Source organism: Phalacrocorax carbo, chromosome Z (genome assembly GCF_963921805.1).
Source record: "Phalacrocorax carbo chromosome Z, bPhaCar2.1, whole genome shotgun sequence".
Taxonomy (NCBI): Eukaryota; Metazoa; Chordata; class Aves; order Suliformes; family Phalacrocoracidae; genus Phalacrocorax; species Phalacrocorax carbo.
In genome coordinates, this window is record NC_087548.1 from 75,437,149 (window position 1) to 75,579,871 (window position 142,723).

At 42.6% G+C, this 142,723-nt stretch overlaps 4 protein-coding genes and 1 long non-coding RNA gene across 14 annotated transcripts in view; 1 reads left to right on the forward strand and 4 right to left on the reverse strand.

Annotated features, from left to right (window-relative positions):
• The first annotated feature begins 24,515 nt into the window (after positions 1-24,515).
• PLPPR1 (phospholipid phosphatase related 1) lies at positions 24,516-94,700 on the forward strand. Of its 3 annotated transcripts, XM_064438082.1 has the most exons (9): positions 24,545-24,649; positions 37,977-38,190; positions 44,196-44,287; positions 60,310-60,498; positions 73,184-73,316; positions 82,875-83,125; positions 88,960-89,136; positions 91,107-91,238; positions 93,204-94,700. In XM_064438082.1, the coding sequence occupies exons 3-9, from the start codon at positions 44,204-44,206 to the stop codon at positions 93,234-93,236; spliced, it is 999 nt and encodes a 332-aa protein (XP_064294152.1). In that variant the 5' UTR covers positions 24,545-24,649; positions 37,977-38,190; positions 44,196-44,203; the 3' UTR covers positions 93,237-94,700. The 3 variants fall into 3 exon arrangements, with proteins under 3 accessions (XP_009502613.1, XP_064294152.1, XP_064294153.1); XM_064438083.1 differs by lacking the exon at positions 44,196-44,287 and having other exon boundaries at positions 24,546-24,649; XM_009504318.2 differs by lacking the exons at positions 37,977-38,190; positions 44,196-44,287 and having other exon boundaries at positions 24,516-24,649.
• A 3,721-nt stretch (positions 94,701-98,421) lies between these two features.
• MRPL50 (mitochondrial ribosomal protein L50) lies at positions 98,422-101,061 on the reverse strand. Of its 3 annotated transcripts, none has more exons than XM_064438938.1 (2): positions 100,919-101,061; positions 98,422-98,942 (listed from the first exon to the last, which is right to left on the reverse strand). In XM_064438938.1, exons 1-2 carry the CDS (start codon positions 101,044-101,046, stop codon positions 98,552-98,554), a joined length of 519 nt encoding a protein of 172 aa, XP_064295008.1. In that variant the 5' UTR covers positions 101,047-101,061; the 3' UTR covers positions 98,422-98,551. The 3 variants fall into 3 exon arrangements, with proteins under 3 accessions (XP_064295008.1, XP_064295007.1, XP_064295009.1); XM_064438937.1 differs by lacking the exon at positions 100,919-101,061 and adding an exon at positions 99,437-99,684; XM_064438939.1 differs by lacking the exon at positions 100,919-101,061 and adding an exon at positions 99,540-99,656.
• A 624-nt stretch (positions 101,062-101,685) lies between these two features.
• ALDOB (aldolase, fructose-bisphosphate B) lies at positions 101,686-111,697 on the reverse strand. Of its 2 annotated transcripts, XM_064438936.1 has the most exons (10): positions 111,588-111,680; positions 108,400-108,470; positions 105,089-105,210; positions 104,607-104,818; positions 104,033-104,087; positions 103,718-103,878; positions 103,411-103,494; positions 102,749-102,923; positions 102,402-102,601; positions 101,686-102,176 (listed from the first exon to the last, which is right to left on the reverse strand). In XM_064438936.1, the coding sequence occupies exons 3-10, from the start codon at positions 105,198-105,200 to the stop codon at positions 102,081-102,083; spliced, it is 1,095 nt and encodes a 364-aa protein (XP_064295006.1). In that variant the 5' UTR covers positions 105,201-105,210; positions 108,400-108,470; positions 111,588-111,680; the 3' UTR covers positions 101,686-102,080. The 2 variants fall into 2 exon arrangements, with proteins under 2 accessions (XP_064295006.1, XP_009509358.1); XM_009511063.2 differs by lacking the exon at positions 108,400-108,470 and having other exon boundaries at positions 111,588-111,697.
• Positions 111,698-121,079: 9,382 nt separating this feature from the next.
• PGAP4 (post-GPI attachment to proteins GalNAc transferase 4) lies at positions 121,080-131,084 on the reverse strand. 5 transcript variants are annotated; one of them, XM_064438037.1, is made up of 3 exons: positions 130,858-131,084; positions 124,692-124,752; positions 121,080-122,575 (listed from the first exon to the last, which is right to left on the reverse strand). In XM_064438037.1, the coding sequence occupies exon 3, from the start codon at positions 122,446-122,448 to the stop codon at positions 121,261-121,263; it is 1,188 nt and encodes a 395-aa protein (XP_064294107.1). In that variant the 5' UTR covers positions 122,449-122,575; positions 124,692-124,752; positions 130,858-131,084; the 3' UTR covers positions 121,080-121,260. The 5 variants fall into 5 exon arrangements, with proteins under 5 accessions (XP_064294107.1, XP_064294104.1, XP_064294103.1 ...); XM_064438034.1 differs by having other exon boundaries at positions 124,682-124,752; XM_064438033.1 differs by lacking the exon at positions 124,692-124,752.
• Positions 131,085-134,370: 3,286 nt separating this feature from the next.
• Positions 134,371-142,723, reverse strand: part of LOC135310627 (uncharacterized) — a 13,456-nt gene continuing 5,103 nt past the window's right edge. The window contains exons 2-3 of the long non-coding RNA XR_010370699.1: positions 135,863-135,924; positions 134,371-134,618 (exon numbers count right to left, since the gene is read on the reverse strand). This is a non-coding gene — a long non-coding RNA (uncharacterized LOC135310627). The remainder of the gene's footprint in view (positions 134,619-135,862; positions 135,925-142,723) is intronic.

The window sequence follows — 142,723 nt, forward strand, 5'->3', positions numbered from 1 at the left end:
TGTTTCCTGACAGTTTACTGTCAGAAATGGACAGCAACTGATTTTAAATGGTTTCTGTTTTCCAGTGTTGGAGAGCATTTTCTAAAACATGAGTGTAACAGATGTATCAGTCTCCTTGATTCAGAGATCTGAAATCAGGATGCTGCTAGCTGCAGGACTGAAAAATGAGGGAAACAACTTTTTCCCCCAGCTCTTGGGGACTGATTTGGGTTTTGGCTCAACAATAACCATTTCTGCAAGGCTGCGATGGCAGAGGTCATGCCTTTGTCAAAGAGGGTGGGTGGGCAAAGGAGGTTGGGCTTTTATTGTTTCTCTCTATACATGCAAAATCTAGGCACTACCTTGATGTGGGGCAGGCTGGTGCCTTGCTTATTCAGTCTGAAGAAAAGAAGGAAAGATGAAGGGATGGAGAGACAGGAGGAAGGGAGACAGGGAGGGAAGAGAAGCCAGAAGAGAGGGAGGAAGTGTGTTTTCGAGTGAGGTAGGGATAATGTTAATAGGAATAAAAATAAGAGCTTTATATCAATGCAAAGAGTATTTAGAAAGACCAGGATGTATGGCATATGTGGAGTTCTTTTCTTTGTTTTGTCTGTGTTTGTTTTTGTTAAAGCATTTCACTTGCTGGCAGTTACCAATCAAATTCTCCAAGGAGAACAGTAACAGGAGTAGAAGAAGCAGAGAATTAAGACCTGGTCCCAGAGGTATAATGCCTCAATTTCACTTGTCAGGGAATAGCAAGGGAGACTATACTATGCGTGGGGAAGGGTGAGTGGTTCTCTGTGTTTGCCATGATGCACAACAGCTGAAAGAAGTAGCCTTTTTCACTGACTTCGGAGGCAAGGAAATAGGTTTACAAATACCAGACAGAAGAACCTCTCCATTAGTCAAAATTACCTTTGCAGAACAACTTACCCTTTTAGAAAGTGATCCTGGGGTTTATTTGTTTTTGTTTTAACAGCCCTCCCTCTGTTTCCTAGAACCGAAGTGAATAGGCATCATAAAATATTTGTGCTAAATATCGACAGAAGGCACATTCACCAACCCAACTAAAGGTTTACTGAGTTTGGGCTTATTATTGAGAACCTGTGAGGTCCTAAATATTTAAAGCAAAAGAGATTAAGGAAAATGTGAAAAAATTGCTCTTTGACATACTCAAAAAACTCAAATATCTGTTGATCCACAGATAACGTGCTTAAACTCTCAAGAGGAAAGTGGGGGAAATGGAGGAGAGGAAAACTTTGCTTATATGTTTAATCTCATATTTTGAAGGTTAGAGCATAGTCATTCAGGGGTTTTTGTTGGGGTGGTGTTTTGGTTTTGGGGTTTGGGGGGTTTTTTTGGCTAATTAGAAAGTTGTTTACACATAGTAAACTTACAAAATGTGCAAGCTGAAAATGAAAATTACTGTTTTGAAAACAAATATTTCCAGGGGTTTGAGTTTCTTGTGCCTCTGGCATCTTTCCTCTCTGCTTTTCTCTGACAAGCACACACAAAGCACACTCTCTGTCAGCTCAGGGTAGTAAAAAGGGTTTTGAAAGTCCCAAGAGCTTTCTCTTGAAAAGTTCTGTTTTTGAGAAGGATGCTTTTGCAGAGTTAAATTCTTCCTGACTTTAATGGCACTTTGTAATTGCAGTATGTTGTCTACTATTTTACGTGATCTAATTTAGGCGAGGTTTCCTCATGGCCCTTGGGAGGACATTTTGCAGCCTACAGTGTGCAAGCCTACACTTACACACAGTCTGTGCTTGCACGTGAAAAGAAAGCAAGCATTCAAAGAAAACGTAGCTGCTGCAAACTTGAGATTGGGAACCTCTTGGTTTGTGTCACCTTTTCTTTTCCACCACCAGTGGAGGAGGTGACTAACTATTTGAACATCACCATTCATTTCATCAGAGATCAGTGTCTCTGACTGAGAAGTCTCTTTGGTATCGGCCAGCAAAGGCTATGATAGTCACACGCTCATTTCTCTGTGCCTTTTGTTTCTTTTGTCCTAGAAAATAACACTTTTTAAACCATATTAAGCTTATCCAAACTGAAGGTAAAACAAAAGAATCTGTTCCCTAAAACTTGTACTGATTTTAACTGAATCATTTTCCCTTCACACCATAGGTTTGGTAGTCTGTGTGTAAACAAAAGATAATTTTATAAGGTTGTCTGATAAGGGGACTTATTTTCCATCTTTTTTTCTACTGCAGTATCGTATATCAAGTTGGACTGACATTCCCCCCACCTTTCCTACCAGTTAGGCCCTGTGATTATCATCATAACTGGAAGACAGCAGGTTTTCTTAGTCAGATGCTGTTTTGGTAAATGTGGATGAGGGGATGAAGGCATTTGATTTGTATGGAGATAAACAGCATAATAATCATGTTTCACTCCAGCAGTTTTAAATCAGCTAGGCAGCCTGTTCTTGGCAGCTCATACCCTGAGCTGTCTTCTGCAGTATCTCAAAACAAAATGTCATTTGTGAAAGTGGTGTTAAACAGCCATTCTTCTATGCATGCACCAGCACTGAACTTGTATGTAGGGCTGGTCAAATCAGCTGAGCTCCAACAAAAACATTTCTGATTGCACTACTATGCCTAAAAATCAAAAAAGCCTTCCTGTGTTGCATACACTGAAAGACAGGCAGAGATCTATTACCATCCAGAAGAAAATGCCAGCATTTCCATTCTTCTTCTAGCCTTCAAGAGCCATGAGTGTAACACCTTCTGTTGATGATAAGGTTATACAAAATAGGTTTGCAGAATTATACTTCATGCTTGTCTCAAAGCCTTTGCTCCCAGCATCCGGTGGTTACATAATGCCTGTCTCTCTTTCTGTTTTTATTTCAGGCCTATGCACATTGCTTTCCACAAAAAGCTTTATGGTAGGGAGATGTCCATTCCAAAAGGTCAAAAAACACGAAAAAATGCATCGAAGAGCATCATATTAAAAATAATAATTCTCAAGTAAACACTGTAAATTATGAGCATCTTTCTAATTATTTTAGAATGCCTATATATAGTTTGTAGTGTCTTACCTAAGGGTCCTTGAAAGTCCATCCAGCTTGCTTTGTCCCATTTCAAGTATTTTGATATATGGTTAATCATCAGATTTCATGACTTAGGAACAAAATCAATTACTACAGCAACTAAAGCAAAAATTGGTGTGGAAAATGCATCGGAGAAGAGGAGACATTTAAATCAAAGACAAAAATTACTGAGGTGAGGACAAGTTAAAATATCATGGGAAATGGTATAAGGTCCTGGGTACTACTAAACCGTATCACACCACTTAGTGAAATATTCTGTTAAAAGACGTTAAAAAGGAATAATCATTTCAGACTGATGGTTTTTTTTTTAATTCATTAGACAATAGGTTGTTTCCTATTGTTCCTCTGCAGCTCACATAGGGTACAGGAATATACCTTTTACGCAGAGCCAAGAGTCTGTTTTCTAATCTGTATCTTGACAGTTTAGTCAACATGCACCCATTGTTATTACCCTGGTTGGAATGATACTAGCAGTCCAAATCACTTGTTTTTTTAAGTAATTCCCATTCATAACTCAAGTAAAACTGTTAGGTATGCTCTTGCCAGTACCTGTCCCTTCCCCTGTATTACACTGGCCCTTCCAATGCCCCTCTGGGTCCTTTGGTCAGTGGCTTCAGTCTTTATCAAGAAGAGGAAACAACGGTAAGCCATCAGCATCTCAGGTCTTGGCTGAAAGGAGGACACAGATGTTGATGGTTTTGTCTTGGGCTTGCTTGGGGTTATTTTCGTACCTCTCCAAACACAGACAAATCCTTGCCCTTTCTTCATTGGTCCACAATTTCACATTACATCTGAATTTATTCTATTTGTCATGTTTCTCCCCTGTTCATTTGTAATGCTGATAAACTGGGCTGCATTGCTTTAATAGCCCAGGACTGTTGCTGGATTGTTTATCACCCTGTGCCTGTGATCTTGAAATCGCTGCTATCATTCTGCAACTGTAATCCTCTGTGCTGTGATTTTATTCTAGGTTCACAGATAGTTTGCTTTACACAAAACAGTTTCATGTTAAGACTCTTAGCTGCAGAAATTTACCAAAATTATTGTAGGAATAGGCCTGGCACCACGAAACTGTGCAAAGCTGAGCTGAAGTTGATCAGGGGAACGGTTTCCTGGTTGTCACCTGCTGGGTTAGCTAGGCAAGGTAAATCAAAGCTCCAGGCTGGCCAAGATAAAGCTGCACAAGACTGGAGGCCTTGCAGAGTTCATACAAATCCTGTGGCGTGTCACTATGGCAATATAATATTTATTAAGCTACACTTCTCCCTTTGGTTCTGTAATTCTACATCTGAATTTATTCTTCAAGCTGCCTGTTTTCTTTATAGTTCTGCATTCACTGAATTTCTCCTAAGCTTGTGGATTTATTGAAAAATTGTGTATTTGAATTACAGGCACGTTAGGACTTCATGAGTACTCTGTATGTTTCCACCCAATTTAATGGGAGACCCCTTTCTCTCTAGCGGAGCATTGACTAAGGCAAGTTTGTGTCATGGTTATATTAAACAGTATGGGTTCAGTGTGAATGCGACAGGGCACCCAATTGTCATGGTGGCTGCAGAGTCCTGTTGTGTCTCTGGGGCTCTGTTTGACTGGCAATGGTGAATGGGGTTTAGACCTACTTTTCTAATCTTTAGGAGTGGGTGCCAGTTTGGATCTTTCACCTGATGGTTTGTTTTGGTTGTTTGTTTATTTCTATATCCATTGAGAGTTGAAGAGATGTCATGTGATGTCCCTGATAACTCAAGTTAAAGGATTGGAAAAGGCTATTAGCTCGTGCATATTAGCAGCCATTGCTCTGGTGCTGAATGTTCAGTATGACTGGCTAAATGTAGCAGCTGCAAGTGTGCTGAAATCTTCCCAAAGTTTTCCATGCCAGAAATGTGATGTATTAAATCTGATACTTCACATGACTTCTCTGTCTTAGATTCCATCCTGCTACTTGTCATTATCACCAGCACACTAAATATTTCCATTCCTTTGTTTACAAGAGACATATTGTTGTTTTGCATCTTGTGGGTCAAATACCTCTTTGCAAACAGGTCCTGAAATGAAAAGACCCTTTTGCGAGTAACTCACAAGAGAACAAAGCTGTAAAGTAATATATACTTCAAAAATACTTGAAAAGCACTATCATATGTTCCTTATTGTTTGGGGAAGCTGGCTATGTTTGGCTGTCACAGTCATTCTCTCATGAGCAAATACCTCCTGTTGTGATAATTGTTGTATTGCTTATCTTTGGACTCTTTTATGCCAATCATTATTATTGTGAGCTTAGCTCCATGGGACCAAACTCATTACAGTGGATCTCCTCCTCCCCACTGTCATCCATCTCTCTGTCAATTTCCTGCTGATTTTTTTCCTTTGTGCCAGGATGTGCAGGGAGGTGGGGTTTGGAGACATTCCAGTTTTGTCAGTAGGGGCAGGTAAAAACATTCAGCTACTGCATACAAGCAGAGTTCCTCTGGGTCCAATTCATATTAGCCAGAACTGAGAGAGTGGTCGCATGCTCATTATACACCAGATCAGTGCACTGTGGATTGCTAAGCACTGTTAAATTCGTCTGGGTAAGGTGGTGGGCCTGTGACTGTGATTCTGCTGAATTTGTTCAGTGCAAACTCTTGCTTTCCTATGGGTTTTGGCTGCTAGAAGAGGACAGGCACACCTGATTCAGAACACAGCCTGCGAGTGTAGTTAACCAGTGATCTTCCTTTTACTAATTCTCAATTACAGCTATGCTTCATACCTGAACAATGCATTGAGACACACAGCTCTGGTACCCTTGATCCAAGTATTGGGAGACTGAAAGCTGAATTTCAGTGACACTGAGACACAGTCTTAGTTGTTGCTGAACTCTGTTATTTTTGGAAGTTTTATCCCTGCTTTCAGTAACCGTACATTTAGCTCAGCAATGCTTTGAAGAATTCAGCCCTCCCCATCTTCATGGCAGCTATGCTCTCTGCAGAAATTGTTAATGCATCTGACTGCAAAAGGAGCAGAAGCTTCTCCCTGTGGATGTACCTGTCACTGGCAGTGGAGGGCAATGATTTGGTCTGTGTTTGGCCACTTTCAAATGGTGAGCTGCTGAGACCACCTGGGTAAAAAATGTCTTACCAGCCCGTTTTGTGCCTGGTCTACAGAGCTTGGATGTCTTTTGCAACAATTCCTGTGAAGAAGTGGATGCAGGCTAAAGCAGCTTTTTGTTTTGGAGGAATCAGGGTCTGTCCCTGGTCTGTTGGCCAAGATGCCAGCCATCACATGTGTGTTGGTTGTTTCTTTCTCCATGTACAAGGGTAAGTAGATGCATAATGGTGGCTTTTAAGCTAAGCTGTGGTCATGTTGTATGATTGATGCTTAGCATTATAGATGGGATGCTACAACATCACATGGCTCCACTGGAAGCTCCAGGAAGAAACTTGCAGCTCTTATGATCCCATCATCTATTGAATAACCATAATCACGATGGAGTTATGAATGGATAATTGACACGTCTTTAACAGCTAAAGGAGTGAGCCTACATTTATGAAATAGTGGCTTAAACTTGTTAAGAAATAGAAAAGGAGACCTACTATAGCTCCTAATGTGCCCCGTTGTATCTACTGCTAGTGACAAGCCACAGACTGAAGTAATTACGTTAGCTTTAAGATTTCAGTTAGGCCAACATTAAATTCCTAATTCTTCATGTGAGGTGTGTTTCTTTGGCTCACATAGATGGCATGAATACTTACAAGTTGGTGAAGAAAGCAGGCAAGCCATGCTGCGGCCTTCATGGCAACCCGACCAATACAAATTTAGGGTCAGTTAGGTGTCAGCCAATGCAGCGTGAGCTGATAGAGTTTGACAAAAATAGTTAAGAGCGTGAGGAAGGTGGAGCCACATGGAAGCCCAGCCTTAGCTGAAACTGGTTAAATAATGGTGTAGGAGATGCAAATCCTGAAAGAGAAGGGTGCAGACTTCTGAGACTCTGAAGCTGAGGTGAAAAAGTTAAGTGCAGCACTGGGGCAGTGTAATGCCTAATCACAGCTGTTGCTAAAGCACCTTCCAAAAGGGGTGATGGGGTGGACAGAGACCTATGGTTTGACGTAGTTCAACCCCATCTTTCACTCAGAGGAGAAAAGAGTCGTAAGTCCCAGTCTGCTGTTAATGTGATACTGGGAATCTTCAAAGTGAATTTTGGAGCACTGTTTACTGCTGTAAAATGAGAAGCTTGAGAAAGAAGGGAAGAAAGGGAAGTGTGCAATCAGAGACGTGCCAAGTTGTTACAAAACTACTGAGCTGACCCCAGAACTTTAAACAGGCTTGGTGGCAGAATTAGGCCCCATAAATAAAAATATGTGTACTGAATGGCTTCTTAAACAAGAAGGAAATACTTGCCTTACCGTGGCTGAATGAAAAAATGCTGTGCAAGCTGCCCCTAGAGTTTCTCAATGGGCAGCTGTAAAAGCTGGGTTAGAGGTATCCCCTGCAGCCACAAATCATCGTTCTGAGGAGGTGCATTGACTTCTGCAAGATTTAAAAGGAATTGGAGAAAAGTGTGTTAAATAAAAGCATATTTGGGTCAGAAGAGATTGTCGGGCTCTTTCTTTGGTTTCTAAACCAGTAGTCTCCAAAGCAGGGTGCATGCACCACAAGAGGTGCATGAGACATTCCATTGGGGTGTAGAAGAAAATATTTTTGTATCACTAATAAATTTTTAGATCAGTGTTTATTTCTTCTTTAGCTCATTCTTTTAAATTTCTGTTTTTCTGTATTTTTTATAATTTGCATAATATGTTAGTACAGTAGTATGTGTATATGATTTATAAATTACATACATTGTGTGGGTGTGCTCAGAATTTTTTTACTGATATGGGTTTGCCATCACAGAAGTTTGGAGGGTGTCGTTCTAAATAGCTGCGGACAAGATCTGCCTATCGACCAGGCTGCAGAGCTGTGGTGAATGGTCTTGCCCAGGAGGGCATCTAATTTTAGGGCCTATAAATATGTGAACTACATGTCCTGTGGCAGAACCCTGGTAAGAGAAATAGGAGTGTTTGGGAGGAAAATAGATGATTGTGAGCTGAAGAAAAATCCTAGGGCTAGGAAAGACAAAGAGGCAGTACAAGCTGCCACCTTTGCAAACCGTGGCTTCCCACTACTCTTGGGAAAAGTGGTGTCAAAAGCATGTGAGTGGGAGTAAGGTTGCGGCAGGTACCTTTGCCTAGCATGAAGGTCATAGGGGGAATTGAAGCTGTGGGGCAGTGCTTCAGTAAGCGTCATACTGGGCCTTTTGGTGGGGAAATAAAGCCAGGTGTCCCCAACCTCTCAGTCTCAGCCTACAGTCATCTCTTGTCTTCATGGGGCTCATGCAAAGTTAAAAGGTGGAGGCTGGGGAAAGGCTATGGTTCCAGTAGAATTAAGAGTTGATTAGGAATTAAAGTGCCTAGGAGCTGCTGCGTACTGTTACGTCTATTGGTACAACAGGAAATACTGGATATCAGTTGTAGACTGTGGTATCTGCAGTTAGGACAGCTATTCTAAGGAAGAAAATAGTGAAAGAGAATGAGGGGCTAAAGACTTGGTTATAGCAGAAGCAAAGAAACAAAGCAGAGATGCACATCCAAGTAAAAGAAGCCAGGGTGCTGTGATTGCTGAGGTTCAGCTGCAAGATCACACTGACTGAGAAGCAGCCTGGAAGCACAGTTACAAAGCAGGTGGTGGCAATACACTGAAACCAGTTTAGTCTGAAACAAGCACTAACCAAGGGCTTGCGGCAGTGTGGGCTGCTGCAGAGAGAGCAGCGTCAAGCACGACGGAAGCGGGGACTCCATTGTGGTGTGAGCCTCACATGTTGATAAGCAAGAAGGGTAGCATCTGTGGCTGTATAGCTCCTCTAGCATGCCTTCCATAATGTTTTGGAAGAAAAGGCAGAAACATTTACAAAGAATATCTGAGTGTTTTCAGAGGTAAAGCAACTAGACTAAAACAAGGGAATCAAGAAGAGTAAATGCTAGTTGTATCAATATGAACTGCGATCTTTGCTATTTTTGTCTTCTATAGTACGGAAGAATATGTAATCCATTCCAACACTATAGATATTGTTAACTTGGCATTTCTTAGCTTTGCCTTCGCTGGTTTTGTTTTGTTTGTATTGTCATATATACGTATATGTGAACAGAATGATGCAATACTTTTCTTATAGTTGTCATGGCTGAGGTTACAAGATATGAACAAACTAAGGAAAGCAGGAAAATGGATCAAATTCAAAAGTGTGTTATTCTCCAAAACAGAAAAAAGACTACTTTGTGAGAACAGATATACTTCCTACTATAATAGTGACCATGCTTAATAGATTACTAAGATATGAATGCCATGTTTCAGTATGTAATCAAAAAAACTGTGAATGGGTGTGTGTATACGTATTCAGAGAAATGCAGTTTCGTGCATTTATAAAATGTGATGTTTTGAGCGCTACCAGCAGCAACTGTAGACCAGTTAAGTCTAGAACTGTTTCCCGTGATAAACGGAGATTTAACAGATTGCGTAAGTATAGCTTTACAATATTGTGGTGGGGTGACTGCACCTTTGTATAATATTTTATTTGGTATATTTTTAAAAAGTGTGTAGATCAGTGACCCTCAGACGAGCAGAAAATAACAGATGGTGAAAACAGTTTTCTGCTGTTACGCAAAACACTATGTGTATGATATGCAGTCCTACACCCATTTGCTGTAAAGGATTTTTTCATTTTAAAGAGATGATCAGACAATTTTTGAAAACGAGAATAATAGTATTTTAGAGGTGAGAGCTCTGCAATGAAGGGCTATTAAACAAGACATGATGTTCCGATGGTCTCCTTAGAAGGTTGGCAGGAAACAGCACAGGGCAAATGGGCATGTTAATATGCCTGTGTCAGCTTTTAGTGTTTAAATGACTGTTTAATCATATTTTGACCAAGTCCAATTATGAAATTGTTCTGTTTATTTCCAGTCATCGTCTGTCATACAGTTTGTAGGCTCCAGTTGTATCTGAGTGTATATGAATTCGTATGCACATGTAAGCGTCCACAAAATATTATAAGCTACCTTTCTGTGTACAGTTTACCTGATAATAGGTGTATATCTAATGCAAACTCTGTTAAAAAATGTGATTTTAATCACATCACCTCATCATCAAAGGTTACAATATGGTGAGGCAGTTGCTTGTTTACTTTCAGAATATTAGAGCTTGCAATCAGTACTCACATAGTTTTGCTTGCCTGGCCCTGAGGGGACAAAATGAATGCATGTATTCTGCATAGAGTACGCTAGCTTGTGTCTATTACATGCCTAGTGTTTACTGTTAGTTCATCATGATTTTGAGCTGAAATTTTAAATGCAGCATTCATCCCCTGAAAAAAAATCTGAACTAAATAGAAACATTTTACCTGATTTTCTTCCCCTCGCCCTATCTAACATAGCTGTACTCTATTCATTCCTGTGCTCATCTCAGTATACCCACTGTTTTATCTTTACGCTATGACATGTATGAACACTCTCCAAAAATGTTGGCGTCCTAAGTTGTTGTAGCAGGAAAGTGGGATGTGAAAGGTCTGGAAATTTCCTTGGAGATCTCCATAGTAGCTGGCACTTTGCACAAGCCTCTTCGTTCAAATAAAGGAGAAGGATATGCCATTGCTGGCTCAGCAGGGAGAGGTGTGAAAGGCACAGTCATTTTTTCTCAGTTCAGTTACCAATTAGAGTATCCCATAGATTCCTCTTTCATCTCTGTCAGCTGGATTGGTTGTACCCCCTTGGGAACTGGCAGGGAGCAGATGCGTGGCAGTGCCAGGTAGCAGGGAGAGGGGCATATCAGTGCTGGGACTGGCTGCGCTAGATCTGTTCCAGTGCAAGCCACTCATGGCATCAAGGAAATCCCTGCTGGCCAGTTAAGGTGAGATTGTAACTGCTCAGTTCCTTGTGCAAGTAAAATGGGCGTAACTCAATGATTGCACTAAAACGCATGAATCAGCAGCTTGGATGGACTTAGGCTCAGCAGGGATGGCATACAAAGAGACCATGCAGCATATATTTTTGAAATATGTTTTTAATATTGGGATTCCCAAAATTCTTTCTGTGCATAGCTGTGAAACTCTGTTACAAATAAAGAACCATTACTTTTTTTTCTTGCTGACACATAAGCAACCAACTGTCTTTTTAGTAGTTTAATAGACTTCAGTGAGACCGTTGACTAAGGATGTTCTGAAAGGAAAAAAATTAACAACACTAGCACTTTTCTGGAGTAAAATACAAGTTTTTATCTGAATGAGGGAAATTTCTGTGGACATTTTTTCTTATATTAAAATTAATAATTTTAAAATAAATTTGTTTTAATTAATATTAACATATCTTCTGTAAAACCGTGAGAAATTTGGGAGGGGAAAGGAGAATTGTTTTCTAGAACCTACTCTATTGGTGTTCCTTTATTACAGTAGACAAAATTTTCAGTCTTGCGGTTTTCCATCACAGGCAAAACTTGTGGTCTGTTTTCCTTGTCTGCCCTCCATCCTGTACCAGTTTTTCCATAGCTCATCCAGTTTTCCTCTCCTCTGCACTGTTGCATTGTTACCCTCTGTATTCCACAACCTCATGTTACAAAACTTGAGATTTTCTTTTGGTTTCTTCTTTCTCTTCATTGTCTTTCTCCTTTTCCACTAGTTGACTGTGATAAGAGCCTGAGGAGAAGGCTGCTCTGTTTTTATCTTGTTTAAACTGTCCAGTTTCCTCAGTGCCTGTCAGCGCAGTGCATGGAGAGGCACCAAATGTAATGGAATTGGTTTCAAATTCAGTCACAAGCCCTTCATGGTAGTATTCCAGCTATCAGCAAGATCATAGTTTACTATCTGGTTTCCAGCCTGAGCCTTGCAAGACTGTCAGCTGTAAATAAAAAGGGGTCTTGACTATTTTCTTTGGAGGGTGTGCAAATGAAATAGTGAAATTAGAACTCTATACAATATTTTAAGACCTGTATCTCAAGCCATGATTAATTAATTGAATTAGTTGCCGTTCTAGATCTTGAGTATGTTACTTCTGGAATTACAGACTGCTATATTTTCATTAAGTTAATCATATTACTAATCTCTGGAATTCAGAGTCCCTTATGTCTGCTTATGTCCCTTATGTCTACTGTTACTTTATTGCTGACCACACCTGCCAGTTTATTGCTATAAAGGTCCTTAAAAATACATGGAGTTTTAACCAGTTAGAAGAAATGCCCAATTGCCTTTTGCATTTGTTCAGAGAAGCTTACAAAGCAAATTAATTAGTCTAAATCAAGATGATGTGTCTTCAGGTGGATGGGTAAATGCCAGAAGTGGTGTTTTTTCTTTTGCCCAAGATAATGGACAACTATTTCATTTAGATTCATTTTAAAGTTTGAAGGGATGAAATGAGATCTAGGACAATGAGCTTTTTTGAGTTAAATGAAAGGTAGGAGCAGGACTAGCCTTGACATTTGTATAGATAAATTCAGTGGTTTGTTTGGGTTTTTTCCCCAAGACTGCGTGTTACATTTTTTAAGAATTTCCTAATGAATCTCATAGTCAGATTCCTTCTCCATTTATGATGCAGTGCTAATCCTTTTGCAAGAAAGAGAGAGCCGTTATCAACTATAGCAGGTTAAACTTTTTATTCACATGGTTTTGCTGATGTGACACCACATTTTAGTGGGTACCATTCAAAGCAACACTGAATGAGTGATATACTGATAATTTTCACAAGGAATTCAATGCCTCACCAAATGAAACAGATCAGCCACTTTCAGATCTGCAGGACAAAGAAAGGTTTGCGGATGTGAGATAGTCCAAAATAAGGCTTGTGACCATTTTGTTTGGCGTCCTGAATGTTAGCATGCATATACCTGCTATTTACACAGTTATGTTTTGGGTTTTACTTAGACAATATTCATGAAATTCTGGCCAGGTGGCATCAGTGTAAATTTTGTCTCTAGCAGCTGTGGCACTGGGATTGCACTTGCCTCCCCGCAGTGAGAGGTTGTCATGAGGCTTCTGCTGTGCTGACATAACACTTGAACTCTCTTGAAGATATAAGTGGTGCAGATCCCTTATCAGTCTGCCTGTCAATAGGTTTTATACTGCTGCTTATTACTCTGACACATGATAATTTTCCTCATGAAGCTAGTAGCAAGGGAAAACATCCCTAACAGAATTCTTAAAATCTCTGGCATTATGCTCTTCTGTGGATCAAATCCTGCTTTGCCACCAGGGATTCAGCAACACATTTTTAAGAGAGTGGTAGTTTAGGAATCCAGATAGCTATTCATGCAGCTTTCTTCATAACAAGGTGGGTTTATAGCAATGATTATCATTTCAGATGTGCTGTGAACTATATGACTTAGGTATCATTGCCATGAAATGGTTTGCTAGTATGAGTGCAGAAATGTTAAAATTAGACCTCTGCTAGCAGAAAAAGGTCAGAACTCTTTCAGAGATGGTGTTTTTCTGGCTTAATTATCAAATGCTGCAAAATTGTCTATTGTGGTGGTGAACATGTGTGGGTTTCATTTTGTATATTGGTGGCAGATTTTTTGTTCTTTTACTTGCTGTCATTAGTGATATGTAATTAGTTTCTTGTCATTGGGTCTGTGGAGGTGCACGCGAGAAGCCCTTTCACTGGCAGATCCATTTCTTTAATGGCCGTAGCTTAAATAGAAACCAGGCATTTATGCTGTTAGGGAAGTTTATAATACATTTTATTCTGTGGTGAGATCTAGATCCAGTAAACTGAGCCCCTACTTCATCTGTTCAGCTCCTCTTTTCAGTGTTCATGCAAAGTAGGAAGTCATGTTGCTGCTTTGGGAGACAGACACCAGTCAAGTCTTGAAACTTAGAATACATATTTGTTTATGATCAGCTACTAGGCAATTTGTCAGTTAACAACTAAAAATCAAGTGTGGTTCAGACATGTTGTTCAGAGTTTGGCATACACTGTCATCAGTCTGACACCATGTTGTTGGTCTGATGGCCATGGTGTTGGTGACTCTTCTCAGTTCTTGGTGGATGGGCTAAAGAGTTCTTTGATGATGGGAAGCTGGAGCTAGGTGAGTGTCTTCCCTCTTGCCCAAGCTTTGTTGTGTATATGCACTTTTCCATAGATCAAGGGTACCCTGATCCAAAGGATAACTATCATTTGTAGGTCAAAACCATTGTGTTCTGGCTCACTGAGAGAGCGAAGTGAGACCCAGTTGTCTGTTACCTTCTAATTGTTGCAGACATGGTGCTATTTTCTTAAATTTACTATTTTTATGCAATAACTCCAAGCAAACAGTCTGTGTTATGTTTGGATGCAAGACAGATGAACCAAATCACAAACAGGCCTTTATGCTATAACGTCATTTGCATTTTTCCTCGCACAGTTTGGATTTTGGAGTGATTCATGCTACTGCTCAGTGTTTCTGATTACTCTGAAAACACTAAAAATGTCTGGACTTTAGCCAGGAAGACTTTAAATAGCCATAAGTGCCTTTTGCAGGAAAATCTTACCTTTGATTCCTTAGGCCCTTTTGTATGCATTAGTTAGATTGGCTAGGTGGAAAAAAGCTTTGGGAAAGACATTTTAACCCTCTATTATCCTGTTGCAACTTGTTCAAGGTTACATGCATGTTCATGCCAGGGTTGCATAGGGATAATTGGGTGCCTTTGGACATGCCAGGGATGAAGTTGCATGGAGAGGGTGCGAGGCTGTCATGTCTTTGTGTATTTTAATTAGTGCTTGTGCAAAATTGTGGTGTGCATTCTGTCATGGTTTCAGCAGCAAGTTAAGGGAAACCTCTGTTACTTAAATTCACAATGAGAACTTCATAGTTCTTGTGCAGGAACTAACGAGTACATTTCAAGTGTAGAGATTGTATAGTCCAGTGGATAGAGCACTTGACAGGAGTCTGAGAATCATGTGGTTTTCTCCAGCTTTAGACATTCAGTCATTGTGTGATGTCTGGCAAATTGCTTCAACTCTTTCTGGCTCTGTTTCCCCCACAGGAAATAGAGGACTCTGCTTTAGAATGAGATCTGTAAGAACTAGGGTAATAAATAATGGGTATAATGATACAGTTTTCTGCAGAAGCTTGGATAGTAATCTTCATCGGTGGCATTAGTTTGAATTTGTTTTCTTAGCTGGACGGACGTTTGGCATATGCAGTTTTCTTGTTTCAGTTGGGCAAATTGGTCCTTGATGGACTGGTGCAGAAGTTTGAGTGATTTTTTTTTTTTAAATTAGTAAACAGAATTCTTGTTTTAATGAGAAGGAAGATTTGTATAATTGAAGCTGATTTCCAATAGAGGGTTGCAAATTGTTAATGCAAGGTTAAACTAATTCACAAATGGGGGAATGCTTGCATTTCAAGTGTCTTTAACATTGTTACAGAAACACCACCATTGTGTTCCTCCTGATATAACATTTACATTTTATTTTGAAACAGAATGTTAGCTGCTGCTGAAAAGATCATGAAACTGTCTAGATGAAGAGGGGCAGGAAACACAATCCTTTTTTTTTTTGTGTGCTTGCATCACATCTTGGTACCAAATGATCAGTGGTTGCCCTCCTCACCTCTGTTCTGAGCAGATTTGGGATTCTGCAGTAAAGTGATGTCCCATGTGGGCCAGCGGATCTGCTGCTGTCTTCATCTGCACAGCAGTTACTGCATTTTAGGCTGGCAATGAAACATAGGTTAAACACTACGATAAATGGTGCCTGTTAGCTTTTGTGGATTGTTGATTTTAGTATTTTCCACAGGTGTCCAGATATCCACTGTAGCAGTATGTAAAGCCATAATGCTCATCTTCTCACCTATGCAGGACATAGTTTAAAAAACATAAGGGTGACCACTGTCTCCAGGGGAATGGACAAACAATTAATTTGTTTGAGGACTGATAGCATGGAACAATGATCATCTGTACTGTGTCTGCTGCAGGAGCTGTACTGTAAAGGTTCATCAAATGCTAGTTTGTCCCAGGTATGCCCTTTTTGCTGTCTGCCATGTGCTCACATAAAAACATTTCAAACATACCTGAATGGGGCTTTTAGAAATTCTCCTGCTGGTCAGTAACCTGTAAGAAAATACCCTTTTTAAGAACATTCTTCTTTCCTCCACTCTTTGAATCTTATTCTTCTTTTTTCCCATGGATGGATCCCTGTGGCAAGAAAATACCTTCCACTTGAATTCTTTTTTTCTTTGCTGTCCTTTTCAGTTAATCTTCAATTCACTTATCTATATTCTGTGTCTTTGCTTGTTCTCCCAGGAGATGTCAGACAGTAATCTCCTATGCTGTAGTTGAGGGGCTTTCTGAAAATGCATGTGGGGTAAATTGAGCAAGTTGAGAACTAACTAACTAATGCTAATTAAATTCACAAAAGTGTATTATACAATTATATAAATTGTTTAAAGACTAGCAGCACCTCATAATACCAGAGTTCCAGACTAATAATACTCCTTCTACAGCGGTCCCTAATTAGAATAAGTTTAACCAATTCTACTCTCATGCAATGCTTACATACCAGGCCTTAAAAGGTCACAGCTAGCGGGGTCTAAAACACCTATTTTATTTTTGCTGTCATGAGCTCCTTTGCAATTGAGTCAAACTGATTAAAAAAAAAACAAACAGAGAAGGCAATATCAGATGCTGATATGTAGCTGGTATTTCCCATTGCTTTGGTCAGAGGTTTTGCACTATGCAAATTTGTTCAATGCAAAGAGGTCTTCACGGATTGTAAAACAAGACTGTCACTAAACACTTGTTTTACATCTTACTATGATGCCCTGATTCTTTGGGCAAAAGTGGGTTATCTCTGACTGCTCTGCAGACTAAAGCATCTAGGGATTGCTGTAATCTGTGTTTTGCTGTCTGTGTCCCTAGAGGACTCATTGCCAGCTGGAGAGAGACAAAAGATGGTGCTCCCACCAAGATCACACTGTTCCTCCCCTTCCCTGTTCTGTCAAGTGAGATGATGAAAAGACCTCCTATGACAAGCACAGGCTAGCTGAGAGTTTTCCTGCAGTCTGGGAATTAGCTGGCCTAATCAGGCAACTATTTGGTCTCTTACTACTTCAGTCTGACACAAATGTGTCATTACATAGGAGACAAGCTGACATGTAAAATTCTTTCCCATAAGGAATGCAGTTTTTTAAAGCATTTTAAAGTTTTTTAAAGCACAGTAAGCTTAAAAGAACAGACATAGTGATGCATATTTATGACATCAGGAGTCCCCTAGCATTAAATTAGGCAATTTTATATGACTACGAAGAGCCCTGAGCTTCTTTGCTAGTGTGTGCCGTTGCTTTCAGTCATCTGTTGAGAATGTTTCTTAAATTCTTGGATTGCCTTGCAGCCCTCTGCTTTGGTTAGGAACACACAGCAGTTGGAACTGAGGGCACAGCTAGAGGCTGAAGGACAGTGTTACGGAAAATCTTGGTTATTTCTAAGCTTATTCTGGGAAAGAATTCATGAAGGTGCTGAGATATTGACATCTTTACAGTAAACCATTTGAAAAACAGGATTTGCAAAAAAAGGTGCTGACAATATATCTCCAGGATACCATACAGTTGAGTGGAATAATGCTCTGTAAGCTGCTCAATCTCTTTAACCTACTGTTCTATGAGGCACCATGTGTTTGCCAGATTAAAGGAAGAGCCACATGGCACAAGAGCTGGCAGTATGAAGAGCTGTTAAAAAATGAATGATTGGAAATTTTTTCCACAGCCTAAATGGGCTTGGATTAGCTTGTCTTTTTTAAAAAAAACGATGACACTAACCTCTAAGGTAAAACCCATTTTATCTCCTAAGTAAAGTTGAAGTATGTTTGGAAAAAGACATTTTGAAAATCCAGAATATCTGTATTTCAGAACTGGGATACGGTGTAGGATGGGAGTGTCTGAAGCGTGTGTCATGGTTTTATCTGGGATAGAGTTAATTTTCTTCACTGCAGCTGGCACAGTGCTGTGCTTTGGACTTAGTATGAAAACAATGTTGATAACACACCCATGTTTTAGTTGTTGCTGGGTAGTGCTTCTACTAGAGTCAAGGACTTTTCTAGCTTCCACGCTCTGCCAGGTGCACAAGAAGCTGGGAGGGGAGGGGGCACAGCTGAGAGAGCTGATCCAAACTGGCCAAAGGGATATTCCATATCATGTAATGTCATGCCCAGGGGGTTAACTGGGAGGGGCTGGCTGGGGGAGGGGGGAAGCAACAGCGGCTGGGGACCGACAGCGTCAGTCAGTGCGTGGTGAGTGGTTTTATTGTTTCTGTTTCTGGTTTTTTCCCTTTTTTCTCTTTTGCTTTTTATTATATTGTTATTATTATCATTATCATCACTATCCTATTTTAATTATTAAACTGTTCTTATCTCAACCCACAAGGGGTTTTTTTTTGTGCTTTTGCTCTTCTGATTCTCTCCGCATCCCACAGGGGTGGGGGAGTGAGCGAGCGGCTGCGTGGTGTTAGTTGCCCACTGAGGCTGAACCACAACAGTCCTTTTTGGTGCCCAACGTGGGGCAGGAAGGGTTTGAGATAATAAGAGTTGCTGGTCACAGCATTGATTCATCTGTTCTCAGTATTAGCTTGTCCAGTCTAGACCATGCTGATTGTAAAGTACACGTTAAAAATTGCTATTGGTCTTTGTAGTTTGCTGTGCTCTGCAGTGATGAGAGGTGTTTTGCCTGGGAGACTTGTTACTAAAACACTGGCCTTGAGTGTTATCGGTTATTTGGGTCTTGCATGGAAGCTGTTGCTGTACTTCAGGCACCACCTCATGGAGACAGTTAGCAATTATAGCTCCTCCTCTGAGTGCTTTTTGATGGAGGAAACACAGAATGGCACCTTAGCTACCATCTTATATGATGCCTCCTCCTTCATTACAACAACTTTTCAGTATCTTGAACACCCTTGGGTAGTTCAGATACACCTGCTGGTATTGCTTTGGCAGACGGTTTCAGTTCTGTCTAAGGTTAATAAGCAATTTAAGAATACCATCCAGAGATCTGCCCCAAGGCTGGATAGCTATGGGTGGCAGGGTATGTGGGATAGCATGGGCAAATGCCTAAGAGAGTGGGCACCCCAGTGTTGTGGGACTTCACCCCTGAACAGATGCAGAATCCTGAAAAATTGGTAGAATATTTGGAGGAAGTGTGTTGTCACCCTGACAATTCCAGAGAGATACAAATCACTGCAATGTGCTGGGGCCTGGCCCATGCCTACCAAGCCCTGTTTAACACAAGGGGAAGAGAAGGCCTCTGGATCTAAAAAGAAAAGGACAAGGGAAGCGACAAGCACTGTGGACACTCAAACCCCCACGACAGACACTGCGGCTACTCCAACCCCAGTGACAAGCGCTGCAGCTGAATGAGAGGACCAACCTGTGTCAGTATCAGTTGCCCCTATACACAAGAAGAAATCTTGGAAGAGAAAGTCAACTCGTTTAGAAACAGATGATGGAAAAGCAGGGGCATCATGAGGAGAGGAGGAGGAAGAGGAAGAACTTGTACAAGAAACAGAAACTACCCGATCCCTATCCTTGAGTGAGCTGCGAGATATGCGAAAAGATTTCGGCCGTCGTTCGGGTGAGCACATTGTCACCTGGCTGCTCCAGTGCTGGGATAACGGGGTTGTAGCCTGGAATTAGAGGGGAAGGAAGCCAAACCACTGGGATTCCGGTTCTAGGGAAGGGGACGTTGACAAAGCAACTGGAAAAGGAACACAAGCCCTCAGCCTCTGGAGGTGACTGCTGTCCGGTGTGAGAGAAAGGAACCCCTTCAAAGAAGGTATTGTATTTCGCCTAGGAAAATGGATGACCATGGAGAAGGTTATCCAGTACCTGAGAGAACTAGCCATGCTTGAGGTGATTTATAGTGAACTAGACAACCAACAGTCATCCAAAGATCCAGCTGAAGCCCAGCGCACACGACCCATATGGCAGAAGTTTCTACGGAGCACACCATCCTCGGTATGCAACCTCATGGGCAGTGATGTCCTGGAAAGATGACGAGGCACCAACAGTGGCGAAGTTGACTGATAAACTCTGGGAGTAAGAAGCAAATCTCTCTTTCCCGCTCGTCTCTGCTGTGGAGAAACTATCCCGAGAGGTCCAGCAACTCAAAGAAGATATGTCCTACTCCCCACCAGCATGGACCGGTATCTCAGCCATTAGGAGTAAGTGTCCCTTTGCTCAAGAGAAAGGATACACATGATGGGGCACCCTGTGGTTTTACCTGCATGATCACAGAGAGGACATGAGGAAGTGGGATGGAAAACCTACCTTGGCCCTAGAGGCACGGGTATGTGAGCTGCAAAGAAAAACAGTCGCTCAGGGGGTTTCCAGTAAGCAATTCCCCAGACTGAGGAGCAGAAGCCCTAATTTTCTTTCTGATCTTAACAGAGACACTTGTGATTCGTATTTACAGGAAGTGAGGATGAATCCTATGGTCAGGACTAGAGGGGCCCTGCCTCCAGCCAGGTGGAGGAAAGGGATAACCGGGCTTACTGGACTGTGTGGATCCGATGGCCTGGCATGTCTGACCCACAGGAATATAAAGCTTTAGTGGACACCGGCGCACAGTGTACCTTAATGCCATCAAACTATACAGGAGCAGAACCCATCAGCATTGCTGGAGTGACGGGGATCCCAAGAGCGAACTGTATTGGAGGCTGAAGTGAGCCTCACTGGGAATCAGTGGCAAAAGCACCCCATTGTGACTGGCCCCGAGGCTCCGTGCATCCTTGTCACAGACTGCCTCAGGAGAGGGTATTTTAAGGACCCAAAAGGGTACAGGTGGGCTTTTGGTGTAGCTGCCTTGGAGACGGAGGAAACTAAACAGTTGAGTGCCTGGCCTCTCGAGGGACCCTTCTGTTGTTGAGTTGCTGAAGGTCAAAGAACAGCAGGTGCCAATCACCACCACAACAGTGCACTGGCGGCAATATCACACCAACAGAGACTCTCTGATCCCCATCCATGAGCTCATTCGTCAACTGGAGAGCCAAGGAGTCATCAGCAAGACCCACTCACCCTTTAAGAGTCCCATATGGCCAGTGTGGAACTCTAATGGAGAGTGGAGGCTTACAGTAGACTGTCGTGGCCTGAATGAAGTCAGTCCACTGTTGAGTGCTGCTGTGCCAGGCATGCTAGAACTTCAATACGAACTGGAGTTCAAGGCAGCCAAGTGGTATGCCACAACTGATATCGCTCATGCATTCTTCTCAATCCCTCTGGCAGCAGAGCACAGGCCACAGTTTGCTTTCACATGGAGGGGCGTCCAGTACACCTGGAATCGACTGGCCCAGGGGTGGAAACACAGTCCTACCATTTGCCATGGACTGATCCATAATGCTTTGGAACAAGGTGGAGCTCCCGAACACATACAATACATTGATGACATCATCATGTGGGGCAACACAGCAGAAGTGGGCCAGTCTGGGCAGGACAAGATATAAAAAATGTGCTCTACACCACAGCCAGGGAGAACAGCTCTACCTGGAGCAGAAAGCGCTTGGGGAGACCTGAGGTCAACCCCTACGGTTTTGGAGTCATGGATACAGAGGGTCCAAAGCCCGCTATACTCCAACTGAAAAAGAGATATTGGCAGCATATGAAGGGGTTTGAGCTGCTTCAGCAGTGGTTGGTACTGAGGCACAGCTGCTCCTGGCACCCCGACTGCCAGTGCTGGGCTGGATGTTCAAAGGGAACGTCCCCTCCACACACCATGCAACTGGTGCTACGTGGAGTAAATGGGTTGCACTGATCACCCAGCGGGCTCGAGTAGGAAACCCCAGTCGCCCAGGAATCTTGGAAGTGATCATGGACTGGCCAGAAGGCAAAGGTTTTGGATTATCACCAGAGGAGGAGGTGACACGTGCTGAAGAAGCCCCACTTTATAACAAACTGCCAGAAGATGAAAAGCAGTATGGCCTGTGCACTGATGGGTCCTGTCGCCTTGTGGGAAAGCACCGGAGATGGAAGGCTGCTGTATGGAGTCCTACACGACAAGTAGCAGAAACTGCTGAAGGAGAAGGTGAATCAAGCCAGTTTGCAGAGGTAAAGGCCATCCAGCTGGCCTTAGACATTGCAGAACGGGAGAAGTGGCCAGTGCTCGATCTCTGTACTGACTCCTGGGTGGTGGCAAATGCCCTGTGGGGCTGGTTACAGCAGTGGAAGCAAAGCAACTGGCAGCGCTGAGGCAAACCCATCTGGGCCATCAGATTGTGGCAAGATATTGCTGCCCGGGTAGAAAAACTGGTTGTAAAGGTACGTCATGTGGATGCTCACGTCACCAAGAGTCGGGCCACTGAAGAACATCGGAACAACCAGCGGGTAGATCAGGCTGCCAAGACTGAAGTGGCTGAGGTGGATCTGGACTGGCAACATAAGGGTGAACTATTTCTAGCTTGGTGGGCCCATGACACCTCAGGCCATCAAGGGAGAGATGCAACATACAGGTGGGCTCATGATCAAGGGGTGGACTTGACCATGGACGCTATTGCACAGGCTATCCACAAATGTGAAACGTGCACCGCAGTCAAGCAAGCGAAGTGGGTAAAGCCTCTGTGGTATGGGGGACGGTGGCTGAAATATAAATATGGGCAGGCCTGGCAAATTGACTATATCACGCTCCCACAAATCCGCCAAGGCAAGCGCCGCGTGCTTACAATGGTAGAAGCAACCACGGGCTGGCTGGAAACATATCCCGTCCCCCACGCCACTGCCCGAGACACTATCCTGGGTCTCAAAAAACAAGTCCTGTGGCGACATGGCACCCCAGAGAGAACTGAGTCAGACAGTGGGGCTCATTTCCGAAATAGCCTCATAGAGACCTGGGCCAAAGAGCACGGCATTGAGTGGGTGTATCACATCCCCTGTCACGCACCAGCCTCTGGGAAAATCAACCGATACAGTGGACTGTTAAAAACTACACTGGGAGCAATGGGGGGTGGGACATTTAAGCACTGACAGCATGTCACAGGTAACATTTCCTGAGTATTTTGTTTGACCTGGAACTGCATTTTTCAGTGGTTAATAGTTTGGAAGAGGTTCTGACGCAGGATGTGGCTCCACTGAAGTAACTATAGCTGTGCTATGGCTAGAACTGTATTTACCAAAAACGTCATATATATTGTGTATTTTACAGCTCTGTGTCAAATTGTGAAGAGCTGAGGTAAGATATAAATTAACTAGTTTGTAGGTTGCAAGTGAGGAGCCTGCATCATGGTGCAGGTAGCAAGTACTGGCAACTGATCCAGCTCCTCAGGCTTCATAACCTCTCCTGAACTCAGTGCTCTGATAATAGTATTTCTTTCAGTACACCTGCTGAGAGCTGGTGAGAAAGCGCTGACCGACCCCTTCATGAACCTCACAGGCTCCATATGCCAAGGCCTGAATTGCCGCCCAGATGCCAGTGAGGTCAAAGAGTTGGGAGATGTTGTGCAAAGCATATTCTGGAAAATATACCAACTTTCACCTCCTTCCTCCCCCCTGGCCCTGGCCTGTGGAGATGCTTATGATCAGGGCAGGCTTTCTGTGTAAGTGTTGAAAGTGAGGTCAGGCCCACCTAAATCTGTGCTCTTCCTTGATGTGCTCATGTTAAAATTGCCAGGAAAGGATTTGATTCTTTTTTGCGTCTCATGCTCTGTGCAAGCATGCACCAGGCAGCTCTGAGTTACATGCTGCTTCTCCAGCCCTTTCTTCCCTGCTAGCCTATTCCTCACTTTAAAATAATTTAGGCCAGACGTAGCTTCTTCATGTGTTACCTCATGTGTGCAGAAAGGCACACACACTCTCAGTAAAAATTCTCTGTGTTAGTCTTTGGTTCTTTCCTTTCCTACTTTTTATGCTGTAAAGAGATTAAGTTGTCTTAGCACAGAGTGTTATAAGGTTATGTTAATTAGAATAACCAGTGGCCTGAAGAAATGCTAAGTAGTTAGGGTTTTGTGGGTTAATGCACAAATTTATAGCAGGCTAGAAAGGCTGTGGAACAAGGGCCCAGTCCTTCATTGCATTTTTGGTGCATTTGCTTGGTAGTTTTTCTCTGCATAAGACATGCTGTCATCTTGACCAGGTCACACTTCACACAGATAAACATTTGGATCACGTGTACAATTAATGTACTATAATTGTGTTTTTTAAAGTACAAGTTCACAAGTCAATTCCCAAGTCAATTCCCAAAACCAGGACAGTGGGCTGAAAATGTGATTTTACAATCCTGGGGAAGAAGCCTTTGCTTGGGAGTGGATTGTAATTAAGGAAAACAGTTGTATTCCGTATCACTCTGTAAGTGACGTGTCTTGTAACCTGTGTCTGTCTTTTGCTTTTGTGCTGCAAAGGGAGTGCCTTCTTAGGTTATTTGGTACAACCACAAGTTAGACCTTGATGTTCTTGACTCTGTGTCCCTGATTCAGTATGTCAGTGCTCCATGTTATGAACCTCATTGTGTTAAATACAGAGTTTGCGAAAAAGGGAAACATACTGAAATACCTTTGTCTTTTCTTTTTCAGGATAATAAAAGTTTTGAACAGTGCCTCCCCAAGAAGTGTGATGAGAAATGGCTTTAGGAAACAATACCCAGAGAAGTTATTCCATCATTCCCTGCTTCATCTTTGTTGAGGTGAGTGCAGCATTCAGTAGCCAAGCCTATATGGAAGGCAGCTCTGCTCTGCAGGAATTAAGTCATCTGCGGGCCATTTTGTTTGTAAGGAAGAATGCTTCCTTACTTGATAACATGAATATCTGTCTTGATGTCCTGCATGAGTTAGCCAGACCTTAGGTACAAGCACACAAGAACAAGTAGGTGCTATGTTTCCAAGACTTGCCTCTACCCAATTTGACAGCTAGTCCTGTGGTATTTGGTAGAGAACAGGCAGTAGCTGCAGGTGAAGATCAGCAGCAGGTGATTGCTCACCTTCCCATTTTTCTCAGACCTGTATCCATCTTGCTGCTGTACAAGGGCTAGATCTTGTTTAAGGAAATGTCTTATCTCACAGTCTAATAGTTTATAGGCTTAGGAAGCAACACTCAGCTCTCATTTCAGTTCTGGTGGAACGTAAAATTTGGATGAGGCATGGCTATCCTTTAAGTATGATGAAGGAGAATGGCTAGGACAAGGACTGTGAATTAACAGTGAAGTTACAGGAGTGGTTGTTCCTACAGTGGAGGAGTATGGCTCTATATCTTTGTTAAGAGTAGTTTATTTGTTTTTTAAATTGGCTTATTATTTTACTCTGTGCAAATTGGGATGGGTTTTTGTGGTGCTTCTTTTATTTACCCTAACACTGCCAGACTGATCAAAATCGTTATTCAAATCAATGAGCATTCAACTGGTGCTTATAAGGCTGGGATGGTTTTCTTGGCAAGGGGGGCAACCCTGGTTTTCCAAGGAGGATGGAAGCATCCATCTAATTTAGATGGTGAAAAGGAGATAGCTGCCTGTGACTGACTGTCTTCAGAGCCACCTGTCTGGTGTAGCTTGGATGCAATACTCACCCTTTGGCCCAAATTATGAGGTGACTTGTGCTGTTCCACAAGAGAAGCACTAAGAACAGTCGAAACACTAATTGTAATGCTGGGTATTGTATAAGACTTATCCCATTTCCACTGAAATCTTGGAAATGTTTGAGTATGCTGCGGCAGCGGGTATAATGGGCACTGTGACTGATTGCTTTCCAGAGCTCCTGAGCACTCACCTTTCCCCAGGGACGTGGGAAAAGCATGCAGTGGAATTCAGGACCTCTCTAACCTATGCTCACCTGGAGTCCCCTCCTCATAGCATCTTCTCTGGCCAGGAGATACAGTTCGCTTTTATGCACTCCCTACTTTCTGTACTACCAGCTTAGCCCCCACAACAGGGTTGGATGATCCTTGATTGCTTAATCTATGTAAGTAGTTTTCTTTTTGAATTGAATGGGCCTTCCTTGCAGGAGGAATCTGACTGGTTGGAAGATGGGGACAGAGGCAAAGCATCATAAAACCACTAGTAAAGCCTGGCACAGGGCCTTCCCAGCTGCAGCAGTGTGGGAAGGTGGCAGAGCCTTGCAGTGCTTCATAGGGGTTTGGCACTGACATAACATCCAGCTTCCTGGGGAATCTCTGTCTCTGCTGCCTGGGGAAGCTGAGGGGCTGTTCTGGCTGAGAAAGTGGGTCACTACTTTATCCCATCAGCTAGACAGAGAAAGGTTAAAAATGAGGAAAAAACAGCAATAAGCTCAGAAGAAACCAAATAAACACAATCAGGAATGAGATTTCTCAAATCTATTGCTTGAAACAAGCAGCTCTGAAGATTTTTAGTCCTCTAATGTATGAATGATGAGCCTGATTCGCAGCCTGTGACAAAGATATAAATTGTCCTTCCTGTAGACAAGACTGACATGAATATAAGATTAAATCTTTTTACAGGAGGAAAAGATTTTTTTGTCCTGTAAGTGTACTTTTCTTTTTCTTTCATATACTTGCCTTGCTGATTAAAACACAATTTTAAATTAAAAATCAGTCAAAAGCGAAGAGGTAGTGTCTGAAAAGATGTTCTCGCTACTACGTTTGATGAAAACATGTATTTCTTCCCTTCTTTGTCCACAATATAGATTTTTAATGTAGCACTACTGGAACTACAAATTCAGAGTTATGTCAAGCATTGTACCATTAAACAACAGGAAATCTAATTTCCTGCTGGGAGTGCAGAGATGATTGATAGTAGCCATTTGGTCTGAAAAGTCCCTGTAAATCATAAGGCACACTGAGGGTGTTTTCCTCCTACCACAATTCTGAGACTAAAGGAAGTGCTTTTTAGATATGCTCCCCCAGACACCAAGCCCTGCGCTGGATTTCCTGAGTTAGGATGGGCCCTATTTTTGTAGATTTGAAGCAACCATGAAAATTGATTAGCTGTGGGACACCTGGCTGCAGTTGTTAAAGGTGCTTGCAGGACAGCTAAAAATATATTTCCTGCTTTCCTGGTAACATTTTTCCATGTGAAAACCATCTGGCAGAAGACATGTTAGGTGATCATGAGTAGGAAAAGAAATGGTCAGTAAATATTCAGCCTGTTACCCAGAACGTGCTGCCTCCCACACTGTCTTCCACGGAATGTGATCCTGTGATTAAAAGTTTTGAGATATATGCTTTTAAGAAAAAAATGCTGAGCCTTGATTGTCACGTCAGATGCCCTGCCAGTAGATACTTGCTAACTGCCCTGTATGCAGTCTGCGTTCAAAGGAATTGTGATGGCAGTGGTGGAAATGAGGTGTCAAACAGTTTGGACATTTGAAATACCATTATGCTTCAGTCTGTACAAATGTGACACTTATAATTTCAGCCGTTACCGCATTTCCATTTTTTCCATTTCGTTTTCCTCACACTCAACTAACTTGTAGCAGTTAGTTACTATGAAACCTGACCTGAAGATGAATGGCTTATTATAAAAACTTAAACCCTGTGCCTGACTCTACAAACTCCTTTTTATGGTCAAAATATGAACTTTTTAATAATATAAATATAGCATGTGATATCTGATGTGTAATGACAGAAATGTTAAATCAACATTTTCAGTCCCTAATTAGAGACACGATGTCACATTATGAATAGATTTAAAGGCTAAATAGGGAATCATTAAACTAATTTTTAGCCACTTATCAAATCTAAGTCCTATCCCAAATAATGCAAGCAGCTTTCTATATGGTTCATTATTGTATTATAAGAGGTAGTGTTACAGTCTGGCATTTGTCACCAAATATCTATGGAGGTTTGGTATATTACATGTTGTTAAATGCATAGGCAATTAATTAGGAAATACAGGAGACTAATATTCCCCTTTTCCCTGTCCCCCTTTGCAGAATTGTTTGCAGCCAGCGTCAGTGAAAGGAGCCTTCAGGAGGCTCTTGCCCAGCCTTGGTTTACATGTAAGAGGTTGCAACAAGATGAGACCAATTTTGTTCCTCATTCAGCTGACATGTGGCACTGCTTGGAGCAGTGTACAGACTGCTGAGTTCCTGGGCCGTGAGGACTGATGCTGCTAGCTGCTGATAGTTGTTAAATAGAAGTGAAAGAGCAGGATGCCCTACTCCAGTAGCTTCCAGAGCCCACAAGAGTCAATGATGGACCCAGAACATGTAGTAAAGGCTACAGAGCCACTAGCTCTTAGTAGGCCCTGGATCTATCCCAGCAAGCGCCAACAGTGCACAGCAGCCTGTTTGAGGATTTGTTGATGGCCAGGACTGATCACTAAAGGGATCTTCTGGATTCTAGGTAAGGATGAGAAAAAGTAGGAGAAGCAGCGTCTGGGATGACAGGAAAAAATTTTCTCCATGTTCTCCCTTCTTCACATAGTTTTGACTTATGGTGGCATTTGTTGCCAAAACTCTTTGTAGAACATCTCTCTCCTTCACCTCCTGGGACATATGTGACAGAGTGCTGTCAGAAACATCTTTAGCACAGCTCTCTCATTATTTTGCAACGCTGCTTTGCAAGGTTTGGTCCAAGGAGTGCTATGTTACATCCTTCTATATAACATCTATATGTGTACTGGTTGAAGGCGGTGAAAGGTAAATCACCACTGGCAGAGGTGTGTTTTGTACACAGTGGCCCAATTTCCTGCAGGCAGGGAAAGAATTGTCTCAACATCTAGGCTCCCTCAGATCTAGGCAACATCAGGTGTAGAAGTGGGAGAAGTGCAATGGTGGATCCTATTTCTCTTCCTAGAGGACTGGTGAGCTACTCTGAGGTTTTGATCTAGCAGTGCTTTCCATGCACTGTGGTCTTTCTCTGTCTGTCTTCATCCCATTTTGGGTGTTACCTTTCTGGGACAAAACTCATGGTAGAGGAGTGTAGGGGAGCTGCATACAGTCTGGCTTTGAATTTAGTGGGTCAAAGTGTTTTTACTTGCTTTTGCAGCATATTTGATGCTTATCATTAGTGACAGGAAGTGTAATGCAGTGCAGTAATTGCATTTTCTAATAGATGTTGGAAGGATAGTTACATACTATGAGAGAATGGTATTCCCACAGCTATATGTGACTTCAGGGGGAAAGCATGCGAACGACTTTTGAGCCATTGTGTCTGTTTGAATGGTATTTTTAAAAGAAGCAATAAGCAAGCAACACTACTTCTTTTTCCACCAGAGAAAACCCCCTCATCTCCTCTGAGTCAACAACAGCTATGACTGCAATTGATCTCTAGATAATAAAATGAGAAATTTATTCTGGAATTTCTGCTGATGTGGCACTTTCTACGTCCTTCTTCCTCCTCCTCCTTCTTACACTGCAAGTCCTGGTTTGAGGGCTTGAGTTGTTTCAGGGTGTGAGTTATCTGAGGATTGATTTTCAAGTGCAGTTACTTCTAAAGGAGTGAGGCGCACCTGAGGAGTGTGTTTACACACGGAAACAGTGGCACCAATTTTAATTTAATTGTCTTAGACTGATCAAGAGTTACTGAATACCAAGTGACTTTAATATGACTGATGTATGTGCCACATTGTGCTTTGTTGTAGTTTATTGTAATCCTGACATTGATGAGGTAGTAGAGGAAGACTCAAATAAACAGCACCGTTAAAACGTAAAACATTGGACATCTTTCAGATTCTGTAATCTGAAGATCCTACTTTTTCATGCTAAATCCAGTATTCTGCCCTCAGAAGAGCTTTTGCAGGCAGAGTGGAAACTGTTTCTTCTTGACAGTGGAACATATAGAGCATCGCAAAGAACTGAAGATTTTGTAAGAAAAATCTCTTCTCCCGTTCCCCCCATGAATAAAATGAAAAGTGCTGCAAAATACAAAGCTCTCGTCTTACATCTATTCTGATGCAAACTTTAATTTGAAGGGTAGGTATATTACAGCCTTATAGGATCTCTGTTTCTACAATCAGCGGGGTAAATTTTCCTTTACTTTTTGCTATTTTAGTTTTGGACAGATTGAATCATCTTCAAATATCAGATTGAACATAATTGAAAAAAAAAAGTTTCAATTTACAGAAGCACAGAAGGAAAGCATTCTTCTTCCTCTGCCTGCCTACATTTTCCTGCCAGTATTTTATGTAGTCAAGCCAACAGCTGAACTACTCTTTAGCAGGAGAATTTCTTCAATACTGAAATCATTTGTGTAAGGGAGACAAGTGCCTCTTGAACTCGTGTTTGTCATCAGCATCACAGCAGGGTTCAGGGAGTTATGAAAAATGAGTGAATTTAGAACAGTCTTGACATATGTGGCAATTTTTTATTCAAATTTTTTGTTTAAGTGTTCTGAAAACTCAAAAGATTTTGCACATTTGGGTGTACTGCCTGGTGCTTTCTATTTTTGAGCAGTGTTTGGGGAGTATGAAGTCTCTTTCTCTGCATGCCGTGGTCCTCAAAGCAACATTTCTAAGAGGCATTGATTGTATTGAGAGTGACTTTCTACTTGTGTTTCTATAAAAAAGTCACTTCTCCTGTAAGAAAATCTTGCTGATTGCATTAGAGCTTTAATGGTATGATTAAAATTGCATAAGGGACATACGATCACTGTTTTGGATATTCAAAGTAGAAGTTTTAATTTTGGCAGGGTAATGTCCAGTTGTCCTAGAAAATAAAAAAAAAAAATAAAATCCAGGCAGATTTTACTATAAACATTAACTGAAAAGGCATCCCAGGTCAAACTAACTTCCAAACAGTTGCAGTGACCGGTGACATTGTTCTGTAGCAGTATCCAGCATTCACCATGCGTGGCTTTTTGATTTTGTTTCCTGCTGAGGCAGGAAAAAAGGTTTTTCCAGTGGTTTGTGTTGGCTCAATCCTTTCCCTTGCTGTAGGTGTCTTCCACATAGCTATTTAAAGCCCTGTGTCTTCTTTCTCCATCTGTTCCATGCAAGCAGTAGTGCTGTGCTGCTCCACCGGGATGCTATGAGGACAGAATGCCCTGAGGGACATGTCATGTGCTGGTGTTGTATAAACTGCCTGTCATTAGATCCTCTAGTTAGACCGACTGTATGAATTGATGGTGACAGATGCTGAGCAAATTCAGAGGAGCTCCTCTTGTAGCAGGGTGATGTTTCTGCATAATCCCCTTGCCTCAGTCACTTCTGTTTCTTGGGATTCATTGTTTCTTATTTTATTCACTTAGCATATGTATCTGTTTCTCTTTGTTGCTCTTTCTAAATGCCTCGTTATGTTCCCCATTTGCCAGTCATTCCTTACGGTTTGCTTTCTTTGTCTCTCCGCCACGTACCTCCTTTGTTCCAGATGACTGGATAACTCCATATTGTACAACAGCTTAATCTCAGTGAATAGGTGTCGCCTGAATGTTGAATTAGTTCTGTTGAATTGCTAGGCAGCTTTCATTTTACCTGACTATAAACTAAAATTCATGTTTTTGAAACAATAATCATTCTAGGTGCTTCACAATTAGGCAAAAAGCACAGAAAACTCATGGCCAAAATGGGCACTCTGGAAAAAAGCAGATTACTATTTGATTCTCCTTAGCTTCTTGAGGACATTTTAAAATTAACATTAAGGGACTGCCCAAGAGAGATTAGCTGCTTTACTGCATAATTTTTCTTAAACATGAGTGAAAGAAGGATTGTATGGTTGCTTGCAGACATATGAAGCCTACTTTATACCCCCCTTCTTTATTGTAAACATTTCCAATCACAAGTAATCCCTCTGACAGCCTGAATAACATGTTAGGGTTTGCACCAATGAATTTGGTGCAGTCTTCAAGGAAAAGATTAAAGGTACCAAAAATTCTTTGTCTTTATGAGTAATATATGCATTTGGTAGCAGAGAAAAATGTTCTGAACACGCTGCTTTATCTGTTTCACTGTGCCATGAAACTAGCCAGCACTTTTGAGAACTACTTCAATTTGTAATATGTTGGCCTATATAACCAGGTTTGCAAGAGAAGGAATTGTGTTTTTTTAATTACGCAGCAGTTAGGGACTTTGAACTTGCTTTGCTTTTTAAGTAGACATGAGCAGCTATCTCCTTATGGCAACAGAGTGATATTATCAATGAAAACTACTGCTGATTTTTTCCCTCCTTTCTTTTCAGATTTTTATGTTTCTTGAAGGTAATGGTAGAGCAGTTGATGTGTTACTATTGTTTGTTTGCATGCTTCAAAGACCTGAGTGTTTTTCATATTTTTTCTCCTAGGCACATAATGTTGAGCTATTTATTTCACAGATATTAAAATTTGGAGATCAGTGCAGGTGCAGTGCATTATCATATTATTGACTCCTGTGACACAGCTGCACCATTTCCTCTGGTCTGCATCTGTGAACATACATTTTTTTTTCTATGGTCTGTAAGAATATCCTTGCATAAGTTACACGAAGTTTTAAAAAGGGTGGAAAGGAATGAATATGGACTCAAATCCATAATAACTAACCCTAAATACAACAATCAAACCATCCCAGAACTGGATCAGTAGGAAAAAATCTGAGAAATGTCAGGGCAAAACAAGATGCTGAAAGCATATTCTGCAGTATCAAAGCCATGCAAACTTTTTGACAATGGTTTTGACATCAGGGGAATTTTCAAAAGTAAAATAGGTCTCTTTAAGCATCATGTCCAATTTCATCAGGCTTGCAAAGGACATGATTTCTAGCTCCTGACCAGCCACTCCAGACATTGAAAAGGAGGGTTTTCTTTTAGCAGTGTTACAAGGGTGAAGTCATCAGGATCAGTCTTACAGCAAACAGATGCGTACAAGCAATTTAGCTTTTAAAGAATGTTGGCATTTTCTGTTCTCTAGAAATTCCAACAGGGTTTAAAGACCAGCTTTAGGAATCAGTCTGCCAAGTTTTGTGCTTTCTTTACAAACGTGAGGTATTGCACCAACCTGGAACTTCCCCAAGCTGCTGACAGAACATTTTGGTGCCTTTGTGTGAGAAGCAAATAACTTCTAAATTGTGCTATCTTCTCCCTCCAAAGCACAACAGATAATCCAGTTACCAGGACATGAGTAACACAAAATAAATAAAGCTATTATGAATGCAGCAGAACCTGGTAACAAATGAAATATAATACAGCTTCCTGGCAAAATGATACTGTATGTTTCCATATTTGTAACTTACTTGGCTAGTGCACTTCAGGTTTCATGATTATTTCATAGCTTGTGGGGCTGTCTGAAGGGAGGCCTGCTACTTCCCCTCAGTCCATCCCTACATGTCAGCATTTTAGCAGTAAACATTTCTCCCGCTGATATATTTCTTATAGTCATACTGCACTTCAGTGGTGTATTTCACCAGGAATTTCTGTGAGGTGTTGGATATAGTACAAGTAGTTCATAGATCACATTCTTAAAGGCTGATCATATACTCTCTCACACAAGTAATTTAGCCTGTGTCATATATTTGTTCACGGCTGTGAACTCAGTGGGCAGTTTAAGAGACTGTACGAAAACTGATCATATGCAGATGTATTTGCAGGAAATATATGATAGAGTGGTATTGCTGGGGATCGACGTTTTGAAAGTTATGTCTTGTGCATGTGATGCTAAATGGGCACTCAAGTCTCAACACACTTGAAATTGTTACCCATGATGATGATTGCTTACAACAACGGTTAAATATTGACCCTCATTTTTAGAGTTCATGAGTCTTCACAGATTATCTTTTGGCTTGGTGCCATGCCTAAAACAATAAAGATCAGGCTTCGTAAATTTAGGGTATCTGTGAGTTTGGTATAAAAATACGATGATAAATTGTATTAGCTCTTCCTGGAATACTCCAGCTTTAAGTTAGAGTTTAAATTAGAGAAACAGGAATAAAGATGCAACTTCGTCTTGAAACAGAGTGATTTAATGGTCAAGATTTCTGTTGCAGATAGATTTTTAGAAATGGTTGTTAGATGAATGATTAATCAATATTTTACTAAGCACATAGTCGATTTTTAAAGAGTTGTTACACTGTTCAAGAAACCAAATGGTTGTTCATAATGGTCTGTAACTCTTACTTTCGGGTGATGTTTTTATAGTGCTCGCTGGGATTAAGATCTGTGTCAGACTATACATACCTAGAGCCCCATGGCTGGCTGTGGTCTCTAGCAGCCTTGCAGCAAAAACTCTGCATGTTTGCAGAGGATCAGTGCAAAGAGCCAGGATGTTTGATCCAAAGGTTTTAAACATAGGCCATGCCTGCTGTGCACTTCTTTCTCATATAATTTCCTTTACGACCTGATCACGTGATCAGATGAATGGAAAAACCCATGTAACAGGACACATGGGGATAGGCTATTACTAGTTTAAAATAAGTTTGAATCATTTACTAACTTTTCATAATTCTACAGCATTTTTAACTTCTTATGATTCTACAGTAATTATTGATGGGGTCTACAAAAATATGCTGCAATAAGATTAAAGTAGCTTGCAAATAATGATACAACTATTACTGGAGTTACTGTTAGTTTTGTCATGACTTCAGTAGGGTGAATTCTGTGATTTAAAGGATAGCTGCATTTGGTCACGCAATGGCTGAATTACCCCTGTATTACCTTCTCCCAGCTGTTAAATGCTGCATGTCTATCCTAAAAATCAATAAGCTGTTGTTGATCATGACTTAATGGCATATATCTCGTGTGTAGACTTTGCATGCCTGGAAGAAGTTCTAGTAATAATAATGTATCAATACTTTTTATATGTTTTATTAAAACACAGAAATTTAGTCTGTGGTTATTTTATGCTGATGTACAACCATATTGAATTAATACCGCTTTTCTTTAGGTTAAACCATGTATAACAGTCTACTTGATTTTTCAAGACTCATTGTGAGTTTTGCATGCTTCATGGAGAGGATAGTTTGTTATGCTTAGTTTTTCATAGTAGAACTATTGATTAAATTTCCATTTGATTTATTGTAGCCTCTAATCGATACTGCATTTTTTATAAAATTACAGCAAAAAATGTGTAAATGTACCTCATGAATGTAATCTAGTTTCTTATTAGTGCCTGACTTAAGATTCCAGTTATAACGGAATGAATTAACCTTTCAAATAGATTGGATAGCAGATTATACTTTTACTAGTTTTATAGTTGTGCTACTCTTTGACTTGGAGCCAGATAAACCAGTAGTCATCAGGGATCTCTATGATCTTATTTAAACCAGCCAAAGCAAAAATCAGAGCAGTTCTGTTATAATGGTAGGAAACATACTGAAAGTCTCAAACTGACGAAACTATGGAAGCAGTGTGCTTTATACAGCATTGGTTTCATATGAATACATACCACCATAGGTTTATGATTATGAGTTTCAGGTTTTTCATTCTTATTGCAAGAGTCTTTCTGTAGAGAGAAAGGAGAAAAAGAGTTTGGGTCTAGGAAAAAACTCAAGAGTAGATATGATTTTAATAAGAAAGGCAGCCAGGGTCAGCCAAGTCAGTAAGAAACCTACATCTGTACTTCCTTGAGTTAAAAGAAAGGTCATAGACTCATAGAATAATTTAGGTGGGAAAGGATCTCTGGAGGTCTCCAGGCGCAGTACAGCTCAAAACAGTGGCAGCTGCATTAAGTTCCTCTGGGCCTTCTCCAGCTGAGTTTTCCTATTACCTTACCAGGGAACCTGCTTAGTCTTTTAGTATCCTCATAGCAAAAACACTTGTCCTAATATTCTTTCTAGTGAAGTGATGTAACCTGATGTGAAGGAGAAAGAATCTAGGCCCAATGGCAGTGAAAAGAGAAGACAGGATGCACAAAAAAGAGAATGGGTGAAGGAAAGCCATAAAGGAATTAATCATGTAAAAAATGCTCATGAATTTTAGAGCAATATGCAGTGGACCCTTAAGACCAGTTTTGCCTGCCCAGCCCCTTTTGTTGCAATAATTTTGCCTAGGTATTTGCATGCCCGGTATGAAAACGCATGTTGATTACCAGTAGTCATTGTGCTGATTTCCTTGTCCGCATTCCTGCTGTAGAACCCAAGGTGTTAGATGAAGCTTCCTATTCCAAGCCTTGCCACCTCAGCCTGTTTTGTAAATCAATGAGTTTTATCACTGTGCTGCTTTTTCCTAAGATCTGCATCCTGAAGTAATTTCCATTGGATTCTTATCCATACTATCCACTCTTTAGCTTATTTTAAAAAGCACTGCTGCATCTTGGTTTAATAAGACTCTGGAGGAGATAAAACTGTCCTTTGTTTATAGGGAGACTTGTTAAAAGAGAGTCTAGAAGGAATGTCAGTAATATCAAATCCAGGTTCAGACAGACTGTTCTTGAATTAAAACCAAACCTCTTCATGACAAATAGCCATAGCAAATAGCAGTGAGTATTTCTACTTGTTTTGACAGGGCCAATGTTGAAATCAGAAAGGTAACACTAACTGAGAGAGACAAAAGTGAGCACCAGAACCTAGGGATTTTATGAAAGTTTTCAAAACCCAAGTTTTCCCCTCTTCCCTACCCTGCATTCACAATTACGTAGCAAGACGATTACAGATTCTGAAGAATGAAGTGGTCATCATTAATTTTTTAATATGAATGCCTACCAGTGATAGAGGTGTACAAAAGGATTGGCTCAGACACAACATGACTTGCAAGCAGCAAATGAGATTCAAAGTGATAAGGTAATTGGTTTTTTTTAAAAGCTTCCTGTTCAGTTGGAAAGATGTTGGACGCAAATAAAATGGATTTTATAATGCATTATACATATTAATAAGACTGTGTCCATTGAAGTGAAATAAAATGTCTTTGATAGTTTCCAATTTAATTTAAAACATTGTCTCTATTTGATTCTTATGGTTGGTCTGAGAGTCCTACAATCCTGATATCAGGAGATGGTTTTCTTTTGGCAGTAACTGCTGCATTCATCAATGTCTAACCACTGTGTAAACCCGCACGCTCTATTAAGTAACATCGGTCTGGAAGTGCAGGCAAGTTACATGAATTTTAATGAATGCTGTTCTATTAATGACAAAGCTTCAGAGCTCTAACCACCTCCAAGGTTGTCATCTTAGGGGGAAAACCCTTATACCTGAAAGAAATCAGTAGCAGAACAAGCATCTAATACGATGATAAAGTCAGGACCTAAATCATCACCTAAACACAGAACATGTCAGGAAATTTCCATCAGAAAACATTGATTGGAACTGAGTTTTTAATACAATTTCTAATTTGGTGTATTCACTGAAACTCTGGTAGTAGATACCATGTTGTCCCACTAACTCACCTAGGAGGCAACTAGAGATCCTGGATTTTTAAGACACTCTGTTGTGGCACAGCTTGATACAAAATCCATAAATTTATCCAAGTCTGTGCCTGCCAAGGCATTGTCTCCTTTAAGACTAACAGGAAGGTTAGGGAGCTGTAGTTTGGGTTGTATGGCAGGACTCCTGCTTCTAGAAGAGGGCATCTCTGCAATTCTGGAGGCTTGGTTTCTTGACGTTTACAGGGAAAGCAAACTGGGCAGGTAGGCTCACGAAGTTTGTAGCTTTGCGAGATTTTATGGTCTGAGGCAGATCAACTACTTGGAGATACTAGCAAAGAGTCTTGTAGATTCTTGTGTCAGAGAAAGATCTTGAAGACAGAACATTTCAGAAGAAGCAGGTAGCCTGGAAACTTTGAAGTTGAGAGATTTTTTGTTTGTTTGTTTGAAATTAAATTTGCCAATTCTGCTTTTCAGCATGCTCTTCTCCTATAGGATCTAGGTAAGGATGTAGCATAGCATCAGCAAGCAGATCTGTCTGAAGCTGTGAGACACCAGCAGTGCAAAATCATGTGTTGCATTTCTGCCTCAGGTGCTGTAGAGCAAAGGCAGGATAACAAGGAGACACTGTGCCTCTGAATGTGTGCTGAGGGGACGGGGTACCTGCAAGACCTGCAACACAGGGGTCCTGCACTGTTTACCCTGGGCTATTTCACATGTGTGCTGTTCTTATATGAAAACCAAATGGGCAACTAGGCTGATCACAAGCCTATGCTGCCCATTGTCTTACAACATTCTCTGCACTGCTCTGTTAATGCTAATTACACTGTGATTTGTTTGTGTAGTGCCACTGGAGATCTTTCTGTCTAAAGACATCAAAGTGCGTCACAGCTATTAAGAGGATACTGAGCTGATTTAGAAGAGAGGAAAAGAGCTGCATTGTCCCCAACCCAAGAAACCCTTGGACCCAGGAGGATGACATCTCTCACCAGTAGAATACAAGGCAGTTGTGAGCCAGACCAAAAGCCTGTCTTGGCAGCAGGGCTCTGAACATCTGTGGTAAGCAGGAAATAGCTAGGAAGGATTATAAATATGACTGTTGTATGGTGGCTATCTACAACATGGCATTGGTACTTCCCTAGTCAGGGGGAGTGTCACCTATTTAATAGCTTTTAAGTCTCCTAATTCTAATGCTTGAAAACACTGCAGTCTTTCCCTGTTTACCTGTGCCTCTTTGGCGGATACAGCCATTTGCATAGCGGTTTCTAAGCTCTGCTTTGAAACTTTCTTGGTATTCTGGGAGCTGCTTCTGGGATGGTCAGGTGAGTCTGGGATCTCTTGGAAGAATAATAGGGTGCAGTGAAGACAGCTAGATGAGGCAGTGGCTGCTAGCAAGCTCTAGCAGCTTCTAGCAAGCTCTGCCAGCTGCTCCTGATCGAAGGATGCTCTGAGCTTGCAGGTCTTCAGTCCTGATCAGAGATGGTCAAGCACTCTTCCAGCAGGTACTAGGCAGGGGCTTCTATAAGTCCTGGCCCAGAGCACCGCTGTCAGAGGCAGCTGTTTGTACAGCAGTTTGCATAAAGGGAACCGGTAACTCCGCTCAGAGCAGCACCCATGCCCTCAGCTATGACAGTGGTGTGTCACAGGATCTGGTCACCATCAGCCACAGGAGCAATTTTTCCCTGTATCAACAGAGGCCCGACCAGCACATATTGCTGCAGAAGGATGCAGCTTTGCAGGTCTCAGGCTGCCTCTTGCTGTGGCTGTGGCCATGGGAGATGGCCTTTTGGCCACCAGGAGGGTTTTCCTTTTTGAAGATCTGTCATTAAATACATGAGCCATGGGAACAGGTGAGCAGGCTGCACAGCACCAGAGGTGAAAAGAAAGAGATCAGTCAGGTCCTCTCTGAGACCCTGCAGCTTTGAAAGTCTGAACCCTCAAGTGCAGCAGGGGGACAGGCAGAGTCTCTGTGTATTAGGCTGGAAAGTGTAAGCTCCCATGATGGTGAAGGCTTGAAGCTGGTGACTTCTTGCCCTGAGGGGGAAGGCTCCTGCTCCACATGCAGATCTGAAACTATGAAATAGATTCAGTGCCGTGGCAGCTCCCAGGCTGAGAGCTCACTTCAGTGAAGCACTTGAGCCAGCTGAACTTGAACCATATGGCAAGAGGAAATGGTGAGTAATAGCGGTGGGAGACTCCCCTAGTTGTGGGGAATGAAGGCCACCATCTGCCGACCTAACCTGCTGTCTGGAGAAGTGTTGCTACTGGGGGCTCAAGAGTGGGATGTTGTGGAAAGACTGTTTCAATCCTCAGACTATTACTCCCTGCTGCTTTTCCACCTGCTCACCAATGATACTGTTGGGAGTCACCTGGAGAATACCAAGTGTGACTACGTGGCTCTGGGTGCAATGGTCAAGGGCATGGGAGGCCAGTCAGTGGTTTCCTTGGTACGGCCAGTGAGGAGGAGAAGGGTCTCAAGAGGACTGGATAGATCCTGTGGGTCAACAGCTGGTTGCACAGCTGATGTCAGCAGTGGCGTTCGGCTTCTGTGACCATGGGACACTCTTTGGTGATCAAGACTGCTTGGAAGGGGATGAACCTGACCAAATGGAGCAAAAATATCTTCACCAACAGGCTGGCCAACCTGGAGAGGAGGGCTCAAACTATTAATGATAGGGGAGAGAGAAGATAGCTAACAATCATGTGAGGAAGTGAAGGAGCAAGTTGGAAGGACCAGTGAAGGGCCAGGACTGAGCAAAGGGCGCAACATGATGTGAGCAAGAGGGATGCTAATCAACAAAAGAGCAGTGAAGTGGGATCCCACCAAGCATAAGCACACAAGTAAGGAAGTGACAGGGAAAGCTCTCAAGCCATTTTTGGGAAATGAGTACAGCTGGAAGCTTCTCTCTCATGACACATTTAATAGCTCATGACTTGGATTCATGGATTCCCCTGTGAGAGAACCAGATCAGACACACACTCTCACTTAAGATTAATTATGAGCTTTAGTCAGCAAGTAGGAACTGTTACATACCAAGTACTAACTGATTCCTGAACCTCTGATCCCAATCACCATCCTCTCAGTTCTGCAGGACGAAGTAGGTTTTTCAAGAAACAGGAGGCGTCCCTTCCTGTAGGTGGTAAAGGGTCCACCCATCAGCAGCCTATTCCCAGCACAAAGGGTTAACAAAGCAAGCTCTTATTTGTAGCTGGTTTCTTGGCAGGCCATGCAGGTCATACCATTAACAGGTTTTCTTTGTCTAGCTTATTGGCAGCTGTTCTTTGTCCAGCAAGTGGCAGTTTATTAGTGGATTCAATGCTTCATCTTGAGACCAGCTTTTGTGGTTGCTGAGTTTGGAAAACATTCAAGACCAGGGCTGCACATGCTAGCTTTCGCAGTATTAAAGGCCAGGGACAAATGCATGGTTACACTCTCTGAAGTGCCTGTATGCAAATGCACACACTATGGGAAGGAAATGAGAGGAATTAGAGGTCTGTCAGCATTTGCAGGACTATGATTTCCTTGGTGTCACTGTGATGTGGCAGGATAGCTCACAGGACTGGAGTGCTGCCACGGATAGACAGGCTTTTTCAGGAAGGACAGGTTGGGGCAGCAAAAAGGGAGAGTTGCGCTTTATAGAAGGGAGCAGCTGGGACACGTTACACATCTGCCTTGTGATGGGTGATGAGCCAGCAGAGATCTTGTGAGTCAGAATTAGCTGATAGACCAAAATAGGTGATATTTTTGTAGGTGTCTGCTGACCATCAAAATCAGGAACCAGATGCTCCTGACCATCTGATCAGGAAGCGGTAGTTGAGGTGTTCAGACAACTGGAAGAAGCCTCACTTTCACAGACCTGGTCCTCCTACAGGAATTGAGCCATCCTAATATTTGCTAGAGGGACAACACAGCAGAGCTCAAGCAATCCAGGAGGTTTCTGGAATGCATCCATGACAACTTCCTAACACAGGTCTTCAAGTTTCTGATGTAGGGTGCTCTACTAGGCTTCATACTTACAAACAAGGTAGAATTTGTCTAGGATGTGAAGGCCAGGGATGCAAAGGTTAGGGACATCTTTGGCAGCAGTGCCCATGAGATGGTGGAGTTTAGGATTGTGTCAAGAGGGAGCAAGCCAAAAATCACAGTCACAGACCTAGATTTCAGGAGAGCAGACTGGTGTGTTCAAGGAACTGCTGGAAGAATCCAATGGGATGCAGCCCTGCAGAGAAGAGGCAGCCTGTTGATTTTCAGAGATCACTGCCTCTAAGCTCAAGATTAGTCCATTCTGATGAGCAGGAAATCAAGCAAAGACAGCAGGATGTCTGCAAGGATGAACAAGATGCTCAGACACAAAAAGGGAGTACAGAAGAGACAGTAGCAGGGACAGATGATCCAGGAGGAACACAGAGGCACTGTCTGAGCATGCAGGAGTGGGGTGAGGAAAGCCAAAGCCCACATGGAGTTAAATCAGATGAGGAACATGAAGGGCAACAAGAAGGCTTTTACAGGTGTATCAGCAGCAGAAGGAAGATTAGGGAAAATTTGGAGCCATTCCTAAATGGGTAGGGGAACCTGGTGACAAAGGACACAGAAAAGCTTGAGAGGTACTCAGTGCCTTCCGTGCCTCAGTAAGACTGGCCTGCAGGAATCCCAGGTCCTTTAGACTGATGGGAAAATCTGGGTCAGGGAAGCCACCCTCAGTGGAGGAGGATCAGGATAAGGAACATTTAAACAAACTGGGCAGACACCAGTCCATGGACCCCAACAGGATGCACACATGGGAGTTGTCTGGTGTCTCTGCAAACCACTTCTGAGTATCTTTGAAAGGTCACGGTTACAGGGAGACGTTCTTGAGGACTGTAAGAAAAAAAAATGTCACTCCTATCTTCAAGAAAGGAAAGAAGGATGATCCCGGTAACTACAGGCTGGTCAGCCTCTCCTCACTCCTTGGCAAGGCAATGGAACAACTAGTCCTGGAAGCCATTTCTGAACCTATGAAGGACAAGAAAGTGATTGGGAGTATTCAGCATGACTACTGATCTCCACATTGTGAAGGGGAAAGAACCTGGGGATGCTAGAGGACAAGCTGAACATGATACAGCAGTGTGCCTTTGTGGCAAAGGAAGCCAACAACCTCCTGGGTTGCATGAGAAGAAGCACTGCTAGCAGGTCAGCATCCTTCCACTCTGCTCAGTACCAGTGAGATACACTGGGAGAGCTGTGCTGGGTTCGCCAGTACGAGAGAGACTCTTCTCTGTGGTACCCAGTGAAAGGATGAGAGGCAGTGGGCACAAACTGGAACAGGAAATTGCATTTGACAGAACAAAAAGCTTGCTTTCTTTAAGAGTGATTGAGTGCCAGAACAGGTGGTGAAGAGAGGTTGTGGAGTCTCTGTCCTTGAAGATATTTAAAACCCCACTGGACATGAACTTGGGCAACCTGCTCTAGCTGACCCTGATTTGAGCCAGGGGTTTGGACTAGGCAGGCTCGAGAGGTGAATGCCAACCCCAGCAATTCTGTCAACTGTAGATGACAGCCTGGCACCTTGTTGAGACATGTTTGAAGCTGGTGGCTCCAGATAAATTTTCTCTCGTTTGCCAGGTCTCCTTGATGCTGAGATAACTACTGTAACACATGGATTGTAAGGGAAGCTGTATTTCAGGTTTACAGATCGGGAAACTGAGGCACAGAGTGACTTGTCTACGGTGATTCCTTTGGCTAGGGTCAGGATCTCAGCTTCTGCATATGAAGTCTTTTATCTTGACTTTTGCTTCGGTCTAAGGCATGACTGTCTCAGATGTGTCTGAGAAAACTAGTAGCTGCTAGCTGAATACTCACCTCTTCTGTTGTAAACCTTTTCTTTTTTTAATGGCCTTGAACTATCAACAGAATATTTCATAGCTAAAGAAAGTAGTTTTGTCTTAGCACTAAACATTTATCAAGTTACAGTTCCACTGCACTGCCACAACATTTGAAAATATATTTTAGTAATAAATAAACACAGTCATCTGTAAAGCTGCTGTCTCTGAAACACAATTAGTCAGCCTTTTCCTTTCTTCTTTTCCTCAGCAGGTAGCAGAATAGGAATATTGAAGCATTAGTCATTTGAAAATGTGATAAAGTGTTTTCATGCATATGGGAAAAGGAGGGGGATTAAAAAAAACACTTAAAATGTGTCAGAGTGCTATGCCACTATAGGAAAGAGAGGAAGAACATTAGAGAGGCTGCTGCAAGAAGTAGTTAATAATAATAAATTAAGAACTTGGCAGCAGGGCAAAGAATTTTAAATTGCCATTTGTTGTAATTGATAAAACTATCAGAGCATCATATATGAAGGAAAGGAACAGTCCAAGCAAACATGAGTAAGCACTCCCTCCTGCAAGGAGAGTGCAGATCTGAATGCCTATCAAAATATTGCTAACAGACCAGTAGTTTGAGCACAACAAAAGAGCAATAAAATGTGCTTCTTTTTCGTAGGTGCCTAGGTGGCTGGTGGAGTTACCACCGGTCTCATGGAGGGAGAGCCCCTGCTGCGGAAAGACAGCTGTGGCAAAGGGTCTGACTGCAGCCTCTTGTCTCTGCATACACATTAACTGCTGGGTAATTATTTGCCCATTTCTAACCCCAAACACCTATTCAGAGCACCTCTGTTATTAGTGAAGCTGTCAGAGAAAGGCCCAGTTGTTAACACCTTTCAAAATCAATGGCAATATGACCATTTGTTTCAAAGGCAGCAGAAAGGGGCCCAGGAATGTACAGTGTCTAGGTGTTTGGCTTCTCTGAGGCTTTACATTCACCACCAAATTTTCTGGGTTGAAAAATATTGTAGAACAATAATTTTTTTCTGTCTAAGAACAAAATAGAAGTTATTGGTGCTCTTTAAAACCTCACAGGTCTCCAACTTGCCAGTCTACCTGCAATGTTCACTAAAATATAAATGTGGGTATATGTATTGATTTGCTTTGGACTTACATTTCCTTTCTACTCACAGTTCCATTGCCCAAAGCAACATCTTTTAAAAACCTAACAGGATTGGTTTCTGACCAAGATTCTCTCCTAACAGACAGATTGATGACCAGAACAAAAGAGATGAAAGTATGGGCAAAAATGACTGAGAAGAGGGCAGATTTGGAAAGCATTCTCAGTGTGAGGAAGGTGAGAGAAAGGCTCTCTGAAAAGCTGTTCTTCCTAACCATGCACAGTTATTCTATAACTGTATTGTAAGGTTTCCCTCCCTGAAGAGGTGCTTCCCTGACCCTGCAAGGCAGCGATGCTGGGGAGTAGAAAACAGCTTCCCCTTCCTTTGGCCAGATATGATCCCAGCAGCTTTTAGACCTGTTATCCTGATGGGGAGCTTGTTTATAGCTTCTTTGGTTTTCCTGGAAGAGCAATGCATGGATGAGCCAATGACCTGTGGACCCCAAGGCAGCTGTCTGCAAGAAGGTAGCTCCTTTCTTCCAAGTAACAGGCTGGGAATGACTGTCAGGAAAAGAAAGATCCATGGGATACAAGAATAAACAACAATTTATTGGGAGGAGAGTATATACTACTATGTAGAAGGCTGTTCTGCTGTAGCACACCTTGGCATTTGTCTGGAAGTCGGTGTGGGCAAAAGTCCCCTCGTGACCATGTTTTCCTTTGAACTTTCCTCAAATACGTTGCTAGAAATGTCACCTAATCCATCATTAAGTTTACAGTCTGAAAAAAAGCCCAGGGAAAGTAAGGATTGTGTTTTAGTGTGGTTTGGTTTTCGCCTTCTTCAGATCTTTGTTCCTTTTGTATTTTGCTTTATCCTAGTTTTCCTTTTCATCTGGTTCTCCCACTGTCAGTCCCTTCAATCTTCAGAAAGATGTTTGCTTTTCTATCTGCAAGGACCCATCAGAAATCAAAATACACCTCTGCATCTGTGAACAGCTTTGCTTAAAGATAATACCTGAAGATACCACAAAGCAATTGTGAAAAGCATACTGAAAAGATCTGTTAGTCTGTTGTGCCAGAATCCTGCGTCTTGTCAGGATCTGTTGCTTCTTGTCATATGAGGAATAGATTTCTCTGAAAGCTTCTATGTAAGTGAAAATAGTTGTTAGATTAAAATGCCTTTAGAGTGCGTGACAGATTTAACAGCTTTTATGAGCCATTTGTACAGTGAAATACCATCAGTCTGTGAACCATTCTCAGGGTTGTATGGCAACTTGGAAGTTGCTTTAGCCAAGGACAGTTTTTCAGCCTTCCAGAGCAGTCCTTGTATTGGACACTTTTTGAGCACACAGCCTTATGCAAATAAAATGTGTGTGTGCCAGTCAAATACATATTCTGTGTGGAATGACTGTGGTACTTCGAAACTAAATAAGCTGCAATTTTGTGTTTTGGTTACTGCAATCGGGCATATAATGAATTATGACAAGATTTTGCAGTATTTGTAGTGCACTGGATGATTCATGTCAGTATAGTCCAGGTTATGAACTGCTGTCAGAAGGAATCAAACTCAAAACAGCCCTTTCACAGAAAAATTTGTTTCAAGTTAGAGGGACAAATTCAACATCAAATTCTCACTGAACTTTTTGGAGTTGCTCTGAGTTTTACAAGACATTCATTATTTTGCTATATTGCAATATTTAAGTATTCCAACAAGTTCCATGAATTCAAATATTTCTGAGGCTGGAACAGACAATTAGGTAGATCCAGAGTGATTTCCAATGAAAAGGAAGCTGCAGAAGTTTATCCAGACAACCTTTTCCTGAATACAATGTCTTGTTCGTGACTGAAGCACTTCTTTCATAAAAACATCTCACATGGTATGAAGATGTCATGAGAGGACAACTGTATGTCCTGTCCACCACCCAGAGCATACCTCATTTGGGTGCTTCGTGCATTACCTGAGTCCCTGTGCTGCTGCACCTGTGCCCTGTCGTCATAGGAGCATTGTTAGGCTTTATTGCACTGGAGAATGTTCTTTGCATTACAGTCACTGTCAAATCTGCCCTAAGCTCAGGGGAGACAGACTGAAATCCAATATGAAGCAGATAACTGGGGAAAATCTGCTCTCCAGACATGTGTCCAGTGCCTAGATTCACTCCCCAGGGAGCAGTTCAGTGTAGTGAGTGCTGAGGTACTGGACCTACTGAAGTCTTGTGAAACATGCCTCCCATTGGGATGCTGGGATAGGTAATAGATTGGGAGGGAAAAGCCTTGGTTGGCTCAGTGCTAGAGGCTCATCTATTGTATTTTAGAACAGAATATCATTTTTTAGAGGACCAAATCCTAAATCCTCTGAACCACAATTTGGAGAACAGTTCTTTCAGGACATTGTGGCAGACTGTTTTCTATTTTCTAACCCTCCTGTGGGCAGTTTGTCATTTCTTTGTATCTTTGCAGTTTGTCAGATGCAAAGAATTCAGCCTGCACTTAGAAGAGTCAGCGGCAAACATTCCAAGTCTTCCAACCAAACAAGCTCTTCCAAAGTGCCTGTTTCTAGCAGTGGCTGGTTGTATGATGCTTGAAACATAGTTTTACTAATGCATTAGATACTGGATTTCATGGGGTTGGTAAGTGCTCCCTTAGCAAGTCCTGAAGATGATCCCCGGATTCTGTTGTTTTGGGCAAGCCCTAGATATGCAGGATAACCAGTCCTGGAGCAAAACTCATTTTCACTCAGCCCACAGTGGTCATATATAGCCACCTCAGTATGTCTCCCTTTCCTCCCTCTCTCTCTCTTTTAGTTGCAATAGCAAGTCTTTAAACTTGGGGAAACCCATATAGGGGCTGCTTTGGAAAAAAGTGCTTGTTTTTGTTGTTGGAGGTGCTGTATAGCTATTTTTGGTGGTAGTACACACACACCTAGACACTAAAAATTCAGTGATGTTCTCTTCCTTAGAAAATGCTGATTCTGCAGATGTGTTGATGGGGGAAGGGAAGGGAAGGGAAAGGGGAAAGAAGCACTTGGTTTCTTCTAAGGTAATATGAGTAGTTAAAATATATCTATGTTCTGCTCCTGTTGCTAAACAAAATCACTCAGAACAGATGCCATTTTAATGCAGCCTTTTTCTCCTAAGCAAATTACTTACTCTCTGCCATAGTTTGTTGTTCATTTTAAGGTGTTACATGCTGGAAGCAGCAGTTTCCTGGCTGTGTGCCATTTGGAACTGGATGGAGCATTAATGACACCTTCTGAAAGCTTCATGGGACCTGCTAAAGGGAAGATATGTACTATATTTGGGGCTTGGAGGTTTTAATAACACTTGGTAATAGTGATAGCATCTTCACGTACAAATTAAAAATAAAAATTAAAAAATCTGATACATTCTATCTCTTGACAGATGGAAGTTTAATTCTCTTCTCCCCTTGCTTGTATAAATCTCCTCCTGACATTTATCAGGAAGGCTATCAGACCCAACATTACTCCATGTTTCTGGGGTCTTAAACAAAAATTATAATACAAGCATCAGGTTTTGCTAAGAGAGGAGTCTTGATTTCCACACACGGAAGATAGCTGCCAATTTCACAGGAAGTTCAGGAGGCCTTTATTTCTATAGCTGTTTGAAGAACACATTTTGTTTTGCTGTTGCATAAGTGTTTGTTGCCATAACAAAGGCAGCAGGCTGCATGTACCTGAGGAAAGTAAGTTAAGTTAATTACAGGGTGTGTACATGAGAGACAGAAAAAGTCTGGGACATACCATGATGTCCCAGATAGTGGAGCCAAGCTAGAGGGTCTGGACCTGAAAGCAAGACCTAAGTCATTTTAGAGAATAGTTTGCCACTGTTGCAGACAAGGAGCTTAATGATCCACATTCTTAATGTGAGGTCATCTGAATGTTGCTTCAAGTACCAATGTTAATGTGTATCTAAAACTATTCTTCATTTTTCTTAAAAGTTCCGACTCCTGGAGTCAGGTGATGATGTGCCCATCTCGTGTTTAAAAACAGTAGCTAAATTTCCAGCTTTTTGTTGTGGAGAAAAAAATTTACAGTACTAGCCCAAGGAATGTAATTCCTGTCAAAATTTTAAATTAATGACTCTTTGTGCTACATATACAGACATACTATGGATTATTGTAAGTGACACATAGATTTTAATACAGGGAAATCAGACCATATTCAGTAACATTTATGCTAATAGTGAACAAAGTAAGAATGAGATCACGGTGCGCCAGGAGTAAGGTTCAACCCTGAGTAAAAGACCAAGGAGCAGACCCAATGCACTTGTTGTATCTTCCTCTTTAGGTTGGATCCATCCCTTCAGTCACCAGTTCATTGCTAGGCTGACTTTCTGACAGAGAAGCTTTGTGAGTTGCCTTCAGTAAGTTTTAGGAGAAAAAGTGTATTCTTTCTGTTGTTTCTTAGTCTAGAAAAACTAACACAAGATAAAATCCTACTGGTTCATAACTGGTAATTTAAATTGTCAGCATGGCTACTTTTCCCTCAGAGTCAGTGGAGAGTGAAATAGGCACTCTGAGGGGGAAATGGTGCTATTTAAAGATTGCTTCCTGGAAGTACCTCTCTTCTCCAGGTCAGTAGCTACTGTCAGAGTGCAAGTGTGGGAAAGTGGGGTGTTGTCAGTCATTTCCTCAAACATGCACAATCTGATGGCGGGAGCAACTGATGCTCGTGACCGAATATCCTCCATGAGTCTTGAACCCACATATTCTTCCTGCTGGAGGTAATCCGCTTTGAAATTGCTAGCTGCACATTTACTGGTCATAAAATCATCCTCTTCTCTTTTAAACTACATAAAACAGGGACAAAGACTTCTTTTAAAATCAGGATGAGGCCCACAATAGGTTATTAAACAAATTGCTACTATCAGCAAATGGCCTGGAATTCCAGCTCTGCTTTAAAAAACATGAGATGATCTTGTGAAAAATACGGGGGAGAAACCAAACTTATTAAAAACATAAAACACTACAGGCTCTGCTTGGTTGTTTGGTAGTTTGGCATTTGGAATTTAATGTCACATTAATGCCCCCTGCTGATAAGTCTTCAAAGATCTTCTTTGGATCCAGCTCAGTACTGTGCATCAACACGTTCCTTAAATTAAAAAGAAAAAAAATCCAGCATATATCTCATAATAACTGGATTAATCTTAAATAGATACATTTCTTTTAAGTCTGCTCCATAACAAGGCCTGTGCTGTAACAAAAGCAGTAACAAAAAAAGTCCTTATAATTGTCATATATTAACTCTTTCTATTGTTTGTTTAGAAAAAGGACAAAGTGATGTAGCATGACTGTGTAGGAACGAAATCTTAAAGGAAAAAATGAATCTTCAAACTTTTGTAAAGAAAGCAGATTATTAGAATTAAATATAGCTTGCCAAAACAGAGAAATTGCAAGAGGTTGAACAGATGTATTACTATTCAGGGTTATTCTAGGGGGAGCTAAATGATAGGCCTTTTCACAGCATTATCTATTTTCTAGCAAAGGAAAAGGGTTCATTAGTGTTGATTTTTATAGAGACTCTTTTGCATATGGCAACACAGGTATTCCCTGATTCAATAAGAGAACTGGGGATTCATTTCCTCCCTCTTCAAGCCACAGGGGAAATGCTTTTCCTTTGCTGTTAGTGAGTAAAAAGACACTACTGTGTTTTTTTCCATTTTCCAGCACCTGTGCTGCTGAATCTTTCCTCTTTGTCCATTCATCTCCCTGCCTCTCTGAGGTACATAAAATCTTGTGCAATTGTCTGTAGCATTGGCTGACCACCTAAAGCTTGTAGGGTCATCCATCCCTGTGTGTCAATCCCGCTGAAGAGAGTGAGGAGGCCTGTGTTGTCCCTTTCAAGCATTGAGTGAGTTTACCCTTTCACAGGCAGAGCTCATGTTAAGAGGCTGTCCTAAGGCAGCTGAGCTCATCAGGAGTGTGATGAACACAGTACAAGATGGAGTACTGGCCCACAAAACCTGGGCTGAAATTCAATGTGTTGTAGTATTGGAATGTTAATAGAGAAGAGTGTGTGAGAAAGGCCAGCAAATTTTGTAGCATTAAAGCACTGATTTTTATCAGTGAGAGGACTGCAGAACATTGCTCAGTGGTGTTGCAGCCTTACCATGAAAACAGAACTAGGAATGCTATCTGACCCCTAACTTCTGTGCATCTGGTACAGGATCCGATGCATACCCTGCTTTCCTTTGGTGGCTCTTAAACAGTCAAGTTAGCATTGCAATTACCAGCATCTTTAGGAAACAGCATGGTGGATCAATAAATAATTTTTCTTTTCTGCCTGTAAAAGCATTTTTAATAGTCTTTGAATTATGGAGCTCTTTCCTTACAAAGGCAGTGGTTACAGATTAAAAGTGAGAAAAGGAAAAAACCAATAGAACAGAATCATTCGTCCACTCTTTGGTCAGAAGCAGGTATGTGAGTCTTGGACAACCACAGCATGGGACGGCAAAATCTTGCACACCCATTTCTGCTGTAGTACACAGACAATAGCCCAGGATCTGAAACAAGTTATGTCCATCTCTTGAATTTTTTCCGCCACAGAGAAGTGTGCTGAGCAAGTAGGGTATGCAGGATAGAGAAAGGAGGGCAAACTGCTATTGATGCCAGTTATCTCTCTTAGTTGATGAAGTCAGATTTCAGTAGACCTAGGAAAATCTGTTGACTCTCTGAGGTTTTCTTGACAGGGCAGTATCATGTGATGCACTAATCTGATATGGGCTCTCAAGCTTACATAACTCTCAGTTATGCCAGACGAATCACCCCAAAGGTTAGAACATGCTGTAGCATCCTTGTCAGCAGTCTGAGAGGGAAGGTAGCCAGAGTTACCGAGTTCATTCATGGCATGTCATTATTGCTCCCTCAGAAGAGTAGGGGATGTTTTCTGAGATATTCTCACTCCTCCTGGAACAGCTCATCTTTCCATCTCCTGTTGCACCTGTAGGAGGTGCCCTTGCCAGGCACCTGCCCAGGAGTACCATGGATATGAGGGTGGTCTTCCTCCATCTTCTTACCAGTTCCAAAAGAATCAATGGAGAAGGCAGAAAACAAAAGCCATTACAAGCAAATCTATCCCTAGGGGAAACCCAAAATAATAGTGGAGGTCATATGCAGCTTAGATTTTTGTGTCATTATGGAGAATTATTGACTTTGAAAAGACACATGCCAAGAGAAAAATATCTTTTTAATTAATAGGAGTACCAGAGCTTGTAACAGACCCCTGCAAGTGGAGTTCAGAAATCTGCCAGCTCTGCATCAGTCTCCTAACACTGCTTCCAGCAAGCTGCATGCAGTATCTCTGATTATTCCTATCCTGCCTGGGTACCTGAGCAAACGCAAACATATTTGTCTCTGGTGCTTGGTGCTAGGTTCATTTTTATACTCAGACCGTAGCCACATAAAAACTGTTAAACTGTTATAATATACAGCACAGCATTGTCGTGGTTTAGCCCCAGTCAGCAACCAAGCACCACGCAGCCGCTCGCTCACTCCCCCAATGGGATGGGGGAGAGAATTGGAAGAGTAAAAGTGAGGCAACTCATGGGTTGAGATAAAGGCAGTTTAATAGGTAAAGCAAAAGCTGCGTGTGGAGGCAAAGGAAAACAAGGAATTCATTCACTCCTTCCCATGGGCAGGCAGGTGCTCAGCCGTCTCCAGGAGAGCAGGGCTCCATCACGCGTAACGGTTACTTGGGAAGACAAACGCCATAACTCCAGATGTCCCCCCTTCCTTCTTCTTCCCCCAGCTTTATATACTGAGCATGACGTCATACGGTATGGAATATCCCTTGGGTCAGTTGGGGTCAGCTGTCCCAGCTGTGTCCCCTCCCAGCTTCTTGTGCACCCGGCAGAGCACGGGGAGCTGAAAAAGTCCTTGACCAGTGTAAGCGCTACTTAGCAACAACTAAAACATCTCCACGTTATCACCGCTGTTTCCAGCAAAAATCCAAAACACAGCCCCATACTAGCTCCTATGAAGAAATTTAACTCTATCACAGGTGAAACCAGGACAAGCATGTAGGGAGGCATCCCTCCTCCCTTCAAGCTGGCAGTTTCAGCCTGTGATCGATCCATGGGTCACAGGTACCTGTCAAAGAAAGTAGGCTTAAATGTATCACATAATAATCACTGGTAAAATGTAAGGGTCTACATAATAAAAGGTTGAAAACCGTTGCTTTAAACTGAGAGAATTGGAGCAGTGTGTAGAACGGATTGAGTTACACGTGATAATCAAGGTGCCTCATACTGTTATTTGATTTCCTACATATGAAAAAGTTGTACAGGTTTAGCATTTTTACACCTTTATGTCTGTGTTGCCATTAGAACTGTACAGCTAGAGATGGAGAAATTTGGCTCCTTTATATGGATGAGCTCTTGGGTAACGTTAAGTTTCTGTAGTGCAGCACATAGAAATTCTTCAAGGATGATTACATAAAAGAGAAGCTTAAACAGTTTTTACCCAGGTGTTAGTCTTTTTAGACACCATGCTACTCACAAAACTTCTTTCCATGAAACAAGTGCCTTAGGATGGTGTGAAGGCCTCTTTTGTGTGAAAGAGTCTTATTCAGCCATATAAACTATACCTGGTCCCAACTTAAGTACTAAAATGGTAAAATAACACAATTAGTTCTTGAAATTGACTTGTAAGAAGCTCTGCAGAGACCACGCTGATTTCTGCACAGCCCCAGCTTCAAAAGCCTGTGTGTGCTGATAACCCTTCTCTCCCTCCAGGCTGCTTTCCAGCTTGTGCCACCATGCGGACTGGACTTAAAAACTCCTGTAACAAAGCCATGTCCTGTAATTGGCTGCTCTCAGAACAGACCATGACTTGTGTGCTGCAGTTGCTTAGGAAAACTGATTTCAGAATCAGATTGCAAAGTCCGTTATATCAGGCAAGGGAGAGAAAACATTTATGAAGAGGTGCAGCTTAGAAGGATCACTGGCTTTCATATTTATTCTGACAGTGGAGAATATGTGGTTGGTTGACATAACAAAACCATTCACTTGGAATTATTTTACCATTAAGTGGAAGTCCAATACAGGTGGTTTTTCTCACTGGCTCTAAGTGAGGTATTCATTCATGGCACATTCCTCCAGCTGCTTTGACTTTTTTTTTTGTAATATTTTAATAAAAAGTAGATTATTTGCTGCATCCAATCCCTTGGCAACCTAAAAGATTATGCAGTCGGTCAGATCCTTACCATCCATAAAAATATTAATTCACTGCAGTCAGAGACTCTAAGAGCCTTTACTGTCTGATATGCTCTTCCTCCTTCTACAGACCTGGATATGCTACAGAAGTGTGAAGGTTAAACCTTTTAAGGCATGTCATTTATGATAAAATGGTACAGAACAGATGTTTAACAAACTGCTGTAGAGACCAAGTCTTTTGTTGATCCTGGAAGAATTCATACTGCTAATTCCATTAATGCTAATGGGAGATATGTACCTACTACCCTCACACCTCAGTGCAAAAATAGTCCTTTTAGCTGCTAGCACATCTGGATCAGATGAACTCCTCATTAACTGTTGTCTCCATCTTCTTTGTTGTTTGTAAGGACAGGCTTGTCTGAGGGTGTGTTTAACATTTTCCTTACCACTGGACCACTCTACAATATGAAAATGAGGACCCTTCTTAAGAAGTTATAGTTGGGGTTTCAGTATTCAGGAGTCCTGGAAAAATTCCCAGAAACATACTGTGAAAAAGCTTGTCAAAGTAATTGTTTTAAGTAAAATTATCATGTAATAATACAAATCCAGTATTTTCCAGGAGTCTGTAATTCTTCTGCCAATATTTGAAGGAAATTTGATTATTTAAGAAAACAAAATATAACCTGGACCCATCCCTGGGCAAGGCAGTCTGAAATGCAGAGTTAAATGTTTCTGATATTGTCCTGTAGAGAGAAAAGACACAGTCTTAACAATTTCTTCCAGCAGTAACTTAGAAGTCTGTTTTCACGACACATGCATGCTGTGACTGTTGGATGCTCCAGTACATCTATTCTAAGAGTCATGCTTTCGTCACCTATCTCAAAAAAGCACACCAAAATTATTCTGGCTTTGTGTAACGATTGGTCACTAGAGTTTTTTCAGAATGGGAGATGGAAATCTGATTTAAAAGAGTGGGACTGTGAGCCACAGCGTGTGTGTCAGGAGTTGAAAACACTTGTGCAGGTTTGTGGTGCTCTGCTTATGCAGTTGTGACAGCTTCAGTTCATGAACTGAAACCCCTCAGTGAAGCTTGCTGGAAACAAACTGAGCAAGGATGTCAAAGGTATTTCACTGACTACCCGCTAAGGAATATCTCATGCAATACACTGTTTTGGTTTCTTTCAGAAGGAACAAAAATGTAGTCTTTTATGTTGTCATTTGTGTGCAAGAACAATTTTCCAATTATCAGTCATGCATATTAAAAGCATTGTAAGATATATTATCAGTAGCATGTGGGTAGGCTGATAAGCCAGAAGAATTTACCTATTTAAGTATGAATACCAGCAGTACTTCGGGGTTTTCAAATTTATTCATATGGATTTGCATGGTGATTTATATGAGTGACAAAACGCAGAGCAAAAGGAGATTTTTGCAGTGGCCGTATGCCTGTCTTACAGGACATAGAGATTGTATGGCTGGAGAGTACCTGAGAACTTTTTACAGCCTCTTCCTTTTCTCCCACAATTTCTTGCTCCTCAGTTAAGAACTCTGGGGAGTCTTCAGTATAGGCTGATCAAAAAGCTCTGCTTCCCACTGTGTCTGTTGTCTTTTTACATTAATCTCTGTCTTCTACAGCTTTATGTCTCTTTCGGGAATGGAGCTGGCCTCTTGTTTTTTGTTTGCGAACCAGGGGCCTCTTCTCTGTGGGTAACAGTGGAAAATAAAAAAGCTTCAGATTGTTGTTAAGGGAACTGGAAAGCGCTTTGAAGAGAGTGGAGAGGGCATATACAGTCGGGGACTTCAGTCCCACTATCTGGTATTGTAATAATTTGGGTTTGGATGTGCAGTAGTCTCTGAGTTACACTGTCAGAGTATTAAGGTAAAGGGGACGATTTCTGGATGTATCTCAGGAGCTGTGGGATTAGTGTGACTGAATTGTACTGCTTACTTTGAAGATTCTCCTTATACTGAGGACTCAGTCTTACACCAATACCTGCTTAGCCCCTGCACTAAATAATTACCAATTGCCCAAAGAAGATTGCAACAATTGCTTCATATTTTTTGGACATTTAAGAAAGTGATTTTTTGATTGCAGAGAATTCCAGCAACCTGAAGAGGAGCAAGGTTGTGCAGTGATAGGAAGATCTTCAAGGACAGAGTCCGCGTGGGCTTGTAGAGCAGTGCAGAGTTTAATGGTGTGGCAAGGGACAGGTGTTACATGCTAGAGAATCCATTTAAATAGCTGGCTTTGAGGAAAAAAATACCAATTGTTTGAGTCCAGCTTGTCAAGCTTGATCTAAAATCAAGCAGGAGTTTTTAAATGGTGCTGAATCAGACACATGATGTATTTCCTTATTGCTGTCATGAATGAGCTTCTGCCGAATCAGGACATAAACATATATCATTGAGCTTTTTCATGTGCAGATTATTGACTCATCCAGACAAATATGGTCCAGAAGAAGGGTAAATCTTGGCTGTGCCACAGTCTCTACTGTGACCTAAGGGCAATCATTTTATCTCCTGTGCTTTTGTCCACTCTCTGTAAAATGGTGATAAGAGCATTTTCTTATCTTACAATGGAATAGTGATGATAAATATAAAGGTTTATGACATGGTTAAATACTGTGGTAATGGAGGCCATTAAGCACCTTAGACACTTCTATTCATCGGCTGCTTTTCTAAACTGAATTACTGAGCATTTTTAATTTTCCCAAGTAGTCTCAAGGAAATGAGTTGATAAGGATTAATAAATAAACCTTCAAAATGTCAGTGTTAAACTGCACTGTGTTTTCTGACTTATGTAACTGGATGTTTTGTATCTTAAGTCAGCTTACGTGCTTTTCTTCATTGCTTCCTTCAGTGACTGTAAACCTGAAAATAGGAGAAAAGGTGAAGTTGTTATCTCTTACAAACTGACTATGGCTACAAAAATCAGGGATTTGTGCATTAGTCATTGTAGGTCCTAGCTCTACAAATCAAAAAAGTTTAGGGGTCTGAAGTTGGTTAAGGCATCTGTGACCAGTAAATCAAAACAAATGTTGGGGAATTTTTATGGTACCCTTCAAGGCTAATTAAATTCACATTTGTGCTTAAATATAAAGAAAAAGTTAATGAACAATGCACTGGGCAAAGTCCTACTGCCATCAGCGGTTTCACCAGGACACTACAAAGAAGCATCAGGAGCCGAATCCTTATATAGACTTGCAACAGCACCCATCCTGAGAGTGGTGGTATGGGGCACCTCAGCCCAGCCATGGGTCCATCCCCTGGCCCAGCTCTGTGGCGCAGAGGTGGCCCCTGAGTGCTCCCGTTCCAGGATGACCACAAGACAACGTTGTGGATGTTTTTTAGCTCATCACCATGGGAAACTTCACTCCCTTGCAGGCAGTCCTTCTGTCTGGCATCCCTGCTTCCAGCCGGTTTGACCCCTTCCTGCAGCTGGGCCTTCTTGCCCTCTGTGCCAGATCATTCCTCAGTCTCAAATTACCACTGCTAGGCACTTAGTGTTTGAATTTCCTCACCACAAACAAACAAATGCCACAATAAATATATATGAAATAGTCATCAAGTAGAAGGGAGAGAAGAAATGAAAAAGAGAGGGGAAGGGAAAATTGAAATAAGTTCTCCATGTTTCTGTTTGCCTTTTGCTGAGAAGCTGCTTAGAGCAGCTCAACATGAGGCACAGGAACATGCCACACAGATGTAGTCAGGCCTTCACTGACTGTAGGAGCAGCAAAACTTTTGCTCACATTCATGGCGATAGCTGACCGCTCTTTCTGTACCCCACATCATCCTTTGTCATCATGGGCTGTGGTGGGGTCTGTTGAGCTGGAGGTCTAATTTCTGATGTGTGCTGTTGCTGTTTCCCTGAGATGGTGGACATCACCTTCTCTTTTTACAGATAATTTTTTTTTCTCAAAAGAACAAAACACAAAAACTGAGTGTAACCAGATTGGGTTTATTATTGAGATATCTGTGTTGTTGTAGGTCAATATTGACATAGGTCAGACTAGAACTGTATTTTATATGCAGGAGGGGTTTTAATGCAGCACTGAGGCAGCATTTGGCACTGGGAAGGTCAAACTTAGTTGTGCAACAACTGGCTGGAGAGCATATTTGGGATAAGTGACATTTTCCTCCCGTATCAGAAAAACACATCTTTTTGAAAGCAGTTTTCCATATGACACCTAAAGAAGGATATAAGTCCAATACCTGCTTTCTTCCTTTCCCAGTAACGGGGTAAAAACCAGCTGTCTATATTGTACCATCTCCTGTTCTCATCCCTGTTTATGCTGACTTGGGCTGGCAACCTGAAGCATGGCTGGGGGTGCGTTTGGCATATGAAGGGTGGGCCAGATTGCTTCTGACAACCCTGGGCATATGAGGTGATGGAACTGAGCTTGAATACCTCTATATCCAGGTATCATGTAATCTCTAATATCTGGCATGTCAGGTAGATTAGCGGTAATGTCATTGCCTTGCTCTGATGTTAATTTATGAAACTGAGTTGCCAAGGTTGATCATGAAATCTATAGCTACTCAAGGAGTAAATTCAGGTCTTTTAAGTCCTTACTAATAGGACTGTGTTTGTTTATAGGGAATACCACTGGCTCACCCAGCATGATGTAAAGGTCTCTGTGGAATTACAAATAACAGCATATTGCTTTACACTTGTTAAAAATAAATCATTTTGCACAGATATACGGTCTTGAAAATGTCAGGATAAACAATTAAAGTTGAAAAAAGTAATTTTATCAGCTACACATTTAAGAAATTGAATACTCTAGCAGTTCCATCTAAGGCTATTATTATACAATCCAGATAAAATTACATGAGAGAATACATTTGTTCACACACCTTTAGAGGTATATATTGCATAGGAAAAAATACACAGACTAAACCTTTTGAGTTTCCAGACAGTTCCAGCTGTCTCCAAGGGACACTGCAGGACACAGGAAAAGTGTGAGCGGGAAGGAGCAGCAGAAAGCAACTGCTTAGTACTGACCATACCTGATTAGGTTATCTGCAATTCATTGTGTGGCAGTAGTGTTCAAGCTTCAGGAACTTAAAGTTACTGAATCATCAGAAATCTTCAGAAAACAAATGCTTGATTAACATTTTATGTTGATGTATTACATTCATGCTGTAAATCAGGGTGGGAGAAAGAGATTATGCATCTTTTGGGGAAATAATTATGTAGATTTCTACTTGCTTGAGCTTCTAAAACGGGCTATGTGCTTAGTCTATATAAATTTCACTTGGTACCATAATTCTGTAATCAGCGTAAGTTGATGTTTGAATCCACAGAGCTAATTGCTTGAGCTAAAAACATTAAACAATCCAGGCTGTATTTTCCAGGACTGGAATTAATCTGGCTACAAAATGATATTGCTAATTTTGAAGGTAAAAAATAGGGGAGGGTGCAAAATCTCTCAACTTTGGCTTCAGTTTGCTCTGCCTAAGTCTATCTTACAGGTTGCTCATGGAGTCTGTGGAGTCTCCATCCAGCCAGGTATCTAAAATCCGCCTGGACATGGTTTGGGCAGTGGTCTCAAGGTGTCCCTGCTTGAGCAGGTGTGGTGGGCCAGGTGACATCCAGAGGTCCCTTGCAGGCTCAACCACTCTGTGATTCTATGATCTTATACTTCCATCAGTATTTTCTCCGATTTCATGTTTTTTTCTGATTTTAGTCCAACACCAACTCAAATACACGATGATTTTAATGGCTGTCGTGTGTGTCAGAGAATGTGTGCAAAGTTAGGCCAGAGGAATGCATGGATAGCTTACAAGTGTATCTTTGAGCTGGAGTTGCCAAAATTATTTTTTAAAGGTCTATTCTTAAAATAATCTCACAGCAACAGAGTTTTGATGCAAAAATCTTGTAGGCAAAATACTGAAAACAAGCCACTTTGCGGTTTGTTATTTCACTTACTTTATTATTATTATTTTCTATGGTGCGGCAAGATAACTTGTATATGTGACAACTCTTGTAATAGTGGCAGGAGGCACTAGTCTCTATAAAGAGGTTTCTGAATCAGATCCTGGAATTGCTGTAATTTCCAAATCAGTATTGCTATATTTGTAAATGATGAGGATTGTGACATGAGATTTCCTTTGTGGTCTGGCAGAGAGGGAACAAAAGTGATGAAGTAGTATATCCTCTTAATTTCATGAGGAGAGATTAATGACAACCTCTGTGAGATGGCTTTGCGATGTGTTGTTGAAGCAGTGTAGGAAGCTGACACAGACACTGAAAATAGCTCATGCGCAGTAGCACTGGATATATAAAAAAAAAAAAAGTTGATAGCTGAGGTTTTCCAACCAGTCCATTTAGCCAGCAATAAACTACCAAAAAAAAATACAAGAAAATCTCCTTGCAGTCTATACGTGTAAAGATGAAGATCCAGACTCAAGCCAGAGTCCTTTTCAAAAGCAATTGTGATGGAGTGGGGAAGCCAGGCAGTGCAACCAGTTCTTTGGAGAGTCAGGATTTCTGAGTAGATGTCTAAAGCTTTACTGTAAGCAGCAGCTCCAAGGAAAGGTGAGTGGCAGGAGGCAGATTTCCCTCTGGATGAGTCTTCATCTGGGACACAGAGGGATCTTCTGGATTAGCACAGGGTGCACATTCCCCAGCATGGGCTTGCAGCTGCAGCAGGGAAGCATTTTGGCTTTAGCTTCCTTTATCCTTTGTAACAGTGCTTTCCAGCTCCCTACCGCTGTGCACAGGTTTTAGCTTGTCACAGTTGGCTCCTGCAGCACTGCCCCTCGTCCTGCTAGCTTTCATTGATTGTTGCTGACGTTGACACTCACATGCCCTTTGATAAAGTAGCTGTCAAAGCTCCGGTCCCTCTACCATGTTAGGGACCCACTCCTATCATCCGAGATGTTCATTAGTGTCGTTTGCCAAAAGGTTTATGTAACAGATGTTGCAAAGCGGACACACAGAAACACACACTCACAAACCACTATTGCAAGGGCTGTCGGGGTGATGATGAAAGGAGGATGGTCTACAGGACTACCGTAGCTTGAAGGCATAGCTGCGTCTGTTGAAAAAGCAACTAATGTCTCTGTGTGACCATGCTGTATTTTCAGCTTGTCATCATGGCTGGGACTGTTCTGCTCGCCTACTACTTCGAGTGCACCGATACTTTTCAGGTGCATATCCAAGGTTTCTTCTGTCAGGATGGCAATTTGATGAAACCATACCCTGGAACAGAGGATGAGAGCTTCATTTCACCTCTTGTGCTCTACTGTGTGCTGGCTTCAACTCCGACAGCTATTGTAAGTATAATAAACTATTTTAATTCTCCACAACTGCTCCATAAATAATGGCAACAGTCTTGTAATATCTTTGTCCCCTCTCCTCTCTTTTCAGCTATATTAATTTACACTTAGCCCAGTCTCTGTTTTGCCTTAGCCTAATATGATCTTCATCAGCTATCTCCAGAAGTAATTATTTGGAGGTAATCACAATGCAAGACTATGGGGTAGAGCTTGTTAAGCCTTTTACAACAGCTTGCTCACTCCAGTGATTAGTTGTGAATTGCCTGGGCTCCAGAGAGGCTCTAATGCAAAGGTGATATATTACTGGAAATAAGAAAACAGGATAAATCTGAAGTAAAACCTGGGTCAGACACACAGTATATCCAGGATTATTTGCTACTATATTAAAAGGACTGTTGAAGGGCTTTAAAAGACTTGATGAGCAGAAAGATGCTGAGTACAAAGAAAAGTATGAATGCTATTTCATTTTGATTTATAATCTCTCTATTTTTGGCAGTCACATCCACTTAACTTCTTTTTACCTGCTTTTCTTTACTATCCAACCAATAAACTGCAAGGTAGCTGTTCTGAGCAGATGAAAATAATCAATGAGCTAAGTACGTAAAATCCCAGACAGATTATTGCAGTCACTGATTAGCAAAACTTTGGTCTTTTTCCATCTTCTGTGCAGAAAGTTGCAAATTTCCCAAATAGCCAGATTTGTAATTTGTAATTACGTTGATATTACATTGATAAATTCCTATCAAACTATGTCTTTATGTACTTTGTTGTTTTATCTCTTTGTCTTTATTTCTTTATCATTAGTATTTTTCTTATATTAGCTTTGCTTTGTATCCCTTTTCAAAGTTGATTAAAGCTGTGCATGATGTATTTACTTGTGAAAGGTGAATGCTGCACCAGAGTCCATTTTAAGTTCTGGACTGCAGTAATTTTAATGCATGAAACAGAGTAACACAGAACGTGATAAAAAATGTGAGAGAGATCTGCAGAAGAGGCTGTAGTTTTTGGTACAGGAGACTTTCTGAAAATGAGTAGGGGTTTTGAATTGGATTACATCACAAGTTTATGAAAGTCCTCCACAGCAACAGTATTATTTCTGTATTGAAACTCAGTTGAATGTTAAGACTTTCATTTTACTTTGTGATGCAGTGATAGATGATTTGCAAATGAAAGAACAAACACATTTCTCCAGCTTTCCCCACATAAATGTAGTGCTATTGTTTAGGGAAGTAACTTTCACAGGCAGTGTTTGTAAGAGGAGATTGGGTGTCCCTGCCATGCTTTGGTGCCATAACAATGAAGTTAGTGGGAGGTTTGTCCCTTGATTCTGCCATATGGCATTGGGTGGGCAAGTGGTAGTAAGAATGTTGCTTTTTATTTGGATCTTCTTTTTTAATCCTTGCTCTTGCAAAGTTTGCTGCAAACCTTTCAGGTTTTGCTCCACTGGATCAGCATTTTCTTTCTTCTCAGTGGCCCAAGAAGTCTTTCCTAGTTACTCTTTATTTATGAAAAGCTCAACTGGAGTCTTCTTCAGGAGATGAACAATGCTGGTTGTGTAGTTTCCATAGCCCATGTTAAACGCAAGGAATGAAAGACTTCAAATAAATTTTTTGTGTGCAGACACCTTCAGCTTAGTGCTCTGTGGAGCTGGTGTGACTATCTCATAAAATGCAAGCTGTGCAGAGACGCTAGCGGGGGTCCAGAAGTATAGTAATCACCCTAGATGATTAGATCCAGTGCTGGATATAAGCTAGTAAGCTCCGCTTCTTGGCTTATACCATGCTGTTACACTGGCTATTCTGCTCCACCTAGAGAAGATGTGGTCAGGGACAACACAGGGCTCTTTGCATCATGCTTCACATACAACCTTAAGGAGACAATAGAGCTTTTCTGGAAAAAAAATTTTCTTTCAATTTATAATGTAGTATGTAGTAATACCTTATTTAATGCATTATTTGCATTATTATATTGTATTAGTAATACATTATTTAATTATTTAATGTATTAGTATCGTGCTAATCTTCAACTAGGGCATGTCAGAGGGATCTTTTTCTGTCTTCCTGACTGGTGCTCAGCACAATGAGCAATATGAGTGATTTCACTTTATTTCTCATTCCCATCTTTTTCTGAGAGACTTTCCTCTCCTTGCAGGCTAATTTCAGACTTCTGCTTCAGCTAGTGGCTGATTCTGCAAACTGAGTTTTGGCAACAATCGTTAGTGGAAAGCTAGTAAATGAGACAGAAAGTGAGCTCAGTCTCCCTAAACTCTGTCCTTGCATTGCACTGATGGTGAGACCATTCAGACCATGAGTATCCTCAGCTGTCATCTGGTACCCAAACGGGTGCTGTCTGTCATTCAGACTGTCACAGTCTGGGAAGAGATATTTGATCCAGTTGAATCTCCCAGGGATTTCACTGAGAGGAGCAAGTGCAGCCATTTCCATTTATACTGCGATGATTGTACTCTCTCTCTTAAAAAAAACCAAAAAACAAACAACTGCCCCTACCCGCGCCAAATAAAAGAGCTCACACAGCCATGCTTTGTGGTAGGGAGTTTTGTGTGTATTTACTGTGGGTTAAGTTGTAGCTTCACCCTCTACACTTTGCTCTCAGAAATAATCACTGACATCCTGCAGCCCCAGTCTGAAGAAATTGCTTAAGTCAAAGGTAATGCCAGTCCCTCCCTACAATTACTTGTTTCTCCTCTGCAAGGCACTTGCTTAACTTTCTGACAGCAAATTAGTTTATTTGGCTAAGGTGATTTACAGTAGCAAACCTAATTTCTCTGTGTTGCCTGTGTTTTGCCACTGTCCTGGCAGCGTATGGCAGGAGAGGAGTGATTATTGTTAGAAGGGGTGGAACCCAGCAGCAATGAGGGAGCACTCGTGCAGTTTAACTGTTTCTGGAGCTATGGAAAATAGCCTAGGAGTCAGTAAAAGCTCCCTCATCTGACACATGAGCAGTGTTTAAGTGCAGTCTGTGTGCAGAGGTCTGGAGAGGACTCAAAGCCCTAATTCCAGCATAACTGTGAGGTGTGTTATAATGCTCGCAAGCCAAAAGGGAGCATCTTTGTAAACTTAATGGAATATATTTGTGTCTCAGACATTTGACTGTGACAGTGGCTATGGGGAAAACAAATGCATGTATTTTATTTCTTTCTCGACAACACTTCTCAGAGTGCTGTTGTGGGTTGGTACCACTGTATGTGCATTTCTCTGCACTTTTAGTGGCAAAATGAATGAGACCAGCCTGTTTTTCTGTGGTTTATTTGTTGTTCTTGAAACATGTGATGCTGCTGACTCCTGCTGACTCGGTTTAACCATTTTTTTTCTTCTACACTGGGTAGTTAATCATCATAAATCAGAATTACAAAAGTCTTTTAATGCTCCTAGTCATAACCTTAGTTATCACTAGGATATCACTGGATAATGAGAGTTTCTTGTAAGGGGAGATGCCTGATCTCATGCTGTTAAATAAATTAAATCACGAATGCCTGACTCTGATCTTGAAATGCATTTTGCTCCCAAATGTTCCACTGAGGATAGGTCAAAGGCTTTCATCTGCCTTATTCACTTTTAATTTTCTGAGTGTGGTGGTGTTAGTGTCTTTGCAGCAAAGTAGGAGGATATGGTGGATTTAGTAATAAGTTGCACCTACATACGGAAAAATTTGGTTTTTATTTGTAAAGAAACAACTGGCCACTTTATTTCAGATTTAGTGATTTATCCCCTGAAACATACATCTTCAGACTCAAGTAGTAAATTTTGCTGTTGGCACTGGTAGGAAGGGGGGATTCTTGGAAACCTGTCTGTTTTGTATTGAACTTGTAGTTATCTGTAGGTTCTGGTGCTGCAAAGAGCTTCATAAGATATGTATGGTTTCATTTTCATCTCATGCCAGTTGTTTCTAATGCCTTTTGTTTTTTTTTCTCAGAGACTTTGCCCTTGCAGGCTGATTTCAGTTATACTGACATTGTTGGTGGTTGGTTACTGAACAACTGCTAAATTTGCAGCATTCCTGTTGTCATGCTGAGAAAGGTATAGGAGTGCTTTCAGCCTGTCTCATGGTAAAGTGAAAGCTATGGTTAAATCATCTTAGTTTTTCCACACAGGAAGGTACCCTCCTCGACAGTCATGGCAAGCACTTGGGTACTTTAACTACCAGCCAGTCTCCTGGGGGCCAGGGAAGGGAAGTGAGAAGGAGGGTATTTGTCTCTGTGGCCTCCACCGCATTTCAAAGGATCAAAAGTTTCCAACTTTCCAAAAACTGCTTTTGTCTTGGGCTTCAGGTAGCCTACAGCAATATGTCTGCACGTTTAGATAGCTGACATCTGCATTACAGAGCTTTAGACAGACAGCCCATCATTTTGGTGGCTATAGGTACTTCAGGAAGGGTGAAATTAGCCAGAGAATAACTGGAGGTCTTAGAATGCAAACGTCTTTCCGGAGATAAATATAGCATAGGTATTTTACTCAGCTGGTTTTCCAGTGATAGGGAATGTAAAAATTAAGAGCAGCTTGAAAATTTAAGCACCTGAGCTTGAGTTCCATGAGCACAGGTCTGGTGAATTTAAAAGTGACCTGTCCCACAGGAGTATGTTATGCAGAGCCTGGGAGAAAGCATAACATTTCAGTGCACTGTCAGTTCCAAAATATTGGGGCAGGGGAGGTAAGAAATAATAATTATTTTAATTTTGTCAATATGACAACTTTATGAAAACAGTTTTTAAAGTGGAACAAGTTGCTTTGCACAAACATCAAATTTTCAAGGTGTTTTCGTAAAAATATTCTGGGATGACTCTGCCGCATTCATTACTGTCCCTCAAAACTAGCTTTCCCCATTACGAGGTTACTGCAAATCAGAAAATTCTCCAGCTGGTACTAAACAGTCCTTCTAGAGTTCAGAGCTGCTGCCTGCACTGCTCCATCCAATGTGATTTGTCTGCCTGCCTGAGAGAAGCAGAGAGGCATAGGAACAGAGCCAGCACACTGAAATGAATACTGAGCAGCAGCAGAAAGCTTCAAGGGCACTGTTCTTTGTTTCCTTAAAGTAGAATAGAAAGTCATGCAATCTTCAGTTTCTTTCTGTCCATTTCCAGAGGAAGGGGCAGCCTACATGTAATTGTCAACTGGCCAGTGCTATTAATTTGTGCAAAGGAGTATTTGTTTTCAGATAATGTTGGAATCAGTCGAACCGAACTGGTCTGATTATTAATTAGAGGATGAATTACAGCATTGGCCAAATTTATGTGAAGCATGAGGAAACTTCAAGCTTCTCTCTACAATTTACACTCACCTCCCAAGTTTCAGAAACATCATTCTTTTAGGTGGTTTTCCTGTTCTCCCTGCCACCTTGCTTCCTTGGCTTTGGCTTAGTACAGCCATGTTACTACAGTGATTTATTTCTAGAAGGGAAGCCAGGGAATTTCTGCCTGCATTGGCTGATTCCCCTGTGGCTGTTCAGCAGCAGCTGCCGGGAGAACCAGGAGCAGCTAATGCAGCTCAGAGCTCTGTTACAGTAGCTTCTTCCCAGCTTTTTCAGGCAGAAATCCCTAGGCTGTGCTGGTGATGGTGCTGCCGGAAAGCACAGGCTCCTGTGCTACAGTCTCCTACCCTTCATACCGCATGGCAAGCTGTGTGGCAGTGGGGTGGAGAGCTCAGTGTCAATGCCTGGAGTGTCCCCTACCCCTTGTTAAGAAAACGTATGTCCCTTTTCCAAGAAGATGTACCACACCTGGCGCTTGTGTGGTCCTGGCTTTCAGGGCTGGCTCCGTTTCAGCTTGGTCCCAGAGAGTGGGATGTCCGTGCAAGGGCATTTGCTACACCTTCCTTTTATTGTCAGGAAACAGAGCTGGGATGATCACAGGGCGAGGCTGGAGGAAGATACCCGCTGCTTGTCAAGGTGTCCTCTGCAAGTGGTGGCTTGTCTTCTGCTTTTTGACGAGGCTTGCCAAGGACCCAGCTCATGAAGTGGTAAATGATAAGCTGGGATACATAGGAGTGAGGCAAAGCTGTGCCTGTGACTCTGTGTAAATGTTTATATTCTGGTATTTACACACCATTCTGGAAAATAAATGCACCTTGTTTGTTTCGTGTAACACTTTCAGGTGCTCCTACTGCCAGTGTCTCTAGGACTTGGTAATGGTCCTGGTCATATGCCAGTTTCTGAGGAACAATGGAGAGCTGTGGAAAATTTCTTCTCTTGATTAGAATGTCAGTATAATTATTTTAGGCAGTTTTACTGCAGTAAATTGTTTTTTTGAGCACAATGATAAGGCAGTTGTGGTTTCTGGGCAGACTAGAATCCAAATTGTGGATTTTGGCCCTTTTGACTTGCAATAAAAGAAACTAATTTTCTTTTTCTGGAAAAGGACTTTTAACTGTTCTTTGCTGTTGTTTTCAATGAACAACAATAACAAAAAAAGAAAACTGAATGAGGTAATAAGTAATTGAATGCAGATGAAAGTTTTGTCCTCAGAAGATTATGGGTGATAAGGGCTCTGCAATGTTCAGCTGATGTCATTGCTTCATTTCGTCTTACAGTTATGCAAAACACAGCATTGATTCCAGTGGCTAAAGAAGATCTGTCTAGATGGTGATGGCAAAGATGAGAGGGTGTCTGATAAAACTCTCAGCTGATCCCTAGTCCTCATGACCAGTGATGGTACTGATGTTATCAAAGAAAACCTCTGCCCTCCCAGGCAGGCTTCAGTCAGGATCCTGGCTTCAGATCACAGCAGATATGCTGTGTCCTGGAGGGGGTGCCAAGGCAGACCTCAGTGACCGCTTGCCTCCAAAGGTGTCTTTTCTCAGTATGAATGTTGCTTAGTGTTTGCTGCCTGGGTTTGACTATGGAGTCTCAGCTCTGCAGTGTCAATATTTGGCACCCTAGGTAGCAGGTAGGATGGCAGATCAATAACCTTCAGGCCTAAGGCTAACTGCGAGGGAGATCTAAGGAATTAAGGACTTAGCAACACTAAGTGAAAGTCAATATGAGCCATGTTCTTAGTGAGGACTGTAGAGAAGTTGAAGACGCTGTTCAAAGCACAAGATGCAACCCTGCAATGAACACAATCAGCAAGAAAAGAAACCAATTACACGTTAGGAAAAATCTCTTTACAATAACAGTAGTCAAACACTGAAACAGTGCCCCCCTTGAGACCGTGGGATCTCTGTTCTTGAAAACTTTTGTAACATGACTGCTCAAGGCTGCAGTCTGTGCTGGCCCTACTTTGAGTATGGGTTGGACTGAAAGCCTCTGGGGCCCCTTCCCAGCTAAATCACTGTGCCTCTGCATTCTGTAGTGCTAGTGAAAAGTTTCTGCTCTTTAACTAATGACAGATGAATGGAGCCATGATCTCCTGTGTAGAGCTTGAAGAGGCAGCTGTGCTAATGCAGTCCTCAGATACACTGATACAGAAGGGCAGAACTGGTTTTGGCCCAGTGCAAGCCAGTGCTGATGAAACACCCGCTGGAGCACTTTGCAAAGGTCACCTTTTGGTAGACAGGCCTGGTTTTCCCAGGAAGAGTTGCATGGAATCATTTTTGAAACTGGCTGATTGGGGTTGAGCCCCATAACCCTCATCTGCTTATATTCTTTGTTTTTGAGTGCTCTGCACATAGCTTGTCTCACAGGCAGTGCCTTCCTTGTATCTGTTCCTCCCCTTGACTGCTGTTTGCATGCTGCAGTATTAATTTAGTTCTTTCTATCTGTGACATTAAAAATGCAGCCACACACATGCTTTTAGAGGATTCAGGAAATGTAATGCAGCTTGGTGAAACCTGCCCAGAACAGAGAGTGATGATGGCCTGAGAGCCAGGTGCAGTTTTGTTTCCTGCCAGGGGCTTTTGTGTGTAATAGAATGTCTCTGAATGTGGTTTCTATGTATAAAGTGTTGTTACAAGGATTGACTGTGTTACAAGGGGGCTGTTAGAGTAAACAAGTTGAAAGATTTAAAAACTTCCAGAAATCAGAATGATGTAAACTTTATGCATAGAAAAGACAGAAGGCTGTACTTCACAAAATTCTTTCTAATATGGGATCTCCCTCTTCTTGCTATGATCAGAAATGCCATCAGTTGCTCTTTTTCATGGGAAGCAGCAGAAGGGTATTGTTTCACAGGGAGACTTCAGGCAGTCCCAGGCTCTGGGCACAGCTGTGCTTCCTGCATCTCTTCTGAGCACCCTGGCTGACGATCCTCCTTCTTTATCTGTGGGAATTGCAGCTGAAATGAAAACTGTCTCTGGCAACTTTCACACAACCCCAGTGTACGCTGAAAGTGTGAAAAAAAAAAAACAGAAAAATAGTGTTTTTCCGTTTGTTGCCCCTGAGTGAGTGAGACTCAGAGGCAGGAGAGCTGCTGAGATGCAGTTTCTGCCAGCAGCAACGTGGGACTGCACAGAGGCAGTCAGGCCAGACCCCATCAGAGAAGAGGGGTGAGCAGTTTGACTAAGTTGCAGTGAATCTGTAGTGAGTTTTCAAAGGGGGGTGGCGAAAATGGGTGGCTGGGCCCAAAGGGTTGTAGTGAATGCAGTTAAATCCAGTCGGTGGGCAGTCACAAGTGCTGGTCCCCAGGGCTCAGTATTGGGGCCGCTTCTGTTTAGTATCTTTATCAGTGATCTGGATGAGGGGATTGAGTGCACCCTAACTAAGTTTGCAGATGACACCAAGTTGGGCAGGAGTGTCGATCTGCTGGAGGGTAGGAAGGCTCTGCAGAGGGATCTGGACATGCTGGGTCGCTGGGCTGAGGACAATTGTATGAGGTTTACCAAGGCTAAGTGCTGGGTCCTGCCCTTAGGTTACACCAACCCCATGCAACGCTACAGGCTTGGCAAAGGGTGGCCGGAGAGCTGCTAGGCAGAGAGTGACCTGGGGGTGCTGGCTGACAGCCGGCTGAACATGAGCCAGCAGTGTGCCCAGGTGGCCAAGAAGGCCAACAGCATCCTGGCTTGGATCAGGTATAGTGTGGCCAGCAGGAGTAAGGTAGTGATGGTGCCCCTGTGCTTGGCACTGGTGAGGCTGCACCTCAAATCCTGGGTTCAGTTGTGGGCCCCTCACTACAAGGACACTGAGGTGCTGGAGCGTGTCCAGAGAAGGGCAACGAAGTTGGTGAAGGGTCTGGAGAACAAGTCTTATGAGGAGCAGCTGAGGGAGCTGGGGGTGTTTAGTCTGGAGAAAAGGAGGCTGAGGGGAGACCTCATTGTGCTGAGAACTTGAAGGGGGAAGATGTGATATTTCACTGCCTGAAAATGATGGTTCACAAGTTACAGGACTGTCATTTCCAAATCTATCGTGGACAAAAGGCTGTTGAAGATGAAAATGGGACAGATCACTTTATCCATCTCTTTGCTCAGGAGGAGCCGGAAAATAAGTAAAGCATGTGCAGCAGAGGTTTTTGAGAGATGAATGTTAAGGAGCCAGTATTTGGTGACACTGCCAATAATGGGAAGGCAGGACAAATTGAAGAAGTTTTCTCAATGGACAGCTTGAAATCAGTAGAGGAAAAATGACTGTGGACTACATATTTCTAATTCATACTGGGGCTTTGGGGAGTCATTGTAGTATTTTTACCTAATAGTAATATGAAAAGGAATGTAAGCAAGAGTGTCCAAGCAGCATAACTTCAGTGTAGATGAGCTGCTATTGCATTCTAGCAAATCAAGAACAAAATCATATCCTATGGCACTACCTTTGCTTCCCTATTGCCTACATCACCTCAGACTGCAGATTACCTGTGCATTCAGTTGTCAACCTCCAGTGTAATTTTCTTGCCATTTCTACTAACTAATTAAGCCAGTATGATACAACAGTTCATTAACCTTGCATTGTTTCCCAAACAGAAATAAGTAGTTTGCTTGCTGATTTCTTTTTCCACCCATATCTGTGTATCTATATTTAGATTTCAGATTTAGAAATGAATTGTAACGATTCCTGGGGTGCTGATTCTGTTCTGGCAGAAGCTAAGGTGCTTAACAGTGTCAGTGATTGATTTTGGGAGGCCAGCTGGACAACTTGGCTGCATGCGGACCCTGCTCATGCAGAGTCATCAGGTTTTACATCATGAGAATCAGCAGAGTCACTTGACTTCAGAAGGGCCTAGATTAAAAAAAAAAAATCAGTTCTCTGAGGAGCTGTTCAGACCACATTCAATTCTGCATAGCTAGATTAGCTACCAGAAATAGGTGCCCAAGCCCCCATTGAATTTTTAGAGAACAGCAAGGCTCACTTTCTAGAGCCCACATTAAACATACAAGGAAACAAAATCCTCAGATTCAGGCTACCAAATTCAGTGACAGAGATGGCACCACAAGAATAGTCCAGTTATGTTGAATCATCTTATATCACCTCACAACTACAACATTATTACTATTCATCTAAACTCTGTATTAAACCAAGGGCACCGTTCACTTAAAAAATCACATTTTGATCTGTTACACTGTAGGAAATCTGGGACAACTGTGCTATGAACAGATTCATAGCCTGGCAAAATTTACTCCTAAATCTAAGTGGAACTAATCTATCCACATGGGAGTTGCTAGGAGTATTGCAGACAGCTAAATTTCTATAAATAAAGATGGGAATTGAAGTAGGAAAACATTCAGTTAATTTCTGATGCTAAGGAACTTTAAAACTTGATGTATTGTTAAAGCAGGACTATTAATATGCTTTATCTCTATTATTTGAAAAGTTCGGGGGTTTTAAAGTCTGCTAACCCATGTCTTCACAGAGTAGAATTTCCTCGGGATGTGAATCCTCTCAATGTGTGTGTACAGACTCAGGCAGGCAGAGAGCCAAAGCATTAATTCAAACATCTGAACATTATCATAATTCAAATAATAAACGGTTTGAAACAGAGTGTCACTTTTAAACTGCTTTAGTGCAGATGGTCGTCATCTTAATTCCCAGCCCCATAGTTAGTGAGCTGAGCTTATTGAACTGCTTGCCAATTCTGTTAAGAGCAGATGGAGTGAAATGGGATAAAGGCAATATTTCAGTGCAGCTCCCATGCATTGGCTCCCACCACCACATACCATTATCGACATGCATTTTACAACTCCACATCTTTTGCCATCAGCGGTTAGAATTATAAAGAGGATGAGCATACTTGGCTTGAATGTCAATAATCAATAAGGATGCTCATCTGGATTAATAAGGATAGATTGTTGCCCTTGAAACAACATACCATTCCAGCACTCAAAGTGAATTAAGACCAATTCCTTGACATTTATACTAACTCTGGGTGTCTGCGTGCATGTGTGTGTGCACACACACTTTTGTTATGCATTTCTTTGACCGTTCCCTAGCACTATGGATTCCTCTTGTGTGTCTTATAACAATGTATCAAATTAATTCTTTTGAGTGCTCCCCTTTTAAAAGCTCATTTCTTCCACTTCAGACTGGCTTGTTTTTTCTAAAGACTTTCATTGCAAACTCTGTCTTTCTGAAAAGCTCCCCATTTCCCCTTCTGAATCCTGACAAAACATGTTAGGTGGGATTTTCAGAAGTGCTTGCTGTGAATGGACCATTGCTGCCTCTAAAGCCTGCGATCAAGTTCTGTCCAGCTTTAGCTAGGGCAGATAGACTTCTGCACAACAGACTTAATTCTAAGTGGTTAGGAAATACCGGTCCTACTCCTATGGGAAGCAGTTATCATTTTTATAGGAAGCATGAATGTTCTGATCACAAAAAAATACATAAGCACAGCTAACATCAAGTTCAATGGATCCCTGGAGACTTCGTTTTTGATGTTTTAATAAATAAAATGGGTCATTTAGTAAATAAAACAGGACAGAAATCATCCTCTGGCCTCAGACTAGCTGGCTTGTGCAGTCAGTGGCCAAATGGCTAAACTACTTCTGCATGATTAGCAGTGGCTCCATGCAGCTTTCCTTGTGGGACTTGTCCCAGGCATTTTCTGAGAGACTGTTGTCACCAGGCCAGGCTACGGCAGGGACCATGCTAGCAGTGTAACAGTGTGGGCGATTGGCTGTGCTGCACCCATACCCTGGGCTTTTTACTTAACATAAGTCAAGTAAATGATGTGTTTGTCCAGAATTTTCACTGACATCCCCAAAAGTTTTGTGTCTTCAGATCAATTTCTATTGCAGGGATGTCCTTCATCTAAATTTCTTTTCAAAGTTGGAAGGAGCTCTTTAATCTATCTGTTAGATGAATTGAAGTTTGATAAGGTGTGGAGGCTGCAGGAAGCATCCAATATTGCTGAGGCTTGCAGGTAAAATGTTGGGGTGGAAGTCTGCAGCATTACTTTCCACTTCCCTGGATGTCTAGAAGTCTTCCATCCATGAAGTCTATACTGTCAGTAAATTCTAAATGCTAGTAGCAGGACGTGACAAATTCCATGCCAATCTCAGTAAAAATGGGAGCTTCTGTGGTCCACAGTATTCATTAAAGCTCTGTTTACCCTGTGTATACCAGGAGTTAGTATAAGAAGGCCTAATATTGGCTGTATCTTTCCACTGAGTACAAGAATTACAGATCCTTTTCTTGGCTGGGAGCTGGATCTATGTCAGTTGATCTCAAGTGAATAAGCATCGCCATGCTGTGGAAATGCAGTGTTCCAAAGACACACTGCTGTGTAGTAGATTCTGTGGAACCAGACACCCGTGTTTTAATGTTTGCTCATGTCATTTTTAACCTTCTGTTTTTCTCCGTTTCCTGACAGATCTTTATTGGTGAGGTATCCATGTATTTCATAAAATCAACCCGAGAAACCCTAATTATTCAAGAGAAAACTATTTTGACTGGAGAGTGCTGTTACCTGAACCCACTGCTTCGAAGAATAATACGTTTTATAGGTAAGCATCCTGAGCACTGCAAGCTTAGTCCCTGTTTGCACCAAACCAGAATGAACCATCCTAATAATCTACACCACAAAATTAATTTAGCTGTGAAATCTTTGCAGGCGTCTTCCACTTTAGAGGGATAGTCCTTCCTGGGATTTGCAAGGTAATGTTCAAAATGTGCCATATCATGCTATTTGGAGCTGGTTTATATCCTATTCTACTGAGCTCAATGCTGCTTCTGGACCCTTGAAGAAAGGTTATGCCAATCAAATCCTTTTATGAATAATTCCATCATTGCTATTCTGTTTAAGCTACTCATTTTACTTACAAATTGGTCCTCACTAGCCCATCTCTGGCATTTTTCTTTTCAGTTCTGATTTTAACATCCATAGCTCTGCCACATAATGTTCAGCTGAGCACAGTGTAAACAAGCCCAGAGCCCACTTCAAAATAACGTTCTAATTTTTATTATATTTGGTTTTGGTAGAACTTTCATTGAATTAATCGCTGAGAAATTAACAAAGAAGTTCTGTCACTAACCTATTTGGAGGTTTCTTTACATGGTGCTTGCAAACCGCTATGCCTTTTTCACGCTGCTGGTTAGTGAAAAAATGCCTACAAGACCTTACTGAGGGGACGATCCCCTGGTTCTTTTAGAGCAGGAAGAGGAACAGCATTGCAGCCTATGTTTCCGCTGTGGCAGTGACAGAGAATCTGGTTGTCGTCTAAAAGCTTCCCAATCCACAGCCATTTAAGGCTGCCCAAACTGCACCCTTGGTGTATAGAGAGAAAGGAGGGCTGGTAGCTCACTTACTACTTCCTTGTAGCAGCAGAGTAAGAAGAGAGCAGCTCTGAACTGCACGTGCAAGGGGCCCTGGCTTCCCTCCTCCTGACTCGTTCATGAGAAGTCCCAGGTTCATGCATGTGATGGGATGGCTTGTCTTGCTGCTGGCATGGGCCAGTGGTAAATATGGCTCCCCCTCGACCAAGAGGGGCTTTGCCCACAGAGCATCACACACAGCACCTCCCTCCCTTTATACTCTTAGAGGTAAAGCATCTTTATGCACTGCATCTTACAGAGAGCTGAGTCTGAATTCACAGTCTAAGTTAGAAGAAGCAATGGGGAAAAAAGCTGAAAATATCTGGATCGCTTCTTCCCTGCCACTGCTGAATTTTTGAGTTTTATCTGGAAGAAAAATGTCTGCTTCGACTGTGGCAAGGGTTGTATTGCTTCCATGGAGCACAACCCTGGCTTCAAGCAGGGATACTTGCTCAGAGTATGGAGTTGAAAGTCTTATGCTGTGTTAAGGTTTTCATCACCAGCAAATATATGCTACAAAAGAGGAATAGCTATGGTTTTCTTTGTCCCTCTCTTCTCTCTGTGCCTCCTGCTTTATGCATGGAAGTTAGGAAGTTAAATGTTTTTCTTACCTTCTGCCACTCTGGGGGTGGAGACAAACCACCTGTGGTTCGTTACTCAGGCTTGGCCTGTGTACTGCTGATGAAAACAAAAGACATGGGAATGCAGCTAGAAGTAAAATACGCTTGAACTTCACATAACCTCTAGCATATATTGATGAGTAGTAAACTGCCATTAAAGAGGAGCAGGGTACTGGAGTCCACTGGGCCACTCAAGGCTGTTTGACTGTTCCAGCACATTCGGCTTGTTGCAAAGTCCTAATCAAATACTCTTGCCTGCGGGGTCAGCACTAAAAGTGTGTAGACCATGGAGGCTAAGCCCTTGCTCGATATATTTTCTTATAGCTAGTTTTATCCTTAAACATTCAAGCTATTGTTTCTCTTCTAGTGGAAGAGAAGGGGGTAGCAGTGATACAGTGGACTCTCAGAAAGTAGTAGGACATGAACCCTGCTAGAGAAAACAGTCTTGTCTTTGCAGCTATATTTGTTTTCCTGAGAAAAAGGAAGTTAATATTATTAGAAATTAATTCAAGTGTTCATCTCATCTTAAACTACACTGATTGTTTGCTTGTTTTCTTCTGAAACCTTCTCCCTGCCTCTGCAGTAAAATGAGAGCAGAGTTTGTTGAAAAGTGGCTGAAATATTTTATGAAAGGAACTAAAAATAACTGCAAGATTGTTATTGACATTCCACCTGCATTTTGAAAACATGACATGGACTGAACAGCTGCAGCCTATGCTGGATGAAGTTAGCTCCGTACATCTGCTTACTCCAAAAAGAGTAAGCTTGGCTCTGGACAGACTACCGGGCTGCTCATACATGGATTTCTTTGCATGCTAAACTTGAGGGCCATAAGTTATAGAGCTGATTAAGTAGGTTGTCTTCCAAGATACCCTAACAAGAAGACTGGCTTGTTGCAAAGAAGTTTGCTGCCAATTCAGTCTTAGTACAAATTCATTGGAATAACCACATCTGATAATTTCTTTTGGTCCAGGTGTGTGAGTACCTGCAAAAAGTAGTAACTGAACTCCTTGGAAGTCTTGTAAGTCACTACAGTTGGTATTATTCAAAAGGATGAGAATAAATCTTCAATGTGTCTGGGTACTCCTTTGTCAGGAAAAATGAACACTACTTGCTGAGCCTGCAAGGCACATCATGGACAGCTTCTGAGAGTAGCTATTACCAAATTTTAGAAAGGTAAAGAGGCTTTTTCTAGTTCCCTCCCTGACTCTGGAACTAGATTTGCTGGGAAGAGATGGGGTTTTAAGAATAGTAGCCTAAATGTGCTTTCCACAAAACAAGCAGAGAGTTATAGATACTCCACCAAACATTCACTTAGGTTTTGTAAGGAAAGAGAAGCAAAAAAGGAAATACCCAGACTGTCTTTTGGTGATGTGAAAGGTAAGCACCTTTGTTGTACCATGTCCATGGGATCTTTTGGATTTGGTTGCTAGATTTGAGCCTTTTCCCCTCTTTTTCTTCATGTATACAGAATGAAGCACTTTTTTGCACTTTGATAGTGGAACAAAGAATTAAGCAAAACCAAAAACCTGCAACTATTCCGAAATGTTGGCAAAACCCTGTGTTTCTTTTCCTTGATTTTTCTTATCTTGCCTACTATGCTCTCTGCTTATTCTCTCCTTGTTTTCCTCAAGAACTCAGCAGCTGTCTAAGATTCTCTCCTCCTGAGTTTAGTGGGGACCTTGAATGTTGAGCTTTGTCTTAAATCCCTCCCTGGTTCTTTGTCCACAGGAAGCAGAACCAAAATTTCTTCTTGCTTCTTGGCCCAGGCTTGAATTCTGCACATTGGTAGGCGTTTGCTTTTGTGGCAAAGGGCTGCTTTTCAACTTGCTTCAGTGTACATCAAGTCTTCTGCTGCAACCTGTATTAGTGAAACCTGCTATGTTCCCTCCTTTATCAGTGAAAAAAAAAAGCTGGCTTAGCTTGGAAGCATCAGACTTTGATCTATGTTTTAATTTGTTCCATCTTCTTCTGTATCTTTTATAGCTGCTTCCACAGACAAGTATTTTGAAGATTTTCAGGTCAAAGAAATGGTGTACAATTGCTTCGGAGCAGTTTTTTCTGTCTAAAATATTGGTGCTGTATTATTCTGTAATATTCTTTAGTCACATAATCTCTCCTCCCTTCTGTCCCCACCCCTCCCAGCAGTTTTATTACAAATTTCTACTGCCAAAATTTGCCATTTACATGCTGGACCTTTGAGAAACCAGGGGGTAAGAGTGGTTATTTCTTGGGCCTGTGCCTCTTCTCCCTGTCTCCCGACTTAAGTACACCCAGCTTTTTGTATTTTTATTCACCCTGTCTTGCAGTAATTTCCCATTCAGTACTTTGTTATCATCTTGCCATCTTGCATTTGCTTCTGTGTTCTACTTCATCATTTGTATTGCAAAGAGAAGTTATAAAATATTTTAGAATTATGTAGTGAATAGTTTCAGTCAAGGATTTAGTCTGTTTATATAAAGCTGCTATCATACCCCCAGGATCATGGACTCAGACCTCCCTTACTCAGTTTGGCAGGGTGACTGGAGTGTGTATTGTGCTGCATTTCATTGTATTAGGTATCTAATCCATGTGATTAAGTTGTATACCTGCAAAGCCCTGATAACATGCAAGTGGCCTCTCTCTGGTTCACATATTTAGAAGTGAAATGTGCTTCATGAATTTGTTACGAGTGGCTTTTACTTTGGACCTGTATAATTTGCTGTTAACAAATGGCACACACCAGCTTCTGCTGACAGCTTAATTTAAAGCATAGTGACACCTCACAGTGGGCAGCTAAATAATGAAATTAGGGCTTTATTTCAGCAAATTAAGGCTTTAGTTCAGCAAATAAAGGTTTACTAGATTTGTACACACATTCAGTTTATTGTAATAGGATAGATACACCCAGAGCACTGATGTCAATTCCCTAAGTAGCTGCAGGCCATAGTTTGCCTGGCCTTATCCTTCTGTCTGCCTTGGATCTGAAGTTCACCGTGAAACAATGCACAATCTGTTATTAACCAGCTGCCTTTCAGCAGTGCTTAAGCTGTATTCGGGTATGCTTCCTCTAACCTACACTGCTGCAGCAGCTTAGACTACTGTATGTCCCCCTTCATAACACTGAAGAACCTCCACAATGAGAAGCAGGTCACTGAGCTGGGGAATCAAACCCTACCGTTCCCTTTTACACCAGGCTCTGAGCTAGCTATAGTCTAGCTGAAAACTGATAGTTGTGAAGCAGCAAGGAAGAAAGAAATCCTATGTGTCTGTGGGGAGGAGTCTTGTGGCTCCAGAGTACTTCTGCCTTGGGAACTGAATTTCTTCTTGAATGTTTGGGCCTCATGTCTTCTTTCTTATATCTTGAGTGAACAGTACCCAGGTAGGACACTCACAGGTGAAGCAGGCAGACACAAGAGGCAGTAGATGCCTGGAGCTGTGAGCTTTGTGGGTCTTCACTGGGAGATCAAAGCCAATCCTGGGATCCGATTAGGAGTGCTCGGAAGAAGCTTGCTGTTGGGCCTGTTCCTGATGCCATGGCAACAGACAATAAATTTCCCTGCAACCCCCATCTCTCCAGTTGCAAAAAAGATTAATGATACAACTCTCCTTCAACAATACCCTATAAGAAATAATGAAGAAGAGTGGTTTAGCAGAGCCTGAATCACAGGACTATAAATGTCTGGCTTTATTGGATGCACAGGAGCATTATAGCAAAACCTTCAGAGATGGGCTGAGGATCAGCATTTCCATAGAGTCATGAGTCCTTCCAACTCTAATCCTTTTTAGAAAACATAGGCATGGAAAAGGGGTTGGGGAGTGTGATTGTGCACGTGTAATATGAATGCTTTCTGAGCAAACTAGGTTGAGTCTGACAAAATCAGATAATTGAGCACTAGGAGAGAGAGGAGTGCCTTAATAAATGAACTTGGTAGAAGGCATAACAATATGCTACCGAAGAGCACAGCTTCTGATGTCTCATGAGTCTTCAGTGCATTTTCTCTTTTGTCATTTTACTTGAGGGTTTCATGGGTTTTCTCTAAAAAAGCCTTCTACCTCCTCATTCTCATTTCCACCCACTGGGTTCTCACTTCTCTCTTCCTGATGTCTTTTCAGCTGCTCTTGTACAGCTCCCAGGTTTTTTTAATTTATTTTTTTTGTTTTGTTTCAAATCAGTGGCATTTTAAATGTCTATAATAGTGAGAGTTTCCATGGAGTCAACAGGCAGCTGCAGTCAGTCATGTTAGACAGATTCAGGGTGAAAGACGAGAGAACTTGAGCACGAGTTGCAGGGAAAAGACAGGGTTGTACTGAGGTTAGCTCACTGAGGTGAGCAGGGACAGCTGGATTCTTCTTCAGGGCAAATGCCTCCGTTAGCGAAAGCAATAGACAGAGCTGGAGGTGGCAACACTGATGAACAGCTACATAGGGAGCTCAGCAGAAGACCATTACAGTAGCATGTAAGTGAGAGTCCAGAAATTATGGGTTTGTGCTTGGAGGACTTTTTGGCACAATTTAGGGGGAGGTGTAAGTGGAGACATTAAAACCGAAGCATTCAAAATTTAAGCTGCTGAAGACCCAGATTCTTCTGGCCAAGGCAAGTGTTAGTTCAGGTTAGATGGAACTGAAAAGATTTAACGTTCATGTTGTCTGTTCTCAGAATCTTTGGACAGGACTTTCCTTGTTCTTTTTTTTTTTTTTCTTGGTTTGCACATTTAGTTTCTCTAAGGTGTTTCTTACTGGAGTTAAAGATATGTTCAAATCTGGTCCTTAGTTCCTTCTTTTTGGACTCTGGGTTAGCTAAAGAGAGTAGCAGGGAGTACAGTCTACCCTCTGTCTGTGGCCTAAATTAGTCTCTTTCCCAGTGACATTCTGCTTACTGGTTTGCCTTCTAGCCTCTTCTTTCTGGCTGCTGCTGACACACACAAACACAGCTGAGAGCCAGGACAGTGACAAGAAGTCAGGAAGCCTTTCCAGAAATAGCTTCTGCTCCTTATTTAAGGCCACTTTGTGCTGCCAGACTATGTGACACGTATGAATGAGGGGAAGGAGAGGCTTTACGTAGATGAAATTAACCTCTGTCCATCCTTTATGCTAGTAACCAACTGTAGAGGCTGTAGGTCTTCTTCCCATGTGGCTTGCACTGTTTACATCTTTTCTCAGCATATGCTAACTTCTGGAGTCTGGAAGGAGTACATGCTCTCCCATTCTGTCTGTGGCATTTTATCACGGACTTCAACTGTATGACCCTGAAGAGCTAGGGCTAGTTGCCCTTCCCACGAAGCCTTTCAGCAGCGATTTGTCTGCCTCTGAAAACCTGGTAATCACGTCACTGCATTCTCGTGCTCTGGTCAGTTAGCTTAGCTGCTGTAGGTCATTGAACAAATCCATTGAACAGATGGATTCCTGAGGTACAAAAACCACGAGGGGACTCTCCACCGCTACCCGGGCTCACTGGTGTTTCAGCCTTTAAATCAATTACAGCCAACCCTATCTGAAAGTCTCCAGAGACTACATGATGTGTAATCAGTTTGCAAGGGTTAAATTCCTGCTAGCCAAATTCATTGCTGCACATAGCTAAAATTTTCCTAAGGCACAGTTTGGCAGAACTGCGAGAGGGGAATTACAGTGATCAATATGCATCACAGTCAGAGCACAATAAAGGTTTCAGCCATGGCTTGTTCTGCAAAGTACTGCAGCCCTCAGCAGTTGAGTCTGGGCCAGCGCTTTCAGTGCTACCATATTTGAGAAAATGCAGGTGTTGAAACTTCATTTTTCAGAGAAGAACACTGGACCACCTTCATAACTCTGCACATCCTAGAGACTGAAATACCTTTGTGAAGCCCATGAGCTTTTTCTAAAACACCTCAGTTCTTGGCTTGTACTTATTACACAATCAAGACTGTGGGCCAGACTGCCTGGCTGTTAGATTCCATCTAAGTATTGTAAAGGGCTTGGTAATAATCCTCACAGCATTTGCTGTGATTTGCACACCACATCAAAAATATGCCATTTAAAGCAAGCTGTGCCAAAAATATTTTAAGAATTTGACCAAAGAGCTGTACATAAAACAAGATCAGTTTCTGGCGTAACTTGCTGTTTCACCAGGCTGAAACAGCAAGTTTTAACTTTTTCCTTTGAACTTGCTTGTGCACTGGCTAATGTAGGTGAGGAGTTCCTGCTGGCTGAGGAAAACAATGGATTTAAAATATTAGCAGAGGGATGAAGGAGCGCTGTTAGTGCTCTCTCCATTTCCCTTTCAAACAGAGACACTTAGCGGGATAAATGGGAGGAAGACTGTCATGCCAGTAAAAAGACAGCCCAGTCCTGCAGTCTAGAACCAGAGGAAGGCTACCTCCTTCTTTGACCACCTCTGGCTTTTTAAATCCATGATCACACATCAGTTCATTAATAATGAATAATAATAAACTCATATAAAGCATAGTGATAAACTCAGTGCCCTAAATTGTCTTCACTATGGTAAGGCTCCTTCCCAACCCTGGGGAAGTGTGGTGAGGACAAACTGCTCTGTACTGTACTCCTGCAGCCACTCCAGGATGCTACCCAAGGAGAGGGCTCTTCCCAGAGTGAGGGATGTGTGTTATAGCACAGCTCTGTCAGTCACACCACACTACCTCTGCGAATGAGTGGCTCTGGCAAGCCCCACTTGACAGTTGTACAATGAGTGCCATTTTTTAGTTATGGGTTTTGTTACTGTCTGTACCAGTGTCCTGTGTGTAGATAGGCCCTGAACATTCAGAAGGACCTAACTCCGTCAGCTCTAGCCCTTCTACTTTCTGTTACTTGCATGATAGGTGACAATATCTGCAGAACGATCCTTGATTCTTGTTAATTTGATGTAAAGCATTTTCTGCTGCATTATGTTGCTGGCTGCCTGATATTTCTTGTTTCTCAGACTATAGCAGTCTTTTTTTTTTTTTTTTTTTAAACTCAGTACAGATAAGCAGTGAAGTTATTATTACCATTGTGGTGCCAGCTTTTAAGATTTTATCACAGCTCTCCTAAGATATTTTCCATGGACCACAGCTCTTGGTCATATTTAAATACATAGCAATCTCAGCTAATTTATAATTTAAATTACTTTTGCTTACAGAGCTAAAGGAGGGAGAAAGCAAAAATACGTGACCCTCAACATTCCCACACCAAAAGCAAATATTTATTTGTTCTAAAGTTTTTGTGATGCTTTAATCTACCTTAGTGATGGGAAGGGGGAAAGGGAAGCCGATTTAGTTTTTCAGAATGTTTGAGTTTGGCGTTTCTGCAAACCTACTATTCTGTTCCCTTGGTATGTAGGCAGTACAGGCAATTAAAAATCCTCATATACATTCACAGCAGCTGTAGCAGGTACTGGTAGTACTCGTGAGGAGTCTGTGAAGGATGTGACAGCTGCAGTATTGAGCTAGGCATGCTCTACAACCCTGGAAATGTTCCTGTGTTCAAGTGAATGCTTCCTGCTATACCATTTGCGGGTATGTGCTCCCAGTGACATAAGCTGAACTGCAACTGTGTGCAAATGTCTTCCAGAGCAAAGCATTAGAATGTTTCCCAAATGACCTGTCAAATATTGCTAGATCAGCATCTTAATTTTTCACCATCAGGACGGTGAATAGTCAAAATCCAAAAGGTACTTGACACTAGTTAAGTGCAGTATTGTCTCAGCACTACACTGCCATCTCAGAGCTGCTATATTACCATTTTTAGGCCCATATGTGGTAAAAATACATTAACATTTTAAACAACTCATGTGCATGACACTTCACCGCAGGCTGTGAGCCTTTGTCATAATGGAAGCTTTACAGGCATAGTATAGGTGCAGAGTTTAGAGTGAAATCTGTAGCTCACAGTTCTGTTCAGAGCTTGAATCACAGAAATACTTAGGCACTTGCTTATCATTTTCAGCTTGTTTCTGAGTCCCTCTGGAGTTGCTGAGTTAAGCACCTCTCAGAGTTAAGCATGCAGTCTTTTGTGTCATGCCTTTGATGCAGGACTCTACTGGAGTCAGCAGGGGCTTTTTCCAGGTAATGACTGCAGGGTTTGGTCCCTTACCCCTCATTATGTCTCCTCCTTTCAGGTACCAAGATTTTTTTTAAACCTGTTTGAATAATCACTCTTTTTAACCTTTTCTCACAGGAGTGTTTGCATTTGGACTTTTTGCCACTGACATATTTGTAAACGCTGGCCAGGTTGTGACTGGGAACTTGGCTCCCTACTTCCTGACTGTATGTAAACCCAACTACACTGGAAATGACTGTCGGGCCCACCACCAGTTCATAAACAATGGCAACATCTGCACTGGGGATGTGGAGGTGATTGAAAAGGCAAGGAGATCCTTTCCATCCAAACATGCTGCTTTGAGCATCTACTCAGCTTTATATGCCACGGTGAGTGCCAGTGATGATTGCGAACTTGTATGACAGGTTTCTGTATGTGCATCTCAGTAGGCCATTTTCTTCCAATGGGTTTTTGAAGAAAAAGAGCATTGTTTTGGGGAGGGCTTTCTTCTATATTTGTAGGGGAAAATCTCCTTCTCTCTCTGTTTTACCAGTCCTAGTATAAGCAAATGATGATTGCTTTTGAGACACACTATAATATGGAGGCATGAGGTCCTAATCTTGTCTTTGCTGCTGATTTTCTCAGTGACCTTTGAGTATGCATTCAGCCTTTTCTTCTACCTGTCCCTGTCTCACAAATGTTAAAATGAAGTTGATGCTTAAAGGGCTCCTGAATCACTACTATTTCTTTTGTTCTCATGCCATGGGTTGTATAACATTGAAAATGTAAATGGTGCCAATTCAATGGGAGGCTGAAGTAGGCTGGATTTTGCTCCCCGTGTTTAGGACCTGAATTCCCTGTGCAGAAAAGATTGTTACAAAAGCTAATGCAAGAATTTTGCTGTTATCACAGAGAAATGGACCCCAGTTGACATCTTAGCAAGGCGGAACTGCTATACTGTCAGGATGAAATTGTCTGGCTTTAAAAGTCTAGTGAAACAGATTGGCTGCTCCTTTGTGTTCTCTGGCTAAAGTTTCTGTAATGTTTGAAAATTGATCCAAGAATGATTGATCCAATTACTCACAAAGTAGAAAGCTTTGGTAGTTTTGCCATTAAGATCCAAGGACCTAACCTGTTTCTGTTCTCAAAATGGCTTAACTAGGCCTTTTTTCCCCAATAGCTTGGCTCAAATGAGTGCTGGAGTCTGTCTGTAGGTCATCAGGATTTGAGGAGAACCTCAAACTTATTAATGGAAGGGTATTTACTGAATATTTTACCCTGATGTTGGTAGCAGATGAATAAAACACCACATTATTACTATAAAATGAAATGGCCACCTGCTGCTGTTTCAATATCCATCTGTTTTCACTGAATGTTGTGTGAATAATGAAGGAGATATAAATCGGTTACTCCTTTGATCCTGATGAAAGTTTGTTGGGAAGTGTTTGGAAAGCCTGTAACATTTTGTGTTCATTACTTCTGAACAATAAGCAACCATGAGTGAAATACAGTTCCCAGTAAACTCAACATTGTTGTTGCAGCTGTTTTAATCATGATAAACTCTTAGGTGGAAGCTCCAGGGTCAGCTGTGGTTCTGGGTCTGCCCTAAGCTAGTTATATCCTTTCATGGACTTTCCCTGCCCAACCTCCCTTGTTTCCTAGGAAGGCAAGTGTTCTACAAACAGGCTGATTTCTACAGCTGAAGGGGAATAATGCTTTTCCCTCCTGAGCTTAAGTCCCCAGTAGGTCAGTGTTTCCAAGCCCTAGTCTTTCAAGAGTACTTGCGATGGGCTTGCATTTCTCCCCACATAGGAAGATACCAGGTGGAGCCAGGACATAGAGTTATTTCTGAGCCACAAGTTCATAAAATTCTGCCCTTAAGGCATTTCAGCCTACAGTCCAATTTTAGCCCAGTCCTCTGCCTAAAGACACCCTCTAGCACTAAAGGTGTTGTCACTTGTCTTTTCTCTGCCTGTCACCTGGGAATAACATTACACAAGAAATGCAGTGTTCAGATCTCACTTTGCCCAATAATTATGCTGTGCTGTGAAAGTGTCTTGCTGATACTAATGTACATGATAATATGGGACGCTCAACACAAAACACAGGATATTTGGTTAGTAATAGCTGTATTTTGCATAAAGCTGAAGATTTGAATGGTGGAGCAAGAAAACTAAAACAGGTTGAATAGAGGAGGCAGGAGAATGGAATCAGCCCAGACATTGTCTTTCACTGTGTGTCTCTTGAGATCTGGGAGTCTCTTCCCATCACTGAACGTCAAGAATCCTCTGCAGATGTCTCTCTACTGATTTGTTCATCGGTCTGCTAGTGACAATTTGCCCACTGCGACTGGTTTGACTTTGTGTTTTGGTTTTTTTTCTATAATCTGGGTTTTATATTCAATCAGCTAGGCTTTTTCTTGTCACCTGCCAAGGAAGCTGAGGAGAACCGAAAGCATCGCTTTTGTGATCTCTGCAGGCAGAGATGAAACTTATTTGCCTAAAGCAGGGGAAAGAGAAAACAGCCAGCAGCCCTGGCTTCCATACTTACACAAAAATTAGAATGGCATCTAATGGAAGTTTTATTAGTCTCCCAGAAGTATCGCAGTAAGAGATGGCAGTCATTGTAGGTAGTACACACTGCTGTACAGTTAGAAACACATGCTTCTAAGTACCTTTCCCAAAGGAAAATGATAGGCTAGAAATAGTCCTTAATTCATTAACATTTCTGCCAAAAACTAAAAAGCAGATGATAAAATCATATGTTGCATGTGGGTATCCCAGTTACATCATCTTTAAGCAACTGTTACTGCATGCTCTTCTGAGAAGGGTCATGGAAGAGTCAATGATGAGGACATGTAACAAATGGTAGTGTTCAACCAGAACATGGAAAATTGAAGTATTTCACCAGCACAACTGGAGGACCTCTTACTGTAAAGAGAAGGTAGATATCCTTGCTGATCATCCTGTTTGCCTCTGGAGTGAAAGCAGGGAGAATTGTTTTACAGGTGATCACAACAGGGTCTCTGTGGTTGAAAGATACAACTAATCTCTGTCATTGACTGTTTAGTAGTGTTTTTAGGATTCCCCAGCTAAGCTCTTGCCTAGCATTATCCACAAGTAACACTCTATCTGGCTAGAAGACTCCACCTCATCACTCTGGATCATGACCTAGCATCTGACATTTATACCTGGGTGCATTGTTTCTTGACCAGAGTGATACAGTATAGCTGAACATGAAACTTTCAACATTTGGGAAATTCTGAATAGCAGAGACACTACGGCAAATGCCTTCTGCAACCCAGGTCACTGTGACCCCACCAACAATGTTTTTTCCATTTCTGCATTAACACCTACCAGAATAATCAGTTAAATTCAAGGTCTTGGCACTTCGAGCAGGTGCACTGAGCGTCTAGGACACTGTATCAAGTTCTACAAACCATATCACTGTCAAAGGCTCTGCTTCTCTCTTACTGTAGAAGTCTCTATGGTAAAGGAAAAGGTTGTCTGTAAAGCTTGTAGGACACAGAATTTTCCAGTATTGGTATGAAGTAGTTTATTTTCCTTGGAAAGTTCACAATCACAAATGTCCCCACTTTTTGCTGAAAGGACAAGACAGGCTTCTTCTACTCTGCCTTTCTTATCATAGATATAACAAACTTTCTAAATATATGCATACATTCGCATATATTTAGATGTACGTCTATTTTAAACTTGCAAACAAAAAAGCCTCCCTGACTGTCTATGCTTTTATCTATCTGAAAAAGATGGGAGAGGAATTACACACAGGATGAATGCTACTATCATACATTGCACACTGTTAAATGCACTGCTTGGGTCTACTGATAAGAACACAGAAAAGAAGCTGAATAGATAATTTATATAGCTAAATCATAGGTAGTTTATTTTTTAATATGTTTTATTCTATTTTCTTCACATCTTTTTGTATTCACTTCCTTCCTCCCTCTCCCACCCATCAAATAACTGGTTTTGACTTTTAGAGTTTTGTAAATAAATTTACCCTATAAATAGCATTGTGGAAAATTTTCAAAAACACCTGCTGTGTGTGGGAAGTCAGATGTAAGTGACTTTCACTGGGATTTTGGGCTCTTACACAAAGCTTGGAAAACATGCTCTAAGTGAAAGGGTAAACACATAGTGAGAATCTTTAATATCTTGGCTTTAGGGACCAGGACAATGAAGATCAAACTGCAGTGACAGGAAAGTCTGAGCAGAATGGAGAAGGTCTTCCAGTTTTTTTCTGAGCTGATTTTGTGATTTACGGATGAACTGGAGCATACCTTCTGGGAAAACAGTTTGTCTTGTTTTAAACCCTCCTCATGAGGGTTTAACAGACTTCCTTCGGCAATCTGTTCGCATGGTTAATTACCCTCATTGCTAAAAATGTTCTCTTTACTACAAGTTTACATTTTCCTGCAGAGACACATGAAACTTCAAATACATTAGATACTTCCCATCTGTAAATAGAGAACTCTCCCATATGGGTAACCCAGAGATCCAGCCTCATCTCATACCTGTAAGAAAACAAGCATGCGTGGGTTGCTCTCTGTAGCTAGGGTTTGCAGCTGTCGCAGCAGAACTGCATTGTTACTTTAAAGAGGTGATGCTTTTCCTTTGGGTGCTGTAAACGGCAGTAGTGCTTTGGTGAGGAATAGGAAAGCAAGCCGGCTCCCTATTGCTCGTTTGAATTGGCTTATGCTAAAAGAAATGCATAGGGTGAAAGGATGGGCGGTAATTATTCACATAGTGGCACTTCACGATATTTTTTCCTATCGTTTCCAAAGAAGACCCTTAACGTGAGTTTTGGTGATAGGTGCAGCTCAACCTACCAGCAAAGACTGGGGCAAGACTGCCGCCTAGTGTTGAGTTGCATTTCAAGGCGTGTGCTGCAGTCAGGTGTTAGGTTACAGAAAAACAAAGCAAGCAGGAACCTCTCAAGTAGCTTAGTCCCATTCCCAGTACTATTACACACCATAATATTCCAGTTCATAAACTGAATTCACCTTTAAATTATGTGCCCAGCAGCACATTTAAGGGCAGAAGACTTCACTTCCCCAGGCAGAGATCTGGGAAATTCAGCTGTTAAAGTCTAGTACTGCAGTTTCATGGCAAGTGAATGTATAATTTTGCCTAGGTACAAGTCTGGAGGCAGTCAGATCTGCCTCCCGCTGGTTGGTTTCTCTGGCCTGTCCCATTCCCTTCCAGGAGGTGGTTGCTGCATCCCTCCCCTTATTCTAGAGTTACATATTGTATTGGGTTTAAGGCCAATTTAATTTAATTTAAGTTTTTAGTTTAATTTCTAACACCAGCTGATGAGGGGAAGCCAGCTGTGGGGATATTTGGTGGTCCAGTCAGGGAAAAGGGAAAAGAAACACGGACAGGGACAAAGTTAGAGTGAAAAATAGGCACGGTACAGCAGAATAAAGGAATATACGAAAGGCAATGAACAGAGTCAAATATGTTTGCCAGAATGGATATAATTTCTGTTTCTTGATCCCAGAACTATGTGCCAGACCATAGCAACCTCTGTATACCTGGCTCATGAAGAAAGGGATGGGCATTAAAATACGGTAAAATAATTGCTTGTGGTTGCCAAATAGATCATGGAGGGCGAAGCAAGCTGTGCTGGTAATTGCAATTGGAAGCAGCAAGCCAAACCTCCTTCCTTCAGCACAGGCACAGGAAAATCCCAAGGTAGCTTTACCCCAGCCAAGCCTTTGTAGTCTTGGCCAGAGACTGGCAGTGTGAGCCAGCTTAGGGAAATGGAGCAGCTAGTTCATACAGATGCCAGGCACTCCATCATGTGCACATTACAGATTCTGCAGGAGTATAAACATAAATTCTTTACTCCCTTTGCAAACATTTAGTCTTGCACATTCAGAGTGTGGGTAGCATATGAACAAGTACTCGCACAAGTTAGGAAGTGAGTAAAACGAGCCTGTACATACCAGCTCAGAAAAAGTCCAGTATGTAAACGCCATTGATGGGATATTTCACAATCTGTAACAGCATTTAACAGTATCTGTTTTGTTCTCTTAAAACTGTTCTCTGAATTACCTTAAACCTCTCCCTCCAATTCCCAATGCTTTATTTAATAAATCATGGTTTTTGTCGCATCGTTGCTGATTTCAGATTTGTCTGGGTGGAAAAAGATGCATTACTGGCAGAGCCCCGTTTCATTTTTGGCTTGCCCTTTGTTTCAGATGTACATCACAAGCACAATTAAAACAAAGAGTAGCAGGCTAGCCAAACCTGTGCTGTGTCTGGGTACCCTGTGTGCTGCATTCCTCACCGGGCTAAATCGAGTTTCTGAATATCGAAACCACTGTTCGGATGTGATCGCAGGCTTCATCTTGGGAAGTGCTGTAGCTTTGTTTCTGGTAAGCCCTTCAGTCCTTCCATGTTCCTTTTAAAAATACCTCAGTTAAAAAAATTACTATTCTCTTGTGGCCTATTGCAGCTGATTAATCTGGTTGCTAAGATCTAATTCTAGTCCCATCTAATTAAAGGTACCATCAGAGAAAATCTAATATGAAATCAGGTTGATACTAACTAATAAGGATAATAGGATGGCATTTGTGCATTGTATATATTTCAAGATTATTTTAATTACTGTACATATTCTTATTTTACCTGTGTGGAAAATGCTGTAAAGATGGTGTAGATTTCAACAAATGGCAAAAGGGAGGCATGCTTGAGACTTCTTCTCTGGCACCCCTCTGTTGCAAAACCCCACGGTCTGCCTGGTATCTGCCAAAAATGTAGGATACAGGGTGTTGTCCAGGGCTGTAAGCAGTGGTCCTTTTTCCCCATTTGTTTCAGACCATAAAAGAAGTGCAAAAGAAAGGAAGGTTAGGGTGTAAGGACAAACAGCCTGGGAGACAAAACTACCTCCCTCTGCAACATTTGGAGTTGACCTGAAATTGTTCACCATCTCATAGAATAAGAAAATGTATTAGATCATATCAAAGACCTTTCCACAGAATCTAGGAACACCATCTCTCTGGACTTGGATTACTTGCTACCCTGATCGCTGTGTGGTTTAAGTGTTTTGTTTGGTGAGAGATCTCTTGCTGACAATTTACCCACACAGCAGTCATGGTGATTCTGACTATTATCAAGAAACATACCTGGTTCCATTTAATCAAAATATGCTTCAAAACTATTCACTGCATAGCAACAGACACTTTATCCTTGTAATCAGGAGGCATTAGGTTTCAAAGATCCCTTAAATCTAGATTGTCTTGTTACTGACTTTTCTTCTATTCCATAAAAAAAAATACCCAACTCAAAAACAAACCTTCACATATCGTTTAATCCTGTATTCCCCTTAAATAAAAAGGTGTCCAGAACCTATGACCTGAATCTCCTTGGCTTTAATGTAAGTAGTTTATCTGATTCCCACCGGGAAAGGCAGTTTAAATCTAGCCCATGCAATATAAGAGTCACCCCATATATCTGGTCAGGACAATCTGTGCTCCCACTACCTGTTTCTAGGAACGACAGCCTGCTCCTTGCGACATTTGGGCCCTGCAGACCTTCTGTCACCCTGCAAGTATCTCAAGCCCAATTGCAGAGTGGTGAAAGGGGTCTCCCCAGAGCTTGCAGGGGAGGGGCACTGTGAGATTGCTTCTGCCAGCACAAGACTCACCCAGGCTGCAGCCTGCTCCTCGCTCAGGTCTAAAGAGCAGTGAAGAGGGAGAGCCGTCAAGGAGCTGGCTGCAAGAAACACTCTGACAGCTCCTGCATGTCTTTTTTTTCCACTGTGTTCCCAAACCCCAACCTGCCATGTGTGTTTGCTCTTATTAGCATCACCATGTGGGTGCAGTAAGTCTGGTCATACACAAGGGAAGGCCTTGTAGGATAAACACCACAGCAGTTGTACCGGAAGTGTGCAGGAATAGTGCTAAATAAGCTTGATGTCACCCAGATGTGAGGTAGATTCAGCCACCCAGTGAGCTGTTTTCACTGTTCAGAAATGACGGTTAGAGTCTGAAGGGAATATTTGGCCAATAAAGTGCATCCTTGGGGTGGTCCGTGGTTCTGTGATGATAAAGCAGACATGGGAGTCTCTGCTGTATAAAACATAAAAAGGCTGAGAATGGTTCATCGCCCCAGATTACAGGCCAGATGAAGCCATTTACCAAGGCAGTCCACCACACCCAACCGTACCGGTAAACGCACTGTAGCCCAAGGCTGAGAAAGATGATGCCTTGAACCAAAACCCAGGTTAAGTTCTTTGCAAAAACTGGCAGTCGTGAGACCCTTGATGGTAATTCCTGTGAGTTTTTCCTGTGGACAAAACGTGGTGATGACACGTTGTTTTTATTTTTTCTTCTGCATTACACAGGGGATATGTGTTGTCCATAACTTTAAAGGCACTCATGGAGCTCCTTCTAAACCGAAGCCTGAAGACCCACGAGGAGTGCCGCTAATGGCTTTTCCAAGAGTGGAAAGTCCTCTGGAGACATTGAGTGCACAGGTACTGTAAAACCTCTCACCCAGACCATCACCAAGCACATTTTCTGTAATGGCAGAGTGAAAACTAGTTGTATACATAACTATACAGGGAGCTGGTTTTATTCCTAACTTTATGCCCATTGAACAGAGTGCCTTAAACTACCAAATACTACAGATATTCTGCCCCTATGCACACCCAAAACTAAAGCAATAGGATTTCACATGCCTCTGCATTCCATTTGTGATAACAAACTTTTGCTTAGAATTGTAGAAAACTGAGAGAAAAATAAAGATAATTCTGTCTAATTACACTTTGGAATGCTTTGGGATGTCTTAAGGATTTACTCTAATATTTGTAATCTTGAGGATAAATGATGCTGTCCAGAAAAATATTGTAGAGATTAGTTTATCCTTATTACTGTTCAGTATCTTCTGTAAGAAGACAAAAGTATATACTGTTTCCTGTCTCTAAGTCGTCAGAAGAGAAATTAATAGCATTCTTTCAAGTTTGCAAAAAAATAGGCTAGCGGGAGCATCATCATTGAGGGTGTTACTGTTAAACCACTGACTTCGAATGGCTCGTGTTGGCATGACTGAATCATATGCAGTCCTTTCAAAACAGACAAGCAAATGCCACCTGCAAGAATTTCTGCTAATAAGGAGGAACTGTAGTTTACAGTTAGGTGAAATGCCCTGGCATAATTTATTTGTTCTTTAAATTGTACTTACTGTATTATGTCATTCTGGTGTACATGGTGTGTGGCAAGACCAGCAGTGACTTTTGTTAAATCCTTTGGCAAATAGAATGAAAATAGGTATTTAAAAAAATGGAAAAGACACTTTCTGACTCCTGGAAATATTTTGCTTAATTGAAAAGTCTATTTTGATTAGGCAAAGATTTGCTGGAAGACTTTCAACTAAATCTGCAGAACTGTGTGTATTAACTGTTCTCTTGGTGGACTTGCAGTCCAGAAACCAAGTGCTACTTATATATCCACATTGCATCGTGTATGAAGAAAGGGCTGAACCGGTGAGAATATTCACAGACTGTGAGAAAAATGTTATCTAATCACCGATTTATTGCTTCTGGACTCTGAAGTGCAGGTGGGGACTAGGCCTTAACTGTTGATGTCCACTATAATAAACAAGGTCATTTTCTCTGATTCAGGGTAGCAGTCTCTAAATGGCCATACATCTTCCATGTAGGAGTAGATTGGGAAAAAAGTGATCCTACTCTGAAGCTATTACAAACAAGTCCTTGGTCCTTGGGAGTGGCTGCTCATTAATGTTTCTTTGGATGTAGGAGGCGCATTGTCCTTTTCTGTGCAGATTTCTGCATCCATTCCCACTCTTGTTTTGCCTTGCACCCACACAAACCCTGCAGATGCAGCATGATCCAAGAACGATTCAGTACTGCCACTGAAGTCCTGGACATTGTCTTCCAAGGAGGCTGAATCAACACTGTTTCCACCTAAAGAGGACTTCTGCATTGCTGTATATGTGTGGCAGCATGTGTTTTGGCATAATGACCCCACCTCTGTATGGTTTTAAGTTCTATATGTTCCGAGTATCAAACTGTGTAGGATCCACATGCACACATCACATGAAGCCAAACCATGGCCTTTTAAGGCTCTTCACAACTGAGGACAGCCCCACTGTATTAGTTGTGTGACTGTGTGAAGTGCTTGAGCCTGTACTGCACAAATTCCAGTGCAGTTTGAAAGTCTCTGTTGCAAAAAGTGGCACCTTGTTTTTCAGGCCTGTTAGTGAATGTTCATAGCCCAGAAGCAGTGCTTGAGTTCAGGGTTTCCTCCCGCAAGCTCAGGATAGACAGCAGTCACGTTTGCAGTGATTTCGTATTTTAAAGCCTTATGTTAACTGGGCAACAGATTTTATTGGTGAAGGTTCTTCTCATTCATTGTACACACTAAGATAAGTGAATGCCAAAATGTATACAAATGTTCATGTGTTTGCCTTTTCTTTGCAGAATCACTCTGCCTCTATGACTGAAGTAACCTGAGATGGAAGGTTGGCAACAGAAGCTATTTTTTATTACCCTCCAGTACGATACTCCAAGACACACAGTTACTAAATGTCTAACTGTGATGACCAGTATTATGTTATGTCTAGTTAGAGGCTGATGTTTTGTACTTTTTTTGTATGAGGAAGTGATGTAGCTTGCCCTGATTTTTTGTCAGCTTTAATATTATTATGCCAGAATTTAAAAGCAAAACAGAAAAAGAACAAAAAATACCTTTTCTTGTTTAAAGTGTGCACTGAGGAACTACATCTATGGAATTGTTGATGTTGTTATGTGATATTTGTACACAATTTTTTTTTTTTTTCATTTTGGAATTTATATATCTTAAAAATAAATTCACTTTTACCTTTTCTTACCATAAGAAGTGCTTCTACCAGTGGGTCAGATTCTGATCTGAGTAAGCTCAGCATCTATCTGAAGTAATTGCGTATATTTAACTCAGATTAAAATAATTGTGATCAGGAATCTAACCTGAATGATACTATCAACAAGTAATAAACATCCATCCTTGATTCAGTGAGCTACTTAAGTATTTCTCAGCATTATGGGCTTCAGTTAGCCATGCAGTTTCCACACTACTTGGCAGACTCAAAGTATGTCCTTAAGCATCTTACTGAATCAAAGCCTGATTGTTCTGGTGTGGGTGATTGTGCTAGTTATTGAAGAATAACTAAAACAACAAAGTCTGCAACGTAGACAGACTGGACATGAAAATTTATTGTAGTAGCTGATAGCATGTGAGCTGACTATATCATCTCCCTAGATCTCCGTTCCTCCCTGCAGCCCAGCTAAAGCTCCCAGTGAAACCTGGCTTCAGGAATTGACTATGGGGATATACAGCCACCACTGTGGAGCTGAGGCTGTGCTTTAAGTGTTCCATAACTTCATCATAGATTTGTGGGGTAACTAGTAACACTGGTGCAAAGGAAAAGTGTCACCACTTCCCCAGTGGAGTGGCATTACTTGGCATTCAGACTGGCATAACCAAGAAGCCAATTTTGACCCGACAGTGTCGATTTCACTGAGGGACTTTGGCAAGTCAAAAAGAAGAAAAAAAAAAAAAACAAACCCTGACACAGTCTGTAGCAGCAGTCTGCATTTTTGTAAATTCTGACTTACAGAATTTATATCAAAACTGCTATTTTACAATGTAACAACTTTCTTTAAAAAAAAAAAAAAAACGGGGGCAGAAAAAAGAACCCATTTACAATGTCTAGAACTGGGGCAAAGGCTTCATTACATGACTTTTCACTGTTTCTAGGATTTTCCTGCATCTCATTCTTCTAGCATGGTGATAACTGCTGTGTGTCTCCTTTAAAGAATGGAGCCTCTGTCTGTACTTTTACTGGAATGTTTACCTCACATTTCCGTGTTGGTTCTTCTTGGCTTTTTTTGTATATTTTTTCCACAACAGATGCAAAAAAAATTATCAAAAAACCAAAACATGTAGCCTTGTCTCTGTTATTTGCCTGTGACACACAGAAAATTTGGGATGTCTATTTGTGCCTGGTCTTGTGGTGTTTATTGCAGGTTGGTATTTTCTTTTGACTCTACTGATGTCTTGTTCAGTCTTAGGAATATCAGGAACAGACTTGGGCCATGCAGGGTTTCTGTGACCGTGAGGAACCATCAATCGTGTTCTGGGTCCCTCACTACGACTTCGATCCAAGTTCCACAGGGAAAATTTCAGCTGATTAAATTTGGCTGTGGAACCAGTCCTTCTTCTGCTGTGTTAGAAGAATAATGACTTGTTAGGAAAGCTTATCAGCAATGAATACTCCATTCAAGACACCCAGTCAGCAGCACCTAAGTCACTCATACTGCACAGAGTTAGCAGGGCATTGAATTCTTAAGACAAAAGCTTTATGTTCTGTAGCCTAGTTTTTGCAGCATGGTCCCTGGAGTTGTGTTCCTCCCTAGTGTGCTGTTACCACAGCATGACTCTTGTGGTTTTGATCAATAGCTTCTACAGAACTGGTAGTGATGTTGTCCTGCTCTGCTTATCCTCCAGTGTGATGGCACAGGCAGTCTTTCTGAAGGTGAAAGATGTGTCTTTAAGTTTCTTCCCCATCCTCTAGGTTGAAGAAAGATTTGAATCTCAATTTTCCACTTCCCAAAGGCCTATCCTTCCAGTTATAGTGCAGCACAGTGAGAGGCACCTCTCTCCACTTTGAAATAAGTGAGCTCTCTTCTGTGACATGGTACGTAGGGATGCCTACACCCAAGCGAGGTCTGCAGGTAGATGCAGGTCTGTGGGGGTGTGCATGCCTGTTTGCAAGCGCCTAAGTTCTGGATGACTGGTTAGATGGAGCGAGACCTATCACACATGTTCACTGCATTTCCTCTTGGCTAGATCTGTGTTTGCTACCACTCTAGATTTACAGTACCCACAGCCTTCTCCACTTGACAGATAACCCCCTGCACAGGAAGTCTAAACCTAACAGCACATTTGCTTTTCCCAGTTACGTTTTCCTTCAGGAGCAAAGTGTGTCTACTTCCTGGAATCTGACTCAGTGAAAAAAATCAGTCTTTAGGTAGCCTTTGGATTTTTTTTATTTTTTGTTAGTTCCTGTTCTGAGCCACATCATTCTCTATGTGGTGTGTACAGTGAGCTTAGGCAGCTAACAGTGGCTTCTGTAGTCCAGTCTTATGACCAATGGTGTAAAATAAACCTGTTACAGTGGCTAGCTTTTCATCATGGATTTGGGTCATCTCTTAAGGCAGATGTATGGCCCTTCGGCTGTGTGCAGTCTCATGCACTTCAGATACGAACCTGGTCTATGTCATACAACTGGCAGAAGGGTCTGACCCCCTCCCCAGCTTGGAGGGCCAACCAGCTGGATGGCCGTGGCCTCTCTCTGTCCCCGAGCTAACGCCCATCTGACAGGCAGGCAGGTACCCCTGCAGAGCTGCTGTTGTTGCTCCTCCTGGTGTGCGGATTGTGCCTCTTGGCTGTGTGAAGGCTCTTGGGATCAGGAAAACCATCTGCCCCTGCCTTAATTGAGTACCTTTATGGAGGGAAAATTGGCACATCTCATTCAAACTGGAGGTCAGGGTTGGAAATAAAATGTTCATCTTCCCCCAGACTTGAATGGGAAGACTTTGCTGAGGACCCCACAGTCTGGCAGACGTGGTAGTGTAGGACAGCCTCCTTCAGCTGGTTGTACACGTGCCGCTAGTGCACGTACAGGAGCCGCTAGTGCACGACGGCTTTCTCTTGCTCATGGAGACACCGGTCCACCCAGTCTGGCATCCAGTCTCTGTGTAAAGACACACCCTCCTAACCTGGCTTCTTTACACTTTCTCTTGATCATCTCTGCTGGTTCTGCCTAAAACAAATGATGATCAGCCCTCCTGCAAATGCCCAAGCAGGGCTTCTATTTATTTGTTTATAATTGAATTCAATAGAAATTAGGTACTTTTGAAACCCCAAGGATAAAAAAAAAAAGTGTTTAAGCACCTGGAAATCTTAGTCCTTCCATGGCACAGGCGTTCTCTGCAAAGCTTCGATCTTAGTTCAGACTTTTTCCAGCTTGTTACAAGCAGTTAAAAGTTCTGCATCTCAAATGCCCCTGTGTGAGCTTCTTCCCTTGTACTTTAAGTCCCTGCAGCTTCTTGCACAGGTGTGCTGGTGGAAGCCATGAGGTTTGCACCTCAGAGGGACTAAAGTATCTGAGATGAGGAGAATGGCAATTTGACTCAACTCTGACACAGCAAAACACAAGGCAAGGCTGTTGTCATGCTCCTTTCTTGCCTGCCTTCCTGGTTTTCAGTCGTCTGTTTTTCACTCTCTCCTGGTCACGTTACATGAGCTACGAAAGCTACATACTGGAACGGCCACAGAGGCGGGGGATGAGCAGAAGGTGCAACTACCACTAAAAGTGCTTTTTTAAATGAGTACCAGGTCAGAGGAAACAAGGAGGTGTAAGCATTTCTTCTTTGATGAAAGAAGACATAATGTCATTACAAAATAATTCCACTTCATTTCTCCCAAACAGCCTTTAAAGCACACAAGATGACACAGATTTAGCTATTTCTCACACTGTTTTGCATAAGCTACAGGGAAGGGATCTGTACACAGCCAGCCTTCCACAGTGACCAGTGAAACAACCCCAGTTCCTTCACATCCACCCCACAATGGAACATGTAGTACACTTAACGCTATTGTGTAATTCCCCAGGACTTAAAAGGAGAAAAGAAAGGGTTTCTTAAATTTCTTCAGAGCTATGAAAAGAAAGCACTTGAGAAGCCGCTTGCTTTGCTTGCATGCGTGCCTTTTGCTTTACCTATTAAACTGTCTTTATCTCAACCCATGAGTTTTCTCACTTTTACCCTTCCGACCGTCTCCCCCCCCCAACCAGGGGGGAGTGAGCGAGCGGCTGCGCGGAGCTGAGCTGCCGGCTGGGGTTAAACCATGACAATCACACATACAGAATCTAACCTCACTGTAAACAACCTGTTTTTGTAGAAAATGTTTACAAACTACCATGCATTTCTCAGACTGCTGCATTTATTTTCTTGTCCTCCTGACTTCACTGCTTGTCTCCTGATTAAAAGCAAACCATCACCAGTTATGCAGGAAGAACAACTAACAGAGCTACATGTTTTTCCACAGCTACAGAAAAACTAACACATAGCTGCTGGCAGCTGTTTTTATAGGGCTGTTGGCAAGTTCACCATTATCTAGTTAAGAGATTTCAGAACCCCACTTGGCACTTTCATGCAGTGATTCTGAGTAGAACAAGGGGTTTTATTTTAAGATGGCACATGTGATGGCATTTAAAAACCTTATTGCTGACTGGCTCTTCTTTTCAATCCTGAAGAAAAAAAAAAAAGCGCTGGCTTACCTCCCTGCCTCTTCCCCGGGAGCCTGCTGGCCCAGCTAGCCTTGGTGGCCAAGCTGAACAGGGCTCCTGGCACAGCCAAGCTGCACTCACAAAAACCCATGAGACAGTTCAGAACTGAAGACAAGAAGTTTACGAGGTACAGGGGAGTTTGTCCCCTTTGTTTATCCCCACTGGACCTTTTAACTGTTGGGCAGCAGGGTAAAGGCCAGAAAGCATCCATTAGTACTGTTACTGACCACACTGCACCACTGTTTCACAGGGAGAACTTCTGCTCTTTTTCCCCCATATATAATAAAACAGAAACAATGAAACATGAGGACAATTAAATGAGCTTTTATTAATGATCTTTATACATTCAGTTGCTACCGAAATGAAAGGGCTCTGCTTCCACACTGCAGTCCTGCTGTAGGAACTCAAGCAAAGCAAAGCGATGCTTTGTGGTGCGACTCACTGCTGCCAGACAATCTTCAGGTTTGGGGGTAGCTCTGCAGCACACAGTTCATCAAACTTGGACACATCCTTCACAGGAGTGCGATAGAAATTCAAGACATCCTCAGCAATGCGCATCAGGTGGAGCTGTGAATTCGGGACAGCATGACCGAGTTCTGCTGCCAGCTGAGCCAGGAGGCGATACTTCAACCTGTTTTCGTTGAGAGGTGTCTGCAGCCAATTACCAGGAGGTGACGGTCCAAAAATCTCCTGGACATGAGACTCAAGGCAGCTCTGTACATCCTCTGGAGGAAGATAGTTTCTGCGGCGTGGTGGCGGACAGATCAGGCTGGGTTCGCTTTTCTCTTGATCAATTATTTTGCCTGCTTCTAATTCTTTTTCCTCCTTCCTGTTGACATGAGAAAGAAGTATTTTCAGTCTGGGCTGATTAAGGCTGAGTCAGAGCACATTTCTATTCATAGTCTTTTATATCGGCATCCACCTAGCCTGCAGAGCGTTTGCACATCCTGTGGACACAGCAGGTTCATTACGCATGCAAGAACAAGAGCGCATAGGCTAGACCTTTGGCCTTCCTCCAAACGCTGCTCGCCACATGGGTTGTCGCTACATAGCAATCAACTGCCTAGCTTATCTCACTGGCCTGAGTGTAAACAAAAATTTAACCAGAATAAAGACTTGTTTTCCCACTTACAGCTCCACTTTCTCATCTGCTGTGAAAAGAAGGATAACAGAAAAAAAAAAAAACACTGCTGTAGAAAAAACTAGCGCCCACAGATAAAAATATACACGGTCACCAGTTTTAACAAGAAGAGTAATCCTGCCCCAAGTTATCTGACTTGCTCATACGGCCCACTCTAGCCAACACCACAAGGACGGTCTCACTCAGCAAGGTGCGGCGGCCCGGGCCCGCTCAGCACCGCCGGCCGCGGGCCCAGCCCCCGGCAGCCGGCAGGTCCCGCCGCGTCCGCCCCAGCCTCGCCGTTACCTCCCGCCGCCCCAGAGCGCCCTCCGGGCGGGAGCGCCGAGCCCGCCCCGCCGCCCCGCCAGCCGCAGCGCCAGACCCGCCGCCATGCCCTGCCACTTCCGGCCGGCGCGCCGGGCGGGGTGTGACGCATTTCCGCTCCGCCCCGCACTGCCTGACGGGAAATGTAGTCCCGCCGCCCCTCTAGTTTTTAAAAGCCTGATCATTTTTATCAGCGAGAAATTACGCTCCGTTCGTGCGCAGCCTCGCTTCGATTCGCGGCAGTACGTTCAGCAGACATGTTGTAAATGAGTAACGGGTTAAACTTGCAGCTTGAGCCATTATTAACCCAAACCCATACCCTGACAAATACAAAGGACTCCATGAACCACCTTGCGACAGGCATTCATGGTTCATGAGCTGAGAAACTTCAAGAACCGGTAACAGAAAGAAACATCCTCCTGCAAGTAAGATCGAGGGATGCCACAAGCATGAAACCATGAAACTGGCAAGAGTTGCAGTAACTGGGGGAAAGGTAATTCTGGCAGGGGGAGATGGCCACCACCAGCTCAACTGAGGGCCAAAAGGACCCCCCACCACGACCACCACTCCTTTCGAGTATGAGCAGTGTATTGAAATCACACTGTAACCTTAAAATTTAAGAGGAGAAGATACAGACCAACGGAAGGAGAGGATGCTCAGTCAGGTCAATGGTTATGTATGAGATAGGCGTGGTGTGTTAACTTTCATGTATAAATGTCAAAAATGAACTCCATTAGATGTGCATGCTAGGAGGAAGGATCCCCCATGCACCCAGCACCAAATAAAGCAATGCCTGCTCTATAATAGGCCCAGTTTTAAGGAGTTTCGTTCCCAGCTTTCAGTGACAAATGCCTGCTTGCTCTGATCACAAATGCCCCCATCAAAGAGAAACATGAGGAGCCTGGGTAGAGTCACGAGCTGCATCAGGCTTTGCATGTGTGACAGATGTCCAGCAAAGGAGCAGAAATTATTTATCAAAGCTACAGCTTCCGTTTTATAAAGTGTGAGAGTCTGTCTTTTGCCATTTCAGAGGAACATTTTTTCCCAGTCTGAATTTTAACAGAAGCAATCTACATAGATCAGTAGAGTGCTTCTCATCAGGCGCAGAGGTTTATTTGAACTCAGGTGCATGGAGACTGACAGGACCACAACGGAACCAGAAAAGAGGTGTTGCTCCTGACTGCGGTGTCAGCCTCAGGAGTGTTTTTTGTTAAGTCACTTGCTCTTCATTCATGGTTGAGGTTGGGACAGACAAAATGCATGCATTAATTATGCAATTATTACATCCACGTGAAGGAGTTTGGCTATCTATTGCCTGTGTAAAGAAGTGGTTGCTAATGCAAAGAACAGGAAGAGGTTACCTGGCAGTCACTTCCTCTGTTTTCTCTCCCCACCTGGCAGAAGCAGCCCGCAGAGCAAGCAGCTCCAGCACCACAGGCTGGATCCCAGGTAGCCCCAAGGGAGAGAGGCAGTGTCTTTTGTGTTGCATGGTCTTTGCTGGTTGGTGGGCTGCTCCAAGGTGTCACTAGTGGATTGGTGTAGCATGTGGCCAGGCAAATGTTCTTGTATAACCTAGGTCTGCTGTTTCTGACATTTATGCCTTTTTTCATAACAACTGTCTATTTGTGCTTTAGCTAACAAGCTTACATCACTGACAAGTACATAACAACATACCAAAGGTCAAGCTGTGGGCCAGGATGTCTCTCTGCATACTTTGTTAATTATTGTGGAAAATGCCACTGCAAAAGCACTTTGCAAAAATACTCTTTGCCCAGCACTAACCCAACCTGTGCAACCCTAACTCAGGGTATAGCCACCTCACCACACCAACCGTGATACACAAGAGACACAAGAAGCTTCTGAAGTAAGCGTTATGTATCTGTGGCCTGAGTCCAGTGGGCTGCTCACCATGTACATCTCTCAGGTTTTCTCAGTGTCTGTCAGACTTCAGTCAGCAGGATTAATGTCCCCAGCTGTATCACTACTGGATTTTTTGATCTCCTGAGGGTTTCCCAAACTCACCAGGAGTAACGCTTTGTGACTTAATCTTTGCATAAGCTATTGAAAATGACAGATGTGTGGAAGAGGCTGTGAAGTTTATACAGAATAAAAAATTGTGAGATAGAGATTAGTTTCAATTACTGGTTTATTCCCATGATTGAAGACACACTCAGGTTTTGTAATTCAGGATTTTGGCTGCAACATGTGGTAATGGGCAAGGGTATGTACTTGAATTGCTAGGGAACTACTTAATCTACCTACTATTCTGGGGACTAAGTTTAAACCAAAGGATTCATGATTCATTGGCAGCTGTTGTTTGTTGTATGGTAAGAATTCTCCTTCCTTGGAATGGGCAGATGAAACAATAATATTTCCTTGGTAAATTGTGGGAGCGAAGGGTGGAGAGGAAGCTAATCCATTTTTGTGTGGGGTAAGGGAAATTAAATTTCTTTGGTTTTCTCTTATTTCTGAACATCTTCCACCTTGTGGAGAGGGACAAGATGAAGGAAGGTTCCTGCACTCTCAGTAGGTGTAACTGGCAGTGAAAAGTGACTGCGTGGCAGCTGTGTCAGTCTTCCCAGACACGACATACTGTCCTCTGCAAGCCAAACTGTTGATCTGAAAAATAAACAAAAAGGAGGGGAAACCAGTTAGCTTGGAGTAAGAAAGACAGGTGTAGAAAGGCAAGCAGGTGTGACCAAGCAGGGCAGAAATCACACGGTGACATCCCTGGTGAACATAAAGCACCAGGAGGGGCGGGAACAAGAGAAGCCTTAGGAAGGGGACAACATGTCTGCCTTCATGGTGAGCAGCTGCTTTCCGTGCTGGGGGGAAGCCTCATACCTGTGCCCGCTTGCGAAAGGCCTCCTGCGCAGCCTTCTTGTTCTCATTTTTGCCCACCCATGCTGCCAGGGCAGAGGCTTGCAGGGCTCGCCCGTATGAGAAGGTCAGTTTCCAAGGCTTAGGCAGAGGGAACTGATTCATGGCATTCAGGTTGACAGAAGCCTCCTCTTCACTCTGACCTCCAGACAGGAAGCAGATTCCTGCAAGAAAGACGTTTCAGGGCTTAGAAACCTTGTCACCACAGTCCCTGACCTTTACGTGCCAGGGGAGCAAGTGTGTCAGAGGTAGGAGCCAGGCCAGCAAGACTGGCAGTGTGAATGGATACATAGGAATGAGTCAGGAATCACCAGGAACAGCAGCAGGAACAGTGCGGAGAAGAGTAGTGACAGTTGCTACAGCTACATCCTGAGGGGTGTACTTCATGGGGCAGGAATGCCCAGGTGTCACCATGTTGGGTTTCAGCAGCGTCCCCTCCAGGTACACATGATGATCATTCAAGGCCTTGTAGACAGCAGCCAGAACCTGAAAACAGAAGGATTGAATACAGACCTCTGCTCCAATCTTCACCTCAGCCTGCTGTGGGAAGGCAGCTTATTCATTGGGAGTGTGAGAAGATCAGAATGAACATTGTTTTCTCAAGAAATTTATCACAGGGGTTGCAGTCCTGGAGACACCACCGCTTTTGAGATGACCAGGAATCCGCTCTTTCTATTTACTGTGTTTGTTCCTGCAAACTGAGGTACCGAAAGAGGGGCAAGTGGTTTTGCTCCCAATTCATTTTTTTTGAGATGGAGAATGCTTATATTGGCAGTTTGAGTGGAAATCCAAAAGCATGGACTCTACTCTCACATTCACTAGTAGCTCATTATTTGACCATGAGCAAATAATTTTTGTGATGCAGTTATGAAGTGCCTTTTTGGTCAAAACTCCTTGAGATCTGTGAACACAAACTCTGCATAAGATTAGCTACTGATTTGTGAAAGGGAGGAGAGGGACAGAAATCTCTTACCTTTTCTGTGACATACTGACAGCGCTGGAGATCATGGTCTCCATCAGGCAAGATTTCTGGCTCCACAATGGGCACCAAGCCATGCTAAGAAAAGAAAACCAGGGAAGTTTGGGGGAGTGTGGAAGAAAAACTGTCCTTGTTGTCTACCCTGACTCTGTTTGTATTCCTTCTTGCTGCACTGCCTTTCTACCTCATCTTTCCCAAAACCCTCACAGAGGTCTGCCTTTCAAGTTACTTAGCATGTTATCACAGGGAACAATGAGAAGGGGCAAGGGCATCTCAGAAAAGGTTGCTGGAGGGTAGATACCTGCTGGCAGATGCTGGCATAGCGTGCCAATGTGTTGGCATTCTCTTGGATGGCAAGCTGAGAGGGTGTTGTGCTGGAGATCTTCAGCACTGCACGCCACTTGCCAAAGTCAGCACCATCTTTCTTGTACTGGGCACAGCGCTCAGCCAGTCCATCAAGCCCTGCAGGTGAAAGAACAGTGCTTCACTGTGAGCCGTTCTTCAGGACATAGCTCTGAAAAGTACTGTGACACCAGCCAAGGCTGTAACTCAGGCGAGTCACTCCCTGGCTTTTGCTGCACCAGTCATAGCTTAGGCTCCTTAGATCTCTCCTTACCTTGGGTGGTGGTTTCTCCATTTGTTCCTGCTAGGGGCACTGTGCCTTTATCCAGCTGTGGAGACCAGAAAAACAGGAAGAGTTGCAGAGAGATGGAGATCAGTCTCATCCTTATCTTTTTACCCGTGGCTAGTCTGGGTGTGCAGACTGCCTGTAAGTAAAGTATGGGGCTGAACATGCTAAGGGTGCAAAGGAGGGAAATGTTGGAGCCCAGGGCAAGAAAAGGAGTTTGCTGGGTAATAGGAAGGGGCAATGTGTGCAGGGAATGGCTCGAGAGCTCTGTCAGATCTGGAAAGGACTGGGTTTTTGTTACTGCATGGAGGGATGTAATTGCAGTAAATGGTGAGTAGATGGGATGAAAAGTTCCTGCATCAAATGCAAATGTGCCCTTGGTTAGTTGTACAAAAGCAATGCAGAGAATGGTGGCAGAGACACCCCCCCCCCGATTTTAAAACCAAGCACAAAAAAAAGAAAAAAAAAAGTGTTTGGCAGAAAAGAGTGCAGCTCCATATAAAATTTTGACTGGAAACAGGGTTTGGGGTATGCTGCCAGACAGACATGTACAGATACTCACCTTTATTCCCACCACAATGCCTTTCTCTTTGATGAGAGCTGGAAATGGCTTTCCACTGCTGTCCTTCTGATAGAGAGTCTCATGGAAGAAGATCACTCCCCCAATGCTGTTCTTGATGGAAGCATCTGAAGAGAAGAGGATCTCTCGGAAAGCCCGGCGATTCTCCTCTGTGTTCTCCACATTGATCTTCTGCAGCCTGTTCCCCATGGTACCTAGAGAGGTGGACAAAGGACAGGCAGAGAGGTGTTAGGCTTGGCTGGCCCCCTGGTCGCAGTATGTAGTAATGAACTGGCACTTCAGTTCAGAGCTTCCCTTCTCAACCCATAGCTTGTCAGCTTTTGTGGCTATGGATGCAGCCCTGCCTGGCTGAGTTGCTCCTGCTCAGTTTTTAAGTGTTTGCAATTTACTCCATTGATTTCAAAGATGAAGCAAACTTAAGAAAAAGTTTTGGGTACTACTAATGATTGATATTCAAAACTCACCCACTGATTCATCTGCAGCTAAGATCCCCTTTCCGGAAGCCACAATCCGCTGAGCAATGTCTGAAAGAGCTTTCTTCTGCTCTGGAGACAGCGCTGGGAACTGGTGGGTCATGTTGACTTATCTGTGGAAGAGAATTACTGTTACAAGCTGGGGGATACTGTAGATATGAACTGTGAACCAGAGACACCACTCCAGTGTTGGAGGGCTGTCCATGCTTGTCTGGTCCATGTTATCATAGGCACACACCCAGAAAACCATTTGAGTTCTTCTGGGCTTGGTGTGTCTGGCAAAACTAGAAGAGAGAAATGCAGGAGCCACATCCTAACACATCCTTCCAGAACCAAAGTGGGAAAGACACTGATTTTACGTGGATTTGCTCAGGGACTAAAGGAAGGTCAGTCTGTCATAAAAACGTGCACCAAGCTAACAAGTATGCCAGTTGCAGACTGCAAACTTCTCTGCAAAGCACTTTCAACTTTTTGGTACAGAAGAATGCCAGTCATCACACTGCTCACCTCTACACATCTCCTAACGATGTCCCTCTCCTGTTTCCTGGCCTGTGTTGGCAATATTTGCTGCTCTTCCTAGTTGACTTTCCATCCCCACCCTCCTGCCTTGCTCTGTAATTCTCTCCTCCCCATGGCCGCTCTCAGAACTGTAGCATGTTGCTTACTCTATGTAAGACTGGAGGGTTTAGAAGGATTTACCACCCATTTCTATCCTTTCAGCTGTGGCAGAGGCTTACCAGCTGCAGGTACCCAGCACCTAAAATCCAGGTCTGGCTTGTTACGACAAAGTGCTTATTCTTATTAAAGTTTTGATCCTATGGCATTAAATTACACTTTCTCAGATCGTCTGAATAGTCAAAGCTACTTCCCTATGTGTTTAAGCCTGTGAACCTGAGACATAAAGTCTTTCTTCCCTCTGTTTATTATATGCTATAGCTAAAGCAGCACCTATGTTTTTATCACCAGGTGGTAAATCCACGACATGAATCATTAAAAACAACACAAAAGATCTCCAATAACATGTTTTCCTCCAGCAGGGCAGGCCTCTGAGCAGCCTCTGCATTTTCTATTCCCAGACTCAGCTTTAGAGGGGGGGGAGAACGTGCCATTTCCCATCTCACCATGTGCCAGAGATGGCCAGCAAATATGTCTCCTCATATAAACATGTACGCAGCCAAGTCCTCCATCTTTCCCTGCACGCAGATATTATGTTGCCAGCGAATCCTTGCCTTGCCCTCCCTGCTGAAGGGGGTAATGGGGAGAAAGGATCAGGGGTCTGGCTACTACTCATGGTAGGGTAACAGACTTCTGTCCACGATGCCAAACGGTGCCAAAATTTTCTGCAACAATGCCAACACAGGACCATGACAGCTATAAATCTGTGTCTCTGGTTAATAGCTGAAGGGACTTTGCTATTGGGAATGTAATTGTGCAAGATTCAAATGGTGTTGTCTACAAGTACAGACCAGTCAGGTGCAGCGTCCAGATGTCTGCTTCACCTTTTTGTGAGTTGTTTGAGACTAGAATTCGTCCTATGCAACTTATCAATGGTGAGTCATTCTAGGTGTAGAGGGAATTTGAAGGAGCACGTGATGAAGACTGCATCAAATGAGGGAGAGTTCCTTCCTTTTCTAAGCACTGAAGTGCCACCTGTGGTCCTTCAAAACCAGGCCTTGCTGAATTCCTCTCTCTGTATGCCAGGCTGTGGCCAGAGCTCTGGGAACCATCCTTCTGCTGCAGTGACTACAACTCCATCACTCCCAGCTGTTATCCTGTTTGGCCCACCTAAAAGAACTAGAAGAGCTATGGTTTATGCCGTATAGCTAATTAAGTTCACCTGTAACCCTCCTTGTCCTGCTTTCTGTGTCTGATATGTCTCTTAGAAATAGGAAACTGTCTTGTTATTATGATTACTCTAATAACAGTTTGTGTTGTGAGCACTTCAGTCAAAACCATAGTACTGTTAAATAAATTGCTCTGCAAAATCATGAGGACTCACCCCAGTAGTTCATAGTCTTGGTGTAAAAGACTGGAAAATTATGATCTGGCAAGAATATGATCTTTTCCGAGGTCAAAGCTAATGAATTGGTAAATCACTAGTGGGATTTCAGGGTTTCAGTTTGAAGGCACACTACAGCATGAGTAGGTGTTTCCAGAAAATCTTTAATCCAGCTAGCTGAATTACAAGATCATCAGTCACTCTAGTTATGTTATTATGGGTATACTTTCTCTCCAGTAATGCAATAAGCAATGAGACTAATGTCTGGTGTGTCTTGCTGGTTTCCAGTGTTTGCATAAAGATAAAAAAGATACAGTTATCACTCAAAACCAGCCTGCAAGGCAAATTGCCCAAATATGGAAATATGAGCTTCCAGTGGATGATGCTGGTCCAAGAGAGACACTGTAACAGTACAGTGTCATTCCACAATGACGAATTGGAAGACAGCAGATTAGTTCCACTTTCTCTCTCATTGAGTGTGAAGGAGTAGGTGGAGATTTGCCAAAAGGCTCCCCAAACCAATCTGTAAGGCCATGGTGAGTGGTTCCCAGCTACCCTGCTGAGCTACAAGGATGACTAAAATGCACAGTGTTTCTAATTGAAATGGTGAAGAAATGAGTGCAAAAGAGCAATTGTAAAGCTAATGATAGCTCTAAGGTCCAGAATGTTCAAGGACCCTTGATTCAGGACTTTATTTTTCTGTGATTCTTCCATGAGGAGCATAATCTCTGAGGATCTTCCCCGTTGGTTTCAGAAAAGGTCCCTCTGCTGTGAGGTACTGCTCTGAGCATTTAAAGGGGAGTGGAGATCTTACGCTTCATGCAGCTGCCTTGTAAAGAGTAAGTTCCCACCACAGCCACAGAAACATTAATGTCCCCCCCCAAAGAGCTGGATATATCACCTTACAGGTCCTGAGGAAAACCAGGTGTACCCAAGCTGCCAGAGCTTCACATCTCATTTCATTGTTCCAAGAATTAAGCCTATTTGCCTTATTATTCTGCTTTATTGGTTTAATTTAACAACTTTTCCAGGCAGGAAAAAGCTCAAAGGAATTGTGTTCTCAGGAACAGTATCTAAGAGTTGTCCCACCACTAAAGTTTTCAAGTTGTTTTATTTTTATTTACTCATTTTAGGCTGAGGGCTAGTATCATAGTGTCACAAGCTGCAGTGATTTCACATTGATTTGACATTGTAGGAATACAATGTATTCACTTTGTGGTAACATAACATTTTTTAAAAGTGGAAGAAAAAAAAGAATAAAAAAACTGCGCAGAATGCACAAAACCCCCAGCTTTATGGCTACCTTGAGTGTTTGTCAGGCTTCATCATCTCCTTAAGCAAACAAAGTCCTTTGTTCAGACCCCAGCCAGTGACCTGCAGGGGGTGGGGGTGGCAGGAAAGGGGACAGCACAGTTGTAAAAGTAAATATTGCACTGATGAAGTCTCAAGTTTTTCTCAGCTACCACAATGTAGAACTGCAGGGGAAATATCTTCATGGATATCTGCACAAGCACTGCATCCTGTTAATATTAATAGCAAGAACCAAGGGCAGAGGCAAGATGACAAGCAGAAGGAACAAACTGTTACATTCCACTTCAGGTCATCTTAGAAACATTAATACTTCATTGGTATCTTTTCTTTCCAACCACCTCAAGTGACTGACATCTTCTAATCTTACAGAGAATCTCACCTGAGTCCTGGTTTGCAGACAGGAAAAGATTGGATTAGAATCTGTAAGTTTTTCTCTTGGGTCTCTTCATCGCCTTCTTTTACAAAATTGGTTCCAAAAGTGCAGGACCAAACCCTCAAAATACAGGTTGTAGCCCATGCATGTAGCTTTTCCTGTTCAGTTACTAGTAAACACAGCCCTTCAACATCATCTCTGATAGCAATACAAACCACATGTGCCCATCGTTGCACTGTGTGCACAAGAGATTCTGCTTAAAAAGAGCAGGTTTGAAGATGCAAAAATTGCATATAAAAATAGATAAATACAATTGATAGGGAGGATGAAAAGTATTCAAAATAGCCCATCATATGGAGGCACAGTGTTAACCTGACTGGGTTTATTCCTCATTTACACTTGTATGCTTAGGAGAGATAGACACATAATGAGTTATGCATCTTATATTCTCATTACAGTGGATAAATCTGTTTATTGCCCTCACTTCTCTGTGGAGCTCCATTAAAAAGCTATTTCTAAGTAAATCTGGTTACTTGGACATTGGACAAACCAATAGGTATCAACGGCTGGGCAAGCCTGGCCCCATCCTGCTGACAGAGCACATTCTTATCTAGCCTGCAGATGACACCAAGCTGTCAGGACTAGTTGATACGCTTGATTGCTGGGCAGCCATCCAGAGGAGCCTGGACGGGGAGCAGGAAGAGACCAACAGGAGCACCGTGAAGTTCAGCCAGGACAAATGCCCAGCCATTGCCTGTGGGGCAGAGCCCTGGCAGGGGTCCCACCAGGGCTAGTGGGATGGGGAAACAGCTCTTTGGAGAAGGCCCAGGGCCCTGTCAGGCAACAAGCTGAATAGGGGCCAGCAACAAGGGCCAGCAGCATCCTGTGCGAGCAGAGGTCCAGCCCAAAGAGCCAGAGGATTGTCCCCACAGGGATTATCCCCATCTGCTCAGGACTCTTTAGATCACATCTGGGTACTGCATCCAGTGTTGGGCACCTGCAGTACAGGAAAGACGTTGAGAAACAGAAGTGAGTTCAGCAGATGCCACCAAGAGGGTCGGGGGCATCTCTCAGCAGCCCCCAGTACCTACAGAGTGGTGATCAAGGAGGCAGAGCCAGGCTCTTCTCAACGGCATGTGGTGGGAGAGTGAGAGACAACAGGCATAAGCTAAAACTACAGAGATTCAGACTGGATATGAAGAATTTCTTTTCACTATTGGGACAGCCAAGCAGTGGAGGAGGTTGACAGAGAGGCTGCAGTGTTTCCATCCTTGGAGGTTGTCAAGACCCACCTGTATAAAGCTGTGAGCAGCCTGGTCTGACCTTGCGTCTAACCCTGCTTTGAGCAGGAGGTTGGACTACAGACCTCCTAATGCCCCTTTCAGCCTGAATTACCCTGTGACGCTGTGTGAGTACTTGCTTTAGGCAGTTGAAGTGGACGCGGTGCCTTCTGTATGAAGGAGCTCTGAGGGAAGAACAGGGTGTTTCTCCCTTTATCTTTGCAGGGGGACTGAAGGTTTGATTCTAGCAAAATGTTTCATTTCTGGGTTCTAAAAAGTGAGTCAAGGGTGTGGGACAAAAAGAGGTATTCAGACTTCTGTCACCTAGAAAAAGCAGCAGATGTTTTTGACTGACATACTAATTTCATCATCTTGATATGTCCTTTGGGGCATATATGATGGTTTGTTGCCTGGTTGGTTTTTGCTCTCTTTTATGTTGGTGAGAACAAAGGATTTTTCTTTCTTCACGCTCTGTCTAGGGACCTTGCTTCAGCATCCTACCTCAAGTGGATGGGATTATGTAAGGCTTGCAGTTCCCTGTCCTGATTCCTACATTTGCCTCAGAGCTATACTCAAGCCGTGACCAAATGTACTCCATTTCATCTCTCTAGCAAGTATGAAAGGAGATTACGTACTCAGCAACCTGGCCTGTGTAGTCAGTGCAGAGCACTCCCAGAGGACTCATGATGGTTAGAAATGCCTGAGGTGGCAAGAAACTGGTTTCTTGGAAGTAAGTGTGGTCGTTAGGGTGAAGCTGCTTCTCTCTCAGGGCTGGGCTCTTCTCTGAGAAGGTAAAAATATGCTGTCAGACTTGCACAAGAATTCAAGTCTTGTAATGCCAGCAGGGGAGACTGTGGGGAGCGGTGGTGAGAGTTTCAGGTAGGCTAAATAGTTTTGGGTGCCAGGCACATGGGTTGGTTGAGGTAGTGACGGAGGATCACAGACTTGGTGAGGGTTTGAGTTTGCTGTGCTATTTCCTGAAGCTGGCTGCTCACAACTTGAAAGGTTATAGCCTAATGCAAGAGCAGTTTTTAGTTTCCTGCACTGCAGGCTGCTGAAAAATCTTATCCACACTACTGCACTAGTACTTCAGGAGAAGCTGCACAACACACACAAATAATTACACTTCTGTCAACACTGGTTGAACCAGCTGCATTCTCCAGTACATTCTCTCCTCTCCTTGCAGAACATAGATTTATATACTCCACAAGCATAAACAAACACCAAAAAAAGCAGCATAAAGAAATGCACGTAAATTTTTGCTCTACTCCCCTTAGACTAAGGATTCACTTACTCCAGGAGTTCTGAGTGACTAAGCTAAGTTAGAAAGCCAGTGTTAGCAGCAAATGGGTCACACTGGAAGATCACTGCGGAAGGGCTGAGTGGTTTTTTCTTGCAAGCTGTTCCTGGAACAAAAAAATAAAAACAAAACCAACTCCCCAAGCCCACTTTAGATAAACACATTGTGTCTCAGCTGCTGATATACATACCACTTTTACAGTTTAGAAATGAAATTATTATACTTACTTGTTTGTGGACAATGCCTCTGCTGCTACAAGCTTCTGGTGAGGTGGTCGCAGGTGAAGAGACCCAGTCCTTCTCATCCCTAACTTTTATAAAATTCTTGACAGTTCCCCCCTCCCTCCCCTTCATTCTCCCTCCTCCCCAGGCTGGCTGGGGAGGTGTCATTGCTCGGGGTCGGTCATTGGCTGTCAGACCACAACCACACACAACCACTCTCACCCCTGGTGTTCCTCCCCTTTCCCCTCCCCTGTATATGTAAGGCCATTCATGATGTGGTGAAACTGAGATGCTTTCCAGCTATTTCAAATTATTCCTCCTCTTTCTAAAACAGACTGAAAAGAACTACAAGAGAAACCATGGAAATTGTTTACAGGGATCTTGGGCATAACTTTCCATTTAGGGTTAGATCTTCTGGAACCTTAGACTTAAGACACTACACAATGCAGGAAGGAAGAGTAGAAAACAAAATGCAGAAATAATGCAACAGATCCTTAACTGTCATGATTTACTATCAGTCCAGTGGCTTCCTAAGTGTTACACTGATTTTCCTCACCTGAAAATTTGGCACAGAAACATATTTTCCTTTCCAATTAGTATATGGAAAGGCAAAATGTGGTGCTAGAATATCAGGGTTAACGAAACTGCAAATTCAGATTTCCTTTAATGCAGTGTGTGTGAGAGAATTGTAGTTATCAGAAGAAATATGCCCACTTTGAGGTGCGCAAGTGCAAGCCATATTTTCCACCAAAATCCCATTGAAACACCTACTCATATCACAATGACATATAAATTTCTCAGTTGCTTAGAAAAATTTTTCTGTGAAAAATGCTAATGCTCTAGAAACACTATGTCAGCATTCAAGTTTATATGAAATCACACTACAGCTATTCACCAAATCCAGGTAGACAGATCTGATAATTTTAAAAATTTTTCCCCCCATACTGCAGGTCAGTACTCCTGGAGGGAAGTACAGTGTAAGTGCTGCTAGGCAAACACCATACCTGCAGTGAAAACAGCTCTGTGACCTTGGACATTAGCATGTCTTTACCACAAAGACCCAGTGTTTGCCTGAAGAATGACGTAGTTTCTCCATTTGTTTGGCTCATGTAGTGACACCTTTAGCCTTTACACAGACACGGTGAGACATCTGATTTCTCCTCTCACTGAGCAACACTGTCTTCATTAGGGTACATTCCTCCTTGAGCCCATCTCTTCTAGAGCTGCATGCCAGCCAAGGTCAGTGCCTGTAGGAAATCTTAACACCTTAAATGCTGCCAGCATTAGCACTCCATCACAGTCAGCAGAGAAACCTCTGAAAAAGCTAAGCATACAGTCCAATTGAAGGCCTTGTGCTTATGTTGTTTTGTTTTCTTTAACATTCTCCTTCCTGGTCCATATTTTTTTGCTGTGGCACATAACATGGTCATAAAGTCTTCCCTGCTTTATGAGTTTGCTTTATACTCCATTTCTCCCATCCTAGCAGAAAGATGAGCCCTATGGTGTATTAAAGTTTATCCACCATGAACAGAGGCACCTAGTATGTATTAAAAATATTTTAAATGAAATACATCATCTAAGACCCTCTTGAGACCAAGGTATCATATTGATGGTCTTCTTCAGGGCCACAGAGAAAATCAGAGTTTGAGTCCTGTCATTCCTGGTTTGGTTAGAAGCTGTCACAGGTAGGAAAGTTCTTTCCTAGTGTCATCTGTGATGTTGTCTGATGGGCTAGTAGAGAAAAGCTGGGGGAAGTCTTCTTGAAAAAAATAGTGTCTGACATTTAGAAACCACTTTAGATGAACCCCTGCAGCCCACTTTGCATTCTTAACTCTTTCAGAAGTACATATATGTGTTTCCAGGTGGGTAATGGTTGGTATGTGCCTTTCTAGTCCTTCTGAGCCAATACCCAGCACTTCAAGCACTAGGATTACAGGTCCTAGCAGATATTCAGAGGACTGACGAGGAAAACATAGTAAATGGACAAGATAGTTAACTTTTTCACTTAATTTAGAAATGGGAGCCTTTTCAGGCAAGGATATGGAATGTCACTGTAAGGTTCAGTACTATTAACATGCAGACCGATGATGCTAACCATGCTACAGAAATTAGTAGTACAGTAATATTAAAATGACACTGGAAAGGAGTACATACTTTCATCATCACAGCTACGTAATCATAGTTTGGGCATACTTACACCTCTAAAAATTAGGTTATAGTGGTATCATATATCCTTAGATGATAAGAGGAATAAGCTTGTATCGTGAGGGGAATGCAGAGTACTTGCATTTAACCAAGCAACTAACCTGCCTCATAAAAAATACAAAATCATTGCCTGCACTAATTATTCTACGGTAGAATTGGTGTACTAAGTTGTAAACCTGTCTCATTGAGTTAGTGTTTGAACTCATAGCACTGCCAACTCTCTCAGCTTTCCATTGACCCAACTAATTCTGGAATGGTTTCTTTTTTTGTTTAAGCCTTTTTCAGAGTTAACATGATGCAGCCATGTGGCTGTAGCTAGCAAAAGGCTGTCTGCTGGTGTAAGCACCCTTGATAGAGGATGCTACATCTAGGCATTACTCTGGCTGAGATTGAATTTGTGGCCATGGACAGCATGACTTTGATACAGGTGTCAAAATACAGGAAGACTGCGACACCTTTGTCCAACTTTGGGACACCAAAGCCCTGGTGGAAAGTGTATTCAAAGGGGTAAGGATGCAGGTCAGGGATCAGATTTGGGGCCTTCAGGAAAACAAGAGACAAAAAGAGGCAGAGATCATGCAGATTAATGTAAAGAGGTACGGATAACAGCTTTGTGACAAAGTGACTCAGTAGTGGTGTGAAACAGATAATCTTTAGTAGCATCCACTGTTGTTTGTGTTGCCACTCATCTTACTGTATCTGGGGTTTGTCTTCTGCAGTTTGTAGGGCTGGCCATGCTGGCAGAGTTTCCTATGGAAGTTCAGTTCCTGAGGAAGCACCAGCTCTTCTCTGCTTCCTTAGGGTTCCTCATTCCCCTCTGCCTCTGGCATGGGAAGGGAGAAGTACTGCAAAGATCCCAGGATGAGGATAAGGACAGGGAGAATGGGAAGGAAGGGCAGTTGAGTTAAAGAACAAGCACTCTCAGTTACTGGTATTCTTAAAAATAATTTTACAGACTATTGCAGTGAATGCTGATCCATTTTTCTAGAGAAAAATCTTTTAATAGAGAAAGGATTACTAACTTTTTTTTGAGAGTTTTGGATGTGTGAGAATTGATTTCTTAAATATAAATAAATAAGGTGACTGAAGTTTTTCTGCAGGGATTATGGCTTTTTTAAGTTAATGAGAAAGCTGATATAATCAGTCTTGCAATATAAAAATCTTTACAGATTACTCTACAGTGTGTTTGAAACATCACTGCGAACAAGGTGCATAACTAGTAAGAGAGCTTAAATGTTCATTATTGTGACTCTTGTAGCATTGAGACAAAAATGGTGGTCAACTGTAGAGATGGATAATGTTAAAACGCAAGTGTCTAGCATTTCCTCTTCCAAATGTGGCACAGCATAAGTGAATTTTGTATTTGAATGGCTTGGAGATTTTGCTGATGTTGACTTTCCCATCTGAAATTACTATACAAAAGTTGACAGAAGTACACATTTAAAAATTTTGAAGACCACTAAAAACTGTCTTACAGGTAGCCTGGGTTATTACTGAAGTCTTAATTTGTGGGTTTGCTGTCTTGAGTTTGACAATGCAAGTCTAGATTTTATTGGTAGAAGTTAATTTGATTGCTGTCCTTGTTATATCCAACCTTACTGTCAAAGGATCTGTCAGTTTTGCACTGAAGTTTTGAGTGAAGCCCATTGCTTTAAAATCAATAAAAAGCTTGATTTAAAGGCAATGGGTAAAAAATTTAGAACTGCTTATGTTTCTTTGGGGTGATGATTGTGTTTTTTCTGTGTGTTTCTAGCAGTATCATTCCAATACTGATTTTGCTTTTAATTACTCATATTAACTAGATTTTTAAACAAAAATAATAAGTAAATGTGAAGAAAGACAAACTATAGTACATCCGAGAAAGATGAAAAAGAAATAAATGGATGAAGCAATTTCAGAGATTACATGGTCACCAAAATAAAAATGAAAAAATTAAAGCTTTCCTCCACACTTCATTAAATAAAGTACTATTAATCTTATCAACAATTTTGTATGTGGTCAGGCCTGTAAAAGAGTTTGAAATGGAATGGAAAAAAACATCGGAATTGGAAGAATGTCTGAGTGTAATATGCATCCACGTGAAAAACACCTGGCTCTGTGTGCCCCAGAAGAGTGCTGCCTGCGTGATGGGGTTAAAGTCTAATCAGAGCAGACTTGAGCTGAGTGGAGCCTGCTTCCTCCTCACCTCTCCGCACTCTGCTGGATGTTTTCTGTTTTCTGTACTCTGCAGTCTTGCTTAACTGTCTCAAAGTCCAGCTTGTTCATCCCTATCTAATCAGAGGTATTGTTTATTAAGTGTTTTTTTTTTACCCATTCACCTACAGCCATCACCCCCGATGCAGAGACCCTGGCCTTTAACTCCACTGAAAGAAATCACCCTTATTTCTGGCTCCACAGCAGTGTCTGCAGAGGCTGAGGCCCACAAAGAGCACTGAAGGGATTGCTCGCGGAGGGTTTTCTTGCTGTTCATTCTTTTCATTTTAAAGCTGGGCTGCAACAAACACCATGACTTGGAAGGAAAAACAGGCAAGCATGTAACATTACTGTTATCAAAACCCAAATCTTTGTAATAATTTCAATAGTGAGGATAGCAAACAAGGATACAACTTTAAATCAGGCTGCCAGGGGCAACATTTCTGGGCTGTGCAAAATAGCTGTAACAGGACATGAAGATAAATGCAGTAATGACACTAGTCTCTGTGCCTTTCTGTTGACATTTTGTTTTTAAATAAGGAAGTAGGCAAACAACTGGCTGCTATAATGGGAGACATGAAACTTTTTATCACCTGTTTATCTAAGCAGCACCTAGTCTCCCGAAAAAGCATACTTAGGTGCTGCATGCTAACATGAGCATACAATCTGCAAAATACAAACTACAACAGATGTCTGAAGTGGACCAGTTTGCTGAAAAGATCATTGTAGATGCAGTTTCTGCACTGCTGGAGGAACACTGGACACCATGGCAGAAATCCAAAGAGAAAGTAGGCACTGAAGAATACATAGGTTGCCAGAGGCTTACTCACAGGGCAGGAAAACAGAACACTATTTTTCTTCATCAACGTTTAAAAATCACCAGTGGTTACACAGCTGGGAATGTGGCATTCATAGCTTGCCATGCAGAACAGTCTTGGAATTGGACAATGATGTTGCTGACTCTTAGCCTATAGGTGCATGAATAAACTGGCTGATGGGGTGGATTCTCTCAAATCATGAGCTGTCAGGACAGATAGTTTGTGAAAATGAAGTTACTCCAGTGACAGAGACACATGCAGTCAAAAAGCACAGACCATGGAGTACCTAATTTGATATGCATTTTGGAAGCTCTGTGTTTTACTGAAGATTATTCAGAACCATATGTTGGGCCCTGCCATCTGCTGAATTTGGATACAACGTCTGTAAAGCTGGTGTGGAAATACACAAAAAGAGACTCTAACTTAAGGACAGAAACTGCCAGTGCCTTTGTAACTACAGCTGTCTCCCACAGAAAATTACCTTTTTTTTTTTTTAATTTTGTGAAATATATAGCCTTTCTATACAAAAGTATAAGGCTAAATTCCAGCAGTTAGAGCTTGATTTTATCTCAGGCCCCTACTAAAATGCCTCAGTATATGATTGGAAAAGGGCCTGAGCAACCTGGTCTGGTAAGACTTGTTTTGAGTGGGGAATTGGACCAGGGACCCTCAGAGGTCCTTTTCAACCTGAATTGTTGTGGGATCCAAATTATTACATCCATGCAGATGCATGCAGATGCATGACCACAGAAGTATCTTTCTTAGTCAAATATGATAAGGAAAGAGATGCATCTGCCAGTCAGGAAAACGAACAGTGGCATACAGAAAGAAGAGACAATAGAGTTTCAGTAGAAAGGTTGTTTATTTGGTAGAAAGTTTGCTTGCAAGTGTCTTTAGGAAAAAAGTAATTCACCCTGCATCCAGCCAAACTGCTGTTGAAATACCCAGGCTGGTGATTCACAGCTACTCACAACTGAGAGGAAGTCTTTTTCCTTCTGTCTTCAAATGCAGTGCCTTCTCACTAAGACATTGATTCCTACTGTAGTTAGAAAATCCTCTTGGCCTTCTAATCTAATAGACACCTATCAATTTATGCTTTGTATTCTGCTGGATTAATGTGGATAAAACCAAACTCTTAAGGCTGCATTTCAGGAGTTAAAGCTAGGCCTTGACTTTGCATAGCCTGAGATATGGCAACTCAGCTCCACTTCCCTAATATAAAAGAGAGGGAAAAGACTTGTGTATTTGAAACTGCATTTTTAGCCTGAACTGTGGAAAAAAATACAACAGGAATTAAGAAGTCACAGTAACCTCCCATTTTCTGTTCCAAGGGCGAAGTACACTTCTCTGACTTGCCATTTCTAATAAAATGTGTGGCACAGAAACAGAAACAAACATCAACTTGTGAAAGCTCAGAGGCAGCAGAAGGAACATTTGCCTGAGACGCTGCATTGGCATGGTGGGCAGTGAGCAAGTACCTGAGTAACTCAGATATAGCACCCAGCAGGCTCAGTAAAAAATGCACCTCTGTTTTAAAGGTGAATTGGGCACTTAAGGAAATTATTCCAGAAGGACCTGAGAATTTATTAACCTGCCCCTTGCACAAATGAGTTTATTCTCAATGGGTTTATCTGAAACTCTCTCACTGGCAGGTTCAAGTTGTAGGACCTCTGCATATTGTTTGGTCTCCCAGTCAACTTTCTCATCTATTATGCCCTCACAATTGTACTCTAGTTTAGAAGGGATGCCTCAAATTCATGTTCTCAATTTTCAGCTAGGAAGCTCACTGTAATTATTGACCTCCCCTGGACTTCTGGGATAACAAATAAAGTACTACTGGGCAAACAAGGAAAATAACTTTTGAGGCAAATGGATAAATAATTTCCCACATTAAAACATTTATTAACTGCATTGAGTGAGTTGGTTTATTTTCTAAAGTTTCTTTCTTTTCCTTCCTCCTTTTTCCTTTCCCTGCCCCACTTATTGTACCATTCTGCAATTTTCCTTTGCAAGAATGAGTATGAACAGACCCTCATGAGAAGGACAGGGCATTGTCCTGGATTTGTATATCTCAAAGACAGAAAAAGAGTGAGGAAAAACCACACTGCAATGAAACACTCACAACCGAAGAAACAAGTTGTATTTTAGCCTGGAGAAGACTGAGGGGGGATTTCATCAATACCTATAAATATCTAAAGGGTGGGTGTCAGGACGGTGGGACTGGGCTCTTTTCAATAGTGCCCAACGACAGGCCAAGGGGCAATGGGCACAGGTTGGAACATGGGAAGTTCCATCACAATATGAGAAAAAACCCCTTCCCTGTGCGGGTGCCAGAGCAGTGGCACAGGCTGCCCAGGGAGGGTGTGGAGTCTCCTTCCCTGGAGACATTCAGACCCCACCTGGATGCGGTCCTGTGCCCCCTGCTCTGGGTGTGCCTGCTCAAGCAGGGGGGTTGGACATGATGATCTCCAGAGGTCCCTTCCAACCCCTACCAGTCTGTGATCCTGTCATTCTGTATTTCCTCACAGATGCAGGCACTTAGTGGAATAAATATATAATGATACTCAAATCTTAACCACATCATAGTAAATCCTGAGTGCCCACATGCCACTGTGTGACCACTCTGGTATCTTTGAGGTTTTCAGCACCTGGGAATAAATCGTGATTCTGCCTGTGCAATTTTTTCTGTGTCCTCCAACAGAAGAGGTGTTGTGCTGTGCCATTGGAATGACATGGAATCCACAAGCAGTTTTTACTCACACCTGATTTCCAACACTGTTATAGGAGTATCCCAGCTGATTACTAAGTAAGCAAAGCACCACTCTGTGTTGTGAAGCCATTTCTCAGCTAACTTGCATTACGCATTTCTGTTGTGTATTTGATACCCACCCTGTGCTGACAGCTGGAGATGTGTGACTTTCTTTGGTTTCATCTCTCAAGAGTTATGTCCTTCACATCTACAACCAGACTTCTTAAGAGCTTAAGGCATAAATCTCCTGGGAGAGACTGGGGGCAAGAAAATTGAAAGTAGCACTCTTCCTTCTCCAAAAACAAAACCCCAAACAACCCCCACTGACCAAAACCTAACAAAAAAATTGTACTTGGTTGTTTCCAAAGCTAGGAATATGGTTTCAAAAACAGTTCAACCAAACTCCTCATATAAGTGAATTAGATTCAAAGCCCACTAAAGTTAAGGTGGGCTTTTCATTAGACATAAACATTTTGGTGCCAGTTTTGATTCTGTATGAGATCCCTGTCATCTGCATGGTTTTATATTTAACCGTGCCCACAGCTGTGGTACAAAGTACCTGTCCCAAATGCGTAACAACCAGAGCAAATTAAGTTAACAGGTCAGTATCAGAGTGGCCCCTTGATGTGTTCTGCTATTGTTGCTTGTTTTAAAGAACTGCTAGCTTTCTTTCGTGTGGCTATTTTGCTTGCTCTGAGCAGCAGCAAATGAACAGCTTAGGCCAAGCTGTGAATTACAGGTCCAAAATGAAATAAGGATCCTGCACAACAGCAGCACCCAGTCTAATCTCTCCTTGCCTTTGTGCTGATAGGAAGTCAAGGTAAATTCATGTTGAATGATTAGGTCCAATCAGCAACTGATAAGGCGTCTTTTAATGACCTGGACTGACTACAACTAGAGATGATACCGACCAACACAGCAGTCATCCTATGTTGCTTATAATGTCTGTAATTTATCAATGAAAACATGCATTTGTGACCTGGATGTGTAGCAACGGCTGTTACTCTGTTTTCCTATTTCCACCTTCAGGATGAGGTTTAATGAAGCAGCGAAGGCTCTGTTTTTAGGAGCCTCTGTTCCAAGAAAAAGGAATGGGAATGGTGAAGGTGCAGATATGATCTGTAGAGCGAAGACAGTAATAAATAGAGGCTTCATAAAATTTGAAGAATCTAGGCCAAAGTTGTGAGAAAGTTCACATAAACCACTGCTGCTTTTGAAAGGTCTCAAAACCACAGCTTTGAAACAGAGAGAGGTGAGAGATCAGACCTTAGTAAGGACGGGAAAATAAGGGGTTTTCCTCCTCACTAGCTTAAATTTGAAACATTCACTTTGTCCAACATTTCTGTTGCCCTAAGGTTGGATTTCTGTAACCAATGTAAAGGAGAGTAGGCAATATAGCTGTTTATATTGGTGTGAGAGCTCTTCCCTATTAAGGGAAAAGATTAAGGACTCTAGACAATCCACTCCCTCAGCTGGACTCCTCCACTCCTCTCCCACATGGCGCATCGTGATTAGTTCCAAGTATATATTAAATAGGCTCTGCATATACATAAGTTTATTTTTTAAGAAACTTGTTCTTTTAAAGAGAGTCATTCTTTGACCACCGAAAGGCACAGGATGCCCAGTGCAAGCAGCACAACATATGAGTTTGCACACTGTCTCTCTGTCCAGTGGCAAGTTCTCTGGGCTTTGTGTCTGGAGAGGTATGAACAGATCACAGCAGTTTTGGGTTGTCATTTAGCCGAAGGCTGGAATACATTCCCACATGCCGGACCAGGTTGGGTTCTACCACATAGGCGTTCTCCCCCTTGGCACGCAGCAGCGAGTAGAGGGCAATATCCTTAGCAAAACCCTGGCGGCAGTGCAGCTCCTTCAGGTAGCCTAAGGCACGTCGGGCAGAGGGAGCAGAGAAGAGCATGGCAGGCGTGCAGCACTCAGTGACCGGCACAATATTATACAGCACAGGGGCCAGCCGGCGCAGCTCCAGCATGTAGTGCCGTCCCACCAGCTCTGACAAAGCCATACTGTACAAACCAAAGAACAAGACAATGGGCCAACTGAGGCCTCGGTGCCCAGTTGCCCAGGAGTACACGCAGTTCAGCACGGGCCCCAGAAACATGCCCAGACCTAGCCACTCAAGGATTCTCATGGGTTCGGGGTTGAAGTAGCGCTGAAGCCTCTCGGGATGGTAGAGCTTGAAGTAGAGTGCGTCTCTGAGGTATGGTTTGGAGAACCGGGCCGACAAGAAGTGCTGCAAGACAACGAATATCTCCTCCTCTGGCACAGCATCATCTTCCACTATGAGGATGTATTCTGGGTTGTACACCAACAGCGACTGCTCAAGGCAGAAGACGTAGTCCTGCTTCTCCTTCTCAAACTGGTTCACTCTGGGGTCAGGGATCTCCCCAGTTTTGTCACGACTGACCACAGGAAAGAAGCTGCTCAGCAACCTTACGTCCTGATGGCTACTAGGGTCTGACTCCACATTACAGAGGAGGATGCGGTGACTCTGGCAATGGGCACCACATTTCTGGAGGAGGCGGTGGAAGTGGGAGGCCACTTGCAAGACATAGTGGAAATCATTCCGCCTCTGCACAGTGATGATGGTGACCAGCAGCAAGGGCTGGAAGGCATCACTGCCAGAGTCCTCAGAGGCATTTGGTATGTGCAGCTTCTCAAAGTAATGGAGGGCAGCCTGGCCCTCCTGCTGGTTCTGCTCCAGGAACTCCTGGCTCATGGGGTTCAGGTGCCAGCACCGCAAATAGAAGTAAGAGTGAAGGAGCCGGTGGCAAATCAAAGGTGCGAGCACACCAAATGTCACCACAGTCAATGTGAGGAGATGGATAAAAGGACTGGACCAACGACACCACCTCCCATACAGCTGCCAGGCTTGGTGTAACATGGCTGCTGCAGAAGGAGGACACCCCTGCTCTGTTCATGCCCTCATTCCTTCACTTCACTTGCATCCTGCCTGGATTGCAAGGTGTCACTGGAACAATGGTTGCCAAACCTGCACAATTTGTCCAAGCCTAGAGAAGAAGAAAAAAGATGGTTAAATTTTGTTAACTGAGAGAGGGAAGACTGTAACTTGACAAAATAGGAAGCTGATGGCTAGTCACTGAATAAACCAAAATAAAAGGCCCTGAGGAGTCCCTTGTGGTGGGGGCATCACAGATTGTCATAGGAGGCTGAGGAAATATGAGCCAAACTTAGTTTCCAGTGAAGTGCCCCCACAGCCTTTTCAGCACGTAGCGGCTGTGATCTAACTTAGCTAGATAGGATGCAGGATGTGGGGAAATCCACTTCTGTTAAAGGCAGAGAACTTAAATACCACTATCTGGTCACAGTGACATAGGGAGACTTGGGTCACAGCCAAGAAACAAAGCCAGCTCTCTTTTATCTTAGCCTAGCACATATTTGAGAGACAAACTTTTACCTCTGTGTAATGACACATGCATCCCTTCTGTTGCTCACAGATTTTGAAATGCATGCTTTTTCACTTTACTCCCCAGAGTGTGGAGCAAGACAACAAAGATACCAATTTACTTCACTAAGGGCATGTGTACACTAAGTGTAATGTGTGTGTATCTCTTGGATGTCTCCTCCTCTCTAGACCCTGTGAAATAGACAGTCACAACAAGATTAACAAGTTGCAGTTGAGCCATTGACTCTTATTTGTTATTTACAGGTTTGTAATTTAAAATTATATGCCTTTAAATTAAAACGGAAACATTCTTTTTTTTTTTTATACATACACACATGTACTTTAAGCAAACATCCACCTTCACAAAAATTAGGTTTTGCTATATTTGGCTTTTCTGTTCTGCTTCTCTGTACTGCCACAAACGCCTAACAGCCTGGCTGTCAGAAGCTTAAACAAAATCAGGGCAATTAGGCTGTTCAGATGGATTATCTTGTGCCAGTCATTCCCCTTTTTAACCTGCTGTTTTGACTCTCCATTTTACTTTCCATTTTCTCTCCCTATGAACTGAGTTATTCATGCCCCACCCAGCTGACTGTGTCCCTTTCAGCAGAGAGTTTCTCCCATTTTTAACCTTCTGCCTTCACCAAGCTCTGATCATCAAATAGCATTCCAAGACCAAAATGTTACTCTTTTTCCTTGTCTCCACTGTTGTCTGAAGCAGCCTAGGCAATGACGGAAAGAAATCAGGGCTGTGGCTTTTCTTCTCTGTCTCAGAAGAATAGATCATGTAGAAGAAATGTCTCAGAGGACACTAAGCAGGATCTAAATCTGGCACTACTTCTAAACTGCCTTCATTACCATAGTCACAGATTTGCTGTATCTACCATCAAGAGAACCACTCCCTATTGCCATGTGGGAATCTGTCAATCTGAAAGGCCTTTTACTTAGATTAATGGAAAATATACAAGATTATTCCTTAATTAAAGGAAAATATACAAGATTATGGAAAATATTAAAAAAATATTTGCTAGAAACCAAGCACTTCATGCTGTGAGCTCTCAAACCATCCTTGGATAAACTATGGCATCAGTGTTGTGCTATCTTATGATTCACAAAAACACAAGACTTCAAAGATCTAGTGTAATTAAAGATAATGAATTTACACACCGATGCATGAGAACCTGCAGTGTCTTCCCATATAGCTCTTTTTTTTCTTTCTAATTACACAGTCCTGTTTCACAGATACTGCATTGTATTGCATCAGTGGACCTTGTAAAGGCCTTAAAGCTGATGGCTACATTTCAGCTGCCAGATCCAAGCCATGATGATTCAGGACATGAAAACCCAAAATCCATCAGATGCAAACACCTGGCATTGTTTAGATTGGATATTAGGAAGAATTTCTTCACTGAGGGAGTGGTCAGGCATTGGAAGAAGCTACCGAGGGAAGTGGTAGAGTTGCCATCCCTGGAGGTATTTAAAAAACATGCAGATGTGGCACTTCAGAGTATGGTTTAGGAGACATGGTAGTGTTGGGCTGACAGTTGGACTTGATCCTATAGGTCTTTTCCAACCATAATGATTCTATGATTCTATGATTTAAAAGCACTTTTTCATCCAAAATCCAGGCCCCTCCTTTTTATCTTCTTCTGCTAACCAGTCACAAACATTGAGGGAACACACAAATGCAGAATCATATTCTACAACTCACACTGACATACTTTTGAGCCTCCTCTTGATGCGAGCAGCATTGTTGGCACTGTTGCTGAACCAGCCTCCAAACTTGAAAGTGAGGACCACAGTGGGAAAAGAAGATGAAAAGCTAGTTGGTAATTTAGTTCTCAAGGAGTAAAGAAACTTATTTCCCACCAGCTAGCTGTGCTGGTGATCTCAGCTACAGAAACTATGAGCCTGCAGTGAGCTGTGTAGCTCTCAGGACGTACACTGAAGCATTAATAATCCCCAACCAAGCAAGAAGCCTCCGCCTTCCTACCATCTACTGAAAAGAGAGAAATGGGTGTCATGTCTTCCCTGCAGCAGCAGGAACCGGGCAGCCAGCTGAGCTGTGGGGGCTGCAGCCTCAAGAGATGAATCAAAGGGAAGCCTGCCTGAGGTCTTGCTCTTCTGTAGCCCGTGTTGTTGAAGGGTCACCTGCACCTCAATAAGGTACTCCCCGGGTTCATGAGGGTGGGCTCCCTCTGAGCCAGCTGCCTGTCTGCTAGCTCTCCACCAGCCCTGCCTGCTGAGAAAGTTGTGCTGGGACTCCACCTACTGGTGTCCCAGCTCCTGGCACACACGGAAGTCTACCGAAGGTCAGGAGGTATCTCCTAGCTTCATACGAGGCAGTAGCTACCTCTGAAAAAGCACTTGGGACTGGAAGCCAGCCACGCAGGTCACAGTGTCATATTCACAAACGTTTCTGACGTGCCCTGGCTTCACCCCATCGAGATCTTAGAGCTGTTATTCTGGTTTTGCAGCTCAGAACACCTCCAGGAAAACAACGACCAAACAGGCACTTTTGCCTCTCTCCAGATCTTCCTCAGCTGCCTGGGCTGTTAGCACTCACGTTGACTGCCATGCTGTTTATCACTTTATCTGCAGAGGAAAAGGCTGTTTTCACTGGGTAGTGGAATAACCACAGAGGCTAAAAATGGTCAGAAGCATATTGAAGTGGATCAAATACTCGAGTTCATGCTGAAAACAAGCTGAAGGATGTAGATAGAGGGGAGACACTGGCCTCCTCCTCACTTTTTGGCGGTAACACTGGGGACCAGGGAGTTCCAAATCTAGATGGAAATTTCTTGCTCCTACAGAGGTGAAGTTTGATCTTATCTTTGGGGCTTAAATGCAGAGTTTCTGGCCAGGCTGTTTTCTAGTTGTTAGGATGGTTCTGACTTTTCAGAAGCTATTCTGTTTTCAGAAGCTGTTGGTACTGTCACTTTCATCTTTTCCCTTTTTAGGGGGAAAAAAACCATGCTTGTCCTTCTTTAAGTGGCATTTCTGACAGAAAAAAAAATGTACTTTGAGGAGAAAGGCAAGAATCAGAATTGGAATTTAAAGTGTTTTCAAAAAACCTCTATGAATCCTGAATAGTAATTACTTTGCAACCGTGTAAATACTTGCACTTTTATATATGTCCTGTGTAGGGCTGAGCCATTGCTTAAACACATTTAGAAGCTGTGGCGATAAAAACGGTATTCAGCTTGTTTCTTTACTTAGATGCTCACGATGAAGATGCCTTCCCATTCCAAATCTATGTTCCCATCTTCATTAGTCCCCTAATTACTTGGCTGAATTATACTGTTACCTCTGCACACACTGAGGAACAGTAGAAAAATGTGTAACATCCTCTTTGGGGTGCAGAATACTGTCTGCTGTGCTAGTGCTTTAAAAGAGAAAGCTGATTTTCTGTCGGCTCCACACTCCTCCCCACAGAGGTACTCCTGCAGGCGGGCATTCCTGGAACAATGCTTCCTACATGTTTCAAAGCTGTGAAATGTTAGGAGGTTCCTGGATAGCTAATGTAAGAGAGGGCATCCCTGTCTTCTAATGTCTGCTCTGTGCCTAACTGCACTTCTTTTCAGTGTCAGTAGGAAAAGCCATTCCTTTCCTAACAAAAACAGCTGGATGAAGTAATGGGGTCAGAAGCCATAGAGTTATCTCTGTGGGAAACAAAGGTAGGGTCTCAGAAAATGTCATGGAGAGGCCAGCTGTTACAGTCCCCACCTCAGCCATAACGGTGGTAGTATTAACTGTGTTCACACAAGTGTAGTTTTGACTTGTGTGTTGATCCTATAGTGGCATCCCAAATTGAAACCTTCATGCAAAAAGCACTTCTGTGTCCCAAACTAATGTTGTGCAGACAAGGTGCAGCCTCAGGACCAAGCTTCTCTACTAATTAACCCTCTCTGGCAGAGACAACAGGTTTGTCTTGGCTGTGATATTGTTAGCGCACCAGCAAACACTCCTGCCTGAATTTGCGGAAACTGATGCAAACTTCACAAAGTCATAAAGAGCCATATACATCTCCTCCTTCTTCATATATGCACACTGACAGCTAACTGTTGTGTACAGATACCCTCAGCTATCCTCAGCTTCCAAAACCTGAGGTCCCTACCATGAGCTGATCCCTATTACAGGACCAGATGGCCAGCTCTTCTCATCTGCAGTTCCTCTAGTTTTCTCACTATTTTTAGTAGGTCAGGTGGCAGATAATATTTCTGCAATGTGTTCAGCATCACCTTGAAAACACCCATGTCCAGCAGAACCCAAGCATTCACAAATCTGACCATTACACTTGGCTGCCAAACTTGGAGTTCAGCTGCTTGGAAAATACAAACCATCCTGGCAAGAGCTGTGCTTCTAAAAACATTCAGCAGAATCTTAACGGTAAGAACTTAGCCGTTGTTCTTTGTTTGTATTTTACTAGTAGGTACCAAATATCTCTTACCTATTCTACTTCAAGTACTGCTTAAAGCAGTTGTCATTATGTTGTTTCTAGACAACGAATGTCAAATAGCCAGGTTGTTTAATTTAACTTCCATCTAAAATGCTCCCTGCTATGGCAAAGACGAGAGCTGCCGGTGATGCACTTGATCTCTCAGTTCTCTTAGAACTTTACTTTTTGTTGCTATGTTCTATGTACTAAAGGCATAACACTGCTACAGTCTAACAGGTTAATGATAGCTTGAAGTGTAAGAGAAGTGGCTAGGGAGGTGGAGAGGGTTGTGCTTTGCAGGACTTACGTGGTGTAAGAGGTAGAAATCAATGGCACAGCCATCTGTTTTGATCTACCATTCCTCAGAGCCTGTCAATGAACAGTGGCTGCAAAGAAGATGGAGACTCCCATTTTAAAAGGAGTCACATGGAAAAGATGAGGGGTAACGGATACAAGTTACTCCTGGGGAGATTCCAATTGGACACAAAAGGAAAATTTTTCACAATGAGAACAATCAGCCATTGGAATAATCTCCCAGGTAAGTGGTGGACTCCCCAGTACTGGACAGTTAAGATTCAGCTGGACAGGGTGTTGGACCATCTTGTTTAGACCGTGCTTTTGCTGAGAAAGGTTGGAGCAGATGATCCTTGAGGTCCCTTCCAACCTGGTATTCTATGATTTTATGATAAACTTTGGCTGTCCAAGGAGGTGGAATTTAGGCACTATTACAAAAGTGAATATGCACAGATACACAGGAAGTAACCCTGTCCAGTTAGGAAACCCTAGAAACTGCAGAATTGCACGTTGAATGTAAATTTACTGATAGGCTGGCCTGCTTTTCTCATTTAACTGTTGTTATCTTTCACGTTATTCATAAATCCCTAGAAACCCAGGGACCACAGCTTGAAAGCTACTAAACTAACAGGGAAGGTACGTGGATGTGGCAGCTGGAAGATACTTTCCCCACTTCTCTTGAACTAAGAAGGTAAAACTATGCCCCTAGTGAAACAGGCTATGAACTGAATGTATATTAGTTATTTTCCCAACTTCTGTCTTGCTTCTCATGTATATTAATCTTCCTCCGCCACATAAATCTGAAGGGAGCCCATTCTCAATACATGCTGACTTTGACCTGGCTGCCTCCCTGCTATGCAATGCCATGGGAAAGCGAAGTTCTTCCATGATGCTATCAAGCAGCAAGGTCAATATTCAGATCAAGTGGGAGTGGAAAGCAGCCTGGAGAAGAGTGTTCCGCAAGATAATAGCTTAACACAGAGACTTAAGGCAAGGAGTTTTGTGAAGAACTGCCTTTTGGAACATGACACCAAAGGTTTACGTGGCTTTAAAATTAATTATGCAATCTGTATCTGTCTGAATTTACATTTTCTTTTGTGCCAGAGGTAAAAAAACAATGGATACGGTGTTAGAAAATTTAATAACGATCTGTATAAAAACTGCTGCATATTTTCACAGAGATCTGCCTGGACCCCTCAAAAATTTTAAAGGTGGCTTTTGGTTTAAGCTCACTTACGCTTTAGTATAAAATTTACAACCCTATTTGTTAAAATAATAAAAAAAATTATATTAGCCAAAGCTGCTGCTAAAAATAGCACCAGCTATTACCTTTTGCTGTCTGCTTTTGGAATCTCAGAGCTAAATGTGCACTGACTCAGCAGAGGTGCTATAGATAATTGGTATTTTACCTTGTGGCACAATCTTTTGCTAAAATAAGACCAAGGCCCCTGCATACAAGAAACTGTGCACAAATATAGCAAGAGGCAATTTCTACCTTAGAGGATCTTCAGCTTAAGAATATAAAAGATAGGAGGGAGTCTGTTTTTCCCAGATATATAACAAATCAGCCTGGCTTTGTTGTCATGAACAACTAGCATTTTATAGTTTAACCGTACTGGTGAAACACACAGGTAAATTATATGGAATAGCTGTTGAAAACAGCTACTAAATATGGTATGCTGAAGTAATTGCAACTCTTTGCAAATTAACGCACTGAACAGACAAGGATGAAGAATTCTTGGTCTTGGAGAAGTCTGTCCAGAGGAGCTATTCCAGAGCAGCAGCAATAGCTCCCTCTGCCATAGCACCTCTATTCAATTTCTATATGCAGTTGTGCCCTCAGGGCTTTCTATGAAACCAGCCATTACACTGAAAGAGCAACATGCAGATTAAATTAGCTCCCTGAATATCTGTGATTTGGGTAGGTGTGATAGGTGCACCTGCTCTGACTGTTGAGATGCACCTGGGAGTGCCGGTGGACAGCAGGCTGACCCTGAGGCAGCAATGTGTCCTTGTGGCCAACAAGGCCAACAGTGTCCTGCTGTGCATTAAAAGGAGTGTGGCCAGCAGGTCGAGAGAGGTTATCCTCCCCCTCTACTCTGCCCTGGTGAGACCACATTTGGAGTACTGCACCCACATCTGGGCTCCCCAGTTTAAGAAGGATGTGGAACTGCTCAAGCAAGTCCAGCGGAGAGCTGCCAAGATGATCAGGGGGCTGGAGCGTCTCCTCTATGAGGAAAGACTGAGAGACTTGAGTTTGTTCACCCTGCAGAAGAGAAGACTGAGGGGGGATTTCTTCAATACCTATAAACAGCTAAAGGGTGGGTGTCAGGACGATGGGACTGGGCTACTTTCAGTGGTGCCCAATGACAGGACAAGGGTCAATGGGCACAGGTTGGAACACAGGAACTTCCATCTGAACACAAGAAGAAACCCCTTCCCTGTGCGGGTGCCAGAGCAGTGGCACAGGCTGCCCAGGGAGGGTGTGGAGTCCCTTCCCTGGAGACATTCAAACCCCACCTGGACACGTCCCTGTGCCCCCTTGCTTTTGACCAGCTACCTCTTCACTTTTGACCAGAGAAATTCTGGCCATGCTTTTACCTCAGCTGAGGGCTCCTTTGGGTGGCACCAAGCACAGGGCAGAAGCTGGCTGGGTTTTTTTTTATTTTCCTTGTCTCCTTAGAAGACTTTCATCCAGCTTACCTGACAGAAAGGCTGTTTCTTTAGGCCCAGCCAGGCTCTGGCCACTCTGTCTCCTGCCTGTCACCATGTACAGCCACATCCTCAGACCAAGCACAAAACAATGACGGGCTCCCTAGAGGCTTTCCACTCGCCCTCCTCGCTCGGGTGCCTCAGGTGCGGGAACTAAGCCCCGCAGGTCCCCGGGGAAGCACGCCCTTCTCCACTGCTCCTGGGCCAGCAACTTCGTGCTTCCCCCCTCGCCCGGAGGGCTCGGGCCCTGGACCCCCGGGGCTCGGTGCAGCCCGCAGGACGGAAACGCCCCGCGCCGCCGGCGGCGGAGGAAGAGGAGAGCCTTCCCCGGGTGGTCCCCGAACCCGCGGGGGGCGAAGGCGCCCCCCACCCCCACCCCCAGTCTCCGCAGGAAGGGCGAGCACCGACCCCCGGGACTGCCCGAGTCGCTCCGACAGATTTACCCGTTCATGCCGGGCACAGCCGTCCTGCCGCCCTGGGCGGGCCGGGGTCCCCCGCCGCCGGCGGTGCCCTCCTCCCCGTCGCCGGCACCGCCGACCCCCCGCTCCCGCCGGCGGTCCCGGGGCGGGGCGCGGCGGGGGCTCTCGCAGCTCCGCCTTCTGGCTCGGCTTGCCGCTCCGCTTGTTGCTCACTTCTCACCCGCAAATTTTTCTCCTCCCTCCCGGGCGGTGAGGGTGGGATTAAAGGCATCAAAGCCTAAACATGTGATTACGCCAGCGCGGAGATGCTTGGAAGGAGGGGAAGGGGAGCTGCTAGGAGCGAGAAACCGAATACCCAAAGAGGGAGGAGGTGCGTGAAAGCAGGGTAAGGAGCAAAAGGCGAATTGCCGGAGCCGCAGTGGACTTCGGGGCAGAGACCGCAGCGCTGCCGGAGCCCCTTGTTCCTGCCCTGTCCTCCCCGAACGCTCCATCGGGAGCAGCGAAGCGCCAGCCCGGGTAGTGCTGCAGAGCCCTGCGCTCCTCGGCCGCCGCACAAAGCTCCCCAAAGCCCTTCCCTAGCCAGGATTTTAAAATGCACTCGCCTATACATCGGCTCCTATGGCCACGCCTTTGCGGCACTACCCCGTCTTGCTCCTTCTGCATGGCTCCCATCCCTCCCAAGCCGGTGGCTGGTTTGTTTTCTGGACGCCAGCCCTGCGCCCCACGCCGACCCCTTTGTCAGCTGTCCAAATGACGACGCCTCACTTCGTGGAGAGAAAGATCACTCCACAGATACTCGAGTGGAAAGTCAGTGCTTGAGACTTGGCAGAAGATTTTTTTATGTGCTTGTCAGCAGTGGTACACAGAAATGCTAAGCTTTCACCGCATTAATCTGTGATGTGTGTGTGTGTGTGGGTGTCATCAGCTACACCAAAAATTTTGTCAGGGCGTTCAGGATCCAAAACTCAGATCAAACTGACCCAAGAGTGCCTCTGACGTGTCCGTTTCCCCTCCCCCCTTTCTCTGTGTTCCGTTTTCGTGTTCTTCTGTACACATATTTCCGCCTTGTAAGCAAAATCCGGAATTACACAAACTGTTTCTAACTACACCTCGGAGAAAGTTTTCTGTCTTTCATTGTAAGGAATTGTAAGAACTCCTTAGTTTTGTGCCTGCAGCTCCAGAAAAAGTGAGTGCCTATATTTAGCCAGAATTATTTTCAGGCTTTGACCTCTCTTCTAGGAAAGATCTAGGGGGGAAAACAAAACTAAACAAGAAAACCCAACCCAAAATAAACGAACTGCAACAAGAAAAAAAGGAAAAAATCCCTCATGCTTTTTCAGTAAAATACTATGTTCTGTTAAGCATAGCTAGATTTTTTGGTAGAGCCCAGTCCTGTGACCAGAAGCTTCTAGCATGATGCATGTTTTTGTTTTGTTTTATTTTTTATTTTCACAGAATCACAGACTGGTAGGGGTTGGGAGGGACCGCTGGAGATCATCTTGTCCAACCCCCTGCTTGAGCAGGCACACCCAGAGCAGGGGGCACAGGACCGCATCCAGGTGGGGTCTGAATGTCTCCAGGGAAGGAGACTCCACACCCTCCCTGGGCAGCCTGTGCCGCTGCTCTGGCACCCGCACAGAGAAGGGGTTTTTTCTCATGTTCAGTTGGAACTTCCTGTGTTCCATCCTGTGCCCATTGACCCTTGGCCTGTCGTTGGGCACCACTGAAAGTAGCCCAGTCCCATCGTCCTGACACCCACCCTTTAACTATTTATAGGTATTGAAGAAATCCCCCCTCAGTCTTCTCTTCTGCAGGGTGAACAAACTCAAGTCTCTCAGTCTTTCCTCATAGAGGAGACGCTCCAGCCCCCTGATCATCTTGGCAGCTCTCCGCTGGACTTGCTTGAGCAGTTCCACATCCTTCTTAAACTGGGGAGCCCAGATGTGGGTGCAGTACTCCAAATGTGGTCTCACCAGGGCAGAGTAGAGGGGGAGGATAACCTCTCTCGACCTGCTGGCCGCACTCCTTTTAATGCACAGCAGGACACTGTTGGCCTTGTTGGCCACAAGGACACATTGCTGCCTCAGGGTCTCCTAGGTTCTTCTCAACAGAGCTTGTTTCCAGTAGCTCAGCCCCCAGCCTGTACTGGTGCCTGGGGTTGTTCCTCCCCAGGGGCAGGACCCTGCACTTGCTCTTGTTGAATTTCATGAGGTTCCCCTCGGCCCAGCTCTCCAGCCTGTCCAGGTCTCGCTGGATGGCAGCACAGCCTTCTGGTGTATCAGCCACTGCTCACAGCTTCATATCATCAGCAAACTGGCTGAGGTCACACTCGATCCCATCATCCAGGTCACTGGTGGATATATACCACTGCTCTGGCACCCTCACAAGAAAGATGTTTTTGCTCATGTTAAGGTAGAACTTCCTGTATTCCAGCTTCTGCCCATTGCCCCTCGGCCTGCCATTGGGCATCACTGAAAAGAATCTGGTTCCATCCTCTCCACACCCACCCTTTAGGTATTTATAAGCATTGATGAGATTCCCCCCTCTGTCTTCTCTTCTCCAGCCTAAATAAACCCAGGTCTCTCAGCCTTTCCTTGTAAGGGAGATGTGGTCCAGGTCACTGATGAATATGTTGAACAGGACTGGACCCAGCACAGACCCCTGGGGGACACCACTAGTGACAGGCCTCCACCCAGACTCTGCCCCATTGATCACGACCCTCTGAGTTCTGTTGTTGAGCCACTTCTCTATCCACCTCACTGCCCACTCATCCAACCCACACTTCCTTAGTTTGCCTGTGAGGATGCTGTGGGAGACAGTGTCAAATGCCTTACTGAGGTTGAGACAGACAACATCCACTGCTCTCCCTTCATCGAACCAGCCAGTCACACCATCAAGAGGGCGATCACGTTGGTGAAGCATGATCTCCCCTCTGGCAAGAGCTGCCCCTCAGCTAAGGCTTCTTGTTGCATAGACAATGTGGATGAAGGGGGGAAAGCCAGAGGAACAGTAATGCTCATAATAATAATAAAATCAAGCATCACATTCACATTCCTATAGTGACTTGCTCTCCTGGGAAAAGGTGAGGCATGCTGGAAAGTCCACAGGATTACCCAGATGCCTGTTACTTTCTGAAAATAATACAGAAAGATAGCAGAAGAAAGCATAGTGTCTTAGGTGATTTGCTCTCCAAAATCCTTCTTTGGTGACCACCTCTACCTCTTTTTCTACGAGTTCTTAATGACAGTGATTCATACTCTACCTTCCACTTAAATGTTTTCATGCCTGCAAATATTGGTGCACTAGAAACACAATAGATCCCGGAAGGGAACAGAGGCAAAAGGGTGTATGAGTGTACTGAAGGTGGGAAAGAGATTACACATTCCTGGGAGGTCCATTAGCATGTTCTTCCCAGAATTAGAGTTGCAGAATTTGTGAAAAACAAAACATACTAATTTTCTTCTTCTGTATCAGTATATATGTGGGAGAGTGACTATTGAGTGACATCAGCCACATCAGTGACACCTGTCACATTGCACCCAGTATTACATTGCAGATGGAGTTTCAGCCAGCAGAACAATTTGGCTGTTTAATAAATTAAAAGGAATGGGCCAGAAGGCCTTTTCTCTCAGAACAAATATTTAGGTAATTTTAATTTTGTGACAAGCCTTTCTGTATAGTCTTCTCTGCTCTTACTTTGCTCACTTGCCTGCTTTTCAGGGAACACTTGACTTTCATCCTTAAACACTTATTTCTTTAAAACAGCTTCTGTGAGACCTGAAAGACTAAAGGAGAAAAGTCACAAGTGATTTTGGGGCAGTGGCACAGTTTATACAACAGCCTGTCATTCCTGACTACTAATTTTTATCACAGTGCTGCCTTCTGCTGTGCACTAGCATAAGGGAGACTGACATGGCTGAAAAATAAACCTTTTCTTATGATGGATTATTTCTCATCCAGATCACTTCTTTCTTCAGTTCCCCACACCAAATGACTATGTCAGCACAGCAGGGAGGCTTCTGGAGAGCAGAGGTGAACATGTGGGGACATGACCGCTCATGTAGTAACCTAACTGCAACCTGAAATGCTCTGAAGAAATAGTTACTTCTGAAATTATTCAGCCTGTAAAATAACAATACTTTATAAACGGGGAAGAAAATCATGTGGTGAGAATTGTATCCAAGTAAGGGAGATTTAGACTGGATATAAGGTAGAAATTTTTTACGATGAGGGTGGTGAAGCACTGGAGTGGTTTGCACAGAGAGGCAGTGGAGGCCCCGTCCCTAGAGGCATTCAAGGTCAGGTTGGATGGGGTCCTGAGCAGTTAAAGATGTCCCTGCTGACTGCAGGGGGGTTGGACTAGATGACCTTTAAAGGTCCCTTCTAACCTAAACCATTCCATGATTCTATGATTCTGTGATTCAGCCCAGCCATTCAGATCCAAATATTTTCTGTTGCCAAAGCAGCCTTCCCCTCTGCTGTCCACTGTAACGGTGTTAATGGCACTGAGCATTTGTGCAAGGGAATGGAGGTAGTATTTTTTTTTGTGCTTTGCTTGAGATCAGGTACAGCTCCTGCTTTTCATAAACATGAGTGCTAGAAGCAGGACAAGCTAGCCAGGTGATGTTTAGGTGCCTGCACAATGTGGAAAGCAGCAGAGCAGAAATTCATGTTCTTGGGGCAGCTGGATTGAGAAGCCTGGTTTCTTACAGAGTTGTGTCATTTGTGCCTTAAGCATCACTGTCAAAATATCCTTAGCTCCTGCCTCATGTTTCTTGCCCCCACCGATTTCTTAGCTTTTCTACCACACAGTAGTCCTACTGCTTCATGTTTTTACTAGAAGGCAAGGACGTGAGGGTGTGCGTACTCTAGTTTCAAGCTACATGTCCTTATTATCCAGCCTTCAAATCAAACATACAGGTTCCTGTTCGATGTATGTTGAAGGCATTCATTCAGTGGGATAGAGATGCAGGTCTCTGCTCTATGAGACTGCATGAAGTGTATAGCAGCAAACATCCTCAAGACTTACCTCCTTCAGCCAGTTGCAATGAAATTTGATGAGTGTGTTCAAATTTAATTAGGGGCAGGAAGCTGTGAAAAGCCAGGGGGGGGAAAAAAAAGAAGGAAAAAAAGAGGAAAAAAAGAAGGAAGAAAAAAGATATTGTAAGCCTGGTGTCCGTAGGAAAAAAATCCAAAGTGATTACATTCCAGCAGGAGGAATGAATACTATGTTTAGCACAACATGTTGTACCAGCATGTGTATAATCTGTTCAGTTTTAAGGGCCGTGTCTCTTCCACAAACACTCTGGGAAGTTCTCCAGTGCAGTGATGGTATTATCCCCTTACGTTCAGCTACCAGAGGATAATAATTACCTGGTTATTCCTGTACTGTCAGCTGCACGGTAGGTATCTTCTCCTTGTAGGTATCTGCTGTTCAATTCTAAAGCTAACTTCTTCACAGAATCACAAAATCAGAGAATGGTGGGGGTTGGAAGGGACCTCTGGAGATCATCCTGTCCAACCCCCCTGCTTGAGCAGGCACACCCAGAGCAGGGGGCACAGGAGCGCAGCCAGGTGGGGTTTGAATGTCTCCAGGGAAGGGACTCCACACCCTCCCTGGGCAGCCTGTGCCACTGCTCTGGCACCCGCACAGGGAAGGGGTTTTTTCTCATAATGAGGTGGAACTTCCTGTGTTCCAACCTGTGCCCATTGACCCTTGGCCTGTCGTTGGGCACCACCTAAAAGAGCCCAGTCCCATCGTCCTGACACCCACCCTTTAGCTATTTATAGGTATTGAAGAAATCCCCCCTCAGTCTTCTTTTCTCCAGGGTGAACAAACTCAAGTCTCTCAGCCTTTCCTCATATGGGAGATGCTCCAGCCCCCTGATCATCTATGTAGCTCTCCACTGGACTTACTTGAGCAGTTCCACGTCCTTCTTGAACTGATATTTTACATTTTAAAATATTTTTCTTCCCTTGCTATGTATTGATAGGAAAAAATCCACAGAGTAAATAAATAAAAAAATATTTCCTGCTTACATTCTGCTTTTTAAGAAGCAGCAGATATTTCTCATAGCTGTTTTGAATAGGAATACAAATTGATGATAACCAAATGACACACAGTGGCTTTCTGTGTTTTTCATTTAGACTTGGTATTGAACACTGGGAACAAAAAGTATTCAAAGTCATTTGTTGTTTACTGGAGACACAGTGAGCTTGTATGTCAGAGATACTGTGTTTGACTTAACAGACAACAGAGTGAGATGAAATACAGCTCCAAAGTGAATGAATTCATGCTGGCTTAGCTGTCTAGGGTACATTAATGTTCTCCGAAAAGGCTGAAATATTTTTTTCTCCTTTTCATCCTGGTCTGTGCATTTGGCTATCCATTCAGGACTAAGCACTCTTCACGTATTTCCCAAGCCTTCCCCCTGTACAGCCTCCTATATACAACTGCATTCCAGACTTTGCAGGCTTATACCAATAACTAATTAATCTTGTCGATACATTATTAGATACTATGATCTGTTCTACTTAAGCTGCACACATCTGAAGATGACACAAACACAGGCACTACTAATTGTAGACCAGTTTTTTTAGAGACTATTGCACGCAGACACATGCACAAAGCTTTTCTATCAAATCATTAGGTAAGGCTGTTCATAGCAAAAAAATGCCAGTGTGAGCTAACATGGCTATGTGTTAAACAATGGCAGAACTTCAGAAGCACCGCAAGTGTGATTGCCCTCAGAGAAATGGATGTATCTTAATCGGTTTAGTTGTAAATGCTCTGGTGATCCAACTTCCTACCTGTCTTGCTCCAACATTCTGACTCTTGCAGACCACAAACCAAGTATTTCAAAGTGAGGAACAATGGTTTTAACTTAGAGAGTCAAGTAGTTCTCCAAACTATCTGTTAAAATACATTGGCTCTCAGTCACTTGCTCTGTGTTGCAACATGGAGGAATAGTCTGGAACAGTGTACATTTTGCAGATGCTAAAAAAGAAAATGGGGTAAAGAGGCAAAACACAGGATTTCCAAACTGAGGGTCAGACAGGAATTATCCACCAGGGACTGCTGAAAAGCATTTGATTTTCCCTTGCAGAACAGTGTAAAGTTATTTTGTATGGTCGCTGGGCACATTTTGCTAACAAATTCTGTGCCTGTTTAAGAAACACAGAGTATTAGTAATTTTTCTGCTCTCTTTCACTGCAAATTTTAGGTGTGCACTTCTGGAACTAAAGGTCTGCAGCTGGTGTGAGAGAAATGGCCTTTCTGGCTAGAAAGTATGGGTACCACTCATACAAGGTTTTAACTACACAAAGACTCTCAGGAAAATTGTATCAAATTATGACTAGTTTAAAACTGTTTTAAATCTCTGAGGGGCAGCACTACTTGAAATTTAAGAGGTTTTAATTCAGTTTAGCTGAATGGTCTTTGGAAGTGAAAGAAGCAAAATAAATGTTAAGCTTTTTCATTCTACATAATAGTGTCTGTACAGGATGTAACACAGAGACTAAATAGTTCACTTTTAGTTCAAATTTTTAATTCATTCTGATTAATTTTTTTGCATGTTCAAGTTTAGACAAGTCCTGGGAGGCCAACTAGGGACACTAGCTTCACTTGAAGAAAGACATAAAAATCCGTGACTACTCCTTGACCTAGAAGGATAACCCTCTATAATCACTAGAGCTACACTGGCTAGCATAAAGATGCAAGTGATTCCTCTAGAGTTTATTTTGTAAATTCTGTAATTTTCACAGCTGATGAGTAATGAATATTTTCAGGTAAATCTCATTTTCTTTTCCAATGTCATAGTGCAGCAGTATAGTGCTTACCAAGATACAAAGCAATTTCTGAATAGCAGCTCTTTAAAATTTAAGTGCACCTACTACTAGTATAGATAATGGACATAGGCTCATTTTGAAGAAACTCTTAGCGATGTTCCCAGAATTATTTGCATATAAGAACCACAGAGAGACAGCAAATTAAGGGGGTATGCTGCCCAGCAACAAAAATAGAAAGAAAACAGTCAAGTTCCTCCTCCATTTGCTGGGTTTTTTGTTTCTCATGATCGTTATTGCAACTGGGCAGTGAGGCAGCAAGGCAATAGCTAGTAATCTCTGTTGAGATGTCTCAGTCTGGGTTACTCACTGACTGGAGTCTTTCATTCCTTCTTTCTTTCGATTGCCTACCAGGATGTTCTGGCTGTCAAGAGAATGAGCGAGAGTGAGAGAGCACTTCTTTATGGTCTTGACTTTTAATTGAGTTGCTTCCAGCATTTACCTTTTTGTATCTCCAGGGCTGTCTGGTTCTTCAGGCACTTCCAGTGTGAGTGGTGTGGGCAAACAGTCTTTGGCTTATTACAGAGGATCAGATTTGTATCTTACCAAGCTGTGCAAAAGCTACTGTTATAAGTATATCGTTACATCATAGGCCAAGGTCATATTTGGAAAAGTACAACCATCCTTGTGAGTTACCAAACAGGAAGGGGAAGTATGTAGGTCATGTTTTACAGATCTCATTACTTCCATAAAATAAAACCACTTACTCATCTTTTGCATTTGCACTTACATTCTCCATTTAGCTTACAGCATGAAGTGTTTCTCTACAAGAGGAAGACAGTTAGTGAAGTAACATGACAAAACAAAAGTAAGTGAGAATTTCTGTGCAGAATATAAAAGCCACTTAAACATTTCTGTCCAAGTCAGTTCTGGTCAGAGACAAAGGAATTTCATTCCTATATCAAGGCACAATATAATTTGTTTCTCCCTTCCCAGATGTGTGCCCTAAATATTCTAGTTTGTTGTAGGGTAAACTTAGATAAGCAATAATTAACTAATCTTAGTTTAAAAAAAAATTAGTACATTTTCTTTTCACACTAAAGCAAGATCCCACTTAGTCCAAGTGCATTGGCTACAGGTTTATATGTCTTCATTTTCTTTAGTCAGCTTTTCTGCCAAGAAAATGATACAATTTTAAATAATATGAACAGCAATTGTTGGATAGATCAAGGATGCTGTAGAGTGGTATATTTTTGTGTGAAATGATGTACACACTGCATTGGATGGATACTATTAGGTACAGCACCCCAACATTATTAAATAGAGTTCCACTGGTGTCCCTAATAAATGTGTACCTAGCACAGCACACTGCAGCATCACCTTTTCATTCCATTTCATGCCCACAGCAACAAAATTAGCAGCTTCACAAAGAGAAAAACAAAAATGACGCTATTTTTACAGCACATCCTTACCCACAATGAGGTAAAGACAAAGGGTGGGATACAAGAACAAACCTTAAAGAACTAAATTCTAAGCAAGGGCTGAAGCTTTGTCCTTCAAAGGTCAGATTTAAAAATTCTTTTTCTTATTGCTTATCACACTTTGGTAACATGAAAGTGCCTCTGACACAAATCAGCCACTAAGAAAAGGATGTCTTTTGAGACACTAGTGTTTCTATTTTTGCTTCAAAGCACCAATGATCAAAATAGCAGAATAAGATAGAATAATCTTGGAGTCTGCAGCCAGTATATGAGGAAATTAAGGGGTTAGGAAGTTCATCATCCTATTTATTTATTTATTGTAGTTTTTTTCCAAGGAAGAGCTACATTTGCTTTGAAGCCAAAGACCTGCACACACATATGACAGGATCTGGCACTTTTGTTTGGAAGTATGTTCCACTAACATGCATTTTGCTTTTTTTTTCCTTTTTGAGACTTTCCTTACCTTTCCTGTCAATGATGTGATCTGAGCATATGTGCAAGCTACTGCAGGACACAGGGTTGTGTTTCATACCTGCTTTTATATGGTAACTGGCACTGGGTTTAAATGAAGTAACTGCTGTGGTTCCAGTTTACAACCTAGCAAATGAAAGGCTGACTTGTGTGCTGACACAGAAAAGATTCTTCTTCCACAGAATTATCTATGGCAAGGGCTTTGCCCCATTTAATTTTGCAGTCTGGTTAGCTCTTTTAGGGCAGTTAGTCTGCTGTGAGTGTTGTGGATACTATTTTGCTTTGCCCATTCAGAGTGGTTGCCTGAAGGTGGCATTTTTCCAGCATATTATCTTAAGTTAGCTGCTTCTTATGAGGCCCTAGTCCTCAGGCCCATTTGTCTGATCTCCTTCCTTGTGTATGCAAATTGCAATCCCCTTCTCCATCTGCCACTGACAGCATCAGGGACTGACTGGCTGAAGCTTTTCTGATCCCATCTTTGGGATAAATCTGTTATTGTAAGAGAACAACCCACTCTTGTAAAGAACAGGTATTGTATATGTTTAATTAGTATTAATCTAGATGCCTTTAATATTTAACCTAAGTTTAGGGATGGGATATCTTCGCCATCAGCGATTATCCATTTAATGAAGGACAAGCATTTCTTTTAGAAGAAAATTAAGGAAAGTTGGCAAGAGAAAATAGCCGTAAATTGTCCATGTGTAGCACACAACCATATATGTGGGTAAAAAGGGTTAGGGTACTTCATCTGTAAAGACCACCAAGACCCCCAAAGAGAGGAAGGCATGTGCAGAAGAATCTGAAGCAGAGCCAAGAGGAGTGACTTAATGCCATTACGCAACCTATGTAGATTGGAGTGAATATGTATTAGATAGGCAGAATACGTGTGGACGTATTGTATAAATATAACGAGGGCGCCCCATTCAGGGGGCTTCATTTATAGAAAACCACCGAGAACCCAGGTTTGTGCAACCCTGAAATAAATTAGCAATGTCTCGCCTGAGTGTGTGATTATTGACTCGTTGCACTCCGGGCGACAAATCCACTTTTCGGACAACATTTTTTGGTGCCCCATATGGGACTGCTGTGAAGCCTTGCCCAGATCGTCTTGCCAGCTGCTGGTGGGGAGAAACTGCACTTCGGGCTCCAAGCGTGCACTGAGCTGTTGTTCGGAGGACTCCGTGAGTGATCTCCCCATCAGAGTGGGTAAGCGACACAAAGGTGCAAAGCATGATAAAGAGACGCTGCATGGGGTAACGATGGATAAAAGTAAAGGTTTTAAAAGTGCTTTGTAAGTCTTGTGCATGACTGGACAGTGACAATCGGAGTGCGTGAAGCAATAGGTAAAGGTAAAAAGGCCTTAAGGTGTTTTGTAGTTTTGTCCACTATTGGATAGTGACGACTGCAGTGCACAAAACAATAGCTAAAGGTAAAAAGGGGAAAAAAAGGTATTTTGTAAACTTTGTGTATGGTTTGGACGGTGACAACTGGAGTGTATGAAAGCATGGTTAGCAGAAACATTCTTTGTGGATAACATCGTGGGAGTAGGACAGGGAGCAGGACAATCTTCAGAGGTTTCCCCTTGCTCCCCATTAGGGTGCATCTTGAAATACTGGAATAAGTTTGGTGGGGATCCTCTAACAAAAAGAAATTAAAAGAACATTGCACTCAATAGTGGCCAAAATATAAATTGGAAGATGAGGAAAAATAGCCTGAAATTGGGTCTTTGCATTCTAACACAGTCTTGCAACTCCTGTTGTTTTGTAAAAGGCAGGAGAAATGGGATGAGATTCTATATGTGGATTTGTTCTTTACTTAAAAAATACATTTATATTAGGAGGAAATTACAGAAAGTAGATGGAATGTCAGGAATTACCATATCAGTTAATTGAAATTGCATATAAAGCCTATAATAACAAGGAGGAAGCTGAAAAGAAAGAAAGTGAAAAAGAAAAATTAAAAGCTAGGAGGCAGAACGCAGCAATATTGGCAGCTGCCTTTGTTAAGGCACAGGCTTCATTTAGAGGTCAAGGTTTCAAGAGGGCAGAAGGACAAGGAAGAGGTCAAGGTACAGGGAGAGGATCAGGAATTAGAATTCCATTGGAAAAAGATCAGTGTATTCTTTGCAAGGAAACGGGACACTGGAAAAATCA

What these genes read in the sequence shown, in the direction of transcription:
- MRPL50 (XM_064438937.1), bottom strand. Translation starts at nt 99,669, where the DNA reads ATGCGTCACACCCCGCCCGGCGCGCCGGCCGGAAGTGGCAGGGCATGG. An exon ending in GGGCCGCCGCACCTTGCTGA is followed by an intron (nt 98,943 to 99,436) that starts GTGAGACCGTCC and finishes TCATGTCAACAG; the next exon opens with GAAGGAGGAAAAAGAATTAG.
- PLPPR1 (XM_064438082.1), top strand. Translation starts at nt 44,204, where the DNA reads ATGACCAGAACAAAAGAGATGAAAGTATGGGCAAAAATGACTGAGAAG. An exon ending in CTTCAACTCCGACAGCTATT is followed by an intron (nt 60,499 to 73,183) that starts GTAAGTATAATA and finishes GTTTCCTGACAG; the next exon opens with ATCTTTATTGGTGAGGTATC. An exon ending in ACTCAGCTTTATATGCCACG is followed by an intron (nt 83,126 to 88,959) that starts GTGAGTGCCAGT and finishes CCTTTGTTTCAG; the next exon opens with ATGTACATCACAAGCACAAT.
- ALDOB (XM_009511063.2), bottom strand. Translation starts at nt 105,200, where the DNA reads ATGACCCACCAGTTCCCAGCGCTGTCTCCAGAGCAGAAGAAAGCTCTT. An exon ending in ATGCCAGCATCTGCCAGCAG is followed by an intron (nt 103,495 to 103,717) that starts GTATCTACCCTC and finishes TTCTTTTCTTAG; the next exon opens with CATGGCTTGGTGCCCATTGT. An exon ending in CCTTTCGCAAGCGGGCACAG is followed by an intron (nt 102,177 to 102,401) that starts GTATGAGGCTTC and finishes TTTATTTTTCAG; the next exon opens with ATCAACAGTTTGGCTTGCAG.
- PGAP4 (XM_064438033.1), bottom strand. Translation starts at nt 122,448, where the DNA reads ATGTTACACCAAGCCTGGCAGCTGTATGGGAGGTGGTGTCGTTGGTCC.